The 132249-nt window shown below is 43.1% G+C and overlaps 1 protein-coding gene across 1 annotated transcript; it reads right to left on the reverse strand.

Moving 5' to 3' along the window:
• Nucleotides 1-31226: 31226 nt before the first annotated feature.
• LOC144774108 (vomeronasal type-2 receptor 26-like) lies at nucleotides 31227-113103 on the reverse strand. Its single transcript, XM_078659134.1, has 7 exons — nucleotides 112687-113103; nucleotides 108184-108422; nucleotides 90251-90542; nucleotides 68514-69359; nucleotides 61950-62177; nucleotides 55660-55783; nucleotides 31227-32155 (listed from the first exon to the last, which is right to left on the reverse strand). Exons 1-7 carry the CDS (start codon nucleotides 113101-113103, stop codon nucleotides 31227-31229), a joined length of 3075 nt encoding a protein of 1024 aa, XP_078515260.1.
• Nucleotides 113104-132249: the final 19146 nt, after the last annotated feature.

Below are 132249 nucleotides of genomic sequence, written 5' to 3' on the forward strand. Positions count from 1 at the left end.
GTAAGTGTCTCACTAGGAGGCGCTGTTAGATTCAAGACATTAAGAGAGTCTCTGGTGTAACATTGTTCCAGTTGCCCTTAGTACAGAGGAGGATTTGCCATGCTAGGGGGGCAGCTGGAAGTATGAACTGGGATGCAAAAGAACAGATTGCATACTCTCCTTTTTTTTTTTTTAAATCGAAAGATCCACCCCAACTCCATTACCACCCCAAACATTGTGAGTTGCCTTACAGGGGGTCTTCGTTCTGCCTCATCCACTCTAGTTTGAATCACCTTTTGCACTTTGACATGATGTACTCTGAGCCTTAACCCCAGTAAAATGATTACAAAATAAACAAGTGGGAACAACCTCTCTCCACACAGAAATGAGGAAGAGCAAACTTTTCCCATGCCAGTGGATTCTGAATATGAGCTGGTTTAAGAACTGTCATGCGTTAATTTGAGTGAAAGACTCATTGGGCCTTATTTATGAGGCTGTGCGTCACTTTTACGCCGTCGGTGCGTCACTTTTTGTGACGCACCAGTGGCGTAAAAAATGCGCCTTATTGCGCCATATTTACAAAGTGACGCATCTAGGTATATGCGTCACTTTGTAAACCCCTGCGCCACATTACACCTGCGCCAGGTATAATGTATGCAAGGGGGGTGTATTGACGCAAGGAAGGGTCGTAGAAGTGACGCACTGAAATATATGAGATTGCACTGCACGGTTGTTGCGTTGGCTCAGAACTTGGGCGTCCCCAGCACCAAATCAGGGCCAGCTCATAATGGGCGACTGCTCTAGTCTGGATGGGTCCCTGCGCATCTCCTGGTTGAATTACATGAAAGAACAGACCAGCTGGCTTGGTCGCCCAAATCTGTTCTCGAACCCTGGTACACAGAGGAAAACCGCTATTAGAGTTCTTAAAAAGCAGTTTTTGGATAAGCGGCAGATGCTTAGGGAGGAGGCGGAAGTTGTAAAACCGTCTGTGAGAAGTCATGTTATATTGAGTATGGGGGTGCTGGACTGTTCCTATGCGTGACTAAGGGAAGAACTAACTGGCGTGACCAAAGGTGTAAGTGTAACACCCTAGGGCATCCATTTTGTTGGATGGATTTGCCTCACACACCCAGAAGGGTGTCATGCTTCATCATCGGCGGTTGCTCCTCGTCGGGGAGGCGGTGCAATCCCCGACGGGCTCACCTCAAAGAGGGGCTCTTTGGCGGAGATCTTTTTTCCAACAGCCTTATGGTGAGGTGTGGGTGTGTGGGCAGGGTGGTATGTGATAGTGAAAAGGGATATTAAAATGTAGCTAAGGGTACCGGAATGAACTTTATTCTGGGGGTCCCCTGGCTGCAATTAAAAACAGGGTGCTAGCTCACTAGGAGTCAACGAGTAAGGTCAGGTGAACCTAGATGGGGCTAGTGGTGAAGACGGTCGACATGTTTCTCGCAGTGGGCAGTAGTTACCCGCGATTCATCAGGACCTATAAAAAGGTGATTTACAACATGCTGGTGTCATGTGTGAGTTGGTGTGTGTATTACCTCTGTGGGGGTTGTCCTATGCCTAACAGTCAAGAACTACCAGCCACCTGAGGGGTCAGCGGGATAAGGCATGACCTACCCTTCTCCGCCGAGCTCGAGCTCGGCGGAGAAGGGTAGGTCATGCAGCCAAGGCACAAGAGATTGGAGTTTTGACCCATGGACTCATCCTTGATGCCTTATCCCGCCGACCCCTCAGGTGGCTGGTAGTTCTTGACTGTTAGGCATAGGACAACCCCCACAGAGGTAATACACACACCAACTCACACATGACACCAGCATGTTGTAAATCACCTTTTTATAGGTCCTGATGAATCGCGGGTAACTACTGCCCACTGCGAGAAACATGTCGACCGTCTTCACCACTAGCCCCATCTAGGTTCACCTGACCTTACTCGTTGACTCCTAGTGAGCTAGCACCCTGTTTTTAATTGCAGCCAGGGGACCCCCAGAATAAAGTTCATTCCGGTACCCTTAGCTACATTTTAATATCCCTTTTCACTATCACATACCACCCTGCCCACACACCCACACCTCACCATAAGGCTGTTGGAAAAAAGATCTCCGCCAAAGAGCCCCTCTTTGAGGTGAGCCCGTCGGGGATTGCACCGCCTCCCCGACGAGGAGCAACCGCCGATGATGAAGCATGACACCCTTCTGGGTGTGTGAGGCAAATCCATCCAACAAAATGGATGCCCTAGGGTGTTACACTTACACCTTTGGTCACGCCAGTTAGTTCTTCCCTTAGTCACGCATAGGAACAGTCCAGCAACCCCTCCTTGTTGTAATCATTGAAACGGGCACGCGCTGCGACTGGACCTTCCATTCACCTGAGTGGTAAACGGTGTCCGTTGATCAAGTGATCACTTCTCCTTCCTCCCTCTTTTTGAAAAAAAAATATTGAGTATGGGCCCAATCAATCAATCAATCAATGACATTTATAGAGCGCACTACATACCCGTAGGGTCTCAAGGCGCTGGGGGAGGGGGGTGCCGCTACTGCTCGAACAGCCAGGTCTTCAGCTTCTTCCTGAAGGAGAGGTGGTCTTGGGTCAGGCGCAGGTCGGTTGGGAGGGAGTTCCAGGTCTTGGCGGCCAGGTAGGAGAAGGACCTTCCTCCTGTAGTCGCTCTTCGGATGCGGGGGACGGCGGCGAGGGCGTGGTTGGCTGATCGGAGGTGGCGTTTGGGAGCGTAGAAGTTGATTCGGCTGTTGAGGTAGCTCGGGCCTTGGTCGTGTAGGGCTTTGTGTGCGTGGGTGAGGAGGCGGAAGGTGATTCTTTTGTTGACGGGGAGCCAGTGAAGGTCTCTCAGGTGTCCGGAGATGTGGCTGGTTCGTGGGATGTCGAGGATGAGTCTGGCAGAGGCGTTCTGGATCCGCTGGAGTCTTTTCTGGAGTTTGGCGGTGGTACCGGCGTAGAGGGCGTTGCCGTAGTCCAGTCGGCTAGTGACGAGGGCCTGGGTGACGGTCTTCCTGGTCTCGGTGGGGATCCACCAGAAGATCTTCCGTAGCATGCGTAGGATGTTGAAGCACGCCGAGGAGACGTTGTTGACTTGCCTGGTCATGGAGAGGGAGGAGTCCAGGATGAAGCCCAGGTTGCGTGCATGGTCTGTCGGTTTGGGTGCGGTGCCCAGGGCGGGAGACCACCAGGAGTCGTCCCAGGCGGAGGGTGAAGAGCCCAGGATGAGGACCTCCGTCTTGTCGGAGTTCAGTTTCAGGCGGCTGGTCGTCATCCACTCGGCTACCTCTTTCATCCCTTCGTGCAGGCCGGCTCTGGCGGCGGCTGGGTCGTTGGTCAGGGAGAGGATCAGCTGGGTGTCGTCGGCGTAGGAGATTATGCTGAGATTGTGTTGGCGTGCGATGGCCGCGAGTGGGCTCATGTAGACGTTGAAGAGGGTGGGGCTCAGAGAGGATCCTTGAGGGACGCCGCAGATGACTTCGGATGCCTCTGACTTGTACGGTGGGAGGCGGACTCTCTGTGTTCTTCCGTCCCGTTCTGCCCACGGATGCAGCCTTATTTAACTTACGTTAACAAACCATACCATTGCTTTGTATTGACTAGATTTCTTTTGAATATGGTCCCTTGGCTCTTGGCATTCCCCCGAGGCTATTCGAAGCCTGATTCGCTCAAACATTGCCCCAGGGAAAAAATTTCAGACCAGGATACATTACATTTAGGGGCAGATTTATGAGCCCCTTGCGCCACGTTTACGCCGCTGTTGCATCATGCAAGGCGGCGTAAAAGTGGCGCATCCCTACGAGGCATTTACAACGTGACGCATCTATGGAGATGCGTCACGGTGTAAGGCCCTGCGCCACATGAAACCTGCGTCAGGTTTCATGTAGGCGTTCCGGTGCAGGGGGGGGGCGTTCCGTCGCAGGAACGCCCCTGGAAAGTGACTCAGTGAAATCTACAAGATTTCACTGAGTCACTTTCCCAAAGCTGCTACGTCAATTCCTTACGCCTGCTTGAAGCAAGCGTAAGAAGTGACGCACCATGTAATGTATGGGTGGCCCCTGTGCATTGCAGGAGTTGCGTCGTGCTTGCGACTCGACTCCAGCAATGCGCCGCCCGTACGCCGGAAGATGCATCACGCATCTTCTCTGCCTGGCACCAATGCGGCGCACCATGGGTGGCGGAGCTGTGGCGCACAATAACTGGCGCATCCCTGGGGATGCGCCAGTTATTGTAAATCTGCCCCAAAATGTTTTTCTGTACTTTTTATGACTCTGCAAGTTTCACAGTTCAGAGACCGACAGTTTGTTCAAGTGAGGCCGGCCTTGACCTATCTTCAAATGCTACCTTCTCCCGCAGTGTGTTTTGGGGTTGCAAGCTTTCTAATAGCAGCCATCAGATATAGTAATAGCTTGCTGGCTCTAGAGTCAGTGTGTTTGGTTATTTAACGTGTACTTAACGAGTCACATCCAGTAGTTTCTGGCCATATATTTACTGCCTATTTGTACTTCTTATTGCTGTTCTGTCTGTATACTTATGGAATCTGTAAACTGGTATACGTTTTATCTGTCTTGTACATAGCATTTTTTAGAACAAAATTTTAAATGTTTTCTAAAGTTTTATGTACCAATGTCTTGTGATGAACTGTGCTTTTATGACTCTTAGCTGTAGAATAAAGTATCTTTTGACTTGACTTGACTTGACTTTTTGACTTTGACTTGACTTGTCATCAACCTTAACATCCCTGACTTCTCTTTCCTTCCCTTTCCTTCCCTTTCCTTCCCTTCCCTTCCCTTCCCTTCTCTTCTCTTCTCTTCTCTTCTCTTCTCTTCTCTTCCCTTCTCTTCTCTTCTCTTCTCTTCTCTTCTCTTCTCTTCTCTTCTCTTCTCTTCTCTTCTCTTCTCTTCTCCTCCTTCTCTTCTCTTCTCTTCTCTTCTCTTCTCTTCTCTTCTCTTCTCTTCTCTCCTCTTCTCTTCTCTTCTCTTCTCTTCTCTTCTCTTCTCTTCTTCACACTGTGTCCTCTCTTAGGATTAACTTAGACACAACACTTGCTCCCCTAAGGTGGAGAAACATCGCCTCACTGCCAGGAGCAGCAAAGAAAGGAAACATTTTAAATGATGATAAGGAAATGGTATTATCATTTAATTTTTTCTTCCTGCTGCGGCATGTTCAACACAATGATTTATATTAGTACTTCTATTTACAAATGATAAAAAGAACAATTTGCAAGTAGCAGTCAGTGCAGCAGTAACCCCCTACATTTTTTGATAGCCAAAGGATGTTCAGACAGAGTCCATCGGGATACATGTCATGTGACATTTGGAGTAGAGAAGAAGGTCCAAATTGTCGTTAGGACGATAGGCCACATTGACAGTCATAAACAGATCCAATCAATAATTGGTGCCATAAACATAAACACAGGTCCAATGGAAAACTGGCCAAGTGTCACAGAAAAATATTACTTGATAGTTCACCGCCAGAGAATGTTGAAGTCCACATATTTGTCCTCTGATGTGTGTGGTGCCTTTCATTAAGGGGGTATTGTTGCTAAAGGAGGCAACTGAGGCACATATACATTAGGAGCAGAATATGTGGCTCCCCTGTCCTCAGCAGCATTTGTCGGTGCCAATAATAAAGCTAGCACAGCAGTGAGAAGGACCTGATGGCCTCCCAGCACAGTAGTAAACGTTGCGGTGTAAGGCACTCATTGTTGCAGTTTAGGAGTTTCGCTTCCACTCCACATGATGGTGCAGATAGCCCCCCGCTACTCAGAAGCCTCACTGGTGTTGCTTCAGCAGGGCAGTTGTTCATGCCTCTGCCTCATGACACCAGCGATATCAGTTGGGGATTGCTCCAATCCATGGAGTGGAGAGTAGGTTCCTCCTAATTACCCAGATATGTCCTTATTGGGACTGAAGCACCTGTGATCTCTCTCAAGGGTGCCTACCATGGTCTCTGTCCGCACCCACATCTCATATATATATATATTTATATTTATTTTTTATAGAGCGCAACAGCTACCCTAAGGTTTCCCGGCGCTAAGAAAGAAACTGAAACAGGTAACAAGGGGAAAGAGAAAATTGAGCAGATGAAGTTTAATTATTGGTTAAACAACCATGTTTTCAGGTTCTTACGGAATTGCAAATAGCATTCATTTGTGCGGAGTTGAATTGGAAGGGAATTCCATAACGAGGGGGCCAGATAGGAAAAAGAGCGACCTCCTTGTCTAACTCGATTGATCCTGGGTACCTGGAACTTATGATGAGTCGAGGAGCGTAGAGTTCTAGTAGGGACGTATTGTTTAACCAAGGAGCTCAGATATGCAGGGGCCTTACCAGCCTTAATTCTATGCATGAAACATAGAGCTTTAAATTTTGCTCGTTGTTCAATCCGGAGCCAATGGAGACTCCGGAGATCAGATGACGTAGAGGATCTTTTTGGTAACATGCATATCAGTCTCACAGCTTCATTTTGCACTGTTTGGAGTTTCTTAGTAACATCCTTGCATACTCCCAGGTATAGGATGTTGCCGTAGTCCAGCCTAGATGTAATTAGAGCTTGGACTACAGTTTTTAGTGTATTCTGGGGGAGCATCCACCTGATTTTCCTTAGCCACTTGAGTATGGTAAAACACGTGGCTGCCACTCTAACCGTTTGTTGTTTCATGGATAGGTTTTCATAAAAAATTATGCCCAGGTTGCGAGCAGTGTTAGAGGGGGTGGGTGTTGGCCCCATCTGAGAGGGCCAATGTTGTGGGCCCCACAAGGAGGTTTGTTTTCCAAACAAAAGTAGTTCCGTCTTTCCTCCATTGAGTTTTAGCTTATTCTCAAACATCCAATTGGCAATGTTGGTAAGGCCCAAATGGAGGGAAGATGGGTTGGAATGTGCATTTGCCGAGAGTGAATAAACAATCTGGGTGTCGTCAGCATATGAGTAGATTGTCAACCCAGATTGTTCGGCTAAGCGGGCAAGGGGACTGATGTATAAATTAAATAATAAAGGGCTGAGTATCGAGCCCTGGGGAACCCCATAAGGTTGATTATGGGGTTGAGAAGAGGATGTGGCAGAAAATACTTGAAAAGTTCTCTCAGAGAGAAAACTTCTAAGCCAAGCCAGTGCCGGTCCTGTGATACCATAGGTTTGCAAGGTGTTAAGGAGGATGGTGTGGGAGACCGTGTCAAATGCGGCACTTAGGTCGAGTAATATAAGTGCCACGGTCTCCCCATCATCCACTTGCCGGCGTATGGTTTCAGAGACCCCAAGTAAGGTGGATTCCGTTGAAAATCATGTCCTAAAACCGGATTGGGATGTGTGAAGAAGGTGATTGGATTCTGTGAAGTGAGTGAGTTGGGAGACAATATGTTTCTCCAAAATTTTGGAGAATAGGGGCAACAACGAAATTGGACGAAAATTAGAGGGGTCATTTGGATCTGCGGTGGATTTCTTTGGAAGAGGTGAGACCATGGCATGTTTCCATGCTTTAGGGACTTCAGCCTCTCTCAAAGAACTGTTCAGAAGCTCTAAAATGAGAGTGAGGGAAGGAGTGTCAAGTGAAGGAAGGATTTGGGGGGGAAAGGGGTCAAGGGGAGAGCCAGACTTGATAGTTGTTATAATTTCGTATAATGAAAGCAGGTTAAGGGGGACCCAGTTGGTTAGAAGCTGGGGGTGAGTAGCTAATAACTTTTCCTGATTTGGACAAACTTTCCGGGGAGTTCGGGACTGATGGAAAAATATTTGGGTCTTTGAACTCCTCATAGATTTTGTCGATTTTATTTTTAAAGAATTCCGCCAGAAAGTTGCACTGTGCAGAGTCCAGGGAGGGTGCTTTTGGTTGGCAGGATGAACCAGATAATTCCTGGACTATTTTAAAAAGTGCTTTGGGCCGATTTTGGGCATTTTCAATAGTTGTTTTAGCAAATTCAGCTCTAGCTAATGCACAGTTTGCATGATAGTTCAGAAGGGCTGCTTTATATAATGATTTTTGTGCGGGATCATAGCGGGCACGCCATCTGCGCTCAAGATTTTTACAGGTTGTTTTTTCCAGTCTAAGGGCATCAGTAAACCAAGGAGCAGGAGGATGGAGTGGAATTTGGTTTTTATTTTTCTGTGGAAGGCATGTATTTATGGCAGAACTGAGCCAGTTTTGAATAGTTGTAGCATCTCCTATATTTGTTGTATTAGTGAAGGGCCTGGTGTCCCTAAGACAAGTATTGAACTTGATAGTATCCAACTTTTTCCAGTTCCTTAAAACTCTGGGACCAGATGGAGCTTTACGAGAGATGGTCAGTTGCGGTATTGCTATTGTAAATTCCACTAAATAGTGGTCAGACCAAGGAATAGGTTTCGGTGGTTTGCAAATGATGTTGTCTTGATTGAAAAAGATTGGATCAAGGAGATTGCCTGCCTTATGGGTTGGACCTTCATTGTGAAGGGTGAGATTTAAGGCCAATAGATCTGCTATAAAATTGGTGCTGGTGTGACTAGAGATGTCATTTAGATGGATGTTTAAGTCACCAATTATCAAAAAGTTAGTTGCCTCTAGTAGATATGGTGCAATGAGCTCGGGAAACGAAGCAGCCCACGTGCTGGCTGTGCCCGGGGCTCGATATATTAAAGCACCGGATAGTGTGAAATTCGGAGATAACTTAAGCTTAAAAGAACCAGCTTCACAATTGGGGATGTCAAGATCTATCCATTGACATGTATAGGAGTTTTGAAAAATAATTGCGATACCACCCCCTTCTTTGTGTGTTCTGTTCTTGCTAATATAGCTGTAGTTAGTAGGTAGCGCAGCTGCTATGTCTGGACCCGAGCTATTAGTCAGCCAGGTCTCAGTAAGAAACAGTGCAGTTGGTTGTGAATCAGAAAGTAGATCATAAATATCCCTTTTGTGTTTAGGTAGTGACCTACAATTTAAACTGATAAAAGAGTGGTTGACTAAAGGTTGAGTGGGAATTGGTATATGCCGCTTTGGTGGAAAGTCGGCAGTTTCCAAATCAATTTCAGAGGGTGTGGACAGGAGACAGAGGTTACATTCAGAACAGGAAAAAGGGGTGTGTGTGCAGTTTATAATCTTGCCTTTTGAGCATGTAGAAGGAATGCATGCCAGAAGAGCCTCTTTCGAGTAGGTAATATGGGAGTGGCTGGCAGCGCCAGAGGTCATGGCCGCTGGCCGCATCTGGTCGCGGACGGGCGCAGACGGGCAGGACTTTGGCTTGACTTCGGCGCGACATCGGCGCGCCCGCTGCGCGCCCCCGCTGCGCGCCCCCGCTGCGCGGTCGAGGACACATGGATTATATGGGCAGGGGCGGAGTCAGCTTCAGGTCGCTGATTGGTTGTGCCCTGGAAGTAGCAATCACTTCCTCCGTGGTGGGCGTGGCGCCGTCCCTCCACTCAAACCAACCTTTTGGCGGTGGACCGGGGATGCGCTTTACATATAGGTAGGTGAGTGCATTTACAAGTTTAAAAACACGTTATAGACACTTTAAAATCGTGTGCAATCAATGGTTTTTACCAGCGCTCAGAAATCGTGCTCTCCTTCGTATCACTGTGCTTCAAAATCAACAGAGGGAAAGGCGGGCGCGGCTTAAGAACCTGTGGGGAGTCAGCTTCAGGTCGCTGATTGGTTGTGCCCTGGAAGTAGCAATCACTTCCTCCGTGGTGGGCGTGGCGCCGTCCCTCCACTCAAACCAAACTTTTGGCGGTGGACCGGGGATGCGCTTTACATATAGGTAGGTGAGTGCATTTACAAGTTTAAAAACACGTTATAGACACTTTAAAATCGTGTGCAATCAATGGTTTTTACCAGCGCTCAGAAATCGTGCTCTCCTTCGTATCACTGTGCTTCAAAATCAGCAGCTGCTGCTGAATTACTACTGCATGGCATTGGAAGACAACTTGGTGGTCCTCAGAGTCCAGGGCTGGGCTTGGGCTGGCAGATGGTGTATGTCCTGTCTTAGGTGGATCCTCTGGATACCCTGCAATGCTGTCAGCCCCTTCCCATGACCAGAGATGATGTACCAAAGGAGTCCAGGAGTTGTTGGAAAGTGTCATGTTCCAAAGGTGGCAGGATGTCATACTCAGCAGGTTGATCATCCAGGACTGGCAGCTGGTCAGGAGGTATTATTTCTCCATCTGCAATGAAATAGAGACATGCTAATGGTGATCTATGCTAGGTGTTGACATGAGTAATCTGGTTGACATAGAATGTATTCTCTTTAACCTTTAGTTCAATAATGATGTGTGGGACATATGTGACTTGTTGGAATTGAGGCTCAGTTGCACTGCTGTGCCAGTCAGATGGCAGTATCTTTGCATTGTTCACACAATCACTGTGTGACAAGGGTGTCTTTTTGTGTCATGGCACACATTGCAGCACAGTTGTACAGCTTGCTGATCTGCAATGCCTGTATGGGTAAGTTGATGTAAGGTCCACATCTGCCTTGCTGTTTACCTTTCTTTTTCATGATGGCTATGTTGATTGTGGCTTCACGTATTGACACAACTACTGTGCACCTTGCACCAAGGCCCCAGGGGGCCTCTATTCCCTGTTCTCAGCTCAGCTGCTGGGAAAGTGATGTGGATTTGGTCATGTATGTGATTTGATCCTGCAGACTGCCTTTCATACACTCCACCACAGCAATCAGGCATGCTGTGCTGTCTTGCATGCATATTGTGCAAAGGGTTCATATTTCGCATGAATCTACACAACTCTTCACAGCTAGCAACCTTGCTACACAGTGGAATGCATAAGCTCATGCACTTTCCTATTTGTGTATTCTCATGTCATTTCATTACACACACAGTTGGCTCCATACGGCTCCATACGTAAGGACAGTAAATACTGTGTACCAACTATGAGGGGAGGGGCCCAGTCAAACTAGGGTGATTAGTAGCACTGACACTCACCCCATCTCGTCATTGCCAGAGTTGGTTATCTGCAGAATATCATACGTCATTTGTCTCATTCCCGCTCACTTGTATCTGTAAATGACTCCTCTGGCAATCCTCATTTAGTCCCAGGGAACTCCACAACCTGTCACACTGACGGAACCCAGATCATACATTATTGACAAATATGGCTACCTCTATTTCAGGGCTGTGGGCCAAGCAAACCCCATATGTTAGTAGTGCTGATAATCTGTGATATGTACCTACCTCAGGTTTGCCACACAACTGTGCCCATACACCTCACCCTCCAACTATCCCTAAATCCTGCCATTGGCGTGGCAACTAAGCTCATCCTGTCACTTCACAATTCCCTGTTTCACTTCCTCCTGCTTCAACATATGTGGCATGGTAAGACATTTATTTTTGTCATCTCCTTCCTGACATGTGTTATACCTTTACCCAGGTCCACATCAGATGTAGGGTGCAGCACACCAATAAGCTCTTCTATGTCATACCTTCCCAGCTGCAACACAAGTGTGACATTATCAGACACAGCAGTGCAAGTGTATTGGTCAGGCTACCTTGCAGTACACTTCACTTCTCACCTCCTTGCCTTGCAATGTCACCCCATTCAGACACAGTGTCAGTTCAATGTGCTCAGCCACACCTACATTGCACAGCACAACCAGGGTCCCATTGGCCTCACACACCATCTTCGACATACAAGGGAGCTTTTTTATGAGAGAACTGTGCCACTTTTGCACAATGTAAAGTGGTATATGCGTGGCACGGGGCTCTCATTTCAATGTATGTAGCCACGCAAAGCAACACTGTGCGGCTTTGAGTGGCCTCATAAATCATGAGTATGGCAAAAGTGAAAATCACTTTGTCAATTTACTCTGTGTCCGGCAGGCGTTCCATCCCAGCACCCATGGAATTTGATACTTCCACTGATTTATAAAGTCATGTAAAACTAGGGAAGCACCAAATCTGTGTGCCTCCTGAGGTGAGGCGTAAGGAGAAAAAACATTTTTATTTCTCTATGTTTCTTTCCTTTTTCTAGGTGTGCTGCATTGTGCTGCAAACATAAAAAGAGGAAAACGCCTGTTAGGAAAGGTTTTGTGCAGGAAGGTGCCCCTTTCGGAACAAAGAAAATCATGCATGCAACAGAGGCAACCTCCATTGGCACTAAGCTGCCGAAACAAGCCGGCCAGGCTGAAAGGACAGGAATGCACTGTATTGCTTAAATGCAGTGCATTGATGCCCTTTCACTTTGGCATAGTGCTGTGCTGCCCATGCCAAAATCCCTTAAATATGCCCCAGGTCCTCTGGTGTGCATCACTTGCATTCATCCTCCCCCCAGTATGAATTTGAACGGGTCGACTCTATCATGGCAGCCAATACCTTTGTGCTCTCACCCCGCACGTTGAGTCACCTGTGTGCAACGTAGTTTCATGCTAGTGACTATAGACTTGGCTCTTCTCATGTCCCTTTGTGGTGATACTTCAAATGCCAAATACCTGACCCACTCCCAGTTGAGGGGTCTATCTTCCAACAACCCCTTTCTTTTACACTGCTTTATCATCCTAATTTGGCGGCATGGTCTCAAGTCAGGCACTAGCCTCATGGTGTAAGGGGACCTGCATTGTCACCATCATGTTGGGAAAGGTTCAGATATCACATGCATGATGTGATGTTCCAGTCCATGTTTTTTGCTTTGTATTGTGGGACTTGTAGTTCTGGTGACTCGTTTTATACATTCCACTACAAGTCCAAGGATACAGAGGTGAACCTGGACTGGTGCTGCACATCACACATGGAATGGGCATACTTGACAGAGCTGAACAGAGCTGCACAACATGAGACTGGTCAGTATTAGTTAAATTGTACTGATTTTTGACTGTTCTGATTTTTGACTGTTCTTGAGTGAGATTCCTATGCCCTCCCCTGCACACAGCACAGTGCATCACAGGGACATAACTCACTCTGCCTCACAGCATGCCTTCTTGCCCATATTGCCCCCTGTTGCCACTTACCCTGAAGGTCTTGCTGCTCTTCAAAGGGTGCACTGTCCAGTCAGGAACTCTGGTTACCAACTCTGCTGGGACAACTGAGGCTACCTGCTCCTTCAAGGTGTCTAGCACCTCCTGGTCTTCAGGTCCTCCTCCTCCAGTCTGTATGGCTGCCTTCAGGTTATTGGCCAGTTTCTCCTTGGTCCTACAATTATAATTATAACTTCCGCCAGTGAAGTTTTCGGAGTTTTTAGCACTCTGCACTCTGTTTGGAAAAAATTCCCTCACCCACAGCGGGGCAGTTTACCATTACCAACTGGATTTTGCCTGACCCTGTCATGGGATTTCCTTGGGTTAAGCTTACATTCAGGCAGCACGACACGTGCACTGCAGTTCTTGCTGTCCTTGGAGTTGGGGGTTAGCTGCTGCACTAAGTTCCGGTAGTAAATCAAATCCGAGCCAGAGCAGTGGAGGCTTCTCTTTTAGCACAGTGTGCACTGTACAGCAGGAGAGCAGAGGGGAGGCTAAGAGAGACTGGCGGGCTGCGTTGCTGTGGATATCCACCCTGTGAATGTGGTAAGGTAACTGGGAAACTAGTACTACACCAGGGGTTGCACCAGTGCACCACCTATTGGGCTACACATTTTCATTTTGGCCTACTCCGCGACATGTGCCCTTGGCGCTGCTATCCGCTTTGTAAAGAATTTGATGTCAATATGCTTGACAGCAATTGAGAACACCGCATTCTGCCATTTATGTTATGTGCACATAAAACATTATCAATAGTGCACATATTTGATATTTTGATATTTATTAAAATTTGTAAAGCGCGACTACCGCTCCGGGAGGAGCATCTTGGCGCTGAGCACACAGAGGACCAGCGTTAGAGAGCAGGATCAGATAGCTGCGAGGACCAATGAGTCAGATTGAGCGAAGATCCAGGTCTTCAGGAGTTTCCTATAGCCTAGGTATAAAGCATACTAGAAGACTTGTAGCCCCAGGCTGCTTCCAGAGATCGCTGAAGGCTGGCACCTACACTTAGTAGCACTAGGCTATGCTGATTAATTGCACGGGCTGGCGGCATGTCCAGAATGTGTTTGGAATCTGGCAAGACAAGTTCCCAGGAAGGCAGGAGCATTTTACAGCAGTGTTTGAAATGGAAGATTTTGGCATGTACTGGCGGCCATTGTGTAGGCAGACAATGCCACAGACATCAAACGAACCTAAAAAAACTTTAAAAGAATATACCAATACTTTGCGCAGAATCACAGTCATATGGAGAGTTGACTAAAAAAACTTTAAAAGAATATAGCAATACTTTGAGCAGAATCACAGTCATATCGAGAGTTGACTCTCGATATGACTGTGATTCTGCGCAAAGTATTGCTATATTCTTTTAAAGTGTTTTTAGGTTCGTTTCAAAAATGAATAGATTTAAAGATAGTACAAATGTGCTCAACTGTACGTTCTCCCCTACCCTCCCCCTTATTTGTTATGCATACTGCTCATTTCTTATTACAGGTACAGTGTGACCTTCCACTTCCATAAGAATCAGGTTCTAATTTTACCTATTCTTTCACATCCACACTATCACCCAGCGGTCCTGAAGAAAGCCTACCGACCATATGGCAAACAAGGCTGAAACATGTCGACCTCTTTTTAATCTCACTACCTAAGTGCACTTGAATTCATAATCAAGTTTATAGTTGCACGCACTGAATTAATTGTACCCGAATCCAGACCTATTAAAAGTTTCACTTCTGGCTGTCCGGGTATTTTAATTTCCTCCCTTCACTTATTTCACCACTCACTATATCTGATCACTACTGTTTTAACCAAAGGTGAAACCTCCTGGCGGAGGGTGCAACAAACTGACCCAAGGATTACGCACAAACACGTGGAATATAGAGCGGGGACACATCATATACCGCTACGAGATTATTCAATCCAATCATACACGTGTATGAGTGTCTTTTACTTGGGAGACACCTACCTACCAACCTGCAGACCTTGGTTATGCAGGACGAGTGATCTTTTCCTTATTGATTTTGAATATCTGAAAGGAGACTGAAAAGGTCATTAAATTCTCTTTCTCCCCCCCCCCTCCATTTGATTATACGTGAAACTAAACTTGGACAAGATGGAGGTCCTTATCCTTGGCTTCACCCCCACCACTTGGGATGACTCCTGGTGGACGGCCACGCTGGGTGCCGCCCCGACACCTACTAACCATGCACGCAACCTGGGAGTCATTCTGGACGCAACGCTCTCTATGACCCAGCAAGTCAACACAGTCTCCTCCTTCTGCTTCAACACCCTCTGCATTCTTTGCAATATCTACAGATGGATCCCTACTGAAACCAGAAGAACCGTCACCCAAGCACTCGTCAGCAGCAGGCTGGACTACGGCAATGCCCTCTATGCAGGAACCAAGAGCAGATTCCAGAAGAGACTCCAACTCATACATAACGCCTCTGCATGCCTCATCCTTAGCCTTCCCCGCCACAGCCACATCACCACCCACCTGAGAGATCTGCACTGGCTCCCAGTCAACAAGAAGATCACCTACAAGCTCCTCACCCACGCTGACAAAGCGCTCCACAACACCGGACCAGCATACCTCAACGAATGACTGTCCTTCTACATGCCGAACTGCCAGCTCCGCCAACCGACCTCGCAATCCCCACCGTCCCATGCACCTGCCGAATGACCACCGGCGGATGATCATTCTTCCACCTCGCTGCCAAAACATGGAACACCCTCTTCATCCACCTGCGTCAGACCCAGGACCTGCTGACCTTCAGGGGACGTCTCAAAGCCTGGCTGTTCGACCTGTAGCTGCTCCCCCCCTTCCCTCAGCTGCTTGAGACCCTCACGGGTGAGTAGCACGCTTTACAAATGTCTGATTGATTGATTAATGGGAATTTGGAGGGTGACAATGTTGTCACCTCTGTGATCACTATTTCCTTCCCCTCCTCACTGAAATTATACTTCCTCTTTCTCTCGGAGTCTGTCTGGACATTCTGTCTGGTGCTGGGGCTGTTGTGGTTGTTGCTCTGGCTGCTATAGTCTTCTCCCTGCTCCATCTCGCAGTGTACGACAACAGGTAACACAGATGGAGGTAATCTAGCCTCTCATAGATAGTTGGTTGTCTAAAAGTATGCCCAGGTTCCTGGTAATTCTACTGGGCAATGCAACAGGACCAAGTACTACAGGCCACCTATCCTCTACCCAATAGAACTGAGCCTTGCCAAAACAGAAGGATCTCTGCATTGTCCTCATTCCGTTAAAGACAGTTAAGGGACATCCAGATGGAAATATCTTTCATACAGACACAAGTCACTGTTTGACATTCTCAGTGCCTTGCCCAAATGAGATGGTCAACTGGGTGTCATCTGCATAAGAAAACTTCTCAAACCTGAAGGACTTTACTAATTGGGCTAAGGGAGTTACATGGAGGTTGAAAAGCATAGGGCTCAAGGAGTAGCCCTGAGGAATCCCCTTCTCCAAAGATGTAGTGTTGGAATAGAACATGCCCATAGAATCTGATTGGACCCCGCCCTTAAGGAAATCCATCAACCACTCAATGGCTGATCCCTGAATATCTCTCTGATAAAGACACTGCACCAAGACCGAATGCGACATGGTATCAACCTCTGCCGATAGATCAAGCAGGACCAGAATGGCAAGGTATCGGGCATCCAGGGATAGCCTAATAGTGTCTACCACTGCAAGTAGAGCAGTGCTGGTACTGTGGGAGGGTTGGAAGCCTGATTGAGAGATGTCCAACAAACTACTGCTCTCCAGATAATTATCTGGAGAGCTTTTTGTTGAAATGGGGCTCCAAAACCTTACTCAACGGAGGGAGTGGAGATATGGGACGGTAATACACTGAGTCCTTGGGGTCTTCAGCATAGGTGTAACATGAGCTGCTTTCTAAAGCCATGAGGCAGTGGCTTGGGTCAGAGATTGGTTACACAGTGCTGGTACAGCAGGAGCGACAAGAGGGGAAAGAGTTGTAATGAACTGTGGAGAACAAAGATCAGAAGGGGAGCCTGTTTTTGCTTTTTCTAGCAAGTCAAGCATTTGAGTTTGAGAAATAATCCTGATCCTTTCAAGTACCACCAAAACAGAATTTTGTGGTAGGTCAATGGTGCTTAAATCAGTTGATTAGTTAACCATGGGACAAAAACTACTGTAGATGTTGGTAATTTTAGTTCGAAAGTGGCTAGCCAAGGTGTTGCAGAGTCTGAGATACCGGAGTAACAGAGGAACATGCCAGGAACTTGACAAAGTTGGTTTGGATTCTGAATAATTCCTTTGAGGTGTTTCCTGCCTGATCTAGTACGTTGTCTGTGTGCTATTTTTATTTTGCTGTGATATGCTTGTAATGCATGTTTGAATGTTTATTTATCCGTACTAGCTTTTGACATCCTACAGTTGCGCTCTAGTCTTTTCCAGCACGATTTGTCAGCTTTCAATTCCACCGAATACCAAGGAGCATTACAGAATTAGATCTAAATTTCTTTATAAGAGGTGGTTTTTAGGGAGCCACAACATTGACCGCAAGGGAAAGGGATTTGGTAAACAGTCCTAAGGCTGAATTTATATCATGTCTTCTAACTTGAAAATGGAAAAAAGCAGATTTAAAGGATACCAGAGTAATCCGTTTCCGAGGCCTCGATATAAGTTAATTCTGGGCCATCGGTTTTCCGTGAAGGGTTGCGATAGGGATTTGAAAACTGATCATAACATGATTTGTCCAAGTTAAAGGTTGTAGGCTGTCAATTTGAGGTGGCCTGACAGTAGAGAAAAAGTATTCTTCAGTGTGCCCTGACAAATGTGTTGGGCTGGCCATAATCAGGTAAATATTTAACATTTGAAGATTTGATAGCAGAATAGGAACATTAGGATCAGTGGTTACATCAACGTGGTCATTGTAATCTCCTATCAAAAGGAATTCTTCTGTCGATAGTATGTAAGGTGCTAATCATCCCCCTAGATTGTGACTAAATTATTTTTTTTGTCGTGGAGGGTGGTAGATTAGAGCGCCGTTCCAATATATTACAATCTCAACCCAATCGGTGAGTAGGGAGTCAAGAATTTCCAATCTGAGGGAATCCCGGAAGACTACAGCTATTTCACCTCCTGGTATAGATTCCCAGTCTTGCCCTATCAATTTATAAGTGTCTGGAAATTTAATAGGAAGTGTAGCCATGCTTCTGTGCTAAAACACAGATCTGGCTGTGCTGAAGTAAGCAGGTCCCACAATTCTACTGTTTGCTTGGGAATAGATCTAGCATCGAGATATAGGGATTTGAGAGCAGAGGTTAGAAACTGTGATTTGAAGGGAGGGACTAGTACTGGAGGAGTAGAATTCATAGAGGCTTTGGGAAGCTGTTTAACCTAAGGCAAAACTTTCCAGTGCCAATCAGTGGTGTAAGTTTAGTAATGAAGCATTCAAACTCACATATCTGACAGGCGAAAGGTCCTTCGAGAGAAACGGGAAATAGGGAGTGCACTGTTTGCTGTTAGTTCTATAAGATCATTACCGTTGTCGCATTTTATGAGTTGGGGAGTAGCTGCTAGTGGAGGCGATGCAAGCTCCCTGGTGCCTCGTGACATTCAGGCGTGGACTGGCACAGACTCACTCTTCACTCTTCAGTGAAGAACAGTTTGAAGAGGAGAGCTTAAGTTCTCTACAAAATGCCAGTAACTTTAGGTAAAGTTCTTTAAAGTAATAGATGGAGGGCTATGTTCTTTGGGAAGGGATCAGAAGGCTCAGTTTGAAGTTTTTGTGGATTTTTGGGTTTTGGTAGGTCTCTGTAGAAATCTATGCACTCGACTATGCTTGCAATGCTGAGCAATAATTCGATTAGCTGCATATTTATGATTTTGGGGTCTGAGGTTGCCTCTGTTTTGTTAAATCAGTAACTACTAACACACAATATACAATAAGCATGTTATAGAATTTTTTTTACAATATGTTTGCAGTTATGTCTGGATAAAATGCATTCCACACGTTTTACATCTGGATGGCTTTCCATCGCTAAACTAACAATTAAAGAAAACCTAATGAATCTTATGGATGAACAAGGCTCCCAGTTGTTTGTGGGAATATCTCGCAGTTGTCTAGAAACCACCAGTTCCCTTTGTTAATTAACAGTTCTTCTGAAAACACACGGTAACTTTGTTGACTAATAGCTGTCCTGAAAACACCAAGTCCCTTTGTAGAGTCACAGCTGCCCTGAAACCACTGGTTCCTCTCGTTGATTGATAGTTATCCTGAAACCACAGGGTCACTTTGTTGATTCACAGTTTTACTGAAATCACCACTTCCCTTTATTGATTCACAGATATCCAGAAAACACTGGGTCCCTTTGTTGGTTTACAGTTGTCCTGAAACCAGTGGTTCTCTTTGTTGCTTCAATGTGGGCCAGTGATAGCATAGATGTATTTTTGGCACCATGAACCAAAAGAGACAAAGGCAGTGCATTCCAAAGCCTGGACGGTGGTCTGGTCTAACACTGCAGCAGGAAGGATGTATGACGTTACAACGCATACTTTTACAACGCCTACCATTACCACGCAATTTTTACAACGCAGGATCCATTACAACGAAGTACCATTACCACGCATGTATTTACAACGCAGATACCTTTACAACGCATACAATTACAACGTAAGTATTGGTAAGTATATAATATTTTTTTAAATGTAAAATAATTAAAATTAATATGTTTTAATTTAATTTAATTTAATTAATTTAATTTTATGTAATTAATTTAATGTAGTTTAATTTAATCAATTTAATTTAATGTAATTTAAATTTAATTGCATTTAATTTTTACCCTGTACCCCTTTACCCAAAAACCCAAAACTGACCCTGAACCTTAAAAATACCCCTTTACCCAAAAACCCAAAACTGACCCTGAACCCTAAAAATATCCCTTTACACAAAAACCTAAAACTGACCCTGAACCCTAAAAATACCCCTTTACCCAAAAACCTAAAACTGACCCTGAACCCTAAAAATACCCCTTTACCCAAAAACCCAAAACTGACCCTGAACCCTAAAAATACCCCTTTACCCAAAAACCTAAAACTGACCCTGAACCCTAAAAATACCCCTTTACCCAAAAACCTAAAACTGACCCTGAACCCTAAAAATACCCCTTTACCCAAAAACCCAAAACTGACCCTGAACCCTAAAAATACCCCTTTACCCAAAAACCCAAAACTGACCCTGAACTCTAAAAATACCCCTTTACCCAAAAACTCAAAACTGACCCTGAACCCTAAAAATACCCCCTTACCCAAAAATCCAAAACTGACCCTGAACCCTAAAAATACCCCTTTACCCAAAAACCCAAAACTGACCCTGAACCCTAAAAATACTCCTCTACCCAAAAACCCAAAACTGACCCTGAACCCTAAAAATACCCCTTTACCCAAAAACCTAAAACTGACCCTGAACCCTAAAAATACCCTTTACCCAAAAACCCAAATTTATAATAATTTAGATAAAATTATATACTTACCAATACTTACGTTGTAATGGTATGCGTTGTAAAGGTACCTGCGTTGTAAATACATGCGTTGTAATGGTACTTCGTTGTAATGGTTCCTGCTTGTAAAATATGCGTGGTAATGGTATGTCGTTGTAAAAGTTGGGTTGTTAAGGTTGTATACCCAGCAGGAAGGTACAAGGTCTCTATAATAGTTGAGATGTGACCACACCACAGAGGCTGTGACTGCTCTGTGTGGGGGGATAGGAAGCAAAGAGAGGAAAAATAACAACCTGAAAATCACAAAAAAGTAACATGAGGTGCAGATAACACATACAGGAAGGGTATTGGACTGTAATGTAACATCAGCTTGATTGAAGACATCATTCATTTCATGACTCCCTGAGTCAGTGCCATCCTCTTTCATTCACTGATGAGCAGGAGATGGAATTCTGGGTGCTGCATCCCTGGTTTTCAGATAATCAATATTACAAATATTACAAAAGGAGAAGCTACAAACCTCATCATTTTATTTAGGATGTTTAGAAATTCTGACAATTTTTCTGCATATGAAATTACTGTGCATGCCCAATTTTTGTACTATCGTCGTGAAGTAATCTATTATTCTGATATTCTTTATTAGGTAACCAATTTGATATATTTTGTGCTGAATCATTATCCCAGGACAGATGTTGAGGTAGGATCCTATTTCTGCTGTATTTTTGCAGATCCTCAGCTTTCAGCTTCTCTTGGAGTGTCCCCCTGGGTTCCTTCAGTATCCTTATTGTCTCAAGTAGAGAACCAGATGTAGCTAGGTGTTCTGTGTATCCAGAGTGACATCAACAGCCTCTTATCTTCACCCATCAAGTGCTCCAGATGTTCACAGTCATGGGCCAATGAAAGGTCCTTTGATTCCCACCTGAGATTATCTAAGTTTGCATGTGTATCACTAAATTACATGGGATGTGTATTTGACGCAAATGCACATATCGGGCCCGATTCACAGAATGAACTTAAGACTAAATCCTAAACTTACTACTATTTGGTATTCACAGAATGCACTTACTACTTTCGTGATTCACAGAGGAAACTTACTACTTTTGGAATTCACAGAATAAACATACTACTTTCGGTATTCACAGAATTGATTTAAGACTACTAACTCTAAGTCCGAAATCAGGCCGGAAATTTCCGGCCCAGAGGCGGAGCTTCCGGCTTGGGGGCGGAGCTTCTGGGCCGGAGGCGGAGCTTGCGGCTTGGAGGCGGAGCTTCCGGCTCGGAGCTGGGGATTTTAGCCATGGCTGAAATCTCCACCTCTGGGACGCAAGCTCCGACTCCGGGCCGGAAGCTCCGGCTAGTAAGTTTAGGATTTTGTCTTAAATTCATTCTGTGAATCGGGCCCACAGAGTTTAGATAGTAATACAGTGAAAATATGTATTCTGTTATGTCTTATAATACTTAAAGCCCAAATACAAAACCCAGACAAACTGTTAGAACTGGGAGAATCTTGGGTAATTAGTCCTGTTGTCTGTTAGTTGTATCAATCGACTATAACCCAGTGAAAATATCCACTTATGTGGATCAAGAGTCACAATGCATAATAGACACACTTTATGCACACTTCCTTTCAGAAGGGGATGAATTAGCAGTTTTCCATTAGCCATAGTAATGTGGTCATTTAGACTCTGTCGGTGGATGCACCAGGTCAGAATGTAGAAACTCTGCCAGGCAGGTGGAGAGCTCTCATCCTTCAGCCGCACAGACTACACACTGAACCGGTACAAAAATTGAACTTTTTAAAGTGGTGCCTTGTGCTTGGCATCTGTTCAGCAAAGAAACAAACTCCTAAAACATGAGGTTGTTTTTTTTAACACGTTTTTTTTTATGCACAAATACCTTTCCCTCTGTGCATGGGGACCATAATGTTTTTTTTGTGTGTGATATTTACACAAATATACTGTAACATTGAAGGAACCAGGGGCCTCATTTATGAGGCTGCGCGTCACTTTTACGCCGCCGGTACGTCACTTTTTGTGACGCACCAGTGGTGTAAAAAATGTGCCTTGTTGCGCCATATTTACAAAGTGACGCATCTAGGTAGATGCATCCCTTTGTAAACCCCTGCGCCACATTGTACATGCGCCAGGTATAATATATGCAAGGGGGGCGTATTGACGCAAGAAAGGGTCATGGAAGTGATGCAGTGAAATCTATGAGATTTTCACTGCGCCACTTCTAGGACTCAAATGCGTCAAAATCTTGCGCCTGCCTCACAGCAGGCATAAGACTGGCGCAAGCCCTTTCACATGGGGCTTGCCCCCTGTGAAAGGACACATTGCTGGAGTTGCGTCACTTTTGTGACACACTCCAGCAATGCGTCACTTTTGCACCTACAGATACGTCAGAAAAACTGACGTATCTGTAACTTCTTGTGACATGATGCGTCATACTGTAAATATGACGCATCATTGGTGTCGCAAGGAGGGCGCAATGAAAAGTGACGCATCACTTTTCATATATGAGGCCCCAGGATTGTGCAACTTGAGTTTATTTTCAAGCAGGAAATGTACAAAGCCTCAGCCACAACTCGTCAGCATCTCTGTTTGACAGAGCCAGGCGCTTCACATACAATCCTGCTCGCTCAGCATTCCAGGGGAAGCACGAGCCCCTTGGCGAGCAGGAGGAGGGAACCAAGGGGGGTGAGAAGGGGTGAGGAAAGTAGACAATGGGCAAGACAGGCTCCCCCATGCCAGGAGATACTACAATCAATCAATCAGGTGTTTGTTAAGCGCGACTACTCACCCATAAGGGTCTCAAGGCGCTGGGGGTGTGGGGGTCGAAGGTTCCAGTCCATCAAGGAGGGGGTCTGTCAAAGAGCCAGGGGGCATATTAGCAAGGCAGGCGATATGAGATTATCGCCGCTTTTGCAGTCGTTTTCGGCCGCAAAGCAGCGATAATTTTTTCGCCCTATTAGCAAGCTGTCGCTAACAGCAGTAGGCGATAGCGACCGGTTTGGGGCCCGCTTTGCATGTCAGCAATATTTATCGCTAATGACATGCAAAGTGGGCGTACCCAACCTGTTAGTGACTGAAAGCAGTCGCTAACATCGCTATCGCCTATTATCAATTAAGGCGCCTGCTCAGACCACTTCTTAGCCTGTATATCCAAAGGGAGGTGGATATTCAGGCTAAGTCCCTATTAGCGATAACGCCTGAATATCGCTGGCTTTACAGCGATATTCACGCATTTCGCCGCTATCGACGGATATTTTATCGCTTTGGAGATAAACATTGCTCGCCGCCTTCGACACGGTCTGTCATCGCACTTTAAAGACACGCCTCCTAGAAGCCAGAATCCAAGAGAAGGCCCTTGACTGGACCATGTCCTTCCTCTCCGGCAGAATCCAGAGCATCCGCCTCCCACCCTTCCGATCCGAAGCCACAAACATCATCTGCGGCGTCCCCCAGGGCTCATCTCTCAGCCCGATGCTGTTCAACGTGTACATGGCCCCCCTCGCACAAGTGGCCCGCCATCACAACCTCAACATCATCTCCTACGCCGACGACACCCAGTTCATCCTCTCTCTCACCAAAGACTACCACACCGCCAAAACCAACCTCCACAAGGGAATGAAGGCCGTCGCCGACTGGATGAGGAGCAGCTGTCTGAAGCTGAACTCAGACAAGACGGAGGTCCTCATCCTCGGACCCACCCCCTCAGCCTGGGATGACTCCAGGTGGCCGACCACACTGGGAACAGCACCAACACCCACTGACCATGCACGCAACCTAGGATTCATCCTCGACTCCTCCCTCTCCATGTCTAAGCAGGTCAACGCCGTCTCCTCCTCCTGCTACAACACCCTCCCCATGCTCCGCAGGATCTACAAGTGGATCCCGACCGAAACAAGACGAACGGTGACACACGCCCTCCTCAGCACAACACTGGACTACGACAACGCACTCTACGCAGGAATCCCAGCCAAACACCTACGACGACTACAACGCATCCAAAACGCCTCCGCCCGACTGATCGTCAACGTCCCCCGCCGCAGCCACATCACCCCCCACCTGAGATGAGAGACCTACACTGGCTCCCCGTCGACAAGAGGATCACCTTCAAGCTCCTCACCCACGCACACAAAGCACTCCACAACGCCGGACCAGCCTACCTGAACAGCAAACTCAGCTTCTAAAACCCCACCTGCCAGCTCCGCTCCGCCAGCCTCACCCTCGCTGCTGTCCCCCACATCCAACGAATGACCTCTGGTGGCAAATCCTTCTCCTACCTCACCGCCAAGACCTGGAACACTTTCCCTACTCACATACGGCAGACCCAAGACCTACTCGCCTTCAGAAGACTCCTCAAGACTTGGCTCTTCGAGCAGTAGCAGCAACCCCCTCCCCATAGCGCCTTGAGACTCTCACGGGTAAGTAGCGCACTTTACAAGTACTCTTATTGATTGATTGATTGATTGCTAATAGCACGTTATCTCTGCCAATAAATCCAGCGATGCGCAGTGATAAAAAAAATTCGCTAAGCTTATTTAGCGATAAATATCGCTAGTTGTTGATAATATGCCCCCAGGATTCTTGTGAAGATGGGGAGCAATGTTATCTGTCTGAGGTGGAGCAGAAGGTCGTTCCAGGCTCTGGGCACGCGGAAGGAGACAGAGCGGCCTCCCGATCTGGTCCTTCTGGTGCGGGGGACCACTGCGTAGGAGAGCTGAGCTGATCGTTGGATCCTCTGGGGTGCGTGGAATTTGAGTTGGCTGTTCAGGTATGTTTGTCCGGTGTTGTGGAGGGCAAATCAAGGGGGAAAGGGAGGACATGGGGAAAGATGAGAAGAAGGTTATGCAATAAACAGTACATAAACCCTGAAAAGGAGAAGTAAAAACAAAGACCACATCAGGTTACTAAAACTATAAGATAAGATTAAGATTGCGTTCACTATGTAATCTTTAAGAAAACTCAGGAGGCATATTCTCCTTCTCTAGACCTGATGGGCGCCCTTCTCAGAGGCTGGTGTAGTGGGAACCTACTTTTTTGCTATTCCCTCTCATCAGGTAGAGGCACCTCTAATTTGGGATAAAGATATTTTGCTTCTCTTCCTACATTCCTAATTCTGCCGTCATGAGTTTTCACTGCATTTCTGAAAAGTTTCACCATTTTCATGGGTTCTGTGAAGCCTGACCACATCGCTCTGCAAGTGGGTGCCTTAACCTTAACCAGGTCACCCACTTCAAATCAAGTGTTCTTAACTCCATGTATTTTGTCGTAGCATGATTTCCTCTCAGCTTGGACCCTCTCTTCCATTTGCCTATGTTGTTCAACCTTAATAAAGTCAAATCACCCCTTATGCCACTTCATCCAACATGGCACTAGTCTTGAGTTTAGCTTCCTAGCTTTTATGAGTTTGAGCGGTGTGACATTAGTGGTTTGGTGTGGTGTAAGCCAATACGCTTCTAGCCATTTCATGACTTCCTCTCTCCAACACAAACCACTGGCTCTGGCCAACTGAATCCATTCCTTGATGGTTCTATTCAACCTCTCGAACGTCCCATTAATTTCTGGGTGATATAGTGCACTTCATCTGTGTTTGATACCATTGCGGTATAAGAACTCTTTAATTTCTCTCTAAGACACACTTCAATCATGAAACCAATTACAGTCTTGGTGCTGATGTCTGACATAAACTTTTGCTCAGGCCAACGTAAGTAAAGATCTACTAATACAATTATGTATGGGAACTGCTTTTCTCCCATTAGAGGATTTACAATATCTAAGGCGATATATACCCATGGTCCCTCTGGTGGCGATCTGCAGTGCATGGGAGGTGTGTGCAGTTTCAGTATTTTGTCACTAGTGGAGCAGGGTGTGCACTCCTGTACATTCCTCTCAAAGTCCAGGTCTATCCTGGGCCACCAAAAGTCCAAGCTTACTCTCTTCTTGGTCTTTGTGATACCAAGATGTCCCTCATGGCCTAAGTTGATCAATTTGCCTCTTATGACCTTGGGGGGAGTATGTTTTGTGCCCTGGGTTAAAGGCACCCACTAACAATTCCCCTTGCACCATTAAATATGGCTTGAGGATGTCCTCATGCCTATGTTAGCTTGACCACCCCATGTCTTCCTACAAACCCTCTGCAAGAGAGAATCATTTCTAAATTCCTCTTTCCACTGTTTTTTCTTAATAGCATCCTGAGTTGCAGCACTCTTGTAGTTCTGCCTCATCTTCCACTTGTGAGTTGATGGTACTTTATTCTTCTATTGACTCCCCTATGTGGTGTGAAAGACAGTCTGCAGCATAGTTTCTTACTCCCAGCAAATACTTGATCCCAAACTTATACTCCTGCAGGCTTACCACCGACCTTCTGGAGATGGAATTTTGCCATTTCTTAGTGAAGACCTCAACAAGAGGTCTGTGATCTGTCTTCAAACCACATTTTGTCCCCCACACAAAATTCCTGAATTTATTGATTGCCCAGTGTGCCACCAGTGACTCCTTCTCCATCACTGAGTAATTAAGTTCTGCCTGACACAATGATCAAGAGGCGAAAGCAATGGTCTCCGCACCCTTTTCTCCCTCTTGTGTTAGAACTGCACCTAAGCCTTTTGAGCTGGCATCTGTGGTTATCACAGTGTCCCTCCCTCGTATGAAAGCCTTTAGATTTGGCGCCTTTGCTAATGCTGACTTTGCATCATCAAATTCCTTTTGTCAGTCTTTCGACCATACGAATGGTACCTCATTTTTTAATAATAAGTGAATGTGGAATGTTCGCCTGGCAAGATTGTCAACAAATTTGCTATGGAGTTCAAGCATACCCAGGAAGGATTTTATCTCATCCTTGTTTGTGGGTGGTGTCATGTTCACTATTATGTTCTGAAGTTCAGTCTTGGGTAGGATACCATCTGCTGTGATCCTGTGTCCTAAGAACTCTATTTCTGAATAGCACAACTCATATTTTCACCCATCACAGTAAGTCCCTGTTCCCGGGATCTTTGCAATATCTGCCTTAGTTTTTGATTGTGTTGAAGATGATCTTTACCTAAAATTCGAACATCATCTTGGTAGCAGAATATGCCTGCTGTGCCTTGCAGCATGTTTGTAATGGCCCTCTGAAATACCGCAGCCGCTGAGACAAGTCCAATCGGCATGAGTTTAAATCGGGATGCCCCCATAGGCGTGAAAAATGCAGTCAGATCCTGGGAATCTGGGTGAAGCTTGGCTTGATAATATGAAGATGCTAGATCTAAGGTTGAATAAACTCTGGCACCCGCCACCATACTCATCATGTAAGTAATGTTAGGCAAGGGATACTTGTCTACTGCCACCTCCTTATTTAGTGCTCTCAAATCTATGCATAAGCAAATTGATCCATCACCCTTCTTAGCTACAATAATTGGAGCCAACGACTCTGTGGCCTCGACCGGCTCGATGACATTCAAGCTGCAAAGCTTTTACAGTACCTTTCATACTGTCTCTCTTGTATAGATAAAGGTTCCTCACTTTAGCAGCTACAGTTTTAGGATTTTCTTTCAGTCTTATTCAGTGCTCATAACGCTTTAAGCATCCTATCTCATTAGTGCATACCTTTGGGAACTCTTTTTCAATGGTGGTAAGGGTTTGGTCTACACTGTGAACTAGAATCTAGGGTTCTGTGTTGGGGTTGTGATATATACCCAGAACCTTTTGTGCTGACCATCCAAAGATGTTGTCCCCCATGAGAGAAACATATACTTTTGTGACTGTGTACCTGTCTTTGTAGATTACCATTCCCGAAAAGTAGCCCAACATGTGTGTATGTTGTACTCCATAACCTCCAGATCTGACATCCATTTTGTACAATTTTCTCCCTTTTCCAAACGTCAAATGGAAGACATTTTTAGAAATGATAGTTAATTTTGAGCACAAGTCAAACATAGCTTCAACTCTCTGTTCCTCAATATCGATGACATCTCTTGGTTTGCCCAATACCCCTCCATCAACTTGTAAGACAATTTAATCACATGTGGTGTGCTTATCATTCTTGTTACTCCTATTGTAATTCACATTGCTACGGTAATTCATTTCACTCTTACAACATACTCTGAAGTGGCCTCTCTTCCCACACCCACACCCACATTTCTTTCAATCCTGGACAGCATTTGCTGTTGGCCAGATGCCACATCTATAGGAATGCCCCCTTATGTTTTCTTACTTCATTTTTTACTCCTTTGACCACCATGACCTCACTTATTTCTTCTATAATCCCACTCACTCCAAATTTCCCTACTCAGTTCTGTTTTATCTGTCATATAAAATGCATCATGTGTTCAACCTGTTTTCCTACAACCAACAGTTCTCCTAGAGGCGGACCGTCTTTCGACCACAACTCTTCCCATATTCTTTCTGTTTTGCACGTCAATAAAAATTGGTCCTTAATACGCTGCTCACACACCCCTCCAAACTTGCAACTAGCAGCTAATTTTCTCAAGTCCGACACAAATTCGTCTAGTTTCCCCCTCCTTTTAGCCTTGTTTACCATAATGGTAGCATTCCATAATGGTGCTGATCTTTGGTAAGAAGTGATTATCCAGTTTTTCCAAACTAACTTCATAATCATTCAGCCCTCTAGCTTCATTTGGTTCTAATTCTGGTAAGTGCTCCAATATCTCCTGTCCTTCTGCACCTAGATAATGCTGCAATAATGCTACCTTCATTTCTAGCCCCAGGTTGGGTTTGAATACAATGACATAGTTTTGTTATACCTTTTTCCACGTATTCAATTTTAAAGGTGGTTCACAGCAGTTGACATAAAGAACGGTGGTGGGGTGATGTTCTGCATTACAAATCCCAACTGTACTATTTAGTTTCCAATAGATTCCCCACCTAAAAATTCTTCTTCAGTATAACATAGAGCTTCTCTATGGTGGTTGCTTGGCACATCATCACAATTGTAAGTACTAAGTTGCAAACATTGCAAGACACCTAAACCACCAATTCCCAGAATCCACGTGTCTCCTTATTTGTTCTTAGTGACAACTAGATAACGCTTTCAACAACAATCCTTTCTGCTTCCTTATGACTTTACCATGGTGCTGCTTCTACGGAATTTACGCATGACACCATTAGACAATCTTCAGTTTCCTTGGTGTCTTTTGCTTTCGGTTGCATTCTTATTCTTTATTCTACTGGTATCTATGAAAGTACAGTGCTCTTTATTTACCAGCAGTAATAGTGTCTAGACACTCACATGTGTTCTCTGCTTCTAGGACAAAAGTAATCAGTTCATATGAAAATGTACTTTCTGCATGTTATGGAGCATTTCACTGATCATTGTTTGTGTCCTCTACTTGAATGAATCCAGGGGAATTTAGGATCATCAGAACTGCCAAGTGTACATGTTTATCCTAATGGGATTCTTCTCTTCTGTAGCTAGTTCCATGTGGACTAACACTTCAAGTGTTTCTTTGCTTTAAATTGCAATCAGTATAATTAAATGTAGGCAGTATTTCAGTGCCAACTGTGCTCAATTACATGGATAAAATTAGGACATCAATAATGGTCTTACCACAATTTTTTGCCCAAGTTTATTGTTTCCTTTAAAATAACATGTTTCCCACAAGCTGTGAAATCACAGAGATAGGTATTACAGATTCTGTTATCACTAATCCGGTTTTTGTTTCAAGTTATGGCGTGAAGCAGCAGTGGATTCATTCCATACTGTTCTCCCTGGGCTCTCAGATGACAAAGGCTTTAGAATGTGGATGATGGTCAACAGATAGATGTTGTCAGACCTGTAGACCAATAAAGCATTCTGGGAGCTCATAGAAAGCATGTTAGAGTCATGAGCAGTGAGGCTAGCCACACTGTTGTTACACTGTCATACTTCCCCAAAAAGTCAACTATGAAGGAAGTGTTAAAAGAAAAGTTGAACTTGAACATGGCTAAATAATCCATCATTCTTCTGGATTAGATGTGAATCTCTAAAAAAAGTAAATCGGTCTGTAAAAGATCTGTCATATGACTTGTGGCCAAAATATATTTCGAAAACTGAGTATCAGGAGCCCCTGCGATACAGAGAGCAGTTGCATTGCTGTCAAATAGTTTACCGGGGGTGCAGGAAGATCTATTGAAAGTAAATGAATAATAAATCAATGATACTCTTCTCTGTGTTCTTATTAAATAGTCCTGTATTATGAGAATATTGGATCTTTGCATGTCACTCGCATGGGCATCTACCACTTGCTAGCTGCTCTATTAGAGAGTAGCAAACAAAGAACAAAGGGGCATATTATCAAGAAACAACATTAAAATGATCGCTGCTTTAGCGGCAGGAAACGGCTGCTAAAGTGGCGATAATGGGCTTGATAATATGCCCTTGTGAATCCCCATAGAAGCCCATGTTCTGGTGTTTACATGGGCTTCGATTGGAATTCTAAAGGGCATATTATCAAGCCCATTATCGCCGCTTTAGCGCCAGTTTCCTGCCGCTAAAGCGGCGATAATCTTAACTCCGTTCTTGATAATATGCCCCAATATTGTGGAGCTGCACTCTCTTTCAGGAGTTTATATCATATTATGACAACACCAACTGACAGGCAAAAGCTTTCATTTTGCTCTTAAGGTATTAGAAAAGTCTGAACAGACTTCCACTCTCACTTCAAATACAATGCTATGCAATTTAACAGCAGAGCGGAATAACACGAGATAATGTTTATAAAACTTTACAATGCATTTTATCTTTATATGTGTATTGCAATAGGCATACCAATTTATACAACACTTTCTCAGCTGCAGAAGCAACATTTTGCAGGCCCATATTAATTGTCAATGTACAATGAAGCTACAGTAATCTAAGGTCATCCCACTTCATTGTCTTTGTTTTTCAAATGTGTTTTTCTGCTTACATGTTGCCTTGTGTTCCTCTCTGGCTTTAGAAGAATGATATAACACTTGGGAAAGAATATACACCCCAGAAGTCCGGCACTGGAGCACAGGATGGCAAACACCTCCACAGCCACCATGTACTTCACCCGTGTGCTCAGGTATGCCGGGATGAAGGAGATCCACACACTGACAAACACCAGCATACTGAAGGTGATCAGCTTGGCCTCGTTGAAGCGTCCAGGCAGATTCCTTGAGAGGAAGGCCACTATAAAGCTGACTGTGGCCAGAAGGCCCATGTATCCCAGCATGCAGTAGAAGAAGATAGTGTTTCCTTCGTTACATTCGATAATTATTTTATCATTTTGAATTGTTGTAATTTGCTCTGGAAATGGAGGAGAAATTACTAGCCACTGAATACAAAGTACAATTTGAATTGATGAGCAGACAAACACTATACAACAGGGAGTCTTCAGTCCCAGCCATTTCCTTGCAGAGCTGCCTGGATGTGTAGCCACAAATGCAAGACAAACAATAATAGTTTTTGCGAGAACAGAGGAGACACTTATAGAAAAAATGATGCCAAATGTAGTTTGACGAAGCATGCAAGTGAGTGTCATGGGGCGGCCAATGAATACGAAAGAGCAGAGAAAGCAGAACATGAGGGCCACAAGGAGCAGGTAACTGAGGCCACGATTATTGGCTTTTATGATGGGAGTGTCTTTGAACTTGACAAAGAGAATCAAAACAAAAACAGTGATTGAGACCATGGCAGTAGAAGAGATGGCAAGTGTTAGACCAAGGGGTTCTTCAAACTTTAAAAACTCCATGACTTTTTTAAGGCATGTATCACGTCTCTCATTGGACCATTGGTGTTCAAGACATTTTATGCAGTTTGTCATGTCTGAAAAAGAAATGGGAGTATTGAGTAGAACTGTTCCAGATGGATAACTATGCAGAGTTATATAATTCATGCCAAAGAACACCTAATCTTTAACAGTTGTTATAAAAAACAAAACCTACACATCACAGATCCTGCGCGTTAGAGTATAGATTACACTTCCTAAGAAATTTGAATGCTGAGCAGCTACATCTTTGTGGAGTGAAGCTCTAAGAAAATTATACAAATAAGGACCATTATTTCACAATTCTCCATCTCCAAACTCCTCAATTGTATTTATTAATTTTACATCATACCTCTATTTATAAAGTGCATACTTTTTAAGTGAAGCCGAGTACAAATCACAGACAGTAATTAGTGTTTTGTGGAGGCATATTGCTGGAAGGACATTCTCATCACATAAAGTTGGAGTGTGTATCAGAGGTACTCAAGCGATATTTGAGGTGGAGGTCTTTGATATTATATTTAATTGATCATGAGGTTCTCTTACTAATATTTACATATATGGCATGAGTTCTCATTTCCTTTTTGTAGGTGTTTTATGCTACTCCTATTTGAAGAAGGAACCCATTCAACATTCTAGTGACTTAGTGCCTGATTTACAGTTTGGTGGAAAGGGCCCTGTCTGTCAAACTCTTGGTCTGCCTCTTCTATTTAGATTTGGTCAGACAATCAGCTTTCGTTCAGTGGTGCCCCCAGTGGATCTGTTGATGGAAAGCTTACTCCATTGGCCTAATGGCATGCTGGCTCTCGGTGCCAGGGTATCACACTACCTATCCTATACAGGTCAGATGGTTTGATGTCTTTTCTTTCTGTCAAATACAAAAGAATCCCTTCTGGAGCAGTAAACATCTCCATGAAGGATAGAGTAGGACCAATAATATGCCATGGAGATACGCCAACTCTGATGAGGTGGGAAGGGGAAAGAATCCCTTTTCTCCATATAACCCTCAACCAATCTAGTTGTGGCATGCTCATCATCGGGTTCACCCTGACTCCTAAAGGTCAGGGTGGGCTCTACCATATTTCAGGGAGCTCTTATGAAGACGTTTTGTAAGAGGCCGTAACTTTAAAGACACAATTCCTCACCCACACCAAAGGAATCCTTTATTAGTGAGGGGTGGGGGGTGGTAAGCTAAAATTAAAACACTATGAGGGTGTAAGGATCTGATGGTCCTATGCCCTCATGACACCAACATGTTTCAGCCCTGTTCTACTGGCCAATATAATGACCAGGGCTGGGTGGGTAAGTAAAGAGCTCACTCCCCCTGTGACATGCCTAACATTTGGTTTTCACTGGTAGTAGTGGGCATGCGAAAAGGATGCACAGGTTTTTTAATAATAATGCTTGCCACTGTTGGAAATTAGATGCAACAGAAGATTTGCATATATAATATATATCAAATGGTATATCAAGCATACATACATTTAGAACATATGAAAAGTGCTCCTAATATGGCATCTCTATCAAATGGTCCAATTTATGCGTGCAACCCTGAATGCCACAGTGAGTAGATTTTGTCACAAAATGCACATATATATATTCATATATCCAGTCATATATTCATATCTTCACTATCTTATGATCACATTATTTTGTGTGGAAACTGCAAACAGACACACCGTGTTGTAACGATTGCGATGCTTTTGACCAACTGGGATAAATTTGTACTCCGCTTGATTCATATTTACATGCCACACACACTGTGATGTGAGAACGCCCTTCAACATACAGAACAGTCCACTAAGCTGCCTTGGCAGGATAATGTGGTGGACGAAATGGTGAACAGTCTAAATATCGTGTTTTTAATTTCGACCTACAATAATATTGAGTTGGAAATATCGTAAGCATACTGTCGGCGGCCTTTGACACCGTCCCCCATGAGGGTCTCCTTGCAAGACTCTCAGAGATTGGTCTCAGGGGGACGGTGCTCCAGTGGTTCCGCTCTTTCCTGGCAGGCCGTCGACAGACGGTCTGGGCCTCCGCCTGCTCCGCCGAGATGTCGCCATTGGGTGTCGGAGTTCCCCAGGGCTCAGTATTGAGCCCAACTCTATTTAACATCTTCATGACCCCTCTGGCGGCTCTGGCGGAGTCTTTCGGGGCTCAGATCGTCTCCTACGCCGATGACACCCAGCTCCTCTTCACCTGCGAGAGGGGTGCGGATTTCGATGGAGGTAGGATCCAGGGTTGCCTTGAGGCTGTATTTCAGTGGTTCCAACATCACAGCCTCAAGTGCAACTCGGATAAATCCGAGGTCCTCTTTTTCGGGTGCAGTTCGGATCCGGACTGGAAAGTGTGGTGGCCTGAGAACATGTTTCCACCAGCAAGTTCGTCCCAGGTGGCGAAAAACCTTGGGATTAAGATTGACAACGGCCTCACACTGCGCTCACAGATAATTGGCCTCACGGGCACCTGTTTTGGCTTGCTCCGGATGTTGCGTAAGTTTCTCCCTTTGTTATCGGAGGAACACAGGAAGATCACAGTCCAGGAGATAATTGGCTCGAGAATTGACTATGCTAACGCTCTCTATCTCGGCCTGCCAGAATATCTGCTTCAACGGTTACAGGTGGTCCAGAATTCAGCAGCTCGGGCCATCTTTGGACTATCTCGCCGTGCTAGAGCCTCGGGTCTCCTGGAGGCACTGCACTGGCTTCCTGTCCGGAAGCGGATAATTTTTAAGATCCTGACTCTGGCGCACAAAGCTCTGCACGCCTCCGGTGCGAAATACCTCCAAAAAAGACTGACCTTCTACCACCCAGCCAGGTCGCTGAGGTCAGAATCCTTGTTTCTTGCTGCAGTGCCTCGTGTGAAGAGGGCACGCATTGGAGGCCGCTCTTTTAGACTACTGGCGCCCCAGTTGTGGAATAAGCTGCCAGTGGCCCTGCGCAGCATTTCAAACTTGTTGGCTTTTAGGAAGGGGCTCAAAACCTGGCTTTTTACTTCTTAGTTTTTTTCTGGGCTCTGTTGGTTCTCTTTCTGTTTTTTATCTGTTTTCCTCTTGTTATGTTTTGAGATCGGTGTGCAAAACAAAGCGCCGGGACACTCTTTGAGTAGCCGTGCGCTATATAAAACCCCAGTATAACATAACATAACATAACATAACATAACATATCGAACTCAAGAATATCGATGACTAGAATATCGACCTGAAGGTAAGAAATATTGTTTTATTCATATCAAAGTTAGTATTATTGATAACAAAAATATTGATGTTACTAATATCGATATTTATATTAGTGTTATGTATTTTATTATGTGTTTGATTACTGTAATGCCCTATACAGCGGCATTAATAGGAGCTCTGTCCATCGCTTGCAGATGGTGCAGAATGCCGCTGCCAGGATGGTCTTGAACCGTCCTAGGTTGGCTTCGGTAACTCAGGCCAGGAAGGACCTTCACTGGCTCCCCATACATTGCAGGATCTCCTTCAAGCTCCTCTGCATGGCACACATAAGGCTGTTTTTGGGCTAGGCCCAGAAGGCATTAGGTCTCTCCTCTGTGCCTACACCCCTAGAAGAACTCCCGCTCAGCCTCCAAAAATCTGCTTTCAGTCCCCAGATTTGCGAAGGCGAGATGGGGTGGAAGAGCCTTTTCCACTCTGGTTCCTAAACTATGGAATTCCCTCCCTACTGAACTTTCTAGTCAGCCTTCTTTGGTGGTCTTTCGTAGACTTCTAAAGACATGGCTTTTCTCTCAGACCTACTAGCTGTCATACATCCGGCTCTCTAAGACTGTATGTCTGTCTGTTCTTTGCGCCTTGATGCCCTTTTGGGCTAAGTTTGCGCATTATAAATCTCATATTCATTCATTCATTCATTCATATGTTTGTGTCTATATTTTTTGTTAATTATTGTACTTCTTTTTAGAATATATGTATAAAATTTTTAGATGTTAGGATTTTTTTTTAAGTCAATTATGTGTTTTAGTACCACAGCGGTTTGTGGGTTTATAGGGGAATAGGGTGGGAAGTAATTTAATCATAGTAACTTAATTAAAACATTTTAGGAATTAGTAATTATTTTTAAGTACATTTTGCATTTTAGTTCTGCAGCAGGTTGTGGGTTTATAGGGGAATACGGTGGGAAGTAATTTAATTGTAATTAAATAAATATTTGTTTTTATTTATTGGTATTGAAAATTAATTTTATGTTAAATACTTATTAATTGGCAATTCATTGGTAATACATTTGTATTAATTGGTAATTATATTAAGTGTATTAAGTTATTATTGAAGTGTGTTGTGAGTTTATAGGGAAATAGGGTGGGAAGTAATTTAATTGTAATTAAGTAATTATTTATTGTATTGTTGAGTATTGATAATGTATTTATTGGTAATTAATTATTAATTGGTAATCACTTTGTATTAATTAATATTTTTTTGTTTTGGAAATACATTTTTTGTTCATTAATTAATATTCGTTAATTGATTTTGAGTAATTATTATTTATCCAAAACATTCCCTACTGTTGCACTCTCTGGAGTTGGAATAATAATGTTAACCTCTACGCTATCCAACATTTTCCCCAGTGTTGCACTCTCTGGAGTTGGAATAGTAATTTTTACCCCTATGCAATCCAACACTTTCCCTACTGTTGCACTCTCTGGAGTTAGAATAGTAATTTTTACCCCTGCGCTATCCAACACTCTCCCTACTGTTGCACTCTCTGGAGTTGAAATAGTAATTTTTACCCCTACGCTATCCAACACTTTCCCAACTGTTGCACTCTCTGGAGTTGGAATAGTATTTTTTTCCCCTACTCTATCCAACACTTTCCCTACTGTTGCACTCTCTTCAGTTGGAATAGTAATTTTTACCCCTACGCTATCCAACACTTTCCCTATCCAACACTTTCCCCACTGTTGCACTCTCTGGAGTGGGAAAAGTAATTTATACCCCTACGCTATCCAACACTTTCTCTTCTGTTGCACTCTCTAGAGTGGGAATATTAGTTTTTACCCCTACGCTATCCAACACTTTCCCTACTGTTGCACTCTCTAGAGTTGGAATAGTAATTTTTACCCCTACGCTATCCAACACTTTCCCTACCGTTGCACTCTCTGGAGTTGGAATAGTAATTTTAACCCTACGCTATCCAACACTTTCCCTACCGTTGCACTCTCTGGAGTTGGAATAGTAATTTTAACCCTACGCTATCCAACACTTTCCCTACTGTTGCACTCTCTGGAGTTGGAATAGTAATTTGGTGACAAACAAAAAGATTACTATATTGAACCCATACCCAGGAAAAAAAAAACTCTGGGGCTTATTCACAAGCCCATTGCACCGCCGGTGCATCACTTTTATTGATGCGCCGGCAGCGCAATAGGCTACCCTATATTTACAAGGCCATGTAAAGTCACCCTGTGTGACCTTTCATGGCCATTATGTTTCCCTTAAAAGCATAACTATGTGTGAAAAGGGCATTCCTTGGGTGTTGCTGTTGGGGTTACCAAGTAGCATCCATGGAACAAGACACGTTCTCAGATTTACAACATTTTGTAAACCTGGGAATGGTTCTGAATCCTCTGCCTTCCTGGGTGAGGAATAAGAGTCACACAACGATGAGAAATACTTTTTATTTCTCCTCATATTTTCCTCTTTCTATGTGTGCTACATTCTGCCCCACACTTAGAAATCAGAAAATGCCTTTAATGATTGTTTTACGTGGAGGAAGGTGTCGCTTCCTGCACAAAATCTACCATCCCTTCAGTGCAGGCACCCTTGCAAAATGACACAAAGGTGTCTGCACGGGTGCCTGGCTGCAATATGTGTACCGGCGAAAGAGAGAAGGATAGGTATGGACTGTATCTTGTAGATACTGCGCATTCCTGCATTTTTATTTTGAGGCACGGCAGCGCAGCAGGAAGGCTTGTTGTGTTGCTTTGCATGAAAATATTGTAAATCAGGCCCTCTGTGTCCTCTTTTGGAGTTTGTTTTTGCAAAACATAACGATTGGTGCCATCCCCCAAATGTTTGGTACCTTCTGAGGAAATACTATCATGGTGGTTCCTCTGAAGGTGTAGAGATCACTGCTGGGCCAGTGGTGATCTCTAAATATTTCAGTATTCCTTTCATAATGTCCTCTGTCTCCCTAATGGATAGCATAAAGACCAGCATACAATAAATCAAGCCAAAAATCAATTATAATACTATTCATGTCAACAAGAGTACCAAAAAAAATCACAATATCAGACTGGTTGGCAATTTTTTTTATTTTTCAAAGACAAACTCTCCTTAAGCAGGGATTTATTTTTTAGGTCAAGTTTTCTCCTAGGGCTTAAGGGACACATGAGCACCTATTCTCCCTTATAACACCATGGCAGACATGGAGGCCTGGGCATGAAGAATACTGTGCAAATGACATCTCTCAGGACACTTTAGAAGAGATGACTGTGTAGAGGGTATTTTTAATAGTAAGAGAGACAGTTGAATATATGCTGAAAGAAACATAGTGGTTCCCCCATCTCTACGCGAGGTGGTAGAACCTGGTGATGAGTGTATCACACATATGTAAATTTCTGATACATGTCCAATTATGTTATGTTGTGTTATTACTATATTTCTAATTCTACAAGCATTTTAAAAACACCAATTTCCAGCGAGCAAATTGGATGAATGCTATTTGAAGCAAACATTGTTATAGAAACTGAAATAATGTTACAGATTCAAGATTAGCACACCCATGATTCGCTTCTACTGTGAGTACATCGTACGAGTTCCCAATGGCATCCAACAAATTCATCTGGCCTATTCAAGATGCAGAATCTCTCATTTACCTCTTTGCTATCTTGGCATAATACATTATTTACGCTTATGACTGGCTTCTCAATATGTGTTCAATCGTTTGTCCAGAAAATGGCCTTCAATGCATGCCTCTTAAAGAGAAGAAGCTCCAGGTTCTTCATTGCCTCCTGTTAAGTAGGACACTATGCTGGGCACTTTATCAGCAGTCACAGGTTTTATATTTTCCTTTGGATGAGTTATTCATAAAACTGTTAAGTGCAATGACATTATTTAAGGGTACCCCGATCGTCTTGCCTGGTTGGTTTGTTTCGGTGGTGTTGGTGAATGCAGTTATCACTGCCAGTACTTTGTAGAGCAGAAGAGGCTCTGGCAGATTTTGTTAAAAACCTCTGTTGTTGGTTTGTGGGCCATTTCTTCAAATTACTGCCTCCATGGCCACCCATCCAGCCCCGGTGACCTCCACCTCCCTGGGGTTAAATTAATGCAGGGGGCCCGCCTCCCTGGTCCAATGAACAAAAAATAGAAATGAGGGGGGTCCACGCAGCCATAGGAAGTGCCACCTTCCTTGGGTAATGAATAATAGAAATGCGGGGCCAGCTACGCATCCCGCAGCAACGGGCCCTGCCACTCCCAGTGGTGGGGGTCCGCTAAGCCCCTCGCAGCCCTGGGGACTATCACCTCCCTGGGGCAATGAATATTATGATACAGAGGGTCTGTTGCGGCCCCCGGACCCTGGGACCACTACTTCCCGAGGCTGTGTCCAGTAATGGAGGGGGACTGTGTGGCCCTCCTCCTGGAGCCTAAGGTGTCCATGAGAACCACCACCCTCCAGGGTCAACTCCTGCAATGTCCCAGGCTGCCCAGCCCGAAACATTGCAGTTTACTATGGCTAAGTGGTATCTTTACCGCTCCCACCATGTCATAGCAAACTCTGCTCCACTTTTAGAAAGTGAGAGAATAAAAATTTTCTCACTTTCGAGAAGTGGAGGAGAATTGATTTTGGACAGAGGTAGCTGCATGTTTTGCAGCTCCCTCTGTACAAAATAAATGCCGGCTGCCGCAGGATGCAGGGAGCAGGGCACCCAAGCTACAAGCTGGGTCCTGGAGGATTGGGCCCCAGGGCCAAAATTGGCCCAAGAGGGTGTTGAGCAAACCCCCTACCTTTATTTAAAGAACAAAAATGCAAAAACAAAAGGGGCAGGCCCAGGGGCCGAGCCCTCTTTCTGCGCCACTATGCAAACACGCCTCCTGGTGCACTGCTGGTTGGGGGATAAAGTCCCCATGGCTCCAGTGGGACTCCTCTTATTACCTTCAGTAAGTCCCTCAAAGCAGGATTACTGAGAGGTTATTGGAGGCCATGCCCCTTTCTCCACCACTCTACAAATGCACCTCCAGGCACACTACTCATGTAGTATACTTTTAAATGTAGTATACTTTTAAAGCGCACAGCTGCCCCAGCAACGGGGCGTCCCGGCGCTGTATAACTCTGGGGAACCCGTCCTGGCTTTCCCTGTGGGATGCTCCCTTGCTGGGAGTCCCCAAGGTGGAGCCAGGCATCCCCGGAATTGGTGGGGCCGTTGTGGAGATTAGGCAAGCTAATGCCCAGAGTTGCCGAGTGGAACCCCTGATTAGAGTAAGCACCGAAGCGAGAATTATCGAGTCCGCTGACCAAGGTCCACGACCCTGCCGCGTCGGGAATTGAACCCTGGTCCCAGGCTGACTTCTGCTCTCAGGCCTGCCGCCTCTAACCAGTGAGCCACACTACTCATTGGGGAATGACTTCCACTTTACTCCGTCAGGACTAAAGTTGACTACTTCCCACAATCAGTAGTGCACCAGAAGGCATGTTTGCAGAGGGTGGAGAAAGGGGGCATGGCCTTCAAAGACCTCTCAGCAGTCGCAATGTGTGGGACATACTGTTGTGTAGCTCCTATAAAAAGTATACAGGATCTGCACGTTTAGGCAACATATACTGCAGGATTGGTGTCAGGCGAACTCTGATCACCCCCACCGGGTATATTGGCCCTTTTGTTCCCACTAGCTCACAGTGCCACTAGAATCTCCTCTTACCAAGGAGAAAATGGTTCCTGGCAACCATCGAACATGACAACACTGATCCTTCAGGACAGTGGAAACAATATACTGCCTTTCGCTCAGTCACTCGTGCTTACTTTAGTCTGTCTCAGAGATAAACACAGAATAAACAGGCTGGGCATTTTCAATAAGGATTTATTGAACAGTTGTTACTCTGGTGTATAAAAGATGAGTTGCAACAACCATATAGACAGTATAAGATATAAATGATTAACAGTACTATAAAGGTAAATGGATGGTATAGTTCCATCTTGCTATGATCATGAATACACTCGAGTATATAAAATACATGATAAAAGATGCATACTCCTAGGATATCTCCCTATATAGATGTACCTAGCCTTTGTGTTGGTGTTTAGCCAAGAATCCCTCTAGTATTTAATCAACCCCATTACCTGAAGTGAGAGATTATGAACCCCGTCCTGGTCTTGAGTTGGACACCCCGCGAGGGACGTTAGACCACTGTGAGCTGGAGTATCTGCATGCAGGAACCTCAGCATCTCTGGTCAGTGTTTCAGCCGGGAAGTCTTGGTCTCCTGTGTCTCTCTTAGCAAGATGTGATATATATATATATATATATACCCATAGTTCTCGTCAGGGGTCCTACCTTGCTGTATTACTGTGTAAGCCTAAGGATGACACAGTAATACAGCCTGAACTTTATACATATATATTATACAGTAGATAGTAGTCCTGCTGTGCTTCCAAGAATCCTCATGCATAATGTATGAGATTTCGAACTAGGGAAAACCCACGTTCTAAATGCAGTATTGTATCTAGGTAAAAGGTCAGTCCATGTAAACTGTGACAAGTGTGATGTAGGGAAGAATATAGGTGAAAGGCAATGAAATTACCGAGGCTTATATTATGGTACCTATATGGAATATAACACTCATTGTTTTCTAAAAAGTTAAAACAAGGTGGTCTAAAAAAATTGGTAAAAGTGATATTGGAAATTTACAATTAAGTTACAGCTCTAATATGTCTGTAAGTATAGTCCGAACTACTACAAGCATTTCAAAGCCATATACGGTAAAAAAGGAATGTCAATTTTGATATGGAGTTCCTATTTTTCTGTTTGATTTTGCCAAAATCCAATTCTTTTCCCTGCACACAATGGGCCAAATGAGTCAAATGTTTATTTGTCCTGGCTGGTAGACATAACATACTTGCCTCTGCAGGTGACAGTCCCTGTAACACCTCGCATATTATGTGAATTGAGCACAGATGGTACTGTCCACAGCCAGTGCTGGGGCAGCCTGTGTGCCATCAAAGACTTGGGTGTCAACAGAAGCTCGTACTACCAATGGTGGCTCTAGGAATGCCGCATCAACATGGGAATATGCTGTGGACACTGCAGAACATGGGCCGATATCGAGTCCAGTAAAGCATCAATGTCCAGTTGTACACATGGTGGGAGTGTCAGACAGAGATCCAACACGCATTCTTCTCTTCAAAACATGCATCGGAGAACAGGTAAGATGCAGTCCATCCAGTCTGGTCTAATTCACACGAACCAAGAAGCACTTAGTTCCCTTAGGTGAAGTATGCCTAGAAGTTGTACCATGCGATCACAGTATTTTCGCTTCAGGAGTACTGTTTCCATCTCCTTGGTGACTGGGACGTCCATTGCCTAGCAGAAAAACGACAATCAGGATACCTGCTATTAGAAACAGGATCAGCGGCAGTACTCCAACTATGCTTCCAAACATGGAGTGTATAAAGTTTGGTATAACTTCGAGGACCGTCTGAAAGGTGATTAATAGTCCAGAGCCTATGGTCTTAAAAAGATGGACGATACCTGTCGTATCAGAGATTTTAAAGATACGATTTACCATTTCTGCTAAATGGAAGGGGAAATTTGTAGGTATATGTGCCTATATCTCTGCCGAAGACTTTGCTACTTGAAGTCTCTCGAGCGGACGTTAAGGGCACAGATTTCTGTATAAGCATGGCTTTCATTCTGCTCAAAGCATCAAACCGTATTAATGAAATATTTAGCGAAGGCCAGAGCGATGCCTCCCTGCCTGTATGTGTTGGGGGAAACAATACTTGCATACTGCAAGTAACCCTGGAACTCACAGTTAGCAGATATACGATGCCCAGAAGCATCCCACAACAAACTTGATCGTTCAGCATCAAATAACTCCCATTTGAAAGTAGTTTGAACACTAGAGTGATCACGGCAGCTGGGGCACCCTTTAAGTGACAGGGCATGTTTGCTCCTGAACCGTTACAGTCCCCATGAAGCAGTATATCCTGGCTAATAAGTGATCCACTTAAAGTGTTCTCGCTGTAGTACCGCTTAGAAACACTTCCTTTTCCCCAATCTGGCATCGAAATCTGTGCGGTAATTCCCAAGATTCCTTGATGAATTCCCTATTTATTGTTGTTTTGTATTTTTTCTACACAATGATATTCATTATTGCAGCACTGTGTGCATTTTGAACTTCATACGTCTTAGTGCAAGTGTTTAAATATCTTTAATCTAAAACTAAACAATATGAATTGTCTGGTTTTGATACAGGAAACAAAGGGTTATTCATTTGAGAGGTGCAAGTTTCAACTACCCCTTTGTATTCAAGTTGATCTATGATCTCCCTGACCTGTGTTTTAGTTTCTTGCTTTATTGGATACTGTATTAGTGCAGTTGGAATATTTTTTAATGGAATTATGTGGTGGGGCGAATCCTCATCCCATCCAACATGGTTTTAGTATAAGGATGGGGCTTGGGCTGCCGCCCACTCCCATGCACATGTGTATTTTAAATATTTGAGAACATGGTCAGAAAATGCTGGTAATATTACTGTTTGTCCCCCTCCATTTGGAGTGTTATTTCATACAATTTATGTGGGACACTTACCTTAGTATCAGGTGTTTCCACTGTGATATAATCATTCAAGACCGCTTTCATCAGAAATTCCATCGGGTTGTGGCGAGCTATTGTTACTTCTGTGAAATCTTGGAGATTTAAATATATATTATATATATATTCACAGAAAAAAAAAAAACAGGTTTCAGGGACATTATAGTTAGTCGGACATTTCTCTCATATAAAACCAGAGAAATGTGTCCGTTATAGTTAGTTGAGCTAATTATAACTCGCGCCTCCGCAATGTACTGCTGATGACATCACATATTACATCACTCATGACATGGTCAGTGACATGTCTGATGTTTGATATATATAGGCCAATGTGTATGATGTCCACTTGGGTCCTGAGGGCACAAGATGACCTCATCGCTCCATCAGCAGTGCGCCAAGAGGGGCGTTTGCAGAGTGGTGTAAAAAGGGAGCATGGCCTCGGACCACCTCTCTGCAATCCAGCTGTGTGGCGCATTCTGGAGGTACCTGGTGGGCTAGTTGGCCCTAAGTATTGAAGGGGACATAATTCCCCAACTTAGAACTTGCAAAGGGGCGCATTGGCAGAGTGGTGCAGGGAGGGGCAGGGCCTGTGTCGAGATGGCAGCTTTTTAAAAATATATTTTTTATAAGGGGGGCTGTGTGGCCCCTACTTGTTTAGGTATTTTTAGGGCCCCCATCTCCCAGTGCCTGATCCTTTTGGAAAACAAAACAGGAAGGGGGTGCATGGCTTTTTTAAAATATATTTAAAGTGAAGGGGGGCCACTAGGGCCCCCTTCCCAATATTGGCCCAGGGACCCCATCCGCCAGAGCTTGGCCCTTTAGATATATTTAAGGGTGCACAGACATAATATCGAATCCACAATATCGAATGGACAAAATATCGAGTTTTAAATATCGTTTGGAGAAAATATCGACAGGACAGAATATCGACAGCCAAAATATCGTTTTTAAGGTAAGTGAAGTAATATCGACTGTAAATAATATCGAAAGTAAAAAATATCTTTTTTTTATATAATAGTGTTTTTATGTTATAATATGTGTAAAAAGTGTCATTTTATGTTATAATTATTTTTAATTAATGATTTTTTTTAAATTATTGTGTAATTTTATTCTGTAGCGGGTTGTGGGTTTATAGGGGAATAGGGTGGGAAGTAATTTAATTATAATTAATTAAATATGTAAATGTATTAATTGGTAGTAATAATTAATTAATTGGTAATTAAATATTATATGTTAATTATTTAAAAATTAATTGGTAATTAATTTATTTTAATTGATTAATTGCTAATTATGTAAATTAAAATAATGTATTTTCTGTAGCGGGTTGTGGGTTTATAGGGGAATAGGGTGGGAAGTAATTTAATTATTATTTATTAAATATGTAAATGTATTAATTGGTAGTAATAATTAATTAATTGGTAATTAAATATTATATGTTAATTATTTAAAATTTAATTGGTAATGAATTTATTTTAATTGATTAATTGCTAATTATGTAAATTAAAATAATGTATTTCCTGTAGCGGGTTGTGGGTTTATAGGGAAATAGGGTGGGAAGTAATTTAATTATTATTTATTAAATATGTAAATGTAATAATTGGTAGTAATATTTAATTAATTGGTAATTAAATAATATTTGTTAATTAATTAAAATGTAATTGGTAATTAATTTAATTTAATTGATTAATTGCTAATTATGTTAAATTAAAGGGGTATTTTTAGGGTTCAGGGTCAGCTTTTAGTTTTAGGGTAAAGGGGTATTTTTAGGGTTCAGGGTCAGTTTTTAGTTTTTGGGTAAAGGGGTATTTTTAGGGTTCAGGGTCAGTTTTTAGTTTTTGGGTAAAGGGGTATTTTTAGGGTTCAGGGTCAGTTTTTAGTTTTTGGGTAAAGGGGTATTTTTAGGGTTCAGGGTCAGTTTTGGGTTTTTGGGTAAAGGGGTATTTTTAGGGTTCAGGGTCAGTTTTGGGTTTTTGGGCAAAGGGGTATTTTTAGGGTTCAGGGTCAGTTTTTAGTTTTTGGGTAAAGGGGTATTTTTAGGGTTCAGGGTCAGTTTTGGGTTTTTGGGTAAAGGGTTTTTTTAGGGTTCAGGGTCAGTTTTGGGGTACAGGGGTACAGGGGTACAGTGTAAAAATAAAGTAAAATTAAATTTACATTAATTTAATTTAATGAAATTAAATTAAATTAAATTATATTTAAATAATTTTAAATAATTTAAATTAAAAAAAATATTATATACTTACCAATACTTACGTTGTAATGGTAGTGCGTTGTAAAAGTTGCGTTGTAACGTCATATATCCACTGTTGCACTCTTTGCAGTGGGAATAGTAATTTTTACTCTTTTGTATTTGTACATTAATAATATTGGCTATTATTTAATTAAATTTTGTTACTATATATATATATGTTTTAAGAAATATGCTTAAAAAATATTATTTTTTTACTTTCATTAATTATTTAATTATTAAAAGTTATTTTAAGTATTGTTAATTATATTTTAGTAATTAATTTTTTATATTAATGTAATTATACATTGTTTTTATTAAAGTCGATAGTTTTTTACAACTATATTTTTGTAAACGATATTTTTAACTCGATATTTTAGTACTTACCTGTTTGAAGATAGCCAGTCGATATTTTGTCCGTCGATATTTTCTCATCGATATTTTTGTATCTCGATATTTATGTGGTCGATATATTTTCAGTGATCCATATTTAAGCCCTGGGCAGGTGGCGATCTCACATGCACAACACCATAGGAAATCAAGTAAATCAAAATAATACCCTTTCCAGCAGTGCCACAGAAGTTATGTAAAAATGAAACAGAGAACTCTAGGTAGTTCCCAAGTTTAGGTGGAGAACAGCTCCTATGTAGAGCAACCTAATAACGATGGATTAAACCCAAATCTGTGACTTGGGGTGAATGTTTTGACAATGGGCAACATTCCGTCCATCATCTTGTGTGTTTTGCTGTTCGCCCTATGTGGGAAGGGTATGCCCAGACGTGGGTCCCGTGCTCACTACGTCACTGGAGTCAAGCTATCCTGGCTGATGACGGCTGATAGCCAGAAACCGGTCCTAGGATGCTTGATTCTGGTCCAGGAAAGACGTGGCTTGGCAGTTCGGGTTGGACTTTTCCCATGAGGCACAGGGTCAAGACTGATATGCATATTGCCATGTCTGAACTGGGGTGGCGTGGTGAGCAAAATAACAATGGTTTAAACCCAGATCTGTGACCGGGGCTGAATGTTTTGCCAATGTGCAACATTCCGTCCATCATCTTGTGTGTTTTGCTGAGCAACCTACAACACCAGTGATACTCTGAATTTGCTCTATCAAAGACTTTCAGCATTGGATTATCACAGTGCTATCCATGCTGGGCTGTGACAAAGACATTTTACCATTCCAGGCACAGTATTACAGCTCTGGATTACTAAAATGCCATCTAAGCCAACCTGAAATTAATAAAATACAACCCTTGATATGCGTTTCGCTTTCATTATAGCTCTTCAGAGATGTTTAGCTTTGTGCGCACACAAGGGAGCACCCAGTATAAATCAAAACAATGCCCTTTCATGCATAGAGTGCCATGCACAGTTTTCTCGTCAATAATTTTACTGTAAATATTACAGTGATATTATCTATGATGTCATAGAAGATGTCATGAATGATGTCATATCTGGTGTAATTAGCACTGTAGGGTGAGGGTACAATTTATAGTTACCATAGGGCACGAGTTATAGTTACTTGAAATGACTTTTACTATAATAGTTGAATTACTATGGTTTTGTGTATGTAAAATCTGAATTTAACTATAACATCCATGTAACCTTTGTGTTTTAGGGAATTTCCTAACTATAATGTCCCTGTAACATTTGCTTTTTTTGTGAATTTATAGGTTTTACTTAACATTAAGTAAGATGCACATCACAAAGCATGGTGTGGTGGTTAGACGCAGGGCCTGGCATGGCATTGTGCTACCCCACCTAAGCTTGCTGATCCTGTCACCCCTCCTCCTTGCCATCCATTGTCCAGGTTCATGCCCTTGCTCCATCATTACAGCCCTGTGTGGCTGTTGATATGCCCTTCCCGACTGTCCTAAACAGTTAGCTTTCTGCCCCATCCATATACTCCTTTTCCTCTGCTGTTTGAGTCCCTGCACCAGCCCCCTCCCTCCTGCCCTGCATGGTATGAAGTGCTGTCACTGCCCTAAATTTAGCTTGATGTCCCTGTGCACTCCTTCTGCCATCCATTGCCCAATGCCCCATCGTTGCCCTTATACTTATCCTCTGTGCTTAGCTTGCATCCCCTAACCTCCTCCCCCCTGCCCTCCAATGTATGTGTGCATGCCCCTGTTCCCATCTTTTTGTCCACCATTTTCCATGGACCTGCCACTGCCCATCCTATCTACTATGAGTATTCTGTTGAACTAGGACTGCCCTTCCTGCCTGTACGAATTTCATGCATGTATCTCCTCCTTCCTGTCCTCCATGGTCCATTTTGCTGCCATTCCCTTCTGTCCTCCAGTGTATGTTGTGCTGCAACTGCTCCTCATGCCTGCCCTGTATGGTCTTTTGTGAAACTCTCTTTTTCCTGTGTCTATACCCCTAGTCCTCCCTTCTTTCCTCCATGGTCCTTTGTGCATGCCCCTATCCCATCTCTCTTGCCCACCATGGGTGTTGTGCTGCCACTAACTCCACTGCTTGCTGTGCATGGTCTTATGTGCTGCCACAGTCCCTCCCACCTGCTCTGTGTGGTCAGCTTGCTGCCCCTGACTCCCACCTCCCCTCTGTTGTCTGTGTGTATGACATTATAGTATGTAACTGTGGCCCATCCCACTTGACCACCATGGTCAGCTTGCTGCTCCTGCCCTGCCCCTTGCCCCCTTACCTCTCTTTTCCATGTTCAGGGCCCTATCTCCGTCCTCCTGCCTTGTCTGGTCCATACGTGTGCCCCTGCCTACTATCTCTTGTCATTCATGGCCAGTTATGCTGCAACTGTCCCTCCGGTCTGTCAGGTTATCAGCTTGCAGCCCTTGCCTCTTTCCCCTCTGCTCTCTGCTGTCAATGTGCATGGCCCTGTCCCCTCTTCATGGCTTTATTTGCTCTGTTGTGCTGCACTGCCATCCCGCTTGCCCTGTGTGGTGCATTGTGCCGCTGCAACCTCTAACACCTGTCCTGTTAGATCAGTTGGTGCCTCTGCCCATCTCCCTTCTGCCCTCTGTTATCTGAGTTCACATCCCCACCCCACTCCTCTGGCATCCATGATCCAATGTACCGTACTTGACAACAGTTTGAACTTGGTAAGAGAGAGATTGGCCCCATTGTCGGGTGGCCAGGTGGTGCGGCGGTCCCATTGTGAGACCTATTAAAAAGGCACTGCACACGGAGTACCCCTGATTGACTTTAATTAACCCCCAGGTGGACCAGGTCCCGGAGACATACCTTAAATATAGGAGGGGGTGCATGTGCCAACCTCCTAGGACCGCCACCTCCCCAGGGCAGTAGTTATTATGATTGCAGGGGTTGCCCATGCAGCACCCCCATGAGTAGCAGACTGCCACCTCCGTGGGGCAAATGTTTATTTAGAAATGCAGTGGGACACGCAGCCCTCTGAAGCCTGGGAACCCGCCACCTCCCCTGGGCTAAACTTAAAACTAATACAGGGGGCAGTAAGGCCTCCTCCACAGCCCCAGGGGCCACCACCTCCCCAGGCTAAATTTTTAAAATGAATGTTGGCGGGCCTGCACAGACCTCGAACAGCCCTGGGGACCACTACCTCCCCAGGGCAATTTATGAAAAGTAACGGGGGCTATGCAGCCCCCGAGCAGCCCCGGGGACAACCACCACAAATATAATAATTAGCCTCATGGACCCCAGTCCCCGGGGACCACCACCTTCTTGGGGCTAAGTTGTATGTTATATGGGGCCCCCTTATGAAGCCAAAGAACTGGCTCCTGCTATGTCCTTGGGTGCCCACACCTGGGACATAGTTGTTTGCCATGGTTTGGCAGGAGTGTTACCGCTCCCACCAAGCCACAGCAAATGCCCCACTTCCAGTATGCAAGATCATACAAATGCTCTTGCTTGCTTGAAACGGAAAAGAAATGCTTTCACACAGAGAGAGCTGCCTTTCCATTAGCTCCCTGTGTGTGAAAGTAATGCTGGCTCCTACTGAAGGCAGGAAGCCAGCAGGGACTGGAGGGGTCTTCTGGCTTCCCCCGCAGTCCCCAACGAAAGTGACTGGGTACCCTTGTTGGAACCAGGGCAACTAGAATAGAGGACTGGCCACATGGATGGGGTCCCTGGCATCAAATTCAGCCAGGTGAGGGGGGCCACACGGCCCCTTTTGCCCATCTCTTAATGGCCAGGCGCTGGGGGATAGGGTCCTCAAGCCGAAATCAATCCAGGGAGGGAGCCCTCCCACCTTTCTATAAATAAATTAAAGAAAAGGCCAGGTCCAGATAGATGGGACCCCTTAGGGGGGCCACGCGACACCCCTTCCCTAATAAATCTAACACATTTACAAATAATGACCCTGGAAGGAGTCGCCAGATATCCTCCCTTTTGAAAAAGGGCCTCCAGGCGTACAGCTTGTTGGGTAATTGTTATACTTGTCCCTGCTGCCCAGCTTAGAATGTGTGATGCAAGAGCCTGCTAGAATGTTCGGTGTGGATGTCGGGCAGTTGAATGTGGGCTGAGTGGCAGGAGGCCACTCCTGGTGGGGTTTCCCCTTTATATATCTTACCTAACATCATACCTTAATAAAGGAGCATCAAGAAAGCATATGGATTACATGGCATTATTTACAACATTTTTGGCGACTTGGTGACAGAAAGAGGAACCAACAGCAACAGAAATCTACAATTTTAAAACAGAAGAACCTACAAGGAGACAAGAGTCTTGAACTCATAGAAGAAAAGAACATCTAAGAGAGACAGAGAACGAACATTTGAGAGTATTCAAGAAAAGAACTGAGAAAGAACATTTAAAAGGTAAAAACTCTCTCTGTTATAATGCGTGTTTAAGCTTACTGGCACTAAGAAACCCCACCAGTGACCAAGAAATCGGTCGCCCTAAGAATCAGGAGTGCCAGATCAAGCTCAACTGATGCTGACCAGTTAAAGCAACTCTGAGTAAAAGGAAACGAGTGATTTACAAAGAGAATACTGTTTGCTGAAAGAAAAAAAAAAGTGATTTTGAACATAATTTCTAGCAAAGAAGTGTGAAATTAATCAGCCTCCTACCTCCGTGGTTGCGCCCCAACACGGATGATTTGCAGACAAAGAGATAAAAAGGAGGAGGACAGCCATAAATTAACCCAGCTGTCAGAGGTTCGGAAAGTAGTCAGCTGTGAGCATCTTTCTTTGAGTTTTCCTTTTAAAACAGATTTTGTCAATTGTGAAAGTGGATGCGCTGTTTTAAATGTGATGCTACACTATTTAATGACATGAGGAGAGAGTCACGGGCAGTGCGCAGTGAAATCAAACAAGTTTGGGCATATGCGGCAGATCGGCACTACGGAGAAACATTACATTTAATATTCTCATGTTGTGACACCTGTCTACATTTTTTAACATTGGTTTCACGGTGAGTGGCAAATTCAAACGGTTGTCATTTTATTTGAAATTCAAAGTGGACATGCACTCACCGGTTCTCGAGCTGCAGCTAGACAGCCTCTATGACGCATCATCCTCGGTGTGCATTGCTGCTCATACACGCTTGTCAACACTGGCGTGCCGAGAGCCACACGGTGCGACGTGTGATACGTGCCGCCATTTTGAGCATATCTGTATCGCCTGTCGCTCAAGGAGTGCTTAGTTACTGACAGACAGACATGTGAAAATCATCGGAACATCGGGAGTAAAGGAAATTGCGCTCTGCCGTTATTTTTTCTAAACAACATAAGTTCGGTTGTGAAGATGTCCTAACCAATGGAGAATGCAGGCTGCGAACTTCCTCTGCCGCAGTTTTAGCGGTCAATTTGCTGAACTGGTGCTTTGTGTGACACAACCTTGCTACTCATTTAAATGACTAAATTTGGAAAGGACCTCGGCTGAGACATCGCTCACCGCAGTTAAGTGGGGTGAGACAGATGACATTTGGAGAGCAGTTTTCTTTGCAATAGAAGATAACCTCGGGTGAGAGATCGCTCACCGGAGCTATTTCATTGCTGTTTGCTAAATTTACTTGTGACACTATATTTACCTATGTGCTTAATTTACTTTTGACAAAATGGTTCTGTGAAAGTAGTGGAAGGGGTTTGTGATGAGTTTGAAGAAGCTAAGTGCCTGAAGCTAAGTGCCCTGTATTTGTTCCTGGGATGGCCTCATTCTTTGAGGTTATGGGAGCTATGTGTTTGAAATGTCACAGTGTGCTCTGTTTCTTCTTGGTTGTGAAGTGATAAGTTTGGTACTTACTTGAAGTTTAATGGAGCTTTGAGTTCCAATTTTTCAAATATTTTACATGGAGTTTCTGGGAGCTTAGAGTTCCGCCTTTAAACATTATTATTGAGTTTCTGGGAACTTGGAATTCCACTTTTTAGATACTCTTATGGAATTTGAGGGAACTTGAAGTTCCACTTTTAAATGTTTTTATACAACTTGAGGGAACTTGGAGTTCCACTTTTAAATGTTTTCATGGAATTTGAGGGAACTTAGAGTTCCGCTTTCAAATGTTTTTATGCAGTTTGAGGGAGCTTGGAGTTCCCCTTGTAATATTTTTATGGAATTTGAGGGAACTTGGAGTTCCACCTTCAAATATTTTTGTGGAGTTTGAGGGAACTTGGAGTTCCACTTTTAGATATTTTCATGGAGTTTGATGGAGCATGGAGTTCCACTTTTTAATACTCTCATGGAGTTTTGAGGGAGCTTGGAGTTCCACTGTACTGTTACGCCGTAAGTTGGGACCTTTTTGCCTCTTACTGACCTGGCCAGTCGGTTTGTTTGGTTTTTGGGTTGAGTATGTGATGTGTGGGCGTGATAGTGTGTTGGTTATTTCATTGTGTCAGTAATGTTTGTTTAAGGAAGAGAGAAGGTGGTGTGAATGTTATTTATTAGTTGCGTGATTGGTTTGTGAAGATGTTAAAATTGCTAATCTTATCTTGTTTTACATTTATGTGGAAATTGCGTGATGTGACTTGCTAACTCATTTACTCTCCGCAATTTCTATTCATCTCTCTCGTTCATCAAATCAAAGAAGGGAGATGTGTTATACTTGTCCCTGCTGCCCAGCTTAGAATGTGTGATGCAAGAGCCTGCTAGAATGTTCAGTGTGGATGTCTGGCAGTTGAATGTGGGCTGAGTGGCAGGAGGCCACTCCTGGTGGGGTTTCCCCTTTATATATCTTACCTAACATCATACCTGAATAAAGGAGCATCAAGAAAGCATATGGATTACATGGCTTTATTTACAACAGTAATATAGTCCCCTTGGCGGGTAAGGTTCCTTAGGGGCCAACAACCACTCTTGTTACCTCCAGTAAGTCTCACACAGGGGATTGATGAGAGGTATTCAGAGGCCATGCCCTTTTCTCCACCACTCTGCAATTGCACCTCCTGGCACACTACTGGTTGGGGGATAAAGTCCCTTTGGCTGTTAAGGGTCCTTGGGGCCAAGGAACCCTTCTGTTACCTCCAGTAAGTCCCATACAGCAGGATTGTTGAGAGGTATTAGGAGGCAGACCCCCTTTTTCCACCACTCTGCAAATGAAGTCTTCTTGGATGATGAGGGTCCTTGGAAGCCAAGAAGCCCTCATGTTACCTCCAGTAAGTCTGACATAGCAGAATTCCTGAGAGCTGGTCAAAGGCCCTGCCCCATTTCTCTACCACACTGCAAATGTGATTACTAGTTAAAAAACCATAGCAATTCCCTTAAAAAAACAAAGGTTAAAGGGACGTTATAGTTAGGAAATAGAACTTAAAAAAAGTAATGATACAGGGATATTGCAATTAGGAAATTGAATGAAACAACTTTAGCAATTGACTGAAAGAAAATGTTACAGGGACGTTATAGTTAGTCTCAGATTTCACTCATACTAAGTCAGTGAAATTCAGCAGTTATAGTTATCTCAGCTAATTATAACTTATTCCCCTGTAATGTCATTCCTATGACCTCAAATATTACATTAATAATGACATCTCAAATGACATCACTTATGACATCATCTACAGAAGCACTCTCATACCCACTCACACCTCTATACAACGTCACATGCATCCATTCACACACCCACACAATCACTCACATACTCATTCACAAACCCATACAAGTACTCCACTCCCACTCATTCACTCATACAGCTACTCATACAACCATTACCTTACCCATACAGCCACTTGCATAGCCACACACTCACCCATACAGCTACTCAGACACCCACTAATACACCTATACAGCCACTCATTCCCTGCTCACTACCCCATACAGCTCCTTAACATAGCCACTCACTCACCCATACAAGCACTCACACACCCACACAAACACTTAAATACCCATTCACAAATCCGTACAAGCACTCACATTCCCATTCACACATCCATACAAGCATGAAGGTAAGTTTTTTGGCGGCTATAACATCTATGATTTCGGTGGCTATAACATCTCCTCATAGACTCATAGACTTGAAGACCTAGGATCTTTGTCCACTATACCCCTCAATTCGAGATTTTATTCGTATGGATTGTTTCTTAGATTAGTGCTAGGTTTCTGTCCTTGAGTAATGTATTTATTTCCTCAGGCTCAGGAAATATTTCTGCCTTCTTTTTTACCAACAACTACTACTCTGAAAGAAGAGGCTCTGAATGTTCTGGATGTATTTAGGGATGTGAAGATGTATTTATCTAGGACAAAGGAGTTTATTGAACATCTTTTGTATATTTTGGTATTTTTTTGGTATGCTCAAAAGTCTTCCATTGCTTAAGCAGATAGATTAAGTCTCTTATTTCTTTTATATAAGGATTCAGAGGACACCACTTTACTAGTTAAAATACAGGGTAGGTGTCCACAGGGAATGGCTGCCTCCTGAGCTTTCAAGTTGGATGATTGTAAACTTGCTAATTGGGCTACACCTTCTACTTTTGTTTCTCACTATCAATTGGATTTTAGGAATGTTGATTCAATGGATTTTGATTCTAGAGTATTAGTGGCTGATATGCCCTAATGTTTGTGCTCCTATTTTTGCATTAAAAGATTGATTTGCATAATTTGGGAGCTTCTAATTTTTTTGTGTCAAGTAATCAGGTTCTGATTCATTGTTCTGATATATCCTTATATAGTTAGTAGTGGTGGGAGAAAAAGGGTTGAGGAGGTCATAATTCAATTACAGGTAATCTTCCTTACTCCAAATACCCTTTTTTTTGTAACAATACTTATGACCCTCCCGCCTGGTCACATTCCTCAACCTGAATTTCCCTTTCTGCTTGGCATATACAGAAAGTGTTGTGGGATGCAACCCTGTTGATTGCTAGATTACTGGGGGGAGCATAAGGGAGGGACTTAGGGTGTTTTGTTTTGCAGCTCAATTGGTCCTGGTAGGTTACATGGTACCTGGGTAGAGGTTATACACCTCATGAATATGGTAAGTAGTCGCATGAAAAAAGGCAATATGGAGAACTGAAAATTACAAGTAAGTAATTAAATCATTACCAACAAGTATCGATTTTTAGAAAAAACAGTGAGCTGCCAAATCATATGCTTACAGCATTATGAGATAATAAAGAATAGTCTATTAGTTATTGGTATTTGTAATTAGCATTTGCATCTGCTGAACCATTAAATCAAGACAATAGCTGGGGTCAATGCACCTGTGCCATTGCTAATTTCTCCAAGGGAACAGGGAATGCAGTCAAAACAGCATGGAGGCTCCCCCTCCCTGGCGGCTTTTCTGAATCCAGGCGGACAGGCGTCACTGCAGACAGACGGGGGGACCTGAAGGGGGAATATTCAATTAATTATAGTGAACAGATGCAGACAAAATAAATATCCTATAGGAGGAACAGGCAGAAAAATAATAGAATGGATCATAGAGTGATAGAGAAACTACAGGTGGAACTGAGTGCAAGAAAGGGCCACAGACATAATATGGGACCTGGGGAGGGGGCTGTGAGAATATTGATCAGAAGCATCCTAGAGAGTGGGACGTGGAAGAGAAGAGCATTAATTAAATCAATGGCCGACAGGGAGTGGGGACCGGAGAGGACACACTGTAAGAAGGTTCTGCAGTGATGGTAGCATAGGGCCAGATGTACCAAGAGCTGGTCTCAAAATAATGGTCGCAATTTGCGATTAGTATTTTTACAATCTAGTGTGTTAATTTACAAACTGACCTAGGTAGCAATAGGTTGGTTGGTAAATACCTAGGGGCAGATTTATGTTGGGAATGCGCCACGTTTGCGTCACGCAACTGCGGCGTAAACGTGGCGCATCCCTATGACCCATTTACAACGTGACGCATCTAGGCAGATGCGTCACGTTGTAAAGCCCTGCGCCACTTGTGGGCGTTCCGGCGCAGGGTGCGCGTTCCGGAGCAGGTGCGCCTCGCAAAAGTGGCTGAGTGAAATCTATAAGATTTCACTCAGTCTCTTTCAGGCCAATGCTGCGTCAAAAGCCTGCGCCTGCTTGAAGCAGGCGTAGGTCTTGACGCAGCATTGGTCAGATAGGGCACCCCCGAGCCTTGCTGGAGCTGTGTCGCGCTTGCGACGCAACTCCAGCAATGCGCCACCTTTACAGCACAGATGCGTCACGCATCTGTGCCGTTTTTGCCCCATGGTGCGCCGCATTGTAAATGCGGTGCACCATGGGTGGCGGAGCAGCGGCGCAATATAACTGGCGCATCCCTGGGGATGCGCCAGTTATCATAAATCTGCCCCTTTGAAGTTTGACTTACCTCATGAACATTAATGAGGTAGGTCACCAATTGCAACCCACTAGGTATTGCAGCCATCAGCAGACTACCACTTCTGTGATTGCTTTTCAATAATTTCAAAAAGGGGGTGGTGATGGACAGAGTATCTGAGTTAATCAGAACACTCCTACCCAGTCAACAGATCAGGGCTTGATCCATCACCGTTTTTTAGCTCACTGCACCATCCCAGTTTAGAACCTGGCTATATGCAAATTAGTCTGCCCCTGGCCCAGTGCATCATGGGAACAGGGCAGACCAAACTACCAAGCCAATTCTTCACTGGAAAGGAAACAAGCTTCCGGGGACCGGTTTCTGGCATTACAGCCGTCTTCGGCCCGGCTTGCTTGAATCCTGATGGTGCAGTGAGCAAGGGACTCATGTCTGAGCATACCCTTCCACACTCATGGTGGCCAAAATAATTTCAAAAAGGGGGTGGTGATGGACAGAGTATCTGAGTTAATCAGAACACTCCTACCCTGTCAACAGATCAGGGCTTGATCCATCACCGTTTTTTAGCTCACTGCACCATCCCAGTTTAGAACCTGGCTATATGCAAATTAGTCTGTCCCTGGCCCAGTGCATCATGGGAACAGGGCAGACCAAACTACCAAGCCAATTCTTCACTGGAAAGGAAACAAGCTTCCGGGGACCGGTTTCTGGCATTACAGCCGTCTTCGGCCCGGCTTGCTTGAATCCTGATGGTGCAGTGAGCAAGGGACTCATGTCTGAGCATACCCTTCCACACTCATGGTGGCCAAAATAATTTCAAAAAGGGGGTGGTGATGGATAGAGTATCTGAGTTAATCAGAACACTCCTACCCAGTCAACAGATCAGGGCTTGATCCATCACCGTTTTTTAGCTCACTGCACCATCCCAGTTTAGAACCTGGCTATATGCAAATTAGTCTGTCCCTGGCCCAGTGCATCATGGGAACAGGGCAGACCAAACTACCAAGCCAATTCTTCACTGGAAAGGAAACAAGCTTCCGGGGACCGGTTTCTGGCATTACAGCCGTCTTCGGCCCGGCTTGCTTGAATCCTGATGGTGCAGTGAGCAAGGGACTCATGTCTGAGCATACCCTTCCACACTCATGGTGGCCAAAATAATTTCAAAAAGGGGGTGGTGATGGACAGAGTATCTGAGTTAATCAGAACACTCCTACCCAGTCAACAGATCAGGGCTTGATCCATCACCGTTTTTTAGCTCACTGCACCATCCCAGTTTAGAACCTGGCTATATGCAAATTAGTCTGTCCCTGGCCCAGTGCATCATGGGAACAGGGCAGACCAAACTACCAAGCCAATTCTTCACTGGAAAGGAAACAAGATTCCGGGGACCGGTTTCTGGCATTACAGCCGTCTTCGGCCCGGCTTGCTTGAATCCTGATGGTGCAGTGAGCAAGGGACTCATGTCTGAGCATACCCTTCCACACTCATGGTGGCCAAAATAATTTCAAAAAGGGGGTGGTGATGGACAGAGTATCTGAGTTAATCAGAACACTCCTACCCAGTCAACAGATCAGGGCTTGATCCATCACCGTTTTTTAGCTCACTGCACCATCCCAGTTTAGAACCTGGCTATATGCAAATTAGTCTGTCCCTGGCCCAGTGCATCATGGGAACAGGGCAGACCAAACTACCAAGCCAATTCTTCACTGGAAAGGAAAAAAGCTTCCGGGGACCGGTTTCTGGCATTACAGCCGTCTTCGGCCCGGCTTGCTTGAATCCTGATGGTGCAGTGAGCAAGGGACTCATGTCTGAGCATACCCTTCCACACTCATGGTGGCCAAAATAATTTCAAAAAGGGGGTGGTGATGGACAGAGTATCTGAGTTAATCAGAACACTCCTACCCAGTCAACAGATCAGGGCTTGATCCATCACCGTTTTTTAGCTCACTGCACCATCCCAGTTTAGAACCTGGCTATATGCAAATTAGTCTGTCCCTGGCCCAGTGCATCATGGGAACAGGGCAGACCAAACTACCAAGCCAATTCTTCACTGGAAAGGAAACAAGCTTCCGGGGACCGGTTTCTGGCATTACAGCCGTCTTCGGCCCGGCTTGCTTGAATTCTGATGGTGCAGTGAGCAAGGGACTCATGTCTGAGCATACCCTTCCACACTCATGGTGGCCAAAATAATTTCAAAAAGGGGGTGGTGATGGACAGAGTATCTGAGTTAATCAGAACACTCCTACCCAGTCAACAGATCAGGGCTTGATCCATCACCGTTTTTTGGCTCACTGCACCATCCCAGTTTAGAACCTGGCTATATGCAGAGGTGGCAGATTTGAGGAAACAAGACACAAGCACCGGCGGGTCTCAAGGAGAAAAGGGGTCTTTATTGCCACACACCACACATCAGTGATCCAAAGATGGGTGGAAAAACATTGTCCAGGCTTGCAGCCTAAACTGGGGCAAACCTACCAATCTCAGCGATGATCAGGCCTACTGGGCCCCCTGGGGAGCACCACAGGGCACTGTGGATGAAAGTGCCTATGTGATGATTTGAGTCTAGCCCACCCAAAGCAATCACTGGATTCTGTGGAGTAGGGAATCAATAGCATAAACCACGACGATACACAGAGGTATGAAATATACATAACACAACATAAATTGACTAGAGGGTGCTCCTGCATGAGCTGAGATGACTTCACTGTGAATGCCAGGGGGGACTGGGATTCTCAATAACTGTAACACCATAACCATGGGCCATGATACCCTCACACGAACAACAGGCAGAAGGGCACCCCAAGAGTGCAACATACCACCATTCCCTATCTTCAATGTGGTGCTAAAACAACTGATTTTGAAAGGTAATAATCAAATAACTGAGAAGGTTAAAAAAACTGTCCATTCCGCTTACCCTCAAGAGGCAAGACATTGATAAGTGGGGAGAAGCAGATGCTAGGATAATGGAATACAAATAAACAATGGAAACAGTGTCAGTTATGCTACACAGACATGAAGAGAACATTGCAGATATAGAGTATGGGTCCAGGCACAACAAAGTGTACCTTCTGGGGCTTCATTAAAGTGTACAAAAAAACTTCCTGGAGATGTTTTAGGAGACTTGGGGGCATATTATCAACAACTAGCGATATTTATCACTAAATACGCTTAGCGGAAAAAATTTTATCGCTGCGCATCACCGGATTTTATCGCAGAGATAATGTGCTATTAGCAACGTTTATCTCCAATGCGATAAAATATCCGGCGACAGCGGCGAAATGCGTGAATATCGCTGGGAATCAAGCTATGTTCAGGCATTAACACCAATAGGATCTTAACCTGAACATCCACCACCCATTGGATATACAGGTTAAGAAGTGGTCTGAGCAGGCTTAGCTCACATTTTTTAATCGCTACGCCTGCGTTGATAATAGGCGATAGTGATGTTAGTGACTGCTTTCAGTCGCTAACAGGTTGGGTACGCCCACTTTGCATGTCATTAGCGATAAATATCGCTGACATGCAAAGTGGGCCCTAAACCGCTCACTATCACCTAAAAGCTGTTGCTAACTGATGTTAACGACAGCTTGCTAATAGGGCGATTACATTATCGCCGCTTTGCGGCCAAAAACCGCAAAAGCGGCGATAATTTCATTTCGCCTGCCTTGGTAATATGCCCCTTGATCCCCACAATGTTTGAGCACTCTGAGGTGCACCTGAGGCTGCAAATTGACAGAGCATATTGCTCCCCAACTCAGCAGCAACCTCTCATGAAATGAGTGCTATGCAAAAAAAATAAGGGTTGACTACTCATAGCAGCAAGTAAACAGACACAGATTACGTGTATTGGAATTAGCATTTCTTCTCACCCAGATTTTTTGTTTTTCCCTCCATGTTGCTCTTTTTTTTCTGTGAATACGTGACATAGAAAGGAGACATACTGGAGGGTGTGATCAGGGTGAGGACCGGACAGATGCTCCTATCCTTGGCTCCATACCTCAGACCAGACTTCCATTGCATATTCAGAGTAAGAAGACTCATCAAAACTGGATCTCACCGAGGGAAAGGTCGCGATCCGGACGCATCTACTGTCTGGTTCTTGGCATCTGAGACAACCACCTAAAATGTGCTCTGATTGCTCTAAGGCTCCGATTTGAACATGACCACAGCTGTGCATACAGGCCTCCCCGGCTAGTCTGGAAACAGTGGGAGATCCATTGTCACAGTAAGGGGAGCCCTGATGATTTGAAGCCACACTCTGCACATTCCTCCGCTCGGGGAGCAACAGATTGACATAGAGGGGTGCTCTATCACACGCCGCGCACAGTGATGGATATCTTACTTTACATTAAAAAGTTTAGCTATCCTTCCAGAATTAACAAATGGTAACATTTGTTCTATTTATCCCATCTGCTGTGCAGAACTACCAGTGATGGTATGGAGTTCAGACAGCGTAACATAGGCTTATAGCCTACTGCCAAGTGCTTTACCAGCTGTTAATCACCCTGAACCTGAGCTATGATTGGAGTGAGGAGCTTCAACAACTTGTATAGCCCACGTAGAACAGTTATAAGGCTATTAGAGCATTCCATCTGCTTGGGTATGTTGCTCTAAATTAAAAATGAGACACAGAAAGACAAACATTGGAATGTTGTAACAGATGGCCTATGCCAATCATTAATGGCCTAGACCCACTCCATTGTCTTCAATAGAGGTATAATCATTTCAATATTCTAAAAATTTTTAGAAATGATTGTGGAGGTGATCATGCAACCATTATGAGGTTCTAGTTCTGCACTTGTAAGAGCTCATTCAGAATTGATGCCTCCATCAGCATCACTAGGACAGTGTGTGGATCCTGCACTACAGGAAGTATCTAATTTAGGAAAATTGTTACGGATCAAGTTTCCAGATTGTATTTTCCCCTTTTCTATTGCTATCAATGCTACTCTGTGTTTTCTACTTCTGTTCCTTTGAAACTGTGGTGTTGTCTCTCAAATCATTTCCTAAATCATGTGTGTGCTAGAGTACAATTTAGACGAAGAGAAATACTTACTTATCACAGTTTAGTAAAGTTATGTACTGTGTAACTATTGTATTCAGTGGGAATGATGATGTGGGTATAAAATAAGTTCTTCATAGTCCATATGCCACAGCAAGGAAAGTAAATATATATGAAGGGATTTTATGCTGTGGGGCTCATGAAATCTTATCATTCTGCACAAGGAGCACTCCCCGCACCTGATAAGATCCATCACTCCACAGGATGGCACTATTATTGACACTGAAGTCTTCACCTTCTTGTGCTGTTGAGTCTAACCTGCCCACTTTTATTAGCTGGAACGTCTCATCCAGGGATATCTGCACATTTAGGATGTCATAAGCCGCGGGGGCATCTCCATGTGCATCAAAGAAAATGTCCTTCCCAGTGGGAGTTGTGAAGTGCAGGTTTTTCAAATAGTGCAGGACCTGGAGAGGAAGAGCAGAGCATCATTCATAACTTTACCCAGGTGATAATCAAACATAGTGGAAATTGAAATGATCTGACCAAGAATGTGTAAAAGAAAGAAATATGCTGTCCATAATTCTGCTCTAAGTCCTGTTTGTGTCATGCTTATTTACTCTTATGCATTACAGTATTAATGAATATGCATATAACCAATATTATATCAATGCATTCTAATCAAATATGTATGTTGTTTTACAGTAGTTTGGTGCATCCATTAACTTTAATATGCTTGCTAATTTACCTAGTTCATGTGGGTCCGGAAACCATGTAACTCCAAGCTATACATTTCTTAGAAGCGCAACCTCCTTTTAGAACTTACCCAGAGGAAAAGGAATTTTATGAAAATATTGAGCACATTATTGTACTTTTTAATGAGATCTTCTGTAAAAGGACATTCTCCATTTCCCCAGAGATAGGAACCTGCAACCTTCTTATTAGATATGTTTTTGCTGACAGAAATTGTTTTCTGTGATGCGCTTAATAATACTAATAATAAGAATACGGATACTTGTAAAGCTCGAAAGCTACCTCAAACAGAGGTGTCCCGGCGCTAAGGGGTCGGTAGTGCATAGATGGGAAGCCAGAAAGCCACGACCACAGACCATTATTCTGCCATAAAGAGCGAGGTCTTAACCCTTTTCCTAAAAGGGGCTCTGTTTCTATGTTGCGAAGATCGCTGGGCAAGGAGTTCGGCAAATTTGCTGCTCCCACCGTGAAGGATCTTCCCCCCCATTCGAGCCTTCTTCCAACGAGGCGTGCAGAGTAGATATTTGAGAATTGGACCTTAAGGATCTGGTCTGTTTATAACTGCGTAGTCTGTGTTTAAGGTAGCTAGGACAGTCACTATGTGTGGCTCAGAATGCGAGTGACAGGGCCTTAAATTCGATTATTTTAGCCACTGGTAACCAATGGAGCTCTTTTAAATGTGGAGAGACATGCTCGCGGAAAGGGCCTGATCAGTCTCGCAGCCGCATTTTGCACCACTTGGAGATGTTTAATTAGGTATTTTGGCAGGCCCAAATAAAGGCAGTTCGCATACTCCAGCCTGGATGTCACTAAGGCATGGGCTGTGATTTTTCGGCACTCCTCAGGCAGCAAATGCAGACATTTCTTCAGATTTCTTAGTTTACAGAAACAAGTAGCTGTCACTTGCCGTATCTGTGCCGAGAATGAGACATCAGCCTCCCATTTCACACCCAGGTTTTTTATACAGTCTGCAGGGGAGAGGGGAGGACCCATTTCTGGTGGCCACCAGAGATCTGACGCGAAGAACATCACCTCTGTCTTTCCTGCGTTGAGCTTAAGTTTGTTGTTGTTCATCCACAAAGCTATATCTCTCAAGCACTCTTGAAACTCTTAAAGGAGACCTTGGTCTGCTCTTTAAAAGTGAAAAGGCTTTTACCCCCCAGTTGGCTATCAAGGAGAACAGAGACGCCAGGTTCGGATTGAACAGGAGTGGGCTCAGCACTAACCCCTGGGGGACTCCGCACCAGAGCTGTTTCGGCTTAGACACAAAGGGTTGCAGCGCAGCCTTCAGTGAGCGATCTTTAAGGTAGGGGTTCATCCAGGCCAATTCCGTACCCCCAATGCCCATCTCCTGCAGTCTACTTGTCAGGTGTGGTCGATGGTGTCAAATGCCGCTGATAGATCCAGAAGCACCAACATTGCAGATGCCCCTGAATCCACCGCCTTGCTTACCAACTGAGTATCGTGTAACATGCCCTTACTCTCAATAAAGTTGGTTAGTGGATGCTGCATTATTTTTTCAAGCGTCTTTGCTGATGCTGGCAGCCGGAAGATAGGTCTGTAATTGTTTAAATCCCCTAGATCTCTGTTTGTTTCTTTCCTCAGGGGGAGTAGCGTTGCATATTTCCAGATATCTGAGAAGGTGCCCGACCTAAGGGAAGAGTTCCATATATGCGACAGCACGTGCTTTATAGAGTGTGCCATCACTTTCCAATGTTTGGGGGGTAGGGATCATCGGGTGCCCCTGATTTACATCTCAAAATTTCTGCCAGCGCATCCTGCTGGGAAATAGGGGTATAGCCTTTAAGTGCCGGCTCTCTGCTGTCAGATTTCTCTGTCTCCAGTGTAGCAGAGAATGTCTCATACACTTCCTTAATTTTATTATCGAAGAAGAAAGAGATACTTCCGCACAGGGAGAGGGAAGGTTGTACATCTATCTCTGCTGCTCTAGGTTTAAGAAAGGAGTTGACCACTCTGAACATTTCCTTGGTAGAGTTGTCAGCCTTGTAAATGCGGCTACCTAGGTAATCCCTTCTAGCTACCCTTATCAGGCCGTGCAACTCCTTCAATACATTTCTATAGGTGGTCTTGCCCCCTCACCGTAATTTACCCCCCACTGCCGTTCCAGTCGTTTACAACTAAGTGAATCCAAAAACGAAGGGGCAGAGGGGGAGAGCACAGAAGATCTAGCAGGTTTGGCTGGGGGCGCAGATTCAACCGCTGTCGAAATCCACTGATTTAGAGCCAAGGAGCTGCATTAGGATCGAATGAGAGTATGGGTTAACCCATACTCTCCAGCCTTCGGCTCGAGCCTTTAACGCTGGAGAGGGCCTTCAATAGCCGGTATAGCCCTCTACGGTGGGCTATAAGGCTATAGTAACACTCATTCAGAGTGCTTCAAGAACAATATATTGTACTAGAACATTGGAATGTTGGGAGCTCCATTGAAAACAATGGAGTACTCCGGGCTTATAATGGCTGGTATAAGCCTGGAGCTCCAACATTCCAATGTTTCTTTGTTCACAGCTCTGGCTGTGAACAAAGGCTTCAGGGAGCCTGAGGGGATTACAATCCCCTCACGCTCCCAAAAGGGTTTGTATTTTTTGTTAGAACATTCTACCCTCTAGTGGAATATTCTAATAGCCTTATAGCCCTTCGTAGATGGGCTATACCGGCTATTAAAGTCCCTCTCCCTTGTTAAAGGCGCTCGCCTTGGGCTCGGGCCTTTAACGCTGGAGAGTGCCTTTAATAGCTGGTATAGCCCATCTACGAAGGGATATAAGGCTATATTGTCACCTCACTACAGTATTTTTTTGTAGTGATGAAAGAGAACCATTGTCCTTATGATGATGCTCTGCCTTCCTAATACTAGCATACAGATTTGCCTTCTTCAAAGCCTAGCCCAGAAACGATTTATTCATACCCGCCAGTGTTGTTTACGCAAAAGTACTCTTCAATCTGTTCACCTGAAATCTGTCTCCTAGATCCTATCTTTTAGAAGAATATGACCAAATTGCCATGAACTATTTCTCTTGCATAAGTACCCAAACCTTATTTGGAAGATTACTGAATAGTGACTTTAGAATGGCAAATATTGGGGTGCAGTTCCTTCAAAGATACATAGTTTGATGTTTGGCAGACTTAAAAACAATATTGACACAGCCTCATAGAATATATCAAAACATTACACATAAACATACAGAGAAATGCATATTCACACAACTGGGAGAGCAGATTTACATTAGAAAGAGGATACGGGTATCATGTGGATGGAGCAGGACTCAGTGTGAGATTTCCACTGAAGGGTTTTGGGGGTAAAAGGCCTTTTTTAAGTGTGGCAGAATGGACAAAGCAGGGAAGATCTTTTAAAAGGTGAGGGTTTAGCAGCTGATAGAATTTAAGCTCCAGAGGTGCAGTTGGGGGCTTAGCTTCCTTTAGAAGGAGTAAGTCAGTTGAGTATTACATGAGTGTTATCTAGTGCAGATCCCAGATTTCTGGCTATCCTACATTCACAAGATTTTCAATTATCAATCTAGCTTTCTCTTGTAGAGAGTTGGGTTGAGCATACATGTCGCTCTGGAACTCTGAAGCCAGTGTGTGCTGCAACCACATTCACTGTGCAAATAACATTCAAGACCAAACATAGCAGTAACAGGTTACACAGAACTTGGTACAGCTATGTAATGAGTTTTTGTACATAGACACCTGTCTTGTTAAGCTCCCATAAAACTTGTAGTTCATGTGACAATACACATGCCATCCATGAAAAAACTTCACTGCTTTGCTTACCCCTAGTTATTAGGCTAGGGTCAGAAGTTTGCAACACCCATTTTTTCAAATACACTGCTTTGGACCACTGTAGAGTGATGACGGACAGGCCAGACATGTGGAATAATTTATACTATTGTGTATTTTTGTTGGTGTGAGTGAATGGTCAGTACTATAACTAGACTGTTGCAAAATGCCAGCGAGCTCAATATTGGTTGTTAATATAGAACTTAGCCATAAAGCACAGACGGTGGTAGCTGATACAATACTGGGCTTTGGTCATAATTAAGGAATTTAAATACTTGTGTTGAAAGTGGAAAAATGACAAATTGTCGAGAGGAAAGTCAATCAAAGAAGAAAAGGTTTCAGCAGTTGATGACTCCAGCAAATATATACTATTGGTTATATTAAAACTGGGCATTGGAGAACTGATGGCTGTCAGATGTTGTGTCAAAGCCTATAGATGCCCAGGTTCACACCGGAACCTCAGCTTCTATTCGAATGCACAAGGGCATATTATCAATTCCATTATCGCCGCTTTAGCGGCAGTTTCCTGCCCCTAAATCGGCGATAATTTTAACGCCGTTTCTTGATAATATGCCCCTTAGTTTGGTGAGCAGTGGTGAGGTGAGTCCACATGAGGTTTGCACATCTTCAGCATACACATGACTAACAACCTGATGGAGGATTGTGTTTCTCCTTGAGAAGTGTTAGAGAAGGAGAGGAGGTCCCAGCCCGAGCTCTGGGAGACACCAAAATGCAGAGATGTCAAACATGAAGAGTAGGCACAGCAGGAGATCAGGAATGAGTGATCATCGAGATCTGAAATGAAGCATTTTGGTGTCCTAACCTTGATAACCAGGCTGTGAGAATTGGTGATAACCTCGAGTGGTTGACGGCAGAGAATGTAGCAGAGTTTTACTAACAAGAGTGTGGAGTAAAGGTATTTATGATGCACTTTGGTTTGCTTAAGAAGTCCATCGGTTGCACAGAGTTTACTAACAAAAGTCAGATGGGTAGAGAGGGTAAGTGGATTAAACAACATTCATACTAGATTTCAGAAAAAGAAAATGAGCTTGCTAAATGTGTTAGTAAAAGCCAGCCTTATTAACATAGGTGCAGAAATGTGCCTTTCCCTGGCAGCATTGCCGCCACGGAAAGGCTGCGGGAATTGACTGCAGGGGACCGTTGTGGTCCCCCACGTACTCTGGGGGTGTGGGGTGCACATGGAGGGTACCTATGGTACCCCCCAGCAGTTCCATGCACAACATGGCAGGCACTGCGCAGTGCCTGCCTTGTTGTGCATGGAAGTGCACGACATGCCTTCCTGGCATTGTGGCCGGTGGTGCTGAGTGTAACGCCCGCCACAATGCCAGGAATGCAGAATGCTCCTGCCACTGTGGCGGGCGCATCCCAATTGCTCCCACGGGACCCAGTCCTTATGGCGGGTGGTCCCTTTTACCACCATCCTAATGATGCCCTAAGTGTTAGTGTGTTCGAAAATCTGTGGGCTTAGAGCACCTACGGTAGAAGCTAGAAGGAAGGGAGTGTAGAAAGAGGGTAGACAAGCAAGACAGGATCCTGAACAAAAAGTAGGGGCTTTTGTTGTAGGAGAAGGGGTCATATAGGATTGATTGGTTGATGTTATTATATATATTCTTTCAGATGGTAATGCTGGACAAAACAGTTAATTTGGCAGAAGTAGGGATAGTTTGCATTGTAGTGTAGGTGCAGACAGCCACCGCCCGTGAAGGGCGTGCCACCGGGTGGTGACGTGGGGCGGGTGAGGGGCATGGTGGGGGGGTTGTAAAATGCGGGAAACAGACGATTTCAGGTAAGTACTGAAAAAAATGAATAAAACAAATTTGGTTGCACGCACTGCATCACATTTGGCGATGCAGCGCGCGCAACAAAATGCGTTTTTTTCCGGTACTTACCGGAAATCGTCGGTTTCCCGTATTTTACAACCCCCCCACCCTGCCCCTCCCCAGCCCCACATCACCGTCCGTTTCCTGCATTTTACAACCCCCCACCCTGACCCTCCCCCACCCCACATCACCACCCGGTGGCACTCCCTACACGGGCCGTGGCTGGGTGCAGAGAGTAGGGCATTGGATTTTGTTTTGTGTAGTGGTTGTGGACTAAGAGCTAGCTGCAAACATGCTAGTTGTGGTGTTAGACAGGTTTGTTATGCTGTAAGAAGGAATGGAGAATGAGTAGTCTGCCCTGTGTAGGTCTTAATCATTCATCTTACAAAATAACTAAATCTTGCTTCCTGTTACCTGCCATGGTTGGATATCCTTGGCGTCTGCACACGATACACGGATGAAGGGTCCTCGGCTTGGCCTGCAGGATATCAGTTCATCCAGAGCGTGAGCAAAGGCATAAGCTGCTACATAACTGTGGTAACTGTAGCTCAGGTCGTTTAGCTCAAACAAAAAATGAGTCACTTGCTTCAGTGTCTCCACCCCTGAACAAGCACCTGGTCTTCCTTTTATCTCTTCGGAAGCATCAGTGTCAGTCCAGTTGTTCTCCTGAAATGTGCAGTGGAATGCTTTCTCCCAGAAGTGTTTCATGAATATATCATTTGGGTACCTAGAATGATGAAGATGAGACAAAAACTCTTCAAAATCCTGCATACGCTCCGTGTACGGTGCAAGTCCCAGGGATCCATTCAATATTTTCCAGGCCTGATTTTCCAGCAGGAGCCCTGGTCCCAGTGTAAAGGCTGCAGTGAAGACCCAGACTTTGCTGGTTATATTCTGTTCATAAAGTATTTGCAGAAATTCCTTGACATGGACATCAGGGCTGTGAACTATGATCACCTTCACTGAATGTCCTTTGATCATTTCAACAAGTTGGAGGATCTTCTCCTTGGAGAATCGAAGGTTAATTTGTTCTACGAAAGCCACACAACCTCCTTTGTCCTCAATGGCTTTCCGTATCCCCTGTCCTCCCTGCAGGCCTACCTCATCAGTGGAAACTATCATGCCCACCCAAGTCCACTGGAAGTGGCCAATCAGTCTGGCAATGGCAATGTTCTGGAATGAGTAATTGGGAACAGTGCGTAGAAAGGATGGGAACTGAAGCTTATCACTGAGAGTCGAGAGCACAGAAGCATGACTTATCTGTCAAAGACAAAATATTAATGCATATGTCATCATAAACTAGTATTTTAATAAGATTGTGCTGTCAACATTATTCGACATTATGCAGTATGAAATGTGCATCTCAGTTGATATTTGCAGACTACTATAAATATGCCAGCTTTTATCTAATCATATGAGCCCTATTTAAGGGATACCCAGTAACAGTGTCCAAGACAATAGATAAAACGCCAATGTAAATGTTTGCCTCTTTTTACCACAGCATAAAAGCATGCTTACAAGAGAAGGTGGAACAGAAACCACCCACACAAATGCCTTTTGGACTATATACCTGAAGTGTGCCCATCCACCCCCCACGTAATACAGGTATTGGCACAAATTAAAGCTACCAAACATTGGAGCACTATTACCAATGGTTCTAAATTTATTAGAGAAAAGTGAACACAGGGAGATGATGGATGGAGCACTGATCTGTGACTGGGGGTGAGTGCCTGAAAAGTTTCAGCACTCCGTCCATCATCTCCTTGTGTTTAATTTGTTCACCCTAAGTTGGCAGGGTATGCCCGGATGTGGGCCCCTTGCTCAATTTGCCACTGGATTCAAGCTAGCCTGGCTGATGAAGGGTGTTACCCAGAAACCGGTCCCAGGGTGCTTGTTTCTGGTTCAGGAAAAACCTGGCTTGGCAGTTCAGCTGGACTGTTCCCATGAGGCAAAGGGTCAAGACTGATTTGCATATAGCTGGGTTTGAAGTGAGGGTGCAAAGTGAGCTAAAGAATGATGATGGATTCAACCCAGATCTGTGACTGGGGGTGAGTGTCTGAAAAGTTTCAGTACTCCCTCCATCATCTCCTTGTGTTTGCTTTCTAAATTTATTAGATTCATGAAAAGAACTTGGACCTCCAAGAGGCAAAGCCTGTCGGATGGTCTCATCAGCTAGAACACCCACACATCAGTTTGAGTGGCTTCTCACACAACATTGTCCTTTGCCTCCCAGCAGAGAGCCAATGGAAAGGAGGTCATCAGATTGTACAAATCCTCAGAGGATGACATTAGCAAGATTAATTCCACAGCAATCACCTGAGTGTGAGTGGTTCAAAAAAAGCCATCAGAACCAGAGATGGCAGAGCCAGAAAGATACCACACTTCACCAAAGAAGAATGTGTAATCCTGGTCAAGGAGATAGAGCCACATTTCCTGAAATCCTCTTGTAGAAACATATACAACAATTCTGGTGCCAAATGCAACTGAAACTCCAAGACCATCCACATGAGATTGCAGGAAACAAGGACCTCTCTGTAATGGCCATGTAAGAGAGAATTGAAAACAGTTGTGTCATTGCCTCTCCATGGACAAATTGCAGGGAGCAAAAAATAAAGTCAAAGGTTCTTTGCCACTCGTGTAAGGAATGACAGAGCAACATAGAAAGTTTCACTTCATTACTGAGTTTATGGAGAGAGTAATACCCAGTCATAATGGAGGGTTGGTGTCAGAAATAGGATTATTAATTTGGAAGTGAGCCCCTGACCAATTATTAAATAAACTCTGGTTAGGTCAAAGCCTATTCTCTAGAGAACCTTTGTTTTATGGTAACAGCTGCACAAAAATTAGACAATTCCTCAGAGAAATGCAAGTTAATTTCAACACTATTGAAGAACAACAGTTTGTGATTGACCCAGACCTAGGCATGACTTCAGGCAAAAAGTGTTATAGCAGACGTTGAATACACCAAGCAAGTTGTCCATGTCAAATGTTTTATCTTTTGAGACTGAAGGGATTTCTTAGCGCTTGGAAGGCGGTACTCGATTCCACTGTGTCAAGGGACACGTATGCTTGGATGAGGGCATATTTAGCCTGACTGAGATCTCTATACATTCAGATGAGATATCGCCACAGCGACCCCTTTGAAGGCATTGTGAGTTAGTTGAGCTGTTTATCCAGCTGTAAATAGAGCAGTTTCAGGGACAAGGTAACCTTCTTGCTAAATCATAACATCCCCTTTAGTCTTTTCTTTGGAAGTCAAACTTCTCCAGCAGTGCAAGGTGCAAGGCTGTAGCCAGGGAGGTTCCCTTGAAGTCAGATGCATCATCATCATCAAACTTCCACTGTAGCCATTGAATTCTGTACAAAAACGTCAGAGCAGGAAAAGTTGGATTTTTTACTACAAGGATGAGATAGATTTGATGCTTCGCCCCAGTCCAATAATTTACTAGGTCAGAGTGAAATGTAAATTACGCCATGTAATTTGTGTCATTTCGTGACCATTATGCCACTTTGCATAATTGCACACTATTCGTGGTAAAATATCACTACAAATGTATAGGAATAACATGAAGGATGAGACAGTTATTGCAGTTCTTTTGCTTTTTTGCACGTTTTTAGTACAAGATGTGTCCTTGCATCAATAATTAATGGTGTAATGCATTGTGCGCTAACATTTAGTGCTCAATTATGGATTTGCATTTTGTTGAATTACAAATAATTACACATACTTTTGCTGCAGTTTCACATATTTACTCCCTTTTTTTTGTTTTGTGAAAACCTTCAACAGTGTCATATTGATGGCTGTAGGTGGGCAGGGCTCCACATGGTACTCTGAGTGTGATAAACCTAGTATTCTTGCTTGCAATGGGTATGACCTTCCTGCTCATGCCTTTTCCCCTTTGCTTCAATCTTTTTGAGGTATAAAAAATGACTAAAGGCCACTTTTGTTAAACTTCTGGAAGAGTTATTTCTGGTAACTCCAGTTCTTTGGGGCAGGCCATGGGCATCTAGTCTTTCACAAGCCAGGTCATCTGCATGGTTGAGTCCTCTTCTGTCAGCTTGGACCTCATGGAGTCAGGAGTACATGTAAATGTAAATGTAAATGTAGTGTATTTTGTAAAGCGCACAGCTGCCCCAACGGGGTATCCCGGCGCTGTATAACGCTGTGGAACCCTTCCTGGCTCTCCATGTGAGATGCCTCTCCTGGGCACCTCCAAGGTGAAACCAGGCATCCCAGTATTGTAGGGGCCATTGTGGAGATTAAGCAAGCTATTGCCCAGAGTTGCAGCGTGGGACCTGATGGAGCGAGATAGAAAACAGAAATCTGTTTGAACTCGTGAAGTCACATTTCCATAACATAAATAATAAAATTAATGATTTGTGATATGTTTTGCTAATACAACCTAGATTAAACTCATTACATGGGGTTGGTAACATGTGTGCTCATAAACGTGCGTAAATGTTGCATCTTTTGTTCGTGCAAAATAATAAATTAATTTTGTCATTTTCGTTTTGTCATTATTAACTGCAGCAAATTTAAAAGTGGCATGTGCTTATTTTGCTTTCCTTGTCTATGTGATGTCATTTCTACTATTCTAGGTGCACATAAGGTTTCATGGATTCATGAAGACTGGTAGATATGAAATGCTGCTTATATGTTGCTTGGTGCTAGGTAACATTAGACTAATTGGGTGGGTTAATCAATTAGTAAATGAAGGGTGGATACAGAATAAATGACAATTCTTACATTAATACTTTTCTTGTGTTTGTTTTATACTAGAAAAATAAGTTGCCTGCTTTTGGGCCTAGTTTGCTCGAGTTTGCTAAAAGATGAATTTTACTTCTGCAAGGAGCACGAGATGTCCATTTTGAAAAAAAGTGTTAGTCAAAGTCGCATTCACTGAACAAAAGCTGATGTGTTGTCATCATTCTGTCGGACGTGGCCAAGGTCAGAAACCGGTAGAAAAGAACAATTTTGATTATTTGGCATCCGCGGAAGTGGAATGGAGTCAGTGAGAACAGTTGCCTAAAAATTGTTGCAAACTAAGGAAGTTTTGGAACACGTACAGGAAAGACAAAGGTCCTAAAGAATATGACCTAATGGAAGTTTTGAAATGTGGGTGACATGTCACTTGTCACTCTTGGACCAATCGGACATCGTTGTTTGCAGAAAAATTTCTTTTACTTAGATTAGCTAGCATAGAAAGGTATAAAAAGTCCATGCCCCTAGGGATGGGCTGGCTGCTGCTTTCTGACTTTCCGATGAGGGTGTCGTGCTGTTGGACATTGCGTGAAGCACGTAAGAATCCTCAAAGAACTTTACTTTATTTCCATTTATTTTAGCTCAGTTAGAGACTTAGGTTTTAGAAATGCTAAACTTATATTTTCTTGCTTAAACTATATTTTCTCATGATACTTTTCATTCATATTTGCTTAAATGCTAATAAAATTACATTTATGAAACTATATTTTGAATTATCTACAATTAGTTAATAAAATCTTACTTTTGAACTCAAGCTGGTCTTGGTTATTCAGAAGCGCAGGTTACTATTAGCTAGATGTCATCGCCATGGTGGTCATTTAAATAGTTAGGTTTGTTCATATGTTGTCATCATTTACCGCGGATGTATATAGATGTATATAATTAGTATATAAGGTGTATATAGGTTTAATTTGACCACCTGATTCAGTAGGCCAAAATATGTCATATTTGGTTAATGGGTCCATGAGTTAGAGTGGTGTATTATGAAGTAGGTTATAGAGTTAGGTAACGTTGTTTGTGATATATTTCCTATAGGCCGCTGGATCAATTCTTCTGGTAGCAGAAATTGATGGTTGCTAAGGGTAACCAAGGTGATATAGTGGTTGCTAAGGTGTTATGGTATAGAAATAGGATCGATGTTTAACACATGTTAAGTTCGTTTTTCGTGCTATATGTATGTACCGGTACAGATTGTGTGATGAGAAGGTAGTCATGCAAGACATCTGATCTGTTTGTGATATCGCCGTGTATCACAAGTGATATCGCCGTGTATCACGTGTTGTCGCCGTGCAACACAGTGTTGTGGTCGTGCAACACAGTTTTAGGGCTAGGTGTGAATCTTGTATAGTGAGGATTTTCTAAGAAATTTGAGCAGCATGAGAATAGGGACAAAGTGCCTGTTGTAAAACTCACTGTGATAAGAGTATTAGTTATATTCGAGCTTGAGTGAAGGGTAGGGTAACGTCGGTGCATGATTATCTATAAACAGGTGAGAGTCCTGTAGGGGTACATGTTTTATATCTATAAACAGGTGAGAGTCCTGTACGGATAACGTCGTTATTTTGCTAACGGTGCATGATTTCTATAAACAGGTGAGAGTCCTGTACGGATTTCATGTGTGTTTGAATTTAGGGATTTTTCAGTGTGAAAGTGCATGATTGTTTTGTAAGGTATGTTCAAGTGGAACTTTCGGACAGTCACTTAGTTGTGCGTTCAGAGGGAAATGAGTCCATATTTTACTTGTTAGAAGGGTAGAGTAAGAGTTGCTCTACTGGCAATTGGAAAATATTCTTAATGAGAATAGCGCTGACTATTCCGAAGCGTGAATACTAGAATGTGTGTAAACTATCCTAATTAGAGAAATAGACAGATGAGTCCTTATTGTCATTGTTAAAAATTAATTTTAACAGAGAAAACATTCTCAAAATGGCGCTGTGAAAAGAATTTGTGAAGGAGGGGTAAGCGCAAGGAGTGAGAAGCGAGAAACCGCAGCTGCTGTGAACGTCACAGAGCCGCGCTGGGATTGGGTGACATACGTCACAAGCTGTGCTCTGATTGGTTCTTGAGCCTCTGTCGAACTGTAAGCTGATTGGTTCTTCAGAAAATCTCCATTTTTATTGGTGGAGTAAGAGAAGTGACGTAGCTCAACTCTTATTGGTTTGTTGGTGTGTTTCGCGCACGGATTGGTTGCTTTTGCGGAACATCCCGGAAATATTTTTCGAACAAATTTGTTAATTGAATTTAACTCTTAAAAATGAGTTATCATTTTAAACACGTTGAGAAAAAGCCAACGTTGTTTCAGAAATTTAAAATTTTTATTTCGCCTGACAAGAAAATTGAAACGCGAGGTGGTAAATTACTTCATAAGTACAAAACACCTGCAGCGTATATGGAAGGTGAATATGGTTATCATACTGTTCTGTGGTTCGATAGCTGGAAACACTACACAAAGGACGACGGTTTTTTGACATGGCCTGATGATGGTTCATTTAATGTAAAGATTTTGAGAAATTTGCGAGAGAAAATGAATGCTCTTAAACCCAAGCCGAGACCAACTCAATTCGAGGCTTTAGTTGAGTGGGAGGATGAAATGTACCAATTACAAAGGGAAGCAAGTGGAATTAAAAGATCTTCTAAACCTCCAAGTTGGAAGAGAGAGACACATGAAGACAGGATGTGAATGTGGAGACAGGGAAACATGAGTGAGGGACTTTTTGTAATTAGAGAAATGGTTTTAGGTTCTCCTGGTGGAAAAAGAACTGAAAAGAGAAATAGTGCTCCTTTAGAAAGTGAATCTGAAGATGCAGTCTTAGAGGAAATATACACTACAGATAAAAGGAATCAGCCTTTGAGACCTCCTAGGTCATGGTCTACTCCGGTGGTTTCTACAGAAACTTCACCAAGTGCACCTCCAATTAATGAAGCTCCTAAACTTTATCCCAATAATTGTGAAATTGTTGAAACTCCAAGAAGACCAGAATTTGAGAATGTCCGTAATGAGGGTAGACATTTTTCAGCAACTCCGAGAGCAAGGGAAGCTCCAAAAAATTATGTGAGAGAAACAAGAAACGTTGAGGCTGTTGATTCCTCTGAGTATTTACGATCAAAGGAAGAATTAATTCGACAAATAACAAAAAGCATGGAAGCTGTGACAGTTCCAGTAACGATTGGTCCTGTTCAGCCTGTTTTTGAACAAAGAGAAGCTAATAAGACAGGGTTAACTGTTCCTTTAAATGCAGAAATCCAGAAGGTTGCTGAAAAATTTTACTCAGATATATCTGAAATAAACTCTTCAAGATCGAGAATGCCAGATTTAACTTTTAATGAGGATTTATCTCCAAAAACACCGATGGGTGCAGAATCTGATGCAGAGAGTCCTGAAGTCAGGGTGACCAAACCTAAACTTGATGTTGGAAAATTAAAAGCAAATATTGAGGAATTAATAATTGGTACGATTGGTCCTGACAGTTTAAATTATTATCGAGATGATGAACTACTGTTCATTTGCAAGAGTATGCAATGGAAAACAAAAAATAAATATGACCAGTTGGAAGAACTGGCAGCTGAACTTGAAATTGATGTGAGCAAACAAAAGAATTTTGCAAAACATTACAGATTAGACTTTTCAGAAAGTGACATTGAGAGTTTGAACTCAATGGGAAGAATAATGCATATAAAAGACCTGATTGTTTACATTAAAAAACTGGGAGAATTGAATAAGTGGAGAGTGAAATGGACTAAAAAGAAGGAAGATGAGAAATTGGAAAAATTGTCAAAACAATTTCCAATGAGAGAGATCGCAGGTGGAGGATATGTTCATGTCCCATGGTCAAGACAGGACATACTGCTGTTCACAAATGATTTTCCGAAATTGAGGGAAAAGCCAGTGGAGTGGTATAGGCAGGTGGACAGGTTCATCAAAGTCTCAAAAGTTCTGTGGATTGATCTGGATGGATTCTTTGACATAGTTGTCCCATCAGATCTTTGGACAGAATGTAAAATATCCATAAGTTGGCCAAAAACGGAACCCGATCGGGTTAAAGAAACAGGTGCTCCAAATCCTCTTGTAATGGATTTTTATGAAAAAGTGATTTACTGGTTGAAAAACAAAATTCCACCACAAGAGGTTGATTGGGTTAAAATTGAGAGAACAAATCAGGAAACCAAAGAATCAGTTCATTCGTTTTACGAAAGGTTGCTGTTGATTTTTAAACAATACAGTGGCTATGAAAAATTAGACGAGAAAGATATGAGTCATTTCGTTTACAGATTTGTTTATGGTTTAAAACCAGAAATTGCAGATATGATCAGGAATAGCATTGTCGGATGGCAAGCACTTTCTGTTGATGACATCTTGAGAAAGGCAAAATACTGCAGCGATGAGCTAGAGGTGAGACAAAAGAAACTCAAGGAGAAAGCCATGTGGGCTCAGGTAAAGGTGGCTGAGCAACAGATTGCCAGTCTTGGTAATAAAAATACAAATTTTATTCAAACTGCAAATTCAAATCAAGGGCAAGGGAAGTTTAAAGGTAATAATTTTGTTAGGAAAATTAACCCAAAGATTGAAGAGATGAAACAAAGATTACCTTGTTTTAATTGTGGCGAGATTGGACACTGGAGAGACGAGTGTAAGAAACCGCCTAGGAATTTAAAAAGTCCATTGTTAAATCCACAGATGCAGAATGATGTTGACCTGCAGCAACAGCTACAGATGCAGCAGAGTTTAAACGAATTAAATCTTCAGCGACAGCTGCAGCAACAGGTGAATCAGGTGAATAATAACCGGCAGAATCAATTGCCACAAGCACCGTTTCCAAATTGTGGGGGAACTCAGAAATATAATTCAGGTGTAGGATTTCAAGGAGATGAACAGGTGATAAAACCGCAAAGGCAAAGAGTGCAAATGCAAAATGCAGCACAACAATTTTTGTTAACAGAAGGGCAGGAGAGTGATTCTGATGATTATTACTGACGGTGCCCGAGAGAGGAGGAAGAGTGTGTTGTTGGAGCCACTCTTGAGGTTGACCAGTCTGGTCCATTTGTGAATGGGAAAGTTAATGATGTAGACATCACTTTTCTAGTGGACACTGGTGCTACCCGTTCTACTGTTAGATCAGTGGAAATTGAAAACCTACCTCTCTCTGGGGATACCATCCAAGTTGTCGGAGTAAGCAATCAACAAATCAGGACTGATTTGACTGATCCAGTACCAGTTGAAATTGGAAATTTCAAAGACAAACACAGATTTGTGGTTTGTAACAGTAGTCCAGTGAATCTATTGGGCAGAGATATATTGTGTAAAATGAACTGCAGAATATATTGTTCTCCTGAAGGAGTCGAATTACAAACAATGGAAGAGGATGGCTTGTACAGGATGACAATGATGCTAATGGAAACGGAGGAAACAAAATTATTTCCTACGTTTGAAAAAGAAAATTTGCCTGAAGAGCTCAAGGAAACAGTGAAATCTGAAATTTGGGATTTGTCTGGAAATGAGATGGGTCTGATGAAACATGTTGATCCAGTAAAAATCGCACTAAAGCAGGGAATAGAATTTCCTAATATTCCACAGTACAAAATGAAAGCAGAAACAATAGAGGGAGTCATACCTGTGATTGAGAAATTCATTAAACAAGGTGTTTTAAAAGAAATTGAGAGTAGCCATTGTAATTCGCCGATTATGGGAATTAAAAAGTCGAATGGAACGTACAGGATAGTTCAGGATTTGAGAAAAGTTAATCAGATTGTTGTTCCATGTTGCCCTGTGGTTCCAAATCCAGCAGTTATTTTGTATCAGATTCCACATGATGCGGAATGGTACCCTGTCATTGATCTTTGCAATGCATTCTTTACTGTTCCTTTACATCCAGAGAGTCAGGAAATTTTCGCTTTCAGATTCCAGAGTAGGACCCTCGCATGGTGTAGAATCCCCCAGGGGTATACAGAGAGTCCTTCTATCTTTAATGAGCTGTTGAAAAGATCTTTGGAGAATTTAGACTTACCTGGTAGGTCTACGTTGGTGCAGTATATTGACGACTTGTTGATAGCTGCTAAAACGAGAGAAAATTGTGTGACAGACACAATTATACTTTTGAATCATCTTGCAGATGAGGGACATAAAGTGTCCCCAGCAAAATTACAGTTTTGCGAACAAGAAGTGAAATATCTTGGTCACAGAATTGCAAAGGGAAAAAGACAGGTGACAGTTGAGAGAATAAAAATGATTCAAGCAATGCAACCTCCAAGAACACAGCGACAGCTTAGAATGTTTTTGGGAATGGTTGGTTACTGTCGACAATGGATAAGTGGATTTTCGGTAATTGCAAAACCACTACAGAGACTGACAAGGTCTGATGTGAAAGATCCAATTATTCTCAATGAAGCTGAGATGGAATCTTTTGAGAACCTGAAAAAGAGCTTATGTCAAGCTCCTGCTTTGGGTATGCCGAATTATGAGAAAGATTTTGAACTGTATTGCAGTGAGAGAGAAGGATGTGCATTGTCTGTGTTGATTCAGAGACATGGGAATCTAAAGAAACCTATTGCATACTTCTCTGCAGTTCTTGATCCCATTGCAAAAGCATTGCCAGGATGTTTAAAAGCAGTTGCAGCTACAAGTGTCAGTCTTGAGCAGAGTGAAGGAATCAATATGGGGTTTCCTGTGAAGGTTTTTGTACCTCATTCGGTTGAAATATTACTGACAAGAGGTAAAACTCAGCATTTAACAAGCAGCAGATTGACCAAGTATGAGAAAATCATACTAGGAGCAGATAATGTTTCCATTTCAAGATGTTTGAGTCTGAATCCTTCTACATTGCTGCCTGATTCAGAAATTATTGATGAAAATGAAGTGGAACATGAGTGTTTGGATGTCATGGAGTTTTGCACCAAACCAAGGCAGGACATTAAAGATGTACCTTTGCCTGAATCAGATGTTGTCTACTTTGTGGATGGCTCCTGTCTGAGGACAGAGGGAGGTGTTTTAAAAGCATCATACTCAGTCTGTACAGTTGCAGATGTGAAAGAAGCATCATGTCTTGAAGGAATTCGGTCGGCTCAAGTAGCTGAATTGATTGCTTTGATTCGTGCTTGTGAAGTGTCAAAGGACATAAGAGTTACCATCATTACTGATAGTCAGTATGGGTACGGAGTTGTACATGATTATGGACAGCTCTGGTCTCAGAGAGGTTATTTGACCTCAGCAGGGTCACCAATTAAAAATGCAGTTTTCATCTAAAGATTAATTGAAGCCATACAGTTGCCGAAAGAAATCGCAATTGTGAAGTGTGCAGCACACACAAAAGAGGTGGATTACATCTCAAAAGGCAATGCCTATGCAGATGAGACAGCAAAGTACTGGGCAGGAAAATGTTGTGCATACAATCGGGAAAAGAGTAAAGAAACTGATTCAAATTCATTAATGCTAACAACAGTTGTAGAAACATGGCATGAGATTAGGGATTTACAAAATGAAGCAGACGATGATGAAAAAGATCAGTGGTTAAGATCAGATTGTAGACCACGTGAAGAAGATGGAGTGTGGGTCTATAAAGATGGCAGAGTAGTTTTACCAAATTGTTTGATTGCTGATATGGCCAGATTGTATCATGGCCCAGCTCACCTTGGAAGAGATTCTATGATTAGACTTTTCCGAGAGACTTGGTTCAATACTAAATTTAGAACCATTGCAGAGTCTTTTTGTCAAAGGTGTTTGTCATGCCAACAAATGAACCCAAACAGAAAATCAGTTGTGGGTACAGGGATAATTGGTCGAGAGGGTGGTCCCTTTACCAGGTTGCAGATGGATTTCATTGAAATGCCCTTACACAATTGTTTGAAATATGTTCTTGTGATTGTTTGTTTGTTTTCAAGATGGGTGGAAGATTTCCCTACACGACATTGTGATTCAATCACAGTGGCGAAACTGCTACTCAGAGAAATTATCCCAAGGTACGGTTTTCCAGTCACTATTGAGAGTGATGGAGGAAGCCATTTTGATAACAAACTGATGAAGCTAATATGTGAGGCATTAAGCATTGAGCAGAAAATACACTGTGCATACAGACCAGAGGCATCTGGGGTGGTTGAACAAATTAATGGGACAATTAAAAACAGAATTGGAAAAATGTGTTTGGAAACAGGTGTAAAGTGGACTGATGCTCTTCCACTTGTTCTAATGTCATTGAGAAGTACACCTGATAAGAAGACAGGTTTGAGTCCTCATGAAATACTGATGGGAAGAGTCATGAGGCAAGCTTTTGTACCTGTAGGCAAATTATTGAGCATAAATGACAGTGCTATTTTGGATTACTGTAAAAGGTTATCTGACATAGTGACTTCTGTGTCTAATCAGGTGGGAACTGAAGCACAATCAAATGAGAAAGTTCTAACACATGATTTGAGACCTGGTGATTGGGTGAGAACAAAAGTACATCGGAGAAGAAATTGTCTGGCTCCTAGGTGGCAGAAACCTAGACAAATAATTCTGGTCACTACAAATGCTGTGAAATGCAGAGGATTGAAACGGTGGATTCATCCTAGTCACACTATTCCAGTACCAACTCCTGATAGTTCTGATGTTGAAAGTGATACTACAGATGATTCTGATTCTGAAGTAGAAGGTGAAACAAATCCAGATTCTGAAGATCGACAAGGGGGTCGACATCTGGAACTTGTGCCTGTGAATGGAGAACTAACAAGGAAAGATCTTGAGATAATTGAAATAGATTCAGGGGAAGAAGAGAATCTATCAAAGGGAAAAACGACTGAGGACTCAGTCAAGGAGATTAATGGAGTGAGTTCCATTGAAGACAGAGAGGCCGAATCAAAAGAGATTTCTGACCAGGAGAGTATCGAAAAGCAGAAGTTAAGCTCTGAAGTAAGGAACAGAAGTCCAGAATCTGGGAAGTTGGAGGTAATTGAAGAAGAAGAGGAAGACGAATTACCGAGTACCAGTGATGGAAGACAAAGCATAGTTCCTGAAGGAGTGAAACTGCCGAATAGAGACGTTCCTGAGTCAATAATTGAAGTTTCAGACTGTGAAACTGAAGAAAGTGACGTGGATGGTGAAAGTGGAAGTGCCAAGAAAAGATCTTGGAAGTCGGAGACAAATGCTTCAGAACCAAAGAGAAAATTCGTGAGAAAAGCGGATTACTGGCCTGGTGGAAGATTGAGAGTCAGGTTGATCAAAAAACCGAAGGACCAGGTGGAAGAAATCAGTAGTCAAAAGGGTTCTGGAAAGGAAGTTGGAGTTGGAAGAAGAATCGAAGTTGTGACAAGAAAAGGAAAGAGGATTAAAAGGCCGAATCAGAAATACAAATCTCCTGAGTGGACTTATCTAGTAATTCCACCTGTTATTGACATTTACGATAGTAGTCAAGAAGAAGGAGAAATTGAAGAAATTAGTGACAATGATTGAAATATAAAATTTTAATTGGATTTTTGAGTTTTTAATTTTTGGCAAAAGGCTGAAGAAATCTTGTTAGGTGACACAAGGTCGAAGAAAAGTTGTTTAGTTGAGGACTTACTTGTGACATAAGGTCAAAGAAATACTGTTAGGGTTTAAAAAAAAAAAAATATATATATATATATTTTAAAAAGGGGGGTGTAAATACAAAATTAATTATTTCATTTTTAAAATAGTTTTTTTGTTTTAAGGCAATACTAATCAAAGATGCCTTACGTTATGGAGCAGAATACTTCGAGATGTTCCATTTTTAGGAGATGCTGTAAGATGACTCTGGTGTGTTTGCTCATTTTAATTCTGCTCTGGGTAGTTTTAGCTGTTATTATTCCATTTGAGTTTCACAAAGATTTTCATAAAGTTAACATGACAAGCATAGCTTCAGTTAGTCAAAACAAACATAGTGTAACTGGCAAAGTTATTGATCATCAACCTAACATTCATCAAGACAAATCTATTAGTGATTTTTCAAGCAATACATTCACAAAGCTTTTGAGTGAATATGTCAAGGTAATGGATGCAAAAGACTGCTATGTCTGTGTCAAGTTACCTGCTTCTGTTTCCGAGGGAGTAACATACAATATGCTTCCTCTTACATATGGTGTGACTTGTAGTGTGTTAGCTAGTTTGTTCTATCAGACCGGACGTTTAGAATACTATTATTCAGATTTTGACGAGATTTTCGCAAATCTAAAAATTGAGGGTGCTTTGAATAAGCATAAGACAGCCAAACAGATGAGGGAATTTTTCCTTGTTACTAATGAACTCACCTATGAGTATGCTTACAAGAACAATTTAACTTGCAAACTTAGTGCTGAAGGAAAGAAGTTTTTGAACCTGGTTGAAGAGAGGAGAGCAATTTACAAGAGAAATGAAATAGTCAAGCAGACTAAGTCCAGGTTCTGGCAGAAGGAGGATGAGAAGCTTAATGGCAAAATGCTTGAAAATGTTGCAATACACATAGACAAACCAATTAGTGGTAAGCTTTGCATTAGAAGAGATAATACACTTTTTGATAACTATTTTGTGGGTGCAAGTAATTGTGAAGATACTTATCAGATCATGGGAGGTTGGGGATTCAAAGGTGGAAAAGATCCAATCTTTCCTGGGATTTATTTTGTTTGTGGTGATAAGGCTTACTACAACCTTCCTGACCATTGGTATGGAACTTGTTATGTTGGGATTGTTTTTCCCAAAGTGTTCCATGTTGACAGAGATTCGGAAGGATTGTTCAAAATTCACAACTATGTAAATAGGGTCAAAAGAGAAACTTTCACAGACGTTTTGGGAGATATTTTTCAAGCAGTGATACCTTTTGTAGGTATAACCTTAAATGCAGGGAGAATCATAAAATTGTCCACAATTGTTGACAGATTGTCAACAGATACAGCTGATGGTTTCCAATTAGTGAACATTGAGGTCATTGCAATCAGATCTATGGTGATTCAAGATCGCCTTGCTTTAGACATACTCCTAGCAAAAGAGGGAGGAGTCTGTGGCATTTTGCATGTGCAACATTGTTGCACATATATCCCTGACGAGAGCAAGAACATTGAGATGTACATTAAAAACATCACAGAGATGCATTCAGAGATAATTCCATTAGAAGAAGAAGATTTTACAGAAAGACTTTCAAAAAGATTCCAAGCAATTAAAAACTGGTTCCATGACATTGGAAGTTCAGTTCTTGGCAAGATTTTGGCACCTTTGATTGTGATAATATTCATTTTTATTTTGACAAAAATTGGATGTTTGTTGCACAAAAGAAAGAAACAAATGAAGGAAAAGAAAAGAATTTATAAACTCAAAAAGGAAGAGGAGAGGGAGATTGAGTTACAAGAATTACACAGAGCTCGTTATGATAATTGCAAGGATTTTGCAGAAACAGATTTTTAGAAATACTGACACAGATGAATTTGAATCATTTTCTAAGAAGACTAAATTTCCAAATTTTGGGTGGTGGTGTGGTGATTTGTTAATCACCAGATGAGGGAGTTGATGGAGCGAGATAGAAAACAGAAATCTGTTTGAACTCGTGAAGTCACATTTCCATAACATAAATAATAAAATTAATGATTTGTGATATGTTTTGCTAATACAACCTAGATTAAACTCATTACATGGGGTTGGTAACATGTGTGCTCATAAACGTGCGTAAATGTTGCATCTTTTGTTCGTGCAAAATAATAAATTAATTTTGTCGTTTTCGTTTTGTCATTATTAACTGCAGCAAATTTAAAAGTGTCATGTGCTTATTTTGCTTTCCTTGTCTATGTGATGTCATTTCTACTATTCTAGGTGCACATAAGGTTTCATGGATTCATGAAGACTGGTAGATATGAAATGCTGCTTATATGTTGCTTGGTGCTAGGTAACATTAGACTAATTGGGTGGGTTAATCAATTAGTAAATGAAGGGTGGATACAGAATAAATGACAATTCTTACATTAATACTTTTCTTGTGTTTGTTTTATACTAGAAAAATAAGTTGCCTGCTTTTGGGCCTAGTTTGCTCGAGTTTGCTAAAAGATGAATTTTACTTCTGCAAGGAGCACGAGATGTCCATTTTGAAAAAAAGTGTTCGTCAAAGTCGCATTCACTGAACAAAAGCTGATGTGTTGTCATCATTCTGTCGGACGTGGCCAAGGTCAGAAACCGGTAGAAAAGAACAATTTTGATTATTTGGCATCCGCGGAAGTGGAATGGAGTCAGTGAGAACAGTTGCCTAAAAATTGTTGCAAACTAAGGAAGTTTTGGAACACGTACAAGAAAGACAATGGTCCTAAAGAATATGACCTAATGGAAGTTTTGAAATGTGGGTGACATGTCACTTGTCACTCTTGGACCAATCGGACATCGTTGTTTGCAGAAAATTTTCCTTTACTTAGATTAGCTAGCATAGAAAGGTATAAAAAGTCCATGCCCCTAGGGATGGGCTGGCTGCTGCTTTCTGACTTTCCGATGAGGGTGTCGTGCTGTTGGACATTGCGTGGAGCACGTAAGAATCCTCAAAGAACTTTACTTTATTTCCATTTATTTTAGCTCAGTTAGGGACTTAGGTTTTAGAAATGCTAAACTTATATTTTCTTGCTTAAACTATATTTTCTCATGATACTTTTCATTCATATTTGCTTAAATGCTAATAAAATTACATTTATGAAACTATATTTTGAATTATCTACAATTAGTTAATAAAATCTTACTTTTGAACTCAAGCTGGTCTTGGTTATTCAGAAGCGCAGGTTACTATTAGCTAGATGTCATCGCCATGGTGGTCATTTAAATAGTTAGGTTTGTTCATATGTTGTCATCATTTACCGCGGATGTATATAGATGTATATATTATATAGTATATAGGTTTAATTTGACCACCTGATTCAGTAGGCCAAAATATGTCATATTTGGTTAATGGGTCCATGAGTTAGAGTGGTGTATTATGAAGTAGGTTATAGAGTTAGGTACCGTTGTTTATGATATATTTCATATAGGCCGCTGGATCAGACCCATGATTAGAGTAGTCGCCGAGGCGAGAATTATCGAGTCCGCGGATATTGAGCCCAAGACCCTGCTGCGTCGGGACTTGAACCCTGGTCCCGGGCCTGATCTCTGCTTCAGAGTCTGCTGCTCTAACCAGTGAGTCACACTTCTCCACATGACTATTTGGGCTCATGAAGAAGCCATTCAGGTGGTCAGCCGCATACAATTTGGAGAGTAGTTCCGTTCTCTGGATACCAGACAGAAGTCAGGAGCCTTCTTTCTTCCAACATAGTCTTCTTCCGGTGTAATATTCCAAAGTCCAGGAATGCTTTAAGGGGGTGGAGCTAAGGTGCCAAATTTATCCTGTGCTATAACCAGTGACGGAAGAAGTCCCAGTTCTTTTTTCACAGGCCACTGTATCCATTTTTAGCACGTCCTCTTTGCTTTACAGTATGATTACCTCAAAGCTCTTATTTGAAGATTGCAGAAAAATAGGTGTTAATTATTTTTCTGGCTGCTCTAATTCCTGATATACAGGATTAGTATTTTAATCTGTACGCAATGTTTTCTACATAGGATAGCTAGGCATGCAGCAGTAAAAAATAACTGTTGAGTGGTAGTCACAGTTAGGGGTGCAGAGACAGAATAATGAGTAAGTCATTAATATCGTGGGTCAGAAATATTGACAGCAAGAATATCGTGGTCAATATTATCGACTTAAGGTAAGTAATATCGATTTCAAAAATATTGAAGTGTTTAATATAATTTGAAACAATGTAGGCACCTATTCGGATATCTGGCAGACTACCACCGCCGGCCCGGCGGGGGCGATCCGCTTGCCAAATATCTATATTCTCCCTTCCATATTAGTATGGCGAGGGGCACCGGGGTGGACGGAAAGACCATCCGCCGCTTTCCCGCCGGTCGCATTGCCGGCTGGGAGTAAAAGGCAGCCAATATGGTGGTGGTGCCTTGCAGGCACAACTATCCATATTAGCATGCCTGCGGTGAAATGCCTTTCCAATGCGGAGACTCCTCTGTGGAAAGGCATGCAGAGAATGCCTTTGAGGGCTGGTTGCGAGACCTCGTAAGGTGGATGCCTGCACTTACTGGCATGCACAAGGTGGCAGGCAGTGCGCAATGCCTGTCACGTTGTGCATGCAAATGCACAACATGCCAATGTTGCATTGCGGCAGGTCCTGCGGGACCGCCGCACCTCTGGCGGTCAGTCCCGCTTACCGTTATGGTGGTGGGCAGACAAAGTCCACCCGCCATCGTAATAGACCCTATAGTTGTTAACATTTTTATTTTTTTATTAATGTTATGTCTTTTAGTATATATTATACATGTATGTGATGTATTTTTTTGGATAAGAATGTTTTTATTTTTAATATATGTTTATATTTTTAGTAGGTATTACATTTTTTATTTGAATTTTGCTTTTTTAGTTATGGGTTTATTAGGGAAAAGAGCAGGAAGTAATTTAATTATATAACATTTATTGATTATTTAGTTATTTATTAATATTTGTTTAATTGAGATGTTATAGTGTTAAATGTGTAAAGTAATGTATTACTAATTGATAAATAATTGGTTGTTAATCCATTTTAATTAATTAATTGGTAAATATTTATGGTAATTGTGTATTAACTTTAGTTGTATATTGTGGTGTTTATAGCAGTAAAGGGTGGGAGGTAGTTTATTTTTAGTTCATTATTTAATAATTGGATGTACATTCATTTTAATTAATTAATTGGTAATTAATTATGGTAGTTGTGTAAATAATTTGGGTGTGGGTTGTGATGTTTTAGGTGTAAAGGGTGAGAAGTAATTTATTTTTAATTTATGATTTATTAATTAGTTGTTAATTCATTTTAAATAATTAATTGGTAATTCATTATGGTGATTGTGTAGTTAATCTTAGGTGTGTGTTTTGGTGTTTATAGGAGTAAAGGCTGGGAAGTAATTTGTGTTTAAATAATTAACATATAGTTGTTAATTAATGCTAATTATTTGATATTTATTTTGAGTAATTGTTAATTTTTTGTGCTTGGTTTTTACTTTTATAGGGGTAAAGGGTGGGTATTAAATACATTTCAATTATTTAATTATTAGTTGCTAATAGTAAACATTTTTAATTTAAAAATAAGTTTTAATTGTGTTTTATTATTTTATGCTTTAATTTAGGTGTGTGTTGTGGATATAATAGTGTTAAAGTGTTTGTAGTCAATCAATGTTTATTAGTTTTTGTTATTAATAATATGGTTAATTGATCATTAATTATGTTAATTATAGAAATAAATGTTTTACACAATGTTGAAGTGTTTTATTGTTGGTGTGGTGTTATAGGGGAGGAAATAAAATAAATAAATGTATGTTTTTATATATTTATTGGGTTTGTAAATATTTTCCTGTTTAAAATAATTATTTTTAATTTTTTATTTTATATAATATTTGTAGCAACCCTTCCGCTATCCAGCACTTTTCCTACTGTTGCACTCACTGGAGTTGGAATAGTAAATGTTACCCCTCCAGCAGCCAGCACTTTCCCTACTGTTGCTCTCACTGAAGTAGGAATACTAAATTTGACCCCTCCGCTATCCAGCACTTTCCCTACTGTTGCACTCACTGAATTTGGAATAGTAATTTTTACTTCTCCACTATCCAGCAATTTCCCCACTGTTGCCCTCACTGGAGTGGCAATAGTAATTTTTACCCCTCTGCTTTTCAGCACTTTCCCTACTGTTGCACTCATTGGAGTGGAAATAGTATTTTTTACCTCTCTGTATTCCAATATTTTTCTACTAGTTTAATGTTTTAATTTATTATAGATTTTTGTTTATTCTAATCATTAATATATATTTGTATTTTGTATATTATTTTAAACTTTTAACATAAGTTAAAAATAATAGTTTATTAATTGTTTTTTGTTTTTATATGTATAAATTATTATGTTTGTGTGTTTATTTTTTATTACGTTCATTTGTTATATTTCATTAAAATGTATATTACATTTATTTTATGTTGTTAATATTATATTTAATATTTCATTTATGTAATATATATTTTTGATATGTATATAAAAGTTTATATTTTATACATCCATATTTTTTACATCAATATTTTTCAGTCAATTGTTTTGTACTTACCTGTTTGAGTATAGGAGTCAATATTTTTGTTGTCAATATTTTTAACATTGATATTTTTTACATCAATGTTTTGTCAGTCAACCACTATTAGAGCATGTTAACAGTACATTTCTCCATGTCTGACTATTAAATAGTGGCTACAAGGCTTACATAGGGGTGACTGATTTATATAAAAAAGTTAGGTCAGTTAAAGTGCAGTTTATACAGTGCTACAATTAAGCTACTATGGTAGGCCTGAAGCCATGCTGGCATTGCCACTGTAGTGGGTAGTACAATACGTGCTTTAGTCCACTAGTGACATTTATCTTACATAACATACCCTAGGTACACCTTATACCGTATATTAGGGACTTATAAGTAAGTTAAATATTTCAATTAGGAGTGTACCATGTAAACCATTTTAAAATGGGGTCACAGGCACTTCACAACTGGTCAGCAGAGATACAGTGCCCAGAGTTCTACAGCCAGCAAAAGCAGGGCAAAATATCTGGGGGTACACCACGAAACGATTGTCATTCCCTACACTTTTCAACTGGTTTATCTACATCTTATTGATTTGCTGGCGATAAATCCATAGGCGTTCTGTTTCTCTGCTAATGATGGCAGATAATTTAGAACACAGAACACCTGATAACTCAGGGAAAACAGGATTGTTACCTCTTCCTAGCTACTCCAGGTATCCCATGCTGACTTATAGGCCCTGGGTGATTCTTTTGTAGGAGTTGCTCTGATAGTAGAAACTGATTTCAAAAGTCCTGCGTTGTCTGAGAACACCAGAGTGAAGAGGGAACCTGCCCTCCAAAGCCATGTTGAGAACGAGCCCCAGAGGTTCCATCAACAGCTAAGGAAAGATGGGATTAACAATTGGGCAACGGACTGAAAATTCTAGGAGTGAAGGCAAACAAGGCTGCGCCCTCCTCAAATGAGTTACCAATGTGACCCTTGCCAACTACCTGCGGATCTAGGAAACACATCTTATTATTATTGTAAATGTTTGAAGAGCATCAATATTTTCCATGGACCAATCTTGAAAAAGTTGGCTGAAAAACAGAGCTGTAACTTTGGAGCCGGGGGATACCAATTTTGGACAGCTCTGGTCCATTATCACATGTGGTTCCCTGATTCTGGGAGATTTCTGCATATATTACCCTCTTCCTTTTATCAGGTGCAAAGTGTGTGCATAAATGTCTTTAGGAGGAATTCAGCACCTGGTAAAAGCCACCCAGAGACATCACACCTCAAGCCTCAGCATGGGATCTTACATGCCATTGGTTGGATCTAAGATACTTCTATTCATTACCTGTGGGTAGTGAAGCACTCCCATGATCCTGGCCATGGGGACACTCAAGGATGAGAGGGATTCTCCGATGATTCCAGCCAGTGGTGGGCGCGTGGGACACCTGTATCCTGGAACTAGCCGCGTCTTTCCTGAGAGAAGCTCCAGAACCCCATCAGATGCTCTGCTCTCCGACATGCAGGAGTCGAAAATACGGAATCCAAGGGTGGTGTTTGGCAACAGGTGGGGATTGGAATTGATTTCTTCTGTGGCAAAAACCATGGCCAGTACGTCCCTGTAGTATCGGATGCTGAATCTAGTGGATAAAGTTAATAATGTTAATATTAATTGATGTGATAACAACATCCATGTGATAAAATTTCCAAATGTACGCTTACCCTGACGTATTATATTTGCGCTATTGTATTGTGTTTGATCTGTACAAGTGAGGATTTCTGGGCAGAATGAGATGGGCAATTTCTTTATTTGTTTTTAATTGACTGCTGACTTGAGTGCACCAGTTAGGTGTCTTGAACAGTGCCTTTCTTGTGTTTTTGATTATTTGTGATGATTGGTGATCCGGACATGCAAGGATTCCAGCAGCTTTGTAAACTGGCTCCACTACATGTCCATGCACCATTTGGTGAGTGTGGTACTGTTTCTCTGAACAATGTTTACTGGAGTATGTTTTTACATTTGCTTGATTTTATACTCAGGGCTTAACTAGCGATTTGTACTAAGGGCTGGGTATTGAAGAGGGAGATTTCTGGGTTTCTGGGCAGAGTTCCATAGGCAATTTATTTTTCAATTGACTACAGGCTCGCAGGCACAAGCTGGGTGTTTGGAGTGTTGCTGGTCTAGTGTTTTTATGTTATTGATGATTCTGACATGCATGAAGAACAACAGATTTGTAAAGCTAGGTCCATTGTGTATTCGCACAACGGGTGCACCACCAACGGCAAGCCCAGTTCCGAAACCAGGGGCCAGTATTACTGCAGATATTACCCTATCTTCCTAGGATGAGATCAAGGAACTGCAAAGGGCAGAGGCCAAATTATCTGACGATATACTCCCAAATAATATTAAGGCCCAGATAGGGACAGTTCACTTGCTACACTCCCCTGTTTGCAGTGCCTAATTAGTAAAAATTAAAATAACAGTGCCCCTCATTCACTTATTTTCCTACAGCACTCAGCCCTCAGCCGCGGGCGTCAGTGGTGGATATGGTTTAATTTTGATAGACACCTCACATAGGCCCAAAGTGGGCATGTCTGGTAGGCCAGCTGCCTTTCTCTGGCCAGCCATAAATCCTAACAAGAGGCCTCTATTTACCTGCACACTAGGGACTCAGGGCTGATGAAAGCTGCAACCCCCTGTCTCCTAAGAAGTGGTGAGTTTGCCTGCTACAGCCAATCCTGGTGTTGCTCTCATCCTGTGCAACAGCAAGGGAGCAGCATCTGGATTGCCTGCCAGGCCTAGGCCTCCGGAGTAGACAGCATGACACCGCGGGGGGGTTGGCCATACACAGTTTAATGATCAATAACTGTAATGGATTATTGTGAAACCATGCAGTGATTGGCCATTTCTGCCATTGCTGGGCAGGGCTTCTCAACTAGTGCCTGTCTCCTCTTTTTGTGAACCAATCTTTAACAAGGGTGCGGGGGGAGACCGAGCTGACCACAGACACCTCGTGGCCTTTGCTTTGGCCAGGCTCAAGTGCAGTCGCTTGCATTTTTGACCTAACGCCAATCCCTTGTTGTATGACTGTGTCACGAAAGCACAGATCCAATTGATCCCCAGTCACCCCTCATGGAGTGGGGTCCATGTCTCTATTCTGTGAGTCAATCAGCTGAGCTGGGTGCAGCCCTGATTATATGAATCATGTAGTTCCGGTCATCCATGACAGTGATATCCATGCCTGCTTTTTGCCTAGAGTTCTTTCCTTTGTATTTATATTTTACCTGTAGATGTGTGCTGGAGATTCCCCTTGGCCTTAAGTAAATCCTGTTTCCATCTGCAACATGTGCCTGACTTAGTCAGGCACGTGTTTGAAAAGACCACACCTGCAGTGGCCAGGCAGGCTCCAGTCGCATTTGTCCTGACTCCCAGGCCGAGCCTTGTTGTCATGTTGAGTGATCCTGTGCAGCGGTTGAAGTTGGGGGAGGGAGGGGGTCTGAAGGGCACAACATGAAAAGACATTTACTTACACTTGTTGGGATGGTTGTCTTAAAGACAGTGTATGGCCAGAGTCTCCTGTGCTGTGAAACCGAGGGAGGGGCGGACAGGCAGTGCTAAATTTGAGCTGGTGGTTTCCGGTGCTCTTTAATTGCCAATATTGGCTCTTATGTCAGTCTGCCACATGATGTTTGTTTTATTTAGCGATGAGCTCAAAACAGTTGTTTTTTTCATTTAATGTACATTAAAAATTAGCATTACCTGGCAACCAAGCCATTCTTATAGTTTTGGTGGCTTGAAACAATCTGTAGTGTCACACTTTTAGGAGTGTGATGGTTGGGATGTGTGTTTGTACAGTATTGACAGGGTCAATGGTTGGTGTGAGAGTAAGTGGCTTTCGATCGCGGGCCCTGGCACCTATTTATTCACAAATTAAGCACTGCGGACAGGTAAGCACAAGCCTTCCTGTCCGGGTCCCTGCTTCCAAGAAAGAAATGTAAATGTGCGTGCCAACTAGTCAATCTGCAAGTGTAAACGGTGCCTGGGCTGGATGTTGATATTTTGGCTTGGATTAGTGGTGTCACTTGAAGCTTCCTGAGATACGGCTTTATACTTTTTCAGATGTATTGTAAGGGAGAAACCAGCTACTTTGATGGGTATGGTAAGGGAGCTAGCAGCTAAGCTGTGTGAGGTAGGTGCTTCCAAAAGACACTTATAAAAATTCTGCACTACAATGTATAGTCTGCAAAAAATCTACATTTTTTAAACGCTTTGGGGCCGATTAGGATGTCATCCTAGCGCTGCTGGTACCGGCCACCAATGGTACGGCGGTCCCGCACCTGCAATTAGGATGCCACTGTGGCGGTGGCATCCTCCATTCCCAGCATTGTGGTGGGCGGTGTTCACTGCACCACCCACCACAATGCTGGGGATGCACAGTGTGCATTGTCATACACAAGGTGAGAGACACCACCATGACAATTCAGGGACGTACTATAGGTACCCTTCATTTCCCCGCCCCCCTACCCCCCAATACCCTGGGGCCCCACAACAGGCCCCCGAAAGCAGACTCTGCATGGCTTTCCATGGCGGGGTCTACACCATGAAAAGCCATGCTCTGCTGCCCATGCTAATATGAATGGCGGTGTCTAGCAGACACCATCACCATAGATACTCCCTGTTCCGCCCGGTCGACCGGCGGAAAACCGGAGGACGGCCATACTAATATGGTGGGGGGGGGGAGGATGTAGGGCGCCCTACATCCCAATCAACCCCTTTGTATCTTAAGCCTTTTTGAGCATTCTTTAGCAGCCTATTATATAATGTGTGCATTGCAAGCATAACATGATGATGTGCATGTTCACAGTGCTTACTGTCACAGACTGGGACCTTGTAGAACTAAAAATACACAAGTCACTATTCTCCACTGCACTTAACAGGGGTTAGTTCTGTGGGTCTCTGGTGCAGTGCATTAACTAATAGAGGTTTCATAATGTACAATAGTGCATTTCTCACTGATTAACATAACTTATGTTTCATTTTGATTTAAGCTGTGTATTATTTTATATATAGTTACCGGAAGGTGAAATACTGAAAAATGTTACAGAAGGTTTTGTTTTTTAGCCATGCACACCAGCTCAGACACCTCTACCCCTTTTATGCAGCATCTCAGTTCCCATTCTTTTTTTAATGCACTGGGTGCCAGTCTGATTATATGAATGTACGTCCCTGTCACATATTCGAGTTAACATTATTAACACATTAAATGCATAGAGGAACGCAGAAGTATTGCTGTACATAACACACAATCAGCAAAAGAGGTGCAGTGAATATCAGTTGACTTGAGAAACAAAACAACTGAACATAACACTGAAATGGAATTGAGAGTAAGGAGGTTGGCTTACATATTAACAAACTGAGACAGTCACAGAAGAAGCACACATTCATTGTGCAAGGCATGCATAGTTTAGTTTGACACATGGTGAGCTGGCAGGCTGCAGGCCTCGATGTGTAGCAGTTTCCCCTCTGCATTTTCTGAAGAACAATTTAGGCTGACTGCTGAATGGTAATTTTCGATTTCTCATGCAAGTGTGTAATGCACAGTGTTCTAAAGAGGGTCTTACAATGCATTTTAAGATCAAAGGCAGCATGCTGGTACTCTTAAGCTGTGGTGGCGGCCGGGGTGTAAGATTAACAACACAAGTTATTGTCAACCTTATTATACATAAGTGTGTGTGTGCGACAAAAGCCTAACACACAGGTCTCCCTTTTCTTAAAAGAGGTCTGCGTCTCATTTGCGTAGGCTGGCTCACACAGGGCCCGATTCACAGAACTAACTTAAGACAAAATCCTAAACGTACTACCATTTCGGTATTCACAGAAGGCACTTACTCATTTCGGTATTCACAGAAGTTAGGAGTCCTAACTTTAGGACTCCTAAATGCCTTCTGTGAATACTGAAAGTCTTAAAGTTAGGATTTGTCTCGGTTTAGGAGTCCTAAAGTTAGGACCCCTAACTTTACTACTCCTAAACTGAGAAAAATCCTAACTTTAAGACTTTCGGTATTCACAGAAGGCCTTTAGGAGCCCTAAAGTTAGGACTTCTGTGAGTACCAATATAAGTGCCTTCTGTAAATACCAAAATGGTAGAAAGTTTAGGATTTTGTCTTAAGTTAGTTCTGTGAATCGAGCCCACAAAGTGCAGTGCTCTAACATAAACCATCCTTTTCTCTTCCATTATAGTGAGTGGCTAGATTTTAAAATCATTGGGCACTTACTAACATGTTGCTGTAATTTTTGTTCCTCCTATAAAGTATATCCTTCCTCTTAACATCCCTCTAGCACAGCAGGATTATCACACACCTCACAAAATACTTGTTAAAGGAATATCTTTTTTCACCAAAAATGATTTTCACAGGCATTGTAGTATTTATTAACTTGTTTTTGATGTAAAATGTATGTGTTTGGTAGCCACTACTAAATGATGTTCTATTTTTCTTTTCATCATCTGGTAAAGCCTGAGAAACTTTACCTAATTTTTGGGCAAAGAACAGGAGGGCCAAACCTCCTTTGCCGCTCTTGCTCCCCCTACAACATAAGCACACCCGCGTTTAAGGTAAGGAAACTGATGCTTGTAAGAACTGGAACCACCAGTTCTCCGTGGGGTAGCTTGGCTCGAGCAGGAAGGCAGCCAGGGGCTTACGTGTAAAGCAGCCACTTAACACACACATCCAATGAGACACAAAGTGGGACGCAATAATGGAGACCACACCAGTGGTTGTGTTTGAAAATCAAGATCTTTTATATAGGCTTTAGGTCAGAGCAGATAAAGCATTAGCGAATCATTAGCATTGCATTAAAGCATCTCATTAAGACATTTCATGAATCACATTCAAAATGCATTTCCTGTAAAAGGGTAAACATTTCATTAAATATTCTCCATGCAGCAGAAAACTCCAATGAACACAGCCTGTCGCATTAAACTATTTAGCAGGCTAAGAGGGTACTTTCATAAACCTGGAGGATCCTGCAAGAAGCAACCATAGCATTGCATCAAAGTACCACATTAAACCTCTCGTGGACGCCTTCTAAATTGCACTTCATAGAAAGTGATAAAACATTTCAGCAAGTACTTTCAGTACAATGGAGAACTTCAAAGAACACAGCCTGTCGCGGTATGCTACTCGGCAGGCAGAAAGGTAATTCTATAAATTCTAGATTAACCTGTGGTAACCAACCACAAGCCTTTCTCCTTGTGAATACAGATCGTTTTGCGACCCAGAGTCAGATCATCAGAATACCATCAGAATGAATCCATAAGTATCACACCTCAGCCCCATCGGGAACTGTAGAAGCCCGCCCCTGCAGGAAATTCAGTACCGTGAAAAGGATCACCCTTGCATTAGCAGGCTTGTAAATAGGGCCAATAACATGAACGTTTCACACTGGAAACTGGCAGGTAGAACAATATATGGGGGAAAAGTGTCTATCTCCAAACCTCCTGGTTCTCGAGGCACATTAACAGGGGGGCCAACGGGCCCAGTCTCAGTTCACCCCGGGGCCGCGGGACCAATCGCGGCACAGAGAGACGGGCGTGCTGCCAATGACGAGGCCGAGCGCCCTCGTCACGTGATGGAGGCGGTGATGGCTTCAGGCCTAACGAGGCCTGACTGGACTACGCGGTGGCCTTCCTCAGGCTCCGGGGGCCGCCGCGGGACCTCCTTTCAGTCGGGTGGGGCCCGGCAACACGGCGGCGGCCCTCTCCTGGTACCGGGGGCCACCGAGGGGGGTCACAGCGCTTCAGACCCGGCACGTCACGGGGGACTGCGGCGGTGAGTAGGGGGTTGCTAGCGCCTCATGGAGGCAGTGCCCAGGCACCGCAGTGCTCGCTCCTGGGGCAAATCAGATGGCTCAGGAGAGCGCTTGGTGCAGGGCAGCCCAGCGCTTGTGGGGAGAGGCTTCTCGGCGCTGTGCAGGGCCACAGTATACAGCGCTTGGCCAAATAAACAGCCGACAGTGCTGGCAGGAGGGTAGGCAGTCTCCCACACACAGCGCTGGGCAGGGGACTTGAGTATAGCGTTTTTCCCACAACTGGGCAGGGTTGCAGTCAGGTTGAGTAGCAGAACAGTTCAGTAAAGGGGGGAGACAAGTGGGGCAAGGTGGGCCCACTGCAGGCAGGGGGTGCGCAGGGCAGCACAGTCCAGTACCTGGTCAATCCCCCAGCAGTCTCTGGTCATAAAAAAGTAAGCTTCTCGGTTGTTTGGATGGTTCTGCGCCCTTGGAGGTTGGTTTCTTGAAGTTGCTGAGGAAAGGGGGGGTTGAGTTGAAGGCTTGAAGAGTTTCTCCTCAGTCACTGCAGATGGACCCTGGGGTTCCCTACCACTGGGCCAGATCAGGGGGCTAGTCTAGGACACCTCACCCAGCTTAAGAGGCAGCACCTAAATTCTGTCACTCCCAGTAGCATAGGTTCCTAACTAGGCCCTCCCACCTAAAACTCCTGCGTGGGTTCCCCTGGTCAGTGATGCCCCAACTGACTAGAAAAAGTTCCCTCCATTGCTTAAGTATGCCCAGGTCAGGTGACCACTCTCTAAGGTGGCATAAATCAGGTCCGCCTTTCTTATGGAAGGTTCCAGGAGCTTCCCCACTCTACCTATGGACAGGGGAGGGGTGGCTGGCATTGCAACATTGTATGGGGATCCAGCCTGCTCCTGGCAGCTAGGGTGCTACACTAAAAAGATCACGCTGCTGTAGCAGGGGCCAGTGGAAGCCATGTTGGAAGTAGAGAGCACCCTTACCCTAACACAGATTAGCTATGAAAAGGTGCCCGAAGACCTAAGGGCAAACAAAAAGTAGGTGGGAGAAATGAGGCAAGGGCAAAAAATCACAGGGAAAGACCACCCTAGGGCTGACAGGTCTAACAATGCTATACTATATGTACATGGTAGTTAAGTGATATGTATGTAGTCTAGATGATGGGTGGGGTGGGTGCACATCAGTATCATTTCGAGGCATGGGTCTGTGTACTCAATATTAAAATATAGATTTGAATGTTGGACGTTCCATTGAAGAAAATGCACTGGATCAGGTATTATAATGGCTGGTGTAAGCCCTCTGCTCCAACATTCCAATGTTTCCTTTTCAGCCTCCTCCTTTTTAATTTGGGACATTCTACTCTCAGTGAATGGAATGTAATAATAGTCTTTAAGCCCAGCTGCCTCGGGCTACACCAGTTGTTGAAGGCCCTCTTCCTTGTCCTGTTATAGACCCTCACCTGTAGCTTGAGATATATGTCTGCTTTAGGGCCTTCAGCAACTAGTATGGTAACTAGTATGGTCCACCAAGGTAGCAGGCTATAACAGTCATATTGTGCAAAGGGGAGTTCTTGGAGATATAGTGCAATCATACACAAGATATGCATTTATACAGAAATATGATGTTATTGCACCAGACCATTGTACTCTGATGATTGACAGGTAACTTTAATATTCAATATTTAATATTTAATATTCAATTCAATTTAAAAATCTTTATTTCGGTTATATAAACCATGAAAGATGCATACAACTATTATTTCCAAATTCTGGTACAAGTAATACAGAGAAGTCTAGCATATCAGTGTATAGGAGAATTATATGAAAAATATGATGATGATAGTCAGTGAATTTATATAGCCCATTTGTTGAAAACATAAATACCATTGTAAATATGATTAAAAAAGGCATGTTTGTTAAAAAGAGGGTTTTTCAAATGTACAAAACAGATTTTGTGGCCCTTCTCATTACATTCAAAGCAGATAGCAATGTGTACATGGTAATATTTACAATAAAATTCCGTAAACAGGTCATCATTCGGACCACCTTCTTTTAGATATGCCTGGGATTGTTGAGCAATTCATTAAAGCTTCAATCCTACTTCAGCCCTTATAAAACTCACTGCTAGTAAATATTTCCTTATGCTAAAGACAATAACTTGTGCTGTATCGGACCTTAGTATTCTTTCTGCCTCTTTGCAAGATCGAATACCTAGGTTTAGACAGATGGGTTAAATCCATTTTTTCCTTGGCCTGACATCTGTGGAACAAAAAAATAGAATATGCGAGTCATTTTCTGCTGATTTATCTGAACAAAGTGAACACAAATCATTGACCTCGCTTTCTGGCCGTTGTGTTCCCCAGCCTGATGTAGCTGCATTAGTGCTCAATATCCCATATCTAAATTTCATATGTGGCATTTTTAGCCAGTTGTGGGCAAATCTTGTCTAAAAATGGCTCAAATTTTGGTGTGTCCTTAAACTAGAGAAACCTAATCATTAATACCCCGCTCACTGTGCCCTGCCTAACTTTAAGATTGGTAAGACGTCATTAATACAGTAGAGCAGCTACTTGCAAAGCCATTCATTGGACTGAGACGCAAAAAGAAACTAATTGTAAATCAATTAGGACCTGACCCGCCAGACCTAAAACTACAGCAAAGTGTCCAAGATAGAGGGAGGAACACACATGTACATTCTCAAAATCCGGGTATACAAACCTTGATTGGCTTACAGGGAATACTTAAAACAATTCTCTGCTCGGTTTCCCCTACTTGATTTTTGGTGGTGACATTCTTTGGACAATAAAAGGAGTAACAGACTTGAAGCATTTGTCGGATAAAATAGGAAGCATGCACACACAAGAATTCATATGGAATACCTAACGAGACTGGAAATGTTGGGAGACAACACCTAGTGAAGACCACATAAGCGACGTATACTAAAAAGCAGTAAAGAAACACAATGAAGCAGTCAATAGGAATAGACACATACAGTCAAAAATAATTGATTGCATTTGTTTCTGTGGAGCTTTTGAATTGGCATTACGAGGGCATGATGAATCTGAAAGTTCCTCAAATCCTGGTATTTTCAAAGGCCTTGTGCATTTAACAAGTGCTACAGCTTTTAAAAACACCTCTTAAAAGGTACAAAATGTACTCCTTGAGTGTATGCTAGATATTATAAGAAGCTATATTGTTCAACAGTTGAAAAACGCAGACTTTGTGGGTACTCAGGCTGATGACACAACTGATGTGGCCACTAAAACACAGCATGCATTTGTTTTTCTGTACCGACAATGACAGTAAACCATTGCTTCTGCTATGCTCTGTGAATTGAACTGATTTTTCCAGAACAGCCTCAAAAACAAAAACTTTGCACACAAAGCTAGGTGCAATGCAGATAGATTGGGCCTACATTGGCGGCATTGATTGACTTTTGTAAGGGCCACTGAGGAGCGAAAAAGAGTGGCAAATGTCACCCCTACTAAGTGCATCTCGATAACATACGGTGATTGTGAGTACAGCCACACTGGACTAGGTGGTGGGAATTACAGGTACCTCTTCCTATTGTGTCCTGGAAAAGTACACTTTCTACAGGGTCACAAATAGGAAGACAACAAACAAGAACTGACCTACTTGATGTTGCCTTTCCTAGAAGACTTCTAAAGCACCCGAAATCCCTTGCAGGCCAGCATAAGGTTTTGTCCTTGATCACAGCACATAGGTGTTTCAACAAAACACAGCTTGTTGACTCCAGTATTAGCAGGAAGGATGTCAACCTGACTGAAATCATAGAAATACTCTAATAAGAAAGACCTCATGAAAATGTTAAACTGTCCCAAGGTACCCCGATTGAGGAGCAAGTTGATCTGCGAGTATCCCCACCTATTGAACATAATATGGAGGCTCAAGATACGATTGGTAATCTGTATTTGCTTATTTCAAAACTAAAAAACAAAGTGGAAGTATTGTGTAAGACCACCCTAGGCAGTACCAGAACTGGACCGCTCTCTCTCTAAAAAAATCTAGACCAGAGTCTAAAAACTTAATGCATTGGCGGAGGGGGGCCCACCTCTGAGATCAGATGAAGACCAGCACCTGACAATTGGAAAATCTACACCAAATGCGTGTGTATAAAAGTTGATGAAAGCAAAAACAGATCACGGCATAATAACACATGTATTTGGAGAATCCCGGAGACAATAGCTGAGGGGGACCTGAAATCTGACATTAAGGGCCTGCTTATCACTCTAGTGTAAATGCCTGAGGATCACCATATAGAACTGGATCGCACATACCGTGTCATAAACACTTTTCAGATCAAGAACAAGCCTACCCCTGATACATTAACTCTATTCCATTACTTTGAAGTGAAGGAGTAGATTTTAGCAGTGCAAGAAAATGAGACCTGAGTGTGCACACAGGATCTACTCTAGCCCTCATTCAACTTGTTGACTATGGCTAAATGCAAGTCTCTTAAGTTAGTCACTGAGTTTCTCCAAACAAAACGAAGATCAACAACATGTGGGGGTTACCCATTCAGATAGATTTTTCAGTGGAATGGTAAAACCATGGCAGACTCAACTAGACCTCTTTGATCTTGAAATTAGAGCTGGAGGAATCAGCAAAATAGACTTGCTCCACCTGGCAGAAACAACAGTTGAGAAGGGAAAGTTCGTAATGGACTTGGACAGAAATCACAATACACTAGTGATGTGGATCCTAACTCTTCACAGGTTGCTTGACATGCTTTTCTTCTGACTTATATTGTGAGGAGTTTGTAACGGGTGTCTTTAGGATGTCTATCTCTGAGATATACATCTCCCAAATGGCCCCTCAATATATGGCAGAAGATAGAAGAAGGGATCTCAGAGGAAAACATTTGAGGCATGCGTAAAAGCCTTCCTGGTAAAAATGCCCAGAGCCAAGATGAGTTCACCAACTTTTTTTTATCAAATATTTGTTAATATTTATGATTGCTTCTCTCTGTAAATTTTTTGCCTATGTTGGTGAGACCAGAGAGTCATACCTTCTTTGATTTATTTGACCCTTTTGCTTCGCACCATACCAAAGAAAGACCCTACTTTATGTAGTTATTTTAGATCCAGGGGCATATTTATGAAAACATCTCTCAGCACATAAGAACAAGTGATCTTGCAGCCCAACATGAGAGGGAAAGGGCAGGAGTTTGCAGAGCATTTCTGTCTACTCCCTGATCTGGCACACAATGAGCTGTCTAGTGCCAATGTAGGTACCCTTGCACCATGGTATGAGAATGTCTGCAGGATGATTTTTGTGCAGGATGGTACACCTCCCTGCACAAAAACAATCCTCTGAGGCATTTTCTACTTTCTATGTGTGCTGCAGAATAATAGGGACATGACCCAGTGGGCCCTGAATCTTAGAAACAAGGGGGCATATTAACAAGAACCTTGTTAAAATTATCGCCATTTTAGCAGCGGGAAACTGCTGCTAAAACGACGATAATGGGCTTGATAATATGCGTTATAGAATTCCAATAGAAGCCCAGGTTAGATGTCCTGCACATCTACCCTGGGCTTCTATTGGAATTCTATACCGCATATTAGCAATTCCTGCCACTAAAACAACTATAATTTTAACGAGGTTCTTGCTAATATGCCCCATGGTTTCCTGCAACCAAAATCAACTATTCTTCTCTTGCTAGACCCTATGACAGGGTGAACTGAGAGGCTTATACAAAAAACTTTAATCAAGGCAGATTTATGGCCCAGAATTTGCACTATGATACTGGAAGATTTCCACGATCATCTACGTATTTATTGGTACAATCAAACAGGCTGGGGTTATACCCATGCCTCAAAGCATACCGCAGGGGTGTCTACTGTTACTCTCACCTTTTGCTTTATAAATTTGACCCTGTTTAAGGAATGTTATTCAAACTCCAATATAAAAGGCCCAATAGTGGCAGGCAAATAGATCACATTTTCAATGTTCAATGATGATGTGATATCTTGTATAACTAATGCAGCAGTTTCATTACCTGCACTGCTTGAGGAGTTGGGAAAGTTCCAAACAGTTTCATGATTTAAGGTGAACTATGACAAATGAATAACAATGGGGATTCGGCCCAGTACAGGAAGAGCAAACGCAGGGAGAGGAGTTACAGATGTCAATGGTGTTGGGAAGGAGTGGAGTATCTTGGGATTACTTTATCAACACATGTAAACTGCACATAGTAACAAACCAGGCCAACATTTCCCCTTTATTAAACCCTGTAGGTCCTATGTATGAAAAAGTCCCAAAGTGCAGCACAACAAGTCACCTTGCTGCACTGCACTGCATGACAGGGAAAGGGTAGGAATGCAAGGTGTTTAAGGCCATATGCCGCTTTCCTACCTTTTCTCAATGATGGTGCCATTTTGGCAGCCTAGCACCAACACAGGCACCCTTCACCTTGGTGCCAGTGTACCTGCATTGCATGCAGGATTGTTTTTGTGCAGGAAGGGACCCTTTTTGTCAAATCTCTATAAATGAAGCAATACATCTGCTGTTCTTGTACTACACAATACCAGCTTGTTTTCAGAGGATATTTATTTATACTCAGTGCTCGAGTGGACAGAGACCTTTATCCAGATGAGCTAAAAGAGACTGCTGTGTTTCCTCTTTTTAAAAGTCTAGCATAGATTTTTAGGTGCCTACTAATTGTAGGGTCATCACACTCACACATTTCTTCTCCTTAGTTTTTACAATGCATCTGACGTCAATAACTATGGGGGTGATTTATAGTTCTTATCCCTTTTTGTATCCCACACAAGATATCAGCTGTGCTACCTCTACACATGTTGTAATAAACTGTTCTTTGCCCACAGAGTATAGCATCTGTGACAAATGAATGCACACTGTAGTAAAATATTCTCATACCTTACAGATGGTCAGTTTAGAGACTTTTATACATACTGTAATATATGAGATAAGGGACACCCTACTGTACATTATAAGAATACTGTAGGTCAACAAGGAGTTCTATGAAATATAGAGCCTTTATAAGGTCATGGAACTCCGAGTTGACTTGCAATATCCTTATAATGTACAGTTGGGGATACTTTATCTCATATAATACTAAGGAACATTTTGGTATTTTTATGAAGATTGATACTATGTCAGGGATGTCTGGTCTAACATACAACATAAAAGAAACACATAATCATTTTCTACCTTTCCAAGTACAGAGGAGCAGAACTGCATAGAGGTTTCATTTATTATAGCACATGGTAAATAAAAAGATGCAAGATATTGATGTAAGTTCAGAAGCTTCCCTGTGCCTTGTGTTAAAAAGTATTCATTGAAAAAACAGCAAAGTTTCAATAAGATTCTTCTCGGTTTCCTCACAGTTACCCTTAAAGCTTGTTATCTTTAGCTGCAAAAAATGTATAGTTTCATATCGTGCTGCCAGAGGAAAGTAGGTAACATGCTGCCCTGACTTTATGAGGTGTGACATCAGAAGACACTAATTATACTTTATTACAGGCGCCTTCTGATGTTGTTCCTTATTACAGGTGCGTTTTGACATCAGAAAGCACCTGTAATAAGGAAATAAAGCTGTTCTCATTATTGGGATATTTCCTTATCCTTAGTAATATGAATTGTTCTTAACCCTCACATTCTCTGCTTTGACCCATCTACACATGTTGGAATTAACTGTTCTTGACCTGCATCTCAAATCAGCTGCGACCTTTATGTACAGACACTTTATTAAAGAGTTCTCACCCAGTCGCGAGTTGTAATAAACTGTTCTTAATGCTCACAGGACATAAGCTGTGATACACATATTTAAATAATCTCTTCTTGCCCCTCACAGGTTATCAGCTGTAACTCTTCTACAGATACTGTGATGACCTCTTCTCACCCCTCACAGGTTATCAGCTGTGACACTTCTACACATACTGTGATGATCTCTTCTTACCCCTCTCATGTTATCAGCTGTGATACTTCTACACAAACTATGATGATCTCTTCTTACTCCTCACAGATTATCAGCTGTGACACTTCTACACATACTGTGACAATCTCTTCACACTCCTCACAGGGTATCAGCTGTGATACTTCTACACAAACTATGATGATCTCTTCTTACTCCTCACAGATTATCAGCTGTGACACTTCTACACATACTGTGACAATCTCTTCACACTCCTCACAGGGTATCAGCTGTGACACTTCTACACATACTGAGACAATCTCTTCTCACTCCTCACAGGTTATCAGCTGTGGTACTTTTACACATACTGAGACAATCTCTTCTCACTCCTCACAGGTTATCAGCTGTGATACTTCTACACATACTGAGACAATCTCTTCTCACTCCTCAAAGGTTATCAGCTGTGATGCTTCTACACATACTGTGACAATCTCTTCAAACTCCTCACAGGGTATCAGCTGTGACACTTCTACACATACTGAGACAATCTCTTCTCACTCCTCACAGGTTATCAGCTGTGGTAATTCTACACATACTGAGACAATCTCTTCTCACTCCCCACAGGTTATCAGCTGTGATGCTTCTACACATACTGTGACAATCTCTTCACACTCCTCACAGGGTATCAGCTGTGACACTTCTACACATACTGAGACAATCTCTTCTCACTCCTCACAGGTTATCAGCTGTGGTACTTCTACACATACTGAGACAATCTCTTCTCACTCCTCACAGGTTATCAGCTGTGATACTTCTACACATACTGAGACAATCTCTTCTCACTCCTCACAGGTTATCAGCTGTGATGCTTCTACACATACTGTGGCAATCTCTTCTCACTCCTCACAGGTTATCAGCTGTGATACTTCTACACATACTGAGACAATCTCTTCTCACTCCTCACAGGTTATCAGCTGTGATGCTTCTACACATACTGGGATAATCTCTTCTCACTCCTCACAGGTTATCAGCTGTGATGCTTCTACACATACTGTGACAATCTCTTCACACTCCTCACAGGGTATCAGCTGTGATGCTTCTACACACACTGAGACAATCTCTTCTCACTCCTCACAGGTTATCAGCTGTGATACTTCTACACATACTGTGACGATCTCTTCACACTCCTCACAGGGTATCAGCTGTGACACTTCTACACATACTGAGACAATCTCTTCTCACTCCTCACAGGTTATCAGCTGTGATACTTCTACACATACTGAGACAATCTCTTCTCACTCCTCACAGGTTATCAGCTGTGATGCTTCTACACATACTGTGGCAATCTCTTCTCACTCCTCACAGGTTATCAGCTGTGATACTTCTACACATACTGAGACAATCTCTTCTCACTCCTCACAGGTTATCAGCTGTGATGCTTCTACACATACTGAGACAATCTCTTCTCACTCCTCACAGGTTATCAGCTGTGATGCTTCTACACATACTGTGACAATCTCTTCACACTCCTCACAGGTTATCAGCTGTGATACTTCTACACATATGAGACAATCTCTTCTCACTCCTCACAGGTTATCAGCTGTGATGCTTCTACACATACTGAGGCAATCTCTTTTCACTCCTCACAGTTTATCAGCTGTGACACTTCTACACATACTGTGATGATCTCTTCTTACTCCTCACAGATTATCAGCTGTGACACTTCTACACATACTGTGACAATCTCTTCTCACGCCTCACAGGGTATCAGCTGTGACACTTCTACATATACTGTGGTAATCTCTTCTCACCCCACCAGGTTATCAACTGTGATACTTCTACACATACTGTGATGATCTCTTCTTACCCCTCTCATGTTATCAGCTGTGATACTTCTACACATACTAAGACAATCTCTTCTCACTCCTCACAGGTTATCAGCTGTGATACTTCTACACATACTAAGACAATCTCTTCTCACTCCTCACAGGTTATCAGCTGTGATACTTCTACACATACTAAGACAATCTCTTCTCACTCCTCACAGGTTATCAGCTGTGATACTTCTACACAAACTATGATAACCTCGTCTCACCCCTCAGAGGTTATCAGATGTGATACTTCTACACATTCTGTGACAATCTCTTCTCACTCCTCACAGGTTATAAGCTGTGATACTTCTACACATACAGTGACAATCTCTTCTCACTCCTCACAGGGTATCAGCTGTGACACTTCTACACATACTGAGACAATCTCTTCTCACTCCTCACAGGTTATCAGCTGTGATGCTTCTACACATACTGAGACAATCTCTTCTCACTCCTCACAGGGTATCAGCTGTGACACTTCTACATATACTGTGGCAATCTCTTCTCACTCCTCACATGTTATCAGCTGTGATACTTCTACACATACTGTGATGATCTCTTCTTACTCCTCACAGATTATCAGCTGTGACACTTCTACACATACTATGACAATCTCTTCCCATTCCTCACAGGGTATCAGCTGTGACACTTTTACATATACTGTGATGATCTCTTCTACACATAATGTGGAAATCTCTTCTCACCCCTCACAGGTTTTCAGCCTTGACACTTCTACACATACTGTGACAACCTCTTCGTCACCAGATCAGATCAGATCAATAGTAACCCCTCTATAAACACCGTAACAATTGAATGGATCCATAAATGTTGATTCAGTAAAGTATCAGGGTTAGAGAACCTGACACCATGCGCTGTCTGACCTAAGGGAACATCATAGGTCCACTGGAATTAGGCAGCAGGAGAGGACCATATTGTGCAGCAGGGTTGACTAAATTATGCGGCAAGAAAAGACAAATTAAGGGTGTAATGCAGCACATTTTCTGATAGTAAAACGTCTTTAGTTTTTCATTTGTACACTTTTTAACCCTGTCTGGGCACAGGTTGCAGCTCTTTAGTACAAATAAGCAACACAAAGGTCACCAGTCAACCTTTGCAAAGGGTCCTCCACTGGGTGGCAACATGTTTCCCTGTAGTTGTAGTAAATTTTGAATCATTTGAGCTTGAACCAACGTTTTTTAATGTTAAAATGTGCAGATTATGCAGCAGTTGCCAGATGATGTGGCAAATGCAGCAGAACCATAATTATTGCATAATTCCTCTGGCCCTTGGCTATCCTACTGCCATCCCTCGGCAGCCTTCTGTTACCCGTAGAGGGACTGTTAGAAGAGTATTATGTGGACATTACATACAGTTCTTGTGTCTTACTTCATATCGCATGTGCTACAATGGGGAAGGCAGAGGTAGCTACTGTTGCCTTCAGCAGCTCCTAAGCAGGGTGAAGACTGATTTGCAAATGGCTGGGTATAAACTACGGTGGGATGGAGAGCTAAAAAGAAATAATTTAACACAGATCTGTGACTGGAGGTGAATGTTTGATAATGTTCAGCATTCCGTCATCATCTTTTTGTGTTGAGACACTCCTAATGGACATCTATCGGCTTGGCCCTCACAGTGTATCACTGGACACTCTGCATACTCTGTAGGCATACTACAATAGATATCACCTACAATCGCTCTTACCCTTCGCAAGACATTTCCGTAGGCTCTTCGTTCATTTTAACTCCATGGGATACAAATCCTGAATGTACGATGAAGACTCCTCCAATAATAATGTCTCCTTCTGATGAATAGGCTTGCTGATCCCAGCTCTGGAGCTTGCACCCTGACTCTGTGGATCCCACACTGACCACTGAGACCAGTAGAAATGGTATACAGAAAGGTAGCTCCATGCAAGCATTTGCAGATTCCTTATCGGTGTGCTAACAAGTATTGTTTTATTCAAAACAGGCAAATTAAAACCCAAAGGACAGAAGGACTGCCCAAATGATGGATGCTGGTCTTCCAGGAACGGGTGAGGGAGCATTTGTGGACTTGTGTCGACGAATATTTTCTGCACGTTATAGACTGTACTGGCTCTGAGATCTGAAGTGTAAGGTCTTTATAGTTTCTAACATCTCGTGGGAAAATGGTTATAAATATATTTATATAGTCAGCAGCTATTTCCTGACAATGGCAAGAGGTGTGTCCTACTGTCAGGTAATAACTGTGTTTTCGATAATGACAACTTGATGATTCAATGATTGCCAGTGCCATAGATTAATTTACTATAATTAACTGGAAAAAATTCTTGTCATAAGGAGTAATCAGACAAAAATAGAAATCCCTTGTAGAGATATGAAAATAGCATGGCTGTTTGCAGACATTCTATGAGGCAAAATATTATTCTGCAGTGGACAAAGAAAGGTAGATAGGAACTCAAGCTCCCTTGCTTCTGTTTTAATGTAAACACAAAAAGAGCTCTTTGTTTCCAACAGTGTGGCCTCTAAGTTCACTCATGTCTTGCTGACTCTCACACTCGCTCCAGGTTTGAGTATCAAAGCAGCTTGGCCTCAGTGGCAGCAGAATGATGCCACCAGCCTTTCTACTTCTTCCAGTTATAAGAGTGAACATTAATTGCAATGAACCTATGGATACTGTCGGACACATACTTTTATGGTGCCAGATAAAGCATGTCTCACCCCAAGGAGGAATAGAGCAATTCAAAGCAAACATTTCACTTGGGGTCTTGATTAGACTACAGAACACAACGTCGTATGTTACTAACTCAAGCAAACCTACCATTCCTTGGTTGCCACTACCTACAATTGCTACTCATTCACCTATTACTAGACCGAGCTCTATCCCTTATGTAATGGTAAACTTAACGCTATCCCTATAAAAAGATTTTTATGTAGTGTAGTGGTGTATATGAGGTGGTGGAGTGGATGTAGAGGTACATGTAGATGAAGTAGTGTCAATATAGTGGGGGCATACTACACAGAAACAAGAAAGTGAGAGATGAGGGTATTGGTTGACAGTGCATTGTTGCATAGTTTCTACTTTAGGCACTACAAGATAAAGGGCCCGAAGTACAAATGTGCTGAATAATTTGATGCATGGTCCATGCATAAAACATGTGTAATGTCTAAATGTCTTTAATTCACAGTCACATACCTAAATGGATGCATGCAGGAACACGTCTTGCCAACTAGGTCTCATGAGAAGTAGGACTTCCCCAGAGCTTGACCCAAGAAATAAGAAATCATAACCCAAAATTAGAAGTGGTAAGGGAAAAATGTGGCCAAGAATGGTAATTCAAATAACAGAACACTCCCCCAAGTGGGAAAGATACTGAATAGTACTAGTAATTTACAAAACATCTCATACAGCTCAACCCCAGCACTAATTACATTCCAGGGAACAGAAGCCCCACCTATCTGGCACTGGGGAAATCTACTCACTGCACAAAAAACTCTAGAACATGCAGCTCAAAGGGACAGAAAATAGCTTTTTATTCCTAGCACGTTCAATGTGTCAATCGTTACTGGGTGAAGAAAGCTGAACTTCAAATAACAAACTCCTAGCAGTTATAAGTGATGTGCCATAGCGCTTACATTGTGAAGTGGATCTGTTGGTGGGAAAACCACTTTGGCTTAAAATGTGTGAAAGTAAAAAGTAGTTGACAACTTCATTTTGCTAACCTCAAGCAGTGCTCCATATCGTGGTTCGTGAACCAGTGATGAAAGCATGCTACGTAACTAGCCAAAGTAAAAGACCTCAGCTGTGGGCATCACTGATCAACCTGCCACAGGTTACATTCAATGATCCACACCCTTCCCTGAAGTGCTGCGTCACTTGAACTGTGAACATCATGAACAGGAGCATGGGATAGGATCGGATATAGGGATAAAGGACATCAATATTTGTCACAGCAGCAGGACCAGCAGCACCACAGCAAGCATATCCCAGCCTATCCAGTCCAGAGGTCTTCATGTGGGGCAGTGCTAACATCTGCTGTATTACATGCCTGTCAGACAGTTTGTGGCACAAGAATCGAATTCCCCAGCACATCCGCGATGTGGACTTCCTATACTCAAATGCACACAATGCACTGGGGTTATACCAGTAGATTGAGCATCCATTCATCATCAGCACTGTGGGCATTCCACCAGTGAGCAAACCACTTGCAATGTCAACAGTCCCAGAAATGGCACCAATATTTGTTTAGTTGTTCATGAGTTACCAAATATCACTATTACTGGTTCATGCTCTCAAAGTATTTTCCATCCATAGAAATCTTTGCAATATGCCAAATGTTGAAAAGCCCTTAATGATGATGATAATTTAATTAATAATAATAATAATAATAATATTCTTTTATTGCACATCATACTGCATTTCTGCCATTTTAAAACACCACAAGCAGCAAATCTTACCATTATCCAACTTACGGTGCACAAATAACTGACCCTCAGTATGACGGGAGGCTGACTCGTGACCTGCTAATTGGCACTTCACCCAAGTGGCATGTCCAACTCCTTGATTTATCCCTCAAGCTTTGACTGTGCTGCCTGACAGCCTCTGGATATGATCCACTGTCTGATAGTTAGACTGACCATTCCATTCAGGGCTTGGTATTGAACCAATGCTCTTTTGGCAATACCACTCAGGACAGTTGATTGTTGTCGTTGGTCCTCGCGATGTTTGCTTTTTACAGTGCCACTTGAGAAGGCTCAGTAGTGATGAGCAAGGATATGCACATAAGCAACTTGCTTGGATATACTCCTCTCATATAACCTCGTAATAAATTACTACTAATCATTTTTGTATGACCAATTTTACACGACATTTTACACTTACTAGAAACTACTAACAAGTAACCCGAGTGCTACTAAAATGGCTGTAAAACACAGGCAATTAAACTGCGCATGCGTCAACTGCATTATTATTATTATTATTTTTTAATTTTGTACCGCGCACGGTTACCCTAGGGCATCCCAGCGCTTAAAGAAACCAAGAGCAGGCTTACTAATAGGAAACAGAGGAGCTGCAGTTATTCTGGGAAAAGATACGTTTTCAGATGTTTCCGGAATCTGAGAAGGTTTGGTTCGGACCGCAGCGAGAATGGGAGGGAGTTCCAGGCGAGCGCTGTATGGATAGAAAAACTCCTGCCCCCTGAGCGGGCTCTCCTGATTCTCTTAGTCTGAAGGAAATGTTTATTGTCAGAGCGTAAGGCTCTTGTGGGCTTATAGGGGCGAATCATGTCCTTCAGAATAGCTGGTCCTTTCCCCTGTATGCTCTTGTGGGCGATGCACAGGGCCTTGAAGGTAACTCTCTCTTTGACAGGGAGCCAATGGAGTGCTTTTAAAGCCGGCCTGGCTGACTGCCTGGCCGGAACATTCCGCAGCAGTCTTGCTGCTGCGTTCTGCACTTGTTGCAGGATCTTAAACGTTGACTCTGGCGCTCCAAGAAAGAGCCCGTTACTGTAGTCCAGGCGTGAGATGATTAAGCCTTGGACTAACAGCTTCCGGGAGAGTTCTGGTAACAGGGGGAGAACCTTACGGCCGGCCGGAGCATTCCATAACAAACGCCCGCGATCTTCTTGGCGTGTGTCCTAAAGGACAAGTCCGGCTCCAGCCAGACCCCCAGGCTCTTAATCTCCTTTTTTGGGTCGGGCGGGATGCCCATGCAGTTGGGCCAGCTGCTTGGCGAGAGGGCAAAACTTGACTGGCCCAAGATCATCAGCTCAGTTTTAGACCCGTTCAGTTTGAGCGATGACCTGGACATCCAATCAAACACATCTCTCAAGCATGCATGGAGTGTCTCAGGCTGTTTCTCCAGCTGTGTAAGACTCACCACTAGCTGGGTGTCATCCGCATAGCTTATGGTCTTAAAGCCAAACGGAGACACCACACCCTCCAGGGGTGCCATATACACGTTAAATAACGTAGGGCTAAGGGATGAGCCCTGTGGCACCCCGCAGTGGAGTGGGAGGGGAGGGGATTTAACATTTCCTTCCCAAACCTCGAAGGTACGCCCCTCCAAAAAGGAGGCCAACCATTCCAGGGCCACTCCTGTGACACCCAACTCAGCTAGACGTTGTATCAGGACCCCATGGTTGACGGTATCGAAGGCCGCACTGAGGTCCAGGAGGATCACTGCCACTGATCCCCCTGCATCCAAAGTGCTTCTGGCCTCCTCTACCACTGCTAGCAGAGCCGTGTCCATTCCATGGCCTGGTCGAAATCCCGTCTGGGAGTCCCTCAACCGGCCGTTCTCCTCAAGAAAGTTTGATAACCGCTGGTTCGCCAGCCTCTCGGCCATCTTACTAACTCCTGGTAATAAGGAGATGGGCCTGAAATTGGCCAAGTTCTGCGGGTCCAAGCCCGGCTTCTTCAGAAGCGCTTTGACGACCGCACCTTTACAGTCAGGTGGCACTGTCCCCTGAGTGAACGAGAGATTGATCAGATCGGTCAGGGGCTCTCCTATCGCCAGGGCGGCCTGCTTTAGGTACCGCATCGGGACTGGGTCCCGAGGTGAGCCGCTTTTCATGCTCTCGAGGACCTTCAGTACTTCACCTGTAGATACAGGGCCAAATGCCGTCAGTTGATTCTCCGACATGCTGAAGTCCTCAGAAGGGGGCGATGTTCCCAAGACCGAGGGGAGAGAACTAATAATAATGTCAATTTTGTTTTTGAAGTAGGTGGCTAATTCCAGACATTTTTCCTGTGGTCTATCATAGACAGGAGTAGGCTCAGGTGGTTTAAGAAGCTCCTTCATCACTAGGAAGGCTTCCCTGGATGAGGACGCAGCGTGATTTACTATCTCCCAATAGAAGGAGGCCTTAGCAGTACGTATAGCACGTTTGTATATTCTAAGTTCCATGCGATATTTTTCCCTGCTATCTATCTCCGGGCACCTTCTCCATAATCTCTCCGCGCGTTTGCAGTTCTGTCTCAGGGTTCTGAGCTCTGGGGTATACCAAGGGGCAGACCCCATTCTCTTGTCCCTAATAAGCATCTTCTTGAGGGGAAGCACATGGTCCAGTGCATTGGTCAGCCAGTTCCTCACTATAGCATCTGCAGTCACCGGATCACAGCCCTTCTCAGGCTGAGTGTCCTCCAGACGGGCATTCGAAGTTTCTACCGGGAGCCTTGACCATGCCCTATCAATTCTAAATTCCCTGAGTGGGAGCGTGTCATCACACTTAACCTCCCAGTTAGCCATGATCAGTGAGTGGTCGGACCAAGGAAGAGCGAGGGGAGGCATAGCGGATATACCCGTCATGTTCGAAAAGATGGGGTCAAGAAGATGACCTTTGACATGGGTGGCCCCAGTATTTATCAGTTTCATCTGCAGGGCGCTCAGCTCACTCACTAAATTAGTAGCCCTAGGGTCAATTTCTTCATCGAAATGGCAATTGAGATCTCCTAGCAAGATGAAATTAGATGCGGCCGCGGCCAACAGAGTAGTAGTTTCCATTAGTGACGATGTAAAATCACCCATGTTTCCAGGGGGCCGGTAGACAAGGAGGCCTGTCAACGTGAAGGTAGGGGAAAATTGAAGAGAGAATTGGCAGCTCTCACAGTCCTTGACCCCTGCCTCACGTGCCTTACAACTCAGTGACTCCCTGTATAAAATGGCCAGACCTCCCCCTCTCCCTGTGCCTCTGTCAAGATGGTGGATCAGATACCCCGGCGCCAGCGCTATCACCACATCCGGACCCGAGGTGTCAGATAGCCAAGTCTCAGTGAGAAACAAGGCATCAACCTTGTGGTCCAGTAGTAGGGAGTTAATCTCTGTAGCGTGGCAGGGGAGTGATCTGCAGTTAAGCAGGGCAAGCCGACACAAGGTAGTGGGGATGGCTTCTTCTACATCCAATTGGCAAACTCTACATCCCCTAAAGCGCTTTCCATCTTTGGCAACATAGCAGCATTTATCGTATTTCGGTATTCGGTAGGATAGGAGCTCGTCCTTCGTATACCTGATCGTGATGGGCTGCAGGGGACTCGCCTCGGGCATAGCTACTGGCCCTGGGCCCGTCTGGGCCCGGACAGGCCCAGACGGGCTTAACTCGGGTGAAACTCCGGCGCTAGTCCGGCGCGTCCGCTGCTCGCGTCCGCTGCGCGGAGCCATAAGGGACTATTTATATAGGGCGACTAGACCGCTCGGGGAATGTGGCCCCACCTAAGATGGCCGCCAAAACCAGATCGAGCCTGGGACCGGTCTAAACCCAGCACCCAGGGATCGGGGACAGAGGGAAATGAATTCTCTGCCTAACGAGGGTAGGAGCAATCAGAAAAAACAATTTAAAAAACGATTTTAAAACTCCGTTTTTTTTTTTCGTCCTAAAATGTACTTCTAAATGCAGGGGGGATCGGACACAAGGGGTAAATCAAGTAAAATTCTTTATCAGGTAAAAGCAGCAACTGAGCGCTCGACTAGCAGCCTCTCAGTAGTTCTTAATCCCCGGTCTGGACGCTAAGCCCTCCTTTTATAGGGCGACTAGACCGCTCGGGGGATGTGGCCGCACCTAAGATGGCCGCCAAAACCAGATCGAGCCCGGGACCGGTCTAAACCCAGCACCCAGGGATCGGGGACAGAGGGAAATGAATTCTCTGCCTAACGAGGGTAGGAGCGTTCAGAAAAACAATTTTAAAAACGATTTTAAAACTCCGTTTTTTTTTTTCGTCCTAAAATGTACTTCTAAATGCAGGGGGGATCGGACACAAGGGGTAAATCAAGTAAAATTCTTTATCAGGTAAAAGCAGCAACTGAGCGCTCGACTAGCAGCCTCTCAGTAGTTCTTAATCCCCGGTCTGGACGCTAAGCCCTCCTTTTATAGGGCGACTAGACCGCTCGGGGAATGTGGCCCCACCTAAGATGGCCGCCAAAACCAGATCGAGCCCGGGACCGGTCTAAACCCAGCACCCAGGGATCGGGGACAGAGGGAAATGAATTCTCTGCCTAACGAGGGTAGGAGCGTTCAGAAAAACATCTTAACTCTTAGAAGGAAAGCTTTGCTTCTGAGCAATGACAGTCAAAATGGCCGCTTAAGAACTCACATGCTAATCATCTGCTCTGCTGAAACTAAACCGCATTATACACACAGTGCTAATGCATAAATAGTTTTTCTAATTAAATGGGATTAGAGTAGAACTAAGTGGTCTACAGTGAAATCATTTTATGTGAATCTAACATCTTGTATTTTTGACTTCTCAGTTAGTTCTTAATTGAGCTTTAATGAAAGCTAAGGGCTGACATCCATGTGACACCCATCCGCGTGCGCGGTATTTATTTTTATTTATTTAGTGTATCTTGTATAGCGCACGGCTACCCCAACGGGGTGTCCCGGCGCTCGTTGTATGTGAGTAAATTGATTGCTGACACTTGATGGAATTTAACAGAATACAAATGTTTTTACAGCTTTTCGAAAAGGAAGTTCTTCTTGGATCAGTCGGATAGGTAGGGGAAGGTTGTTCCATAAAGTGGTGGCACCTACTTGAAACGTTCTTCCACCTGAACGTACCTTTTTAAATTTAGGGATGATAAGAAAATTCTTTGAGCTAGAGCGAAGAAGTCTGGTGTTGCTGTAGGGGCAAAGGGAAGAGGAGAGATATGCAGAGTCCTTGCCCCTTACAGCTCGATGTGTCAGAGTCAGGGCCTTAAATTCTGCTCTTTGTTTGATCGGGAGCCAATGGAGGCGCCGTCTGTGGGGGGAGATGGGGTTACGCAAGGAGATGCCACAGACCAAACGGACTGCGGCATTCTGAACCATCTGAAGGCGATGGTAGAGGCCAGAGGAGAGTCCTATATAGAGGCCATTGGCATAATCCAAATGGGATGTGATCAGTGCCTGAATGATTGTTCTTCTGGTGTTATTAGGTAAAAAGTGAATACATTTTTTGATCATTCTGATTTTCGAGAAACATGCAGCCGATACCATTTGGATTTGTTTATCAAATGAGAGACGGGTATCCCATCTGACTCCAAGATTCTTTGAGCCAACTCCGGAGTTATAAGCTCAACTCTTGCCACCCGATCAAGGACCCCCTTTCCACATGTCCTGGTAACCTGCAGAACATCATGAAGACTCAATGGACAACTGTACAAACTGTATACATTGTTGATAATGCATTATGTACATGGATGAGAAATAAAGCTTGGGGGAAACAAATTAATGGGCGGCAACATAAGAAAAAGGTCTTAAGAAAAAGTATTAAACTTAGCATGGTGTGATGATCATCCCCTTGGCTTGTCCAATCAGAAGTAGGAGTTTTCATAAGGTTGAAACATTTAGGGGTGGTACATGCCATTAAGACGGTATAATTGGGGTAGTTAGTTAGATTAAGGGGCTATTCACCCCAAAACGCTAAGAGATAGAGAGTCTATCCAATTGCTGATTGAAATACCTAAAGAAGCAGACTTAGAATTTTCAAGCAAAGCCATTAGAAAGAAGATTCCAGAAGAATCGAGGAGGTGAGAAAGAAGAGCATGGAAGAATCAAGGAGGAAATTAGAATCAGAGAGGGGTGAGACGCAGGCATCAAATCCAGAAGAGGCTACCTTACCTGCTAAGTCCTGTCCTGAACCTGTCACCTGAATTTTTTCCAAGGGGCCCACAACTCCTGGTCATAGGGTTCTGATCTTGCACCATCCTAGATAACTATACATCTGTGTATTGTGTCAGTGTGCCTTTTCTCCCTGTCCTCTATTCCTGAGGTATTTGTCATTACAATTATAGTTTAAATTAGATACATCAAACCTTTCATCTTCAGAATGATGGAGTTAACACTGTAATTAGTCTTTAATTTTTATGGTAAAATTCAGATACAACTTCTTGGAGTCTGTGGTTCTTTAATAAATAAAATAGTTAAATGCTTATTGGTCATAATTGCAAAATATAATGAACTAAAATAGATCCATTTGTTTAGAAAGGGCTTAATATTAAATAAGCTCAAGATAGAGAGGTAAACGGTCATACAGAATTAGCCCTAAAATTGATCCCCAGGGGGTTTCATCGACCAGACAATGAGTGAGTGTGGTTTAAGGGCCAGAATGAGTATTTAGTGAATATTGTACGCAGGTTGGTATCCTGCTGGATAAGTAGGATAACACTTGTCCTAACCATTCTACTTTCTTCAAGGATTTGAGCCACATGTTTTCAATCTTAACTACCCTTCTTCAATTAGAAAACCTAAAGCTACTGCCTTGACTGCATCTGTCAGGGTAGAAGGAAACAGGGGGCTGAGGCTATTACTAAAGCCAAATGGGCCATGAAGAAGACCACAGACCTTCATTGAACACTGTTATGAACTTATTTAACATGCAATAAGGGTTCTCTGTCATTTGACATTTAACATTATGCTCTTCTTCACTACTTCACCACAACATCCTCCCTTGATTCTATAGACCCTGTATGCTCCAATGCTGTGTTGTTCATTGTTTCCAAAACCACTCTTTGAAACGTGGATCTTTGGGACTTATCCTGTGAGGACCGCTTGTGTGGAGTGTGCAGTGCTGCAGACACACCAAGGCTTACTGGTCCCTCTTGAGGTGTGAGGTGCAGTGATTTATAATCTGATGTTTGGGGGCCCACATGCATTTGTGGATAATGTACCAGAGCAGATCCCCCAGGATGCATCTTCTTCTGCCCATGCTGCCGGTGGGTCTTAAGACAATTGATGGGAAATAAAGCATCCCTGCTTCTTTGTGAAATATCACCCACTGGGCCATTGAGACTTGTGAGTTCAAACCAAGACAGTGCATTCATACATTTTTTCCTTATGTAAACAACTATGAGGTATATGAACGGCTACTGGTAATGAAAACAAAGCAAGGTGTTGACTCACTTTGCCATCTCGCATGGCTCTCTACACACTCACAGCAAATACATCATTAGAATGGAGACAAAGAAGTGCTAGAAAGAAAAAAAGACACTAGGCCTTCTCTGTCTATTCACTCAGCATTCGGAATTACATCACCAGTTGCACCAGGAATGCCCCAGTCCTTCTCAATTTAGGATAGAGCTGCAGACACTGCTCTTTCTTTCATTAACCGCATGCATGCGGTGCATTTTCCCGCTGTACGCGGCAATTTCAAAATTACCGCGTTACATGACGAGCTCAGCTCGTCATGAGCGTACGGCAGGTTACGCTCATGACGAGCTGAGCTCGTCATCAGCCCCGAAGTGGTTAAATAACATTTCTTCTTGATGCATTAACAGTCCACTTTTGCTCTTAGAACGCAGATACATGTCCACTTGCTTGTTGTTTGGGACTTTACCTTGGACCCTGTACAATGCTCCACTACCTTTCAGCAACATTTGTGTTATGGGAACATAACATATATACTACGATGAACCATCAACGTTGAAAGTCTGTATTCCGAGCTAAAGCTGTGAAGAAATCAATATATGATGTCATTTTTTCCAACTGATGTGTGTGCACTAGGTGAGGTTAGAGTTTTTGTCACTAAATGTGAGTTTCTTCTATGATGTTGTTTTCTGTTATGTTGCAGGGAGCATATTTTGATGTCAGTGTAATACAGTATATTTCTATGCTTTAACTCAAGATCCTTTGGTTTCTTACTCTTCTTAGTACTATAAATTATGTGGATGTTTCCCATTATGTTCTCTTAATCCTTTCTTTCAATGTCTTATATGAGCTGTTGGATGGAAGTGAGGTATATTTGTCTTCCAGTAGTTCTCACTAATCCTTACTCTTTTTGTTCATTATAGTAGTAAATCCCAGCATGGCCTTTTGGCTTATGACTGGTGCTCAACTTCCACTGTTATGTGGCATTTTATAAGCTTGCTTGCTTAAAATGTCTAAAATGCTTTGTGTAACAATGACAGGGTTCAATTTGAATTATAGTTAGAAATACTGATGATAGATAGAATTATGTATTGGAATGTCAAAAGTCTTGGCAATCCCATTAAAAGGTTAACAACATTCTCTAAATGTGCTATCCTTGAATCAAGAGTCACAACTTTTTGTGGAAAAGGCAAAGAAATTCGAAAGACAATGGTTGTTTCCTGCCATGTTGAAGAAGAATGATGCATTCAATTAGTACACTTCAAATGCTGAAAATGACATCTCAAAACTCTGAATCAGAAGATAAATGGTTATTATTCAATTTTATATTAGGGGGTCCCTTTGAGTGTTTTCAATATTTATTGCCAGCTTATTTTTCTTTATAGCAAAATATGAATATCATTCTTTACGTTTTTGAGATTACTGCAGTTAGATAATGGATCCGTTTTTGGAGTAAATCCATGTATAAATTAATTCCCAATGCAATAAAGATAGTATTTGCTAGAGTGGTATAGCAAAGAAAATTTGGTGGCTAGCTGAAATTTTTGTAATCCAATAACATGTAAATGTGTACTTTTTTGTCTCTGGAGCATTAAAAAAAACTGACCATGTATTTATTAGTTTGAGTTTGACTAATGAACCCATACACTTTGACACAGGACCTAATTTGCTTTTGGATCATGCTCAGTTTCTCACAGATTTGATTTTATTGTTTGTGGGGTTAACAAATAACAGATGAAGTTGTAATACTCATTTATGAAAGAGTGCATGAGTATCATGAAGACATTTATATATCAAAACCAGCTTCACACACATCATTATGGATTGCATAGGATGTTTTTAAAGCAGCATCAAGGGAAATACTGTCTTACAATAAACCACTGGAGTATGTAAACTTTTTCACAAACTCACAAACCAGTCTTCGGAACTTGGTAGTGGCTAAAATGGAATTCTGTGACTTTTTTATCTAACGTGTACATGATTTAGTCTAAAGTCTATGGACAGATAATATTCATTCTGTTAAAGATAATTCTGGTAAGATTCCGGCTACTGATACAGATATTTATAATTGTTTTAAGATATTATACAAGGAGTCATTTGGGGGCATATTAGCAAGGAATTGCGATATTTATCGCAAAACGCACATATTGCGTTTATTGTTATCGCTGCCTATAGCTGGATATGTTAGCAGAGAAAACATGCTATTAGCAATGTTTATCTCCATTGTGCTAATATATCCAGTGATAGCGGCGAAATGCCTGAATATCATTGGAATTCCAGTGATATTAACGTATTAACGCCAATGGGGACTTAACCTGACAATCCATCTCCCATTGAAGAAACAGGTAAGCCATGTTTTTAGCAGGTGTTAGATTCTAGCAATAATCGCGCTTAGCTCAACTTTTTTTATCGCAAAGCCTGCGTTGCTAATAGGGGATAGCTGTGTCAGCGACTGCTTTCAGTCGCTCATAGTTTGGGTACGCCAACTTTGCATGTCATTAGCGATAAATATCTCCGACATGCAAAGCGGGCTCCAAACCGGTTGCTATCACCTGAGAGCTGTAGCTAACTGCTGTTAGCGACAGCTTGCTGATAGGGCGATAACAATATTGCTGCTTTAGCGGCAAAAAGTGTTGCTAAAGCGACGATATTGCCCTTGCTAATATGCCCCTCTTTTTTTTTTTTTTTTTATTTGGGATTTTGCAGTGCATCATAAGAAGAACAGATATAAATAAATTAATCCAGTCATAAAAAGAATCATATAACGGGTATCATCAACAGTTCATAAATACAATCCATAGTTAATAAATAGCAGAATACATCTTATCTTACAATAAAGATTGACACGTCGTATAAAACGGGATGATAAAACAGGTAATAGAATAAAACACCAATATAGCTCCAGCGATTACAACTTGTTCTGCCTCCAATTAGTAACTGGGGCCCAGATCTTCCTTCCAAACTCTCTTGACTTCACCCCTTTTTGTTCGTACAAACACGATTCAATATTATGGATGCCCAGAAACCTAGAAAGCCACATTTGAAAGGACGGGGCCACCACATCCTTCCATCCAGCTGAGATTAGGATCCTAAGCATAGCCACAGAAATAAAAACGAGGGCTTCTTCCTCTTTCCCCAACTTTTGAATAAAATCAATGCCCATGATTGCTAGGGTAGGGGATAGGTTGATCTTTTTACCTAGCAGCCCCTCCCAGAACTTCTCAATCTCATTCTTCACGGGGGTCAAGAGATTACAATTACAGAACATAGCCAATATATCTGCTTGCCAAGCCCCACACCTTGGACAGGTATCGTCATCCCTCAATCCCCAGGAAAAAAATTTGGAGGGAGTGAAGTACAAATTAAAAACAGTTTTGTAATGCTGGGCCCGTAAATTTGTGGCTCTAAAGATCTTTTTATTCAGTAATAGAGCCAGGTCGAGATCTACCTCAGGGTTCCCAAGTTTCCTAGACCAGGCTACTTCCACCTTATCAACATCGTCTTGAATTTCCAAGAGAAGTATGTTATACAGAATCTTAATTTTTTTACATCCTTTAGTCAAAGCCTCCAAAAGCGAGCAATTATCCTGAGGTGGCGGTTTTGGTCTAAGTGCCTTCAGAGATCACAGCAGTTGACCATAAACAAACCAATGATTGGAGGGAATTCCAATCCTAATTTGTAGGGCCAAAAAGCTTACAACTGCGTCTCCATTCATTACTTCTCCCAGGGTCTTAATGCCCATCCCCCTCCAAATTTTAAAGGTCCTATCGGCACCCTATCCCCGAAAAGAGGCTCGAGTTGTAAATCTGTAGGTATGGATTAACCTTTGGAATGTTAAACTGCTTTCAACAGCCCTTCCACATCCGCAAGACACTGTCCAGGACCTTATACCTGGCTTTCTTATGAAATCTGCGGTCCACTTTACATAGCATTAAACCCATTTCCTTCCTACCTAACAGCAGCTCATATATAGAGGGGGGTTGCTGATCATCAAGGTTTACATCATTAAAGCATGCCTCAGTCTGAAAAAGTACCGACATTTGTGATAAGAGACAAGTCCAATGGTACAGTCTTAGATTAGGCAAAGACAACCCACCCCTTTCTCTTGGAAGTGACAATAAATTTGTTGACTGCCTTACTTTCCCAAATTGCCATATGAACTTAATAAAGACAGATTCTAATTTTTTTATTATTTTCTCTTCCAGGAATAGCGGTATAGCCCGAAAGAGATATAGTATCTTAGGGAACATTGTCATCTTGACCGCATTAACCCTCCCTATCAATGAGAGATGTAACCCATCCATCCTTCTCAGATCAGTCTCTATGGATTTAATAAGAGGTATATAACTCTCTTCAACTATTTTCTCTACTGAGGCGTTAATTTTCACTCCTAAGTTAATTGCTGCATCAACAAATCTGGAATCAGTTTTTACTATATTTTTTGTACAAATAATCTGCGTCTTTGCCTCGTTCAGTAGATACCCTGAGGGGGCACCAAACTGTTTGGTGAGCTCGGACAGAACAACCATTGCCTGCTGGGGGTTTGTTGAAAAAAACGCGAGATCATCCGCGTACGCTAGTATTTTATTTTCAAAACCATTGACAACCACTGGTCTTAGCCTAGGGCAACCCAAGATAGCCTGGATGAGGGGGTCAATATAGAGAGAAAAAAGGATCGGGGAGCACGGGCACCCTTGGCGCGTTCCTCTCTCTATAGAAAACAGGTCAGACTTCTCGCCCATAACTGTGACTCTGGCCCTAGGCTCTCAGTACATTGCCCTGAGTGCTCTGATGGTTTTCTGCCCGAACCCTCTGCCTTCCAAGATACCCCAGAGAAAGCTCCATTCCACACGGTCGAAAGCTTTCTTTGCGTCGAGCAGGATCATGGCCATCTCACCTCCTGTGGCAGCATGGGCGTCAAACAGGGCTATTGCCCTGCTGGTATGATCCATAGTGCCACGCCCAGGAACAAACCCATGCTACCAAGAGGAGACGAGACCGCCAATAATCCTGCCCAACCTCAAAGCCCAGATCTTTGAATACAGCTTGGTATCGGCGTTGATCAGTGAAATTGGTCAATAAGACCCCGGGTTCTCACTAGGCTTCCCCTTTTTGTGGAATATAATAATATTTGTTGCTTTCCACGAATCCGGGATCAGTCCAGTGCATATAACCCCATTAAAAAGATCTATTAATAGCGGTATGATTTCTGGTTCAATACGCTTATACACCTCCAATGGAATGTCGTCGGGACCGGCAGCCTTCCCAGAGGCTAACTCCTGTAAGGCAGCCTTAATCTCATTTTCGGTAATATCCCTATCCAGCTCCCCCTGAAATGACTTGTCCAGTCGGGGTCCTATATCTAACACATCATCCACTTGTCTCCTGTCTATAACCTCTCCACCATACAGTTTCTGATAACATTTTCTAAACACCGCTAGGATCTCTTTAGCCTCTGTGAACTCCCTACCGCTCTCTACTATTTTTAGGATGACATTCTTTGACTTCTCTTGCCTTAAGCGAAGGGCCACGGCTCTACCTGCATGTTCTCCAGTTTCATACCTCTTAGTTTTTGTGGCCTGATATTCCCCTATCACTTTTTGAGTGATCAATTTCTGTAATTCTGCCTTAAATGCCGATAAAACATTATGGCTGCTACTACCATCACCCCCCGAAGTGATAGCATTGATGTGCTCTTCTTCTGCTGTTGCTAACCTCTCCACTAGATTCATTTCCTCAATCCTATCTTCTCTTCTCATCCTGGCTGCGATGCTAATTGTTTTGCCTCTAAAAGCCACTTTAAAGGACTCCACACTACATTACAAGAGGAGCTGTATCTGTTGGCAGCGAAAAAGTCATCCGTCCAGCTCTTGATGTGGGCTACATATCTAGTATCTTCCAATAGCCTCCTCTCAAAGGACGAAGAGGACCTTACCCTTTCACACATCTCTCTTTGGTAAGTAATTACTAGGGGGTTATGGTCTGAAATTATCATCGGTAGCCTAGATATACTAACTCTATTAATTTCGGGGGTGGAAATAAACAGGTAATCCAATTTGGAATATTTCTGAGCTGGATTTGAAAAATAGGTAACTCCAGGATTTTGGGGCTTCTTAGTCCCCCAGATATCCACTAATCCGAGCGAGTCCATGAGGGCATTTATAGCCCTGAAGACCCTGGGTTTGCGTCCAGCATAAAACCCACTGTTGACCCAGTCTGCAGAGATATTTAAATCCCCGCATACTATCAACGGTGCCGGCCAACCAGCTAATTCAATTTCCAAATGATTAAAGATCTCAGGGTCAACACCATTCGAGCCATACACTACGCACAAAGTATTGCCCATTTCTGCTTCTGCTATAGCCCATCTACCACAGCTCTCTACCTTCGTCCTTTTCACACCTCCCAAAGATCTCCTAATCAATATGGCGACCCCCCTGATTGTAGAGGATTGGGATGAACAGGCAGCCAACTCAAACTTATTAATAGACAGCAAATTCCGCTTAGACCAAGGAATGTGGGTCTCCTGGCGGCATAGCACATCAATCTTATTAAATTTTACAAAATAAGCCAGTCTTTGTCTCTTCCGCCAGTCGTTCAATCCACCCACATTCATTGTACAAATTCTAATGTCTGCCATCCTTACTTTTAATTCGGGCCTCCAACTGACCATAGATCTTATACCTTCCAAGGTTCCTTAGATACCCTTTTAGTCCAAATAATACGACCACAAAAACAATACCAATGATGCACCATTTCCTCCCATTTTCTTTTTTCGCCCTACCACACCCACCCACTTCCCTCACAATCCCACCCCCCCACCCAACCCCTCTACAACCCGACGCCCCCTCCATCCCCCCCACTCAGTGAGGCGCACAGAACTGAACTGTGCAAGTGATGAACGTGCAGTGTTTGCGGTGAGGACAGCAATAAACACCTCTTAAACCTAAATAGAGCCCAAAAATACAAAAACATGTGGAAAACCAAAACAGCAAAAGCAATGCACAAGGAGCAACTATCCTTCAACTATAGAGACACCGACTATTACCCTTATGATATGCCCCATAGAAAGCCTATTTGCCCAAACTGTCCAGATACTCCTTGGCCTTGATTTCTGAAGAGAAGTACAATATTTTTCCTTCATTAATGACTTTTAGCTGCGCCGGGTTGATTAAATAGGCTTGAAGTTTCCTGTCCTGGAAGGGTTTGATCAGCCCCCTAAGACGCCAGCGCCTTTCCACAGTCACGTAGCAAAAGTCAGGGCGGACACAAAACGACACCCCATCACAGCTTCTCCTGGCATCAGGTCTTGCCCTCTCTGCAATTGCCTGTCGTAAAATAAAATTGCCAAGAAATATCAGCACCGCCCTGGGTTTATCGCCTTCTTTCGCATTCCTTCGTACTTTAAAGGGGGTACGATGGACTCTTTTTAGTTCATTTGGCCAGTCCCAACCGGACAGCTCGGGAAAGGCTTGCTGGAAGAGCGTAATGACATAAGACCTGATGTCGGACCCCTCAATCCCCTCCGGAATTCCCAGAACACTCAGGTTGTTCCTTCGAAGCCTATTTTCCATCTCCTCCAGCTTCCATTGTATGTCTGTAACCTGGGAGTACTGTGAGTCCACCTTAGCCACCGCTCCTGCCACCTCGGTTTCTGTAGCCACCACCCTCTCCTCCAAGTTTGACACTCTATACCCCGTGGTAGCACAGGCCCTGGAGAGTTTCCGAACTACTCCCTGCATTTTCCTCATAGAAGCCTGGGATTTGTGACTGTCTCAACGTGTTTCCTCTCTGTGTGCTAAGATCTCCTGGTGTATCGTCTCTAGCAGGGACAATTGTGTCTGTTCCAACAGAGGGCTGCCTTGCAGTGGTAAAGCCGAGGAGTGGTCCCAGGTTAGTTCTCGTCGCAGGTGAGCTTGACCCCCTGCAGGGTTTTGGAGTTTCAAAGCTGTAGCCGGCTGATCATTCTCGGGGTCACTTTCTGATTCCGCAAAAGAGCTACGTTCATCCTCGTCTTCAGACCACTTTGCCCCCCCATCTGAAACAGAATAGAAGGCTTCACTTGTGACACCCTCTTTTTCAATGCTGGTTACAGTCGCCCCTTCTATAGCTTCATCCTGTACAGCTTCTGGGAGTACTATTGTGCCAGAAAGTTCGCCACTGGCCACCACACCAGCACTTTGAGCCTAGGATTGAGGATCACCCCCTGGCTTCCCAATCCCAGGGGGGCTCGTAGGGGGCTCCTGGTTCCCCTTGTTAGCGGTATCCAAATTTACTGCCTCCAAGCCGCTTTCCAGAATTACTATTTCAGTTAGAGTCTCAGGAGCCATGTCCAAGTCGTCGGCTACCTCGGGGACATTATCCGCTCCCAGCTCTTTAGAGCCTTTCTCCTTATCCGCTTTTGTAAATAAGTCGACAATTGTAGTAGCCTGCCGAGTTTTGGGAGTGCCTTGCTGCCTCTTCTTTAGCTGGGGCTGGGATTGGAGCTGACTATCCCCACATATATAATCAGCGGCGACGTTCTCATTTTCCCCCTTTAAGGCTCCCTTTTTCTTCAGGCTATTGGCCTTTGATCCCAGATTCTGTTTGGGGGCCATACCTCTCACCGACAGCCGCCTCTGCTGACTCCCCAATCGGCTGTGTCCACTGCCAGCGCCCGCCGTCTCCGATAACCTCTTCTGCTGACTCCCAAATCGGCTGTGACCACTGCAGGCTCCCGCGGTTTCCGCTCCTGATTTCACCTTGCTCCGCAGACTCCGCATAAGACCCCGCCCTCCTGCCTCTGAGCAGCGTCCTCGACTGGGAGCGAGTCTCTCCAGCGTCCACACCAATGCCCGCAAGAGCAATCTCGTCGATGCGGACCCGGTAAGAGCTGACAACATTGCCGCGATCGGACACCAGGCTAGAACACAGTTTTTTCCGCCGCTCCTTGCTGTATGCTTAAGTCGCCATCGGGCTGACACCGAGCAGCTTCCTCACCGCACCTCTGCACCGGCCACTAAGCGGCCGCCATATTTGCCTCAGGACTCGCCCCTCTGTTCTCTGTTCACAGATAATAGCATCACGACTCACAATATGCTGATGATACACAAGTCTGCTTCAAAGTCTCCTCCACTGCGGACATCCAACTCCTCAAACACTGCCTGCACCTCATCCAAAACTCAGATGTCCATTACATATGTGACGCTCAACCCAACCAAGATGGCATTTCTGTTATTTGTTAGTAACAACACTCAGATACAGAACAAACCTGACTCAATGACATGAACCTTGCTGACTTCAAACCCAGACATTCTCCAAATGCAAAGGCACTTGAATAAAGATGGCCTGAGGCCAACTCTGTCTTTTAAAGAAAGTCAAACCATTCGTTCCAGAAAGTGACTTCAAAACTGCAGTTCAAGCTCTTGTGCTCTACTCCATGGCCTCCCAATTTCCACTCTAGCACCCCTAGATGTGTCCTACATGCCAAAGCACGTCATATGTAGCGCTTGAGGACAGACAGCCACGTTGCTTGGTACTGTAACCAAGAGTGCCTGGTAAAGGGCTCCTGTGATTCTGCACTTAGATCATTTTTAAAATCTATAGTTTTTACTTTTTAAATATTTTGAGTACTCACATTGCTCACTCGGCGCATTTCCCCGGTCCACTGCTGATTGTTCAGTTTGCGTGGAGGGAATTCAGACGTGCACACCGGAGGTGATTCAACACTTCTGGTAAACTCACGCAGGTCAGCAGACTAGCTGCTGATCTCTTGCCCGGAAAATTGAGATGCCTGTCGTAACGCGCAGCGGATGCGCCCAGCGGGTGCGCCAAATACAATCCCGTCTGCGCCCGTGCATGCATGGACCAGGCCCAGGGCCATGCCCCTTTGCCCTTACAAACCATCCTTACACAGCAAGGCATTAGCCAAAACCAGCAAGCAGCTAAAAGACATACTTCATGCCACTAATTACAAACAGACCTGCCCTTGTTTTAACTTGGAGACTTTAGACACCCAGTCTACTACCTGCTGCTCAAACTGCCCATTCACACTGGATGCTATCAACAGGTCATTGCCCACTTGCACTGACCCTGTTTCTACAAACCACGAAAAAATTCACTCAGCACTCATAAAAGCACGTTTCCTCACCAAACACAAATACGAAATACTGAACCTCTTAGAGGACTACAAATTAGACCTTTTATTCATCACAGAAACTTGGGGTGACCCCTTCTCCGGTCCAGACTTCTGCACTGTAACCCCTTACGGATTCTGCGCCTGCAGATTTGACAGAACTATCAAGAAAGGAGGAGGCCAGGTGCTCATTTACAGAGACAAGTACTCAGTTAGGACGGAATTAATTCCCTCTAAGATCTGTGAAGCATTTACCTTCACAAATATGCTCACTCACTCCCATTCCTTCAGGGGCATCGTTCTGTACCGCCCACTGGGCTCACAAACTGAATTCCTCTCGGCCGTGGGCTATCTATTAGAACCCTTAGCAGAAGAATCCAATTTCACCATCCTGGGGGATTTCAATTTCCACCTAGAAGCCCATGATGATCAGGATACCTCTTAGCAGAACTAGCGGTGGTAGGCCTCTCCCAATTAGTGACTAGCCTCACACACTCTGCCGGCCACACGCTGGATGGGGGGTTCTCCAACAACCAGCAAATATCTCTAGAGATCGTCCTCCCTCAATCCTGGATGGACCACTGTGCGGCTCTCTTTGATATTCAGACAGAGAAGAACACCACCGTCATGCCAAGTCCCTTCCCCCCAAGCAGTTCAAGGCATGGGGTAACATTGCCCCTCATGTCCTCAAATCACACTTGCTATCCACCCAGCAAGACTTCTTGCAAGATCCTGAACTGGCTGTCATTAGCTACAAACAATGGCTCCACAACGTATTTAGTGCCTTGGTAGCACTTAAAAATGCTTCCAAAAATAGAAACACCCCATCCGCCCCTTGGTTCTCTGAGACACTAAAACTCGAGTAACAAAAGAGCAGGAATCAAGAAAGATGCTGGCGTCGATATTAAGACCTCGCAGAAAAAACCCGCTACAGGGAGGCAATGACCAAATACAAACTCCTCATAATCGCTGAGAAAAGTAATTACTACCTCAACCAAATTGAAACAGCACAAGACTCTGTTAAACAGCTGTTCCAGGTAGTGACCAAGTTATCAGGACCAGGGACCAACTCCCCCATTGTCGCCACTCAAACTCTCTGCAACTCTTCAGCCCATATCAGATCCAGCGACGATAAAAACGCTCCCAAACCCCCTGAATTCAGCCCCATTTATGATAAAAGTACTCTTTAATCTCTCAGAATTTGGCCAGGTCTCTCTCGAACAGATCATGGACCAAAGTTCCACTGCCAAATCCGGATCTCTAATGACCCTTGCCCTCCATCCACTTTGAAACTGATCATCATAAATAAATGGTTATTATTCAATTTTATATTAGGGGGTCCCTTTGAGTGTTTTCAATATTTATTGGCCAACTTATTTTCCTTCATAGCAAAACATGAATATAATTCTTTACGTTTTTGAGATTACTGCAGTTAAGATAATGGATCCGTTTTTGGAGTAAATCCGTGTATAAATTAATTCCCAATGCAATAAAGATGGCATTTGCTAGAGTGGTATAGCAAAGAAAATTTGGTGGCTAGCTGACATTTTTGTAATCCTATAACATGTAAATGTGTACTTTTTTGTCTCTGGAGCATTAAAAAAACTGACCATGTATTTATTAGTTTGAGTTTGACTAATGAACCCATACACTTTGACACAGGACCTAATTTGCTTTTGGAGCATGCTCAGTTTCTCACAGATTTGATTTTATTGTTTGTGGGGTTAACAAATAACAGATGAAGTTGTAATACTCATTTATGAAAGAGTTATGTTATGTTATGTTAAGGTTTTATTTTTATAGCGCACGGCTACTCAACAAGAGTGTCCCGGCGCTTTCAAAGGGCGACTCAGCAATTAAAAAACATAACAGTAAACAGACAAAAAAAAGAGTGAAGTAAAAGAAAACAGCCTAAAGATTAAGAGTGCATGATTACTCCTGAATTTAGTATCATGAGGACATTTATATATCAAAACCTGCTTCAGACACATCATTATGGATTGCATAGGATGTTTTTAAAGCAGCATCAAGGGAAATACTGTCTTAGAATAAACCACTGGAGTATGTAAACTTTTTCACAAACTCACAAACCAGTCTTCGGAACTTGGTAGTGGCTAAAATGGAATTCTGTGACTTTTTTATCTAACGTGTACATGATTTAGTCTAAAGTCTATGGACAGATAATATTCATTCTGTTAAAGATAATTCTGGTAAGATTCCGGCTACTGATACAGATATTTATAATTGTTTTAAGATATTATACAAGGAGTCATTTGGGGGCATATTAGCAAGAAATTGCGATATTTATTGCAAAATGCACATATTACGTTTATTGTTATCGCTGCCTATAGCTGAATATGTTAGCAGAGAAAACATGCTATTAGCAATGTTTATCTCCATTGTGCTAATATATCACTGATACTGCTAGATCTCTAGATCACTTTAATGAAATTGAATTATTCTTCAGTCTTTCAGGCCTTCAGTTAAATATTGATAGGCCAGGAATGCACCTTCATTTTGATCGTCATGTTTATGGATTGTAACCTATTATGGGCCACCTCTAAAACTGAATATTTGAGCAAATGGTTTACCAAACAAATTAAGTTTAATGTGGAATGAGTTGAAAATATCTCTTGGTCGGGCAGGTGGGACAAACCTGGATTGAAGGTTTCTCCTACTATTGTATATTTGATTGCTATGTTCTCAATTATATTTTTACCTAAATGCCATTTTAAAAGTATTGATTTATCTTAGTCTAACTTGTCATGGAAGTAGAAACGGCTTATTGTTTCAATGCTGAGATCCATTTTCTTAGAAAAAGAAGTGTTTGTTAATTTACAATTGTGTTACATTACATACCTTAGAAATAATGGAAGAGTTGTTTTTGGGCCAAGTTGAAATCCAAATTGCTTCAAGTAAATGGTAATAAATCATGTAAATTGGTTATTATTTGAAACACACTTAAAAGCTTTCCTACATTGTCATGTGCCAATACACTAAATTGACTGCTAATTTGATATGTTAGTGAATAAACTACCTATTTAGTGCATTATGTAGATCGAATATTCAATCAATCCAGGGGTTTAGAGCGCACTACTCACCTGTGAGGGTCACAATTCACTGGGGGGGAGTGCAGCTCCGGATCAGCCGAATAGCCAGGTCTTTAGGCTCTTCCTGAAGGTGTGCAGAGAAGGGGAGCATCTGATGCTGACTGGGAGCTTGTTCCAGTCTTTGGCTGCAATGTAGAAGACACATTTTCCACCCTCTCAGATTCTGCGGTTGCACAGGGTTTCTGCCAGGGCGAGGTCGGCGGAGCAGAGGTTCCTTTTGGGTACATGGAAGGAAACTCTTTTGTTTCAGTATTTGGGTCCGCTGTTGTGGAGGGAGTTGTAGGTGTGGTTGAGTAGCTTGAAGGTTACTCTCTACTCGCAGGGGAGCCAGTGGAGGTCTTGCAGGTGTTGGGTGATGTACTCATGCCGTGGGATGTCAAGGACAAGTCTGGCCACAGTGTTCTAGTTGGTCTGGAGTTTGTGTAGCAGGGATTTGTTGATTTCAGCATAGGGGGCATTTCCGTAGTCCAGTCTGCTTGTTATGAGTGTTTGGGTGACGGTCTTTCTGGCTTCGGCGGGGATACACTTGAAGGTCTTGTGGAGGATGCCGATGGTGTGGAGCAGGTGGAAGCAACGGCATTGATCTGTTGGGTCATGATGAGGGAGGAGTCGAGTATGATGCCAATGTTTCAGGCATGGTCCTTGGGTGGTGCCGAGGGCAGAGGGCCACCAGGAGTTGTCCCACTTGGAGGTGGAGGGTCTGAATACTAGGACTTCTGTCTTCTCCG

This window comes from Lissotriton helveticus, chromosome 8 (assembly GCF_964261635.1).
Source record: "Lissotriton helveticus chromosome 8, aLisHel1.1, whole genome shotgun sequence".
Classification (NCBI taxonomy): domain Eukaryota; kingdom Metazoa; phylum Chordata; class Amphibia; order Caudata; family Salamandridae; genus Lissotriton; species Lissotriton helveticus.

Excerpts from the sequence above, each read along its gene's own strand:
- LOC144774108 (XM_078659134.1), bottom strand. The coding sequence starts at position 113,103 with ATGTCGGAGAATCAACTGACGGCATTTGGCCCTGTATCTACAGGTGAA. Across the intron at positions 90,543-108,183 it reads ACGGAAATGTCTTGCGAAGG|ATTCAGCATCCGATACTACA; the intron begins GTAAGAGCGATT and ends TTTATCCACTAG. Across the intron at positions 55,784-61,949 it reads GGAGTGATGGATCTTATCAG|GTCCCCCCGTCTGTCTGCAG; the intron begins GTGCGGGGAGTG and ends TTCCCCCTTCAG.